The sequence below is a fragment of the Phyllostomus hastatus genome, unplaced genomic scaffold (assembly GCF_019186645.2).
Source record: "Phyllostomus hastatus isolate PE091 unplaced genomic scaffold, TTU_PhHast_1.1 phas_scaffold_345, whole genome shotgun sequence".
NCBI classification, from domain to species: domain Eukaryota; kingdom Metazoa; phylum Chordata; class Mammalia; order Chiroptera; family Phyllostomidae; genus Phyllostomus; species Phyllostomus hastatus.
This window is the reverse complement of record NW_025334024.1, coordinates 6,483,618-6,627,796: the sequence shown is the minus strand read 5'-3', so window position 1 is coordinate 6,627,796 and position 144,179 is coordinate 6,483,618. Positions and strand designations below refer to the sequence as shown.

Genomic DNA, 144,179 nt, shown 5'->3' with positions numbered 1-144,179 from the left:
AGGCATGTTCCCTGATCGGACTTGAACCTGTGACTTTCAGTCTGCAGGATGATGCCTAACCAACTGAGCCACACTGTTCAGGGTGTATTGTAATGCGGAATTTTTAACCAGCTCTTTAAACATTGCAAATTACTGCAGATTAACCCTTTGTTGGTGGGAAGACATTTGCCCAGACCCCTTTGCTATGGACCATTTCTTTGTGGAGAGCTAGATTTTGCCTCAGTCATAATTGCTTCAGTTCAAAGACAAAAGTATCTTTCCTGGTACATGAGACCTAGCATACAGAAGGGTAACATCATATAAAATTGTCCAGCTTAGAGATGCCGTGGTCTGGTCGATTCTATTTCAAGTAAGATTTTTAATAGTGAATGGCTATTTGGATTTAAAAGATGAGGTAACCAGGCCCACCTGGATGCATCCCAACAGGAGCCCTTTGGCTAAGGGAAGCAGGTTCGGGGCAGGCTGGAGAAATCACCACTGAGATGTGGCTCTGCTTGTCAGTCAACAAACAGCAACTGGGCCTGCAAAAAGGAGGAGGAGGGGGGTCCTTCTGTGGGCTCCATCTCCCCATTCATTCAGTAAAGTTGTGCCAAGCACCTGCTGTGGCAAAGCACTGGGAAGCGGGGAGCAATGGAGAACCCAGGAGCCTCTCACTTAACACGCTGCAAAGGGAGCTCATGTTTGGTAATGGGTAGCATTTCGCCTCCTTTTTGGGAGATTAGATACACCTGGAGTGAGGATTCCCAACCCATACAGGCCTTCTGAATCAGAACCACCAGGGGAAGAGTTTGGGGTCTGCTCATATATTTTGTATTGTGGTAAAATAGACATAACTTCAAGAGTTCTGAAATTGCTGGTTCTGATCACCACCCCCACCCCCGCACCCCCTGTACCAGTTCACTGGCTGTTTTGGCTAAAGGACGGACCCCCTAGAGCCACTCTGCTATTCTGCATGATATCACTCCTCTGGAGTCTATTTTCTTTTTTAAATAAAACTTGTATATATTTAAGGTGTACAACAGGATGTCTTGATATACATGTGGAAAGTGAAATGATTACTACAGTCAAGCTAATTAACATTTCTCCTCACAGAGCTGCTTCTGTGGTGATGAGAGCACCTGAGATAGATCTAGAACTTTAACAACCAGCACGAGGACTGTGGTTGATCATGCTGTACTTAATACTGGCATCTGTGTTTTTACCTTGGGCTTCCAGTGTTCTGCTTTTCAGGTAGGGCAGGGAGTTCCAGGCTTAAGGGAAAGGGTAACTGGGAGATCAGTCATAATCTCAGATGAAATCACCTGGCTGATAAATGCATTCCACCAAACAACGAGCACTTATTGGGCAGAGGAGAGGACTGTTTGCTCTGTGTTTTCTGGATATAGAAATTGACAAACTACACATGGCCTCTGCCCTCACGGGACACCAAAATTCTGGGGAACAAATCTGTCGGTAAACAATTTTCTCACCATGGAACAGGGGAGCTTGAATTAGACCGCTTAAAGGTGACCAAACATACATGATTCTAGAAAAGGAAACCAGTCTGACTCTGGAGGAGGAACTCCAGCAAATGTTTGGCTCCCCAGGGGCTAAAAGAGGGCCCCTGTGTAAGAAAGCGTGCACACAGGAGAGTGAGTACCTGTGGAAGCCACAGAGAATGGTCACCTGTGCCCAGAAGAGGACTGTAGAGACCATAAGCAAACAACTTTTCCAATTCGTGGAGAAAAAAAGCCAGGCCAAAAGACTTTAAGCAGAAAAGAAAATGTACTAAGACTCACGTGACAGGGTGATCCAAGTGGCAGCTGGCCCTGGGCACGGTGCGTGGCAGAGCCCGAGGGATGTCTTCAAGGCCCGGCTCTCGCTGTGTTTCTTGACTGCGTTGTACTAACTTGCGGCTGCAGCCAGGAGCCCAGACATTATCAGAGCTCCGTCTCCCCTCTGAGGTGGGAGAGGCCACGGCAGTCCCAAGGCCTAAACTCCTGATGAAGGAGCCACCACGGAGAGAGTTTCTCTGAACAGCACCCGGAGAAAAGTTGAGAGGAGGACGCTGATTGGCCCACCTCGTAAAACTTGCGGTCAGAAGTTACGGCAATCTTCTGATTGGCCAGGTCTTGCAAGTGGAGGTCAGCCCCGTGGAAGGGCTGGGAATGGGTTTCTCTCATCCAAAAGGGGAGTGGGGTGTCATTCTCTAAAGCAAGGGAGGCTAGCAAACAGTGACAATTTTAATAAGACACTAACTGCTGTTGTTGACAGCCAAGGGCAGCTACAGGGGGGCCATTAGCTCCAGGGTGCACATCTGGGTCTGGGCTGAGAGTAGAATTCTGCAGCCTACTACTTCTACCTGTCTGCAAGGCTAGTTGCACTGCTGTGGATTTGGAAGGGAACAGATGGTAAGGGACGCCTCAACAACTGTTAGTAAACCTATTAAATCTATGACAAAGCAATACTGACTTTCTCATAATCACTATGTTAGGTGATTGAGGGAAATAAAAGCTTTTCTTGAAAAGAATCCCTAGGCCTATGCTGCAGGCTTGAGAAATACTGTAGCTTACATAGTGTGATGCCAGAGTTGGTCACTTGGCCCCCAATAACTGCTACTGTTCCTAATGTAGCTCCCTCGGCCAGCCACGACCAGAACAGCACTAAGGAAATGAAGTATCTCAGCAGGACTTCTGGGCATTTCTCTCTCCCTCTCTCTCTCTCTCTCTCCCTCTCTCTCTCCCTCTCTCCCTCTCTCCCTCTCTCTCTCTCTCTCTCTCTCTCTCTCTTTCTCTCCCCCCCCCCCCTCGATAATTGCCCACCTACTCCTTGGAAGTGCCACCTTGGGCTGCCAGTGCCGGCTGGCTTACACCCAGGTGTTTAGGAGTGCCCCTACATGCACAAGCGTGAGCATTGTTCCCTAGCTGTATGCATTTTGGGGATTCAATCCAAGGTTGAGGGAAGGTGACGGCAGCTGGGAGCTCTGGAACTAATGGAATCTCACTAACTACAGTTATCTCCTGACCTTAGAGAGGAAGGGAGTTGCCGTTCAGGTAACTGAGTTCTTTAAGGTGATCAGTTTTCCGCTGAGACTTGGAAGGAACCCACAAAACTGTCTACTCTGACCACATTCCTCTCCCTTCTCTGAACCACTTACAGCATTTAACAGCTCCAGCATACCCCATGCTGAATGACCTCACTTATTTACCGGACCACATCTAGCCTTGACTTAGTTTACATACAATTCTAGCAGGTTGGCTATTTTCCCCAGTCTTCAACAGATTAGAAACAGTAAACTACATATGTATGTGCCAAAAAAGAAAAAATAGCATCTGTTTAAGAAATATTTAACTCCTGTTTGTGCTAAGCATTAGGGATATAGTAGTAAGCAAGACAAAGTTCCCACCCTCGTGGAACTTACAAGCATTAAACAAATAATTGCAAACTATTAACAGCTGTGGTAAAGGCACTAGAAGCAAAGCAGAGTATTACGAGGGCTTCTGGCAGGACCAAACCTAACTCGCTGGGATCATGGAAGGCCTCTGGAGGAAGAGACTTAACCTGAAGCATGGAGTAAATATCATGCAGTCAAAAAAGAACTAGGGGTGTGAGGAATTTGGAACTCACAAACCTCCAAGAAACTGTGCAGTCAGGGTAGAGAAGTATGGTATGAGGTGAGCGAGGAGCAGTAGACGGGGGCCAAACTGGCAAGGCCTCTGGGGTTACAAGCAGATTTTCAACCTGAACCATGGAGAGTTTTGTGCAAGGAAGTGACAGAGTTACATCTTTTTAGCATCACTCTGGTTGGCATGTGGAGGACAGATTGAAGGAATGCAGGAGTGGATGTAGGTGGAAGAGAAAAGAGGTAATTATTGGAGTCTAGAAGAGAGAGGTAACACCTGTACACTGGGCAGTTTTGAGCACGAGTAGAAGGTAGAATCAATGAGCTTAAAGGTGGGTTAGGTGTGCCAGATTAAGAGAAGGCCAGGATCAAAGATTATCCCTGATTTCTGGCATGAGAAATTCAATGGATACTGTTGACATTTACTAGGGAAAGAAAGCCTGCAAGAATTTGGAGGGATTGTGAATTTCATTTTGGATTTTGACTGAAAGGTACATATGAAATATCCAGGCAAAGGTGCAGATGTAGTTGGATAGATGGGTCTGAAGCTCAGATGAATGGTCTGGGCCGGAACTGTAGATTTAGTACTATGTGTTTGGAATGGAGATGGAAATTAAGGCCACACAGGCTTGGCCAAGACCACTTAGGGGAAAGTGTGGTATTAGAAGAGCACCGAAGAAATCTACCATTTTAAGTGGGAGTGGAGGAGATGCGGAAACTGCTGAGATGCAGGGGTGTGGCCTCCAACGATCCCCAGCTCCTGGAGTTCCTGTCCTTGTGTGGTCTCCTCCCTCACAGAATAGGGCTAACATAACCCATGTAGCCAATGCATTGTAGAAATGACAGTGCATGGCCAAGGTTGTGGGTATAAAACCTTTTAAGACCTCAGGGAGATGTTCTGCAATAAGAATCCTAAGGGTATTATTGTCCCTCAGCAGTCTGAGCAGAAGCTCAAGGCAGAAAAGGACCTATCTCAAAGAAATGTGTAGATGTAGCTTTTGCTTAATGGAGTGAACTGCAAATAAGACTCATAGGGAATATATAAAGTGTTCAAAATAATTATATTCATACTAACACTGCTGGCTTGGACTGTGATACAGCACAAAATCTAAAGAGGCTTTTGGACACCCAAAATTCTACTGGGCAGAAGCAGAATGACAAACCTATGTAGCTGTAAATATGGGCTACATGTCATAGAAAAGAAAGGATGACTCAGAGGGTGGAGGCAGAGCCCAGTCTCCACATGGCCCCCAACACTCCCCATCTGCTATTCACATCACTGGGTAATTCCCTTCTACACTGAATAGTATTGACCTGTGTAACCAGCATATTGTAGAGTAAGACTGTGTGGTATTTCAGGACAAGTCATGAAAGACATTGCAGCTTCCACTTTGCTCTCTTTTAAAAAATTTTTTAAAAATGTTTATCGACTTTAAAGGAGAGAGAAACATCGATGTGCGAAACATTGATTGCCCACCATATGAGCCCCAACTGGGGATTGAACCCACAACCTGGGTATGTGCCTTGGCCAGGAATCAAACACCCAAACTTTTGGTGTATGGGATGACACCCCAACCAACTGAGCCACAATGGCCAGGGCCCGCTTTACTCTCTTGAATCACCTGCTCTGGGAGAAACCAGTTGCCATGTCATGAGGACATTAGAGCAATATTATAGAGATGCCCACATGGTGTGGAGTTCAGGTTTCCTGCCAACAGTCATGTGGACGGACCATCCTAGGAGTGGACCCTCTTAACTTTAGTCAGGCTTGCAGATGACTGCAGTGCCAGCCAACACCATGAGGTGACCCTCGTGAGAGACCCTAAGCAAGAGCTACCCAGGGAAGCTGTGCCCAAATACCTGACCCATAGAAACTAGGAGGTAATGTTTGTTGCTTTAGGATGATATGACTTGGGGTAGTTTATTATGCAGCAATAGAAAATTACTACAAAGACCAGGAGAGTGTGAGTTCATGAAAAGTAAATGAACTCTGTTTCAAGGAAAGTGAACAACTATGTCAAATGTTGTGAAATGGCCAAATGGTTGAAGCTCATATATTGATCCTGAATTTCATTTAGATTTATTGATTGTGAAGAACAAAAACAAGCAAAACCCTACTATGCTTGGTATACTTGAGTAGAGAAAACTGAGAAGTATCTATCCTTCTTTGGAAGACTTCAAAACTCTTGAAAAGATGTTTTGAAAGCCGGTGATCCTTCTCAATGGCAATGGATACATTTACTGTATTTACCTGGCCTATCAGTGACATTCTCATATGGACACACCATGTCATTACTATGCTGTGAGACTGGGAGGGGCAGAGAAACCTGCCCCACAGCACCAGGAGTGTCAGATATGCTGTAGGTGTTCACACAAGTCATCCCCAGACTAAGCCACAGAAGCATCTTATAAGACTCCCAGGATATTTTACCAAAAGCAATCACGACCACCACATTTATGTTGTAACTTATATATTACAAAAATTTCACCACATTTCATTTTATGCTCACAACAAACCCTGGGAGGTGGGTCGGGGGGGTTATAGAAAGGGCAAGTGCAGTCATTCCCATTTCCCAAGTGAGGGAACTAAGGCAGGAGAGGCTTCAGTGACTCGGTTAAGGCCACACGAGATCTTCATGGTTGCGGCTCCTGTGGTTGAGCACTTTCTCCAGGCAGCATTCACCAGGGACTGTCTGTCTAGCATCCTCCTCCCACAGATTCTCTCAGGACAACTCCGATGTTACTTTCCAGAGAAACCTATGAGGTTGTACGATGTTTCAACAGTCCTTTCTGTAGCTGGAATCTCAGAATAGGTCAAGATTCTCTATCTTCTTTCTACTTTGGTTCCTATGCAGTGGCGTAACTTGAAAGTCTTCCAAGGCAGTCCCCATTGGTGGCTAGACCATGCCGCCATTGTTCAAAACATCCCTTACTGGAAACTGCCTTCAGGGACCCAAAATTCTTCCCAGTAAGAAAACCAGTCTATTAGTTGAGAGTCGTGCCTTTTTTTTTTAAAGCAGCATCATTAGCTTAATCATCTTCCTTAAATATCAGATTTTTAACTATTTCCTAAATTTTAATCTATCTTCAAGGACCAAAAGTTTACAAACACTGAGTATATTTGAACACGTTTGTTACAGACTCTGGGGGCGTACCACAGAGGCATTCCAGAAAGGCCAGCAGCAACAGCATCTTTTAAACGGAATACTGAGAGGAAGAAAACCTTCACGAGGAATGTAGGGTAAAAATATTAATAAAAATAACAGCTTAAATATGTCAAGTGGCACTTTATATGCAGTGTCTAATTTAATCTCCAAAAGAATCTTATGAGGTCAGATAAAGGTCTATTTGTTTAAACATCGAACAGTAGCCGGTGGTCACACAGGTGTAATGTGCTTGTATCACAAAGGGCAAACACTAATTCCCAAACCTTACGCTGTGAATAGCTAATGTCTGCCCTACAGTAGTCTCCATCTCCCCACAGGGCTGGTCTGTAGGGATCTGGCCCAATTTAGTGTTTTTCACACATTTCCAAGCCTGTTAGAAGTTTGCCATTCCCGTATCAATGTGTGTTTTAGTCTCTTTTAAGTAGATACAGAGTGTATGGGACAGAAATAAGCACAGTTTTGGCTTCTGACAAATTCAGGTAAGACATTTCCACTCTAACTAAGTTTAGCTCCGTGGCTCCCAAATGACTTCTACTGTGCCCATGTAAGGAGGACGGACATGAAAAAAATCAATTTTCAAATTTATCTGCTTCTTTTTTCCTCCCATTAGGATTTGTACAAGGGGGTGAGAAATGAAGACTTAATACAAGAATCTATTCTTAAATAGCAATTTAAAGAGTCAAAATTTGGCACTAGATATCTGTATCTATCCATCTATATTTTAGAACTCCTCTTTCTTAAAAGCCATCTCAGCAAGTGTGATTAGCACCTTATTTTTATCTCCTTCTTCATAGTGAGAAATTCACAAAAGACAGCCACGTGACAATTATCACCAAGAGTAAGACCAAGAGCCCATCGCAAATAAGACACTCAGAGTCACGACTCCCAGGGCTTCCGCCATGACCATGGTCTTGAAACCATTTTACCACCTCCTGGAGGTCAAATGGCTGAGCCTCATAACCTAGCTCCTTCTTGGCCTTCTCTAGACTAAAGTAGTGTGTGACACCAGTTTTGTAAACTTCTGTGCGGGTAAGAAAGGGTTGGAAGTTGTAGAATTGACCCAGAATGAAATGGGTCATCTCTGTTAGGAAAGCAAAACAGTAGATGATGGTCAAGGGCAGGCGAATGGATGGGAATGGGTACCCCAGGCCCTCAACCAAAGGCCGGAAGAACTCAAAGTTGTTCACAGGTCTGCCATCTGAGATGAAATAGGGCTGCCCAGAGGCAATGTAGCCCTTGTCAGCTTTCAGGGCCTCTGCGGCCAGAATGTGAGCCTGAACCAAGTTATCCACATGGACAAATTCAACCAGGCTCTCGGGATCTCCATACACAAACTTGAACAGGCCCCTCTCAACGTAGCTCACTATTCTGGGGAGGTGCCTTTGTTCTCCAGGCCCATAGATGCCAGCTGGCCTCAGGGCACAAGTTCTTAAGACGCCATTGCTTTCCAGGGATGTTCCATTGGCTTCCAGCACCTTCTTCTCTGCAATAGATTTGGTCCGAGAGTAGTGATCAGGATGGAGGTGAAGAGGTAGGTAAGGCAGAGATTCATCTCCATTTCTGATAACTTGACCTCCGAAGACGACATTGAAAGTGCTAGTGTAAACTAATCTTGGCACCCCCCTCTCCCTGCACGCCTGGAGGATGTTGTCTGTGCCCCCCACATTGACTTCTGCGATCAGGTTTCGATTCAGTTGCTCCCGCCCTGACATGCCGTAAGAGGCAATGTGGAACACGCAAGTGACATCCACATCCTGGAATGCTCTCTCTATGTCAGAGGGGTGGCGAATGTCCCCACATACAAACTTGATTCCTTCTGGAATGGTTTGAGCAGGGGTGCTGATGTCAAACAGAATCACGTGGACCCCCTTCTGGTTCAGAGCACAGCCCAGGCTGAAATAATGAAGAGCCAAACTTAGATCAAATCACTCTAAAGCTATGCCTAGGAGAAGTGTGTAAAATATTTTCCTATGCTTCTCCACTTATCCTCAGTCCCTCACTTTACATGTTCGTTGGGGTAAGTCTTATGCAAATATTCCAAAGTGAGAATCCGATGAGAATCCGCACATCCATTAAAATTACAACGAGATGGTAGCATCTACATGTTACATTTTTTTCTCCCTGTTCCAGGACCCACCATCTATTCTTTGGAATATTTATAAATGATAACATAACTGAAAGGGTCAATATTATTGTCCATTGTTTTTGTTGATGTGAACATCTCCCCTCCCCAATTTTATGGCTTTTAAAGAACTTTTCTTGACATGGAATATATCTGTAGCTCTCAATTTCAGTATCTGAGCAGTGGGCATAATAGTTCATTCCTGGCTTAACACGATACAAACAAGTAAAAGTCTATACTGTATTAATGTCAGAGTTGAAAGTTATACTTTTTCCAAGAACTAACTGTAAAACAATTCCAGGACATATTACATAGATATACTGACCGGAAACCAAAATAGCCACCTCCTCCTGTAATGAGGACACTTTCCTTCGGAGATTTTTGGGAGTCCATATGTGGCAGTCTCAGGAAAACCAGACCTATAATAAAGAAGTATGCAACACTGTTACTGATCCAAATGCAAATATGATTGTCCGTACTTTGAGGTTAACAAAAACAAAAAGGCAGGATGCTCTAGTAGAAAGAAGAGCTAAGACCTAGGTTCTAGTCATGGCTGTGTGAAGTTAGCCAACTTTTCCTCTTCTTTTACTTTTTGGGTTTCAAATTTTGTCCTATATAACATGAGGACAGAAATACCTGCCCTGCCTACCTGACAAGGTCAATGTGAGGGTTCAATAAGGTAAGTACCTGAAACCACAAAACACTCTCCAAATGTAAGGCATTATTCTTAATCCTTGGAAAAAATTAGAACCTTGAAAGAATTCATGCAAATTTGGTAGAGAGAAGCATTTTCTCCCATGCATCAAGGACAGAACTCTAAATCCAATTTCCAGTATCTTTCACTTAAAAATAAAACATTTGTATCATGGTTGTTTAACACTGGTGTTTTATTAACCCTACATGTAAAGAAATAGGGAGAAAAATGTCCTTCATATAGAAAACCACATTCCCCACACCCAGGACAGCTTGTGAGCTCTGTGTGTACTTAGAAGTGCTCAAGGGCCATCAGGGTCTCACCTCTCCCTTATTCCTATGCCAAAATAATAATAATTATTATCATAAATTATATATTTTGTAAAAAATATCTGTAATATCTTCTCAAGGTTCCAAGGCCATATTCTGTTAAGAACAAGACAGAACAAGCAAAAAGTGGGGCACTCGACTCTTTCCACTTAAGAAGAAATGGAACAGGAGGCATACGGGTCCTCAGATGTGTTGGGAATACACACACACACACACACACACACACACACACCCCAGTAGAGAGACTCAGAGGTGTGGTTAGGCAGGAGACTGCAAGCAACCAAGAATCCTACCACTTGGACAAGTTAATCCCCCTGAAACTGCTGCTGCATTTAAACAGTGATAAGCTCACAGGCTTATGAAGACTGAATCGGATAGTGTATAAAAAGTGTCCAGGGAACTACCTGACATAACATGGGTGCTCCCTGTGTGTCACTGCTTGGATTTCCTTTCCTTCCAGCTCTGCAGTTTGGGGATCTATTATTCTATTACACTCCCACACACCATGATTAGATCTCTCAAAAGCACAGGTTCTGGGTAAGTGCATTAAGTGGATCAGGTTGCCGGGAAAGCTAATCAGATCCTGCATGCAGAACTCAGTTGTTATGACAGCTGAAGACAAGATTCAGCAAGTGACTGTCTCACGGCTTGAGGGTGTGCGGAAGAGAAGAGTGAGAAACATTAGAAAAACTGAGCAAAATGGTGTGGAGGATGCTGATGGATTCCAAAGGCTTGACTAAGCTGTGCTGACAAGAAAAGTTACAACAAAAGAATTTTCTGGTATCCCTTTAATCTACCTAACAGTGACCTATTATTTTCTGAGTGCAGAACCCTCCCTTTTGGATTTGGAGTAGCCATAAAACAAAATTTCGTCAATTCTAACATATAACATAATCACAAGACTTTGTTACAGATGCCTTTTCAGAGCACAGTCCATAGATGGGAGCTGTTGACCTTTCAACTGAGACTTCTTACCGTCGCCCCCGTGACCTGGCGGCAATCTCCCTCTCTGACTTCATCTCACTCCCCTGCCACTAGCACTCTACCCTGCAACGACCTGGACTCTTTCCTTTCCTCAGAGATGCCATGCTCATTTGTGTGTGGCACTCACTTCCCGCTTCACTTCAATGTTACTACCTGGCTGCATTTTTCTCAATATTTAGGTCAGTTCAAGTGTCACTCAACTCAGAGAGGCTTTTCTGGTCACCCCATCTAAAATAGTCTCCCTGACCATAAATGATGTTTTCTGCATGGCACATTTTACTATTGAAGATAATTTGTTGGGGTTTTTTTTTTAGATTTTATTTATTTTTAGACAGGGGTAAGGGAGGGGGGAGAGAAGGAGAGAAACATCAATGTATGGTTGCCTCTCAAGCACCCCCTACTGGACACCTGGCCTGCAACCCAGGCATATGTTCTGACTGGGAATTGAACCAGCAACCCCCATTGGTTTGCAGGCTGGCGCTCTATCCATTGAACCACACCAGCTGGGGTTGTTTGTTTGCTTTTAGTTATTGATCTCCTTCCATCAGAATTCAAGTGCCATGAGACCTTGGACCTTTGGCCTTTTCACTAGCATGTCCCCATCAGAACCTAGAACACAATAGATGTTCAACAAATATTCATTGAATTTATGGATGATTTTGGACTGTGAAATACACCCAGTTTAGTAAAAATACGATGGGCACAAATTATGTAGAGCCCTGCAGTGTCTAAGAATCATTGTTATGTATGCAAATTAATGCTGCCATTTTAATTTGTTTCCCATGAAGCTCTGAAATGAACACAACATAAAGTTAAATGAAAAAGATTTCTTGCTTCCTGGAGCTTACAATGAAGGAGAAAGGTTTTGCAAATATCTAAGGTACCAGGCGAAAGGGAGAAAATAAGATTACTGTGATAAAGAAGGTACTAAGGGAGCACTGAGGTGAGGTGAGGACAGAAACTGATTCTGAAGACGTCATCAAAGAGTGAGCCCTGGGGTTGAACTGAGACAACGGGAAGACTCAGGCAGGCTGAGATGAGGCAGAGGGTTGCTACAGGTTGAGGGACCATCACAGATGAATGGAATAGCAACAGGGATGGCTGATGCTGGGCAGCTGCTGTGGCAGGTCTGTGGTGGCTGATGTGCAAACTGAAGCCACAGCACACAGCTGGTGAGTTAGGGCAGAAAGGCAGCCTGGGGCTAGCTTGCAGACAGCTTTGAGTCCCCTTTGGGGAGTTTGAATTCTATTCTGTAGACAATAGAAAGCCTTTTTTAGGTTTATAGGACTGGCATGATAATTCGGTCCTTGCGAAAGATCAAGATTTCCCTGCAGAAGGGAGAGCCCGAAAACAGGCAAAGGGCTGGGTAGGAAGTGATGAGGGTCTGGGCCAATGTGCTGAGCTGAAATCGGGATGAGGCTGGCCAGCATCTGACTGCAATGGCAGCAGGCAGGTAAAGTCTGAGGAAGGTGTTGTTGCGAAGTAAAAAGCACACAGGTTTTAGAAATGTTCTGACTGGGTAATGGAGTTTTGATTAATAGGATGCCAGATAAATTTGAAGATATTTTTAATCTCTCCACAAGCATTCCACTGCAAGGGATTCCAAAAATGGATGTGGCCTCAAAGAGTCCAATTCAGAAAATTCCAACAGAAATTCTTCCTAATCTCTAATTATTCTTCGTTTTTAAAACTGCACATTCCAGGCCAGTCACAAGAGCGCAGGTCAGCCATGGCTCACGTTCACATTAATCACGCTGGGATGTACAAGTTCAAAGGATTAATGCCAGTCTGTCCCTGCTAATCCTTATCACCTTCCAACTAATTCCAGAACAAACTGAGGCAAGAGCTTGTACAACTGACCTGATCAGGAAGGTCAGGAGAGAAAGGTGGCAGTGACTTAGGAAAAACAAATGAGTTAGCAGGACAAACAGCAAGGAAAAGAAGCCTATCTACCAGGTCAGTAAAACCTTTCTAGAGTGGAGGTCACCAGCTGTAATGGTGCCACCCAGGAGCCACTACCCCCCTTGCTGGCTCCCTACATCACTAAGCTCAGAAAAACTGCAGCAAACACATTTTGCAGAAAACCATAAGAAAGTCCCATAAACTCTAGGCCAGAAGGGATAAAAAAAAAGCATATGTAGTTTTTTTCCCAGTCAGTTGCCTGATTTTCATACACTTTATAGCTTCTGTTTTATTAATGTGTTTCTATCTAATTCCTTCTGGGGGCTGGGCACCAGACTGGCATGTATAATCGCAATTGCTTTGAGGCTCTTCCAGAGCGTGGCTGTGTTCAGTAATTGCTTTCCTCTGGGTGGTGGGGAAGGGTCACGTCTGACCTGAGTAGTCATTTCAGTGGGCACAGGTTAAAGTTAAATACATGATCAAGAGAAAGGAATCTTAATTACAAACAGGGAAATAGATGAAATTTAAAACCTGCCTGACCTCTTGATGATACGGAGATAAAGTGAGGGTAATAAAGTTGACACTTCACAGGGAAGCTATGAGAAGAAACTCATAAAAATGACTAGGAGTGCTTTAGATTTACAAAGGCCTCATTAAATGCTAAGGATCAGTAATAAGAACCTTAGATTATGCACACAGTTCCTTCATCCCATGAGTTCAAGATTATGTTACTAACACTCTAGTATTATAATGCAATGTACAAATCTCGGTTCCACTACAGTAATGGTCCCCAACCTTTCTGGCACCAGGGACCAGTCTCATGGAAGACAATTTTTCCACGGACTGGGGTGAGTGGCAGGGGAAGAAAGGAGGCGGAGCTCAGGCCGGATTGGGATGGGAGACAGGAGGTGGGGAGGAGGGAGGTTGGGGACTCCTGCACTATAGTATGGATCAGAGAGGAGAAACAAAGACTGCTTTATTTTAAAGATGTACTGTATTTACTTTAAGAAAAATAAAAATACCTCCAGGTAGTTTAACCCCAACATAACAAGTTTTAAATGACTGTCTGAGTACTGACCACAGGCAAAAGATAACTGTGTTCTTACTGAATTGAGAGCAGGAAAATACACCGAGGCTACAGGGCCTAGAAACGGTGCTACTCAAATTCCGTGCGTGATCTGAAAATTATTTGTGTTTCATATAAAGCAGTCAAAGCAATAAAGATGCCGAAGTAGTTAGCGATGATAAGGAGAGTAACCAGGATACAGGTAAAAGGGCTATGAAGTGTAAAACCAAGGGGCCAAACACATTGGGGAGGAAATTAACTAAAGGCACAACATCAAGTGGAAAGTCGATATGCTCATAAAAAAGAGGAATTGCACACACTGTTTCAGGTAAAACTGAAAGTGGCAGGGCAGCTAATTCTTATCACCTTAGGTATATCAAGCCTTCTTGTCCAGCTACCCACTCAAACTCCTTTTACCCAAATATTCATTGCACAAAAGATTCTTGCAATTCTTCACAAAATTACTTATGACAAAAGTAATTGCATAATTTTATAATTAGTATTTCTCGTTTGTTTCCAAGTTCCATACGGGCATAGGCCATTCAGGAATATCTGCAGGGACAAGAGTATCTGGCAGATTGTAAAGTCCCAGTAAATCCAAATGGAATGAGTGCTCTGCAACCTTTTCAAATGCCCGTCTGCCATATCTGCAAGGAATACTACACTTGCACTTCCTCCCCTCTCTAGCTCAGCACGTCTACCCTTTCAACATATCCAAGTAATACCTGCTGCCATTTATTAAGCACTTACTGTGTGCCAGGCGTTGTGCTGAGCTCTTTCCACCAATTTCTCCTGATGCTTTTAACAACCTTCTGAGACAAGTACTAATTTGCTAATCCCAAATTTACTGACCTGAGTCCCGTGGGGGCTTTTACAGCTAACATACTCTGGAACCCCCTAGGAGCCCTTCCATTTCCTGGAGGGGCAGGATGGGGGTGCCCCATCCCCTCCCATGAGACAGAGGTAATGGGGATGCAGAGTTAATTGTCCCGGTTTGGAAACTAGAAAAGCTGGGTCCTAGACGTGGCTCTCCCGCCAGTCCCCTGTGTGGCCCCGAGCTGTCACTGAATCTCCGCGACCCTATTTCCTCCTCTCTGAAATGAAATTAACAACAACCATAGCTACACTTACTATTTATTAGACGTTATGAGATTTAAAGGTTTACCACTGAAACCTCAGGAACAATCTTCTGAGGTAGTTATTACAGGGTATGACAAAAGTAGGTTTACAGTTATTTATACAGAACATTTTAATTAATAAACAATACAAGAATAAACTGTTTCACATACAACTGTAAAGCTACTTTTGCCTCAGCCTGTGTTAGCTTCAGCTCACAGAAGGATAAAGGCTCAAAGGTTAAGAAAGTTGCCCATACATATATGTGAAGTAAATGAAATCACTACCTTAAAGAGACATCTGCACCCCCATAATGCAGCATTATGCACAATAGTCAAGACATGGAAACCACCTGAGTGTCTCAAAGTGTCCATCAACAGATGAATGGATAAACAAAAACACACAACAGAATATCATTCAGTCATAAAAAAAGAGGGAAATCCTGCCATTTGTGACAATACAAACAGACCTTGGTGGCATTATGCTGTGAAATTTAAGTCACACAGAGAAAGCCAAATACTGTATATCACTTACACGTGGACTCTAAAAAACCATGAACTCATAAAACAGTTACCAGGGCTGGGGGTGGAGGAGATGTCAGTCAAAGGGTCCAAACTTTCAGTTATATGGACAGAGGACAGTCTTGGGATCTAATATTCAGCATGGTGACTGCAGTTAACAACACTGTAGTGTCTCATTTAAAGTTGCCAAAGGAGATCTCTCAAGTTCCCACCACACACAAAAAGTCTAATTACGTGAGGTGATGGAGATGTTAACTAACCTTTCTGTGGTTATCATTTTACAATATATGCATGTATTAAATTACCACATTGCACAGCTTAAAATTATACAACGTTATATGTCAGTTACACCTCAATAAAACTGGAAGAGAAAAATCTAAAAAAGAAAAAAAAAAAAAAAACGAACCAAAACTGGCCCAAAACAGATACATGTCCTAAGTGGCTGAGCTGGACCCGGGTTTGAAGCCAGGGCTGTAGGGCTCCCCAGCTGGGTTGGGACAATGCAGTGTTGTTCCCTGGCACTTCCATCACTTCTTGTCACACGAGGTACCTCTGGTACTGTGACTGACCTACTATGTTTTATTTAAATCTACTAACCTTACACTGACTCTTTAAATGGGAAACCACTATCATTTGTTGCAAGTAGTGGGTAATCTCTCCCCCAAAAGTGAGATGAAAACAAAAGATGTGAAAACGAATCCTGCTAGACAGACACAGGTGCCTGCTGAAAAGCTCTGAGCTTGGGACGTTTGTTTTAAAAATCAAGAAAAAAAGAACAGTAGCAACTAGCTAGCGTTTCAGGCCTCAGAGACATTCTAGAAAGCCACGCTGGGCCCGGATCCTTAGAATCCTAAGGAGCTGAAAAGGGGAGGATATCCCGGCCACCGGGGCCAGCGTCACTCACGACCGCGGTCTGTACCCCTGCCACTGGGCTCATCCCCCCAGAGCTGCGCCCCCACCCCAGGTACAGCCAGGGTCGCCCTCAGCGCCCCTACCACCCCCACGCGCCTTGGAGCCGTGGCGCTCCAGCCAGCTCGGCCCGAGTCCCCAAGCAGTGGGGGCCCTCTCAACCCCGGCCCACTCACAGCGACGGCAAACGACGCCGCAACAGCAAACCGAGGGAGACCGGGGAGGGAAACTCAACTGCCCGTGGTCAGCCAAGCTCAGCGCCTCCCAAGCCTTCTGACCCGCCTCCTGGAGCCACTTCCTGTTCTCTCTAGGAAGCCTGAAGGTCTTGGCATCTCTATGATGTACAGGGTTTTGTTTTGTTTTTGTTTGTTTTTGTTTTTTTCTCCCCCACTCTCACCTGTGCTGGGGCAGCTGGTTCACTCCATGAATCTCCCCCAACCTCTGTATTTCAGCTTCGTGGGAGTTGACAGAGTTTACAGAGTCAGGTCTAATGCTATTCCCACCTGCAATTTCAGCTCTCTGACTTCCACCTGCATCTCTGTGTACCTCCGCCTCCCCCCAACCCCCACCCTGTTCTGCCTAGCTCAGCACACCGCCTGATAAGTAGGAGGGGCTCAGCTCAGTCAGTACTGCTTGGGTGGGTGGATGGATGATAGGTGAGGCCCCACGTGACTCATAAATATTTTAAAGTCTCTATCTTTTAAAGTTTCTATTTATCTCTGAGTTTCCACACTTATGTGTTCATGTATTTTCCTGTGTTTCCGATTTTCACTATTTTTTTCCAGTTCCGCTTCTTCTGGTCACTGAGAAGGCAATAAGGCCAGGACTAAGCGTTGTTGCTGAAGGACCCGAAGACTTAAAAAAGCCATGTAGAAAGGAAGGTTGGCATCCTCACTCAGAGGTCTTCCTCAGAGGCCCGTCTTTTGTCTCCTTATCAGGAGTCTAATTCTATGGGACCAGGCTCTCCATGATAATTTGGTTGTAAGTGGCAAACACACTCACACACACACACGCACGCACGCACTGATCCCTGGCCGGGAGCCTTTCCTTTCTGTGGCTGGAAGGATGGAGATTTTGACTTCATATGCTGTTCTTGCTGCATTTGGACTCAAAGATGCTCATATTACATTTACTGCTGTTTCCATTAAGAACACAAAGTCACAAGGACAACAGCAATATAAAAATTAATGAAGGTCAGGAGAAGAAAGCTAAGTCCCCAGCACTGGCCTCTCTGACCATGTTCATCTGTCTTGTCCTCAACAGTGATCCAGCCACAAATCCTAGGAGACAGATGTGGCTGTACCAAATAGTGTTAAGGAGCGGCTTAGCTCTGGCTTCCCAGGATGTGCAAAAATTAGAAGAGGGAAAAAGGAAGGCTTTCATCTTCTAATGTGTGAGGGGATCGGGCGAGCAGCTACATGCTCTTGAGACCAATAGTCTAAGAGGAAAAGACTCCTCTGAGGATGCAGTTCAGAGACAGATTTTCTGTTGGGGATTTCGGCATCTCTGAGGGATGCCCAGATCTACATAGAGGGATGGCACATGAGAATAAGTGTGGCAAATTTAAATGTTAATATTTTTGTGTCACCAAGAACTCTTTTAAAATCTAAGCACTGTGTTTTAAAGGAAAATTACAAACTTTGCAATTACTTCCTTAGTTTCTGCTGCAATTTAGTGAAATTTATTAAAGTTGACTTTGTAAATGTCTGAACAAGAAATCAAAGATAGAAATAACCAGAGAGAGAAACTGAACTCAGTGTGAGTTTCTATGTCAATGCTTATTTAGTTTCTTTCTCCCATTAACATGTCCAAACAGGGACCACAATACATAAAAATCAATTCACAGTCCTAATTCCTCACAGGTGTACACTTTACACTTTACAGAGTACTTTCACGCCTATTGGCTCATTAGATTCTCACAGAAATTCAAAGTGGCCTCCAAGGTTTCTGCAGAAAGGGAAGCAAGAGGTTGGCTTTTCCCAACATCCCCATTTAAAGCAGGTCTCCTGCAATCCTTGTAATTCTCCAGTCCCTTCACAACACTTAGCCCACCTGAAATTATCTTGTATAGTACTAGAGAGGAAGCTCTATGAGGGGAGAGATCTGCTTGACTGATGGCACATCTTCACTTCTATTATAGTGTCTGACATAGAATTTAGAAGAACTACTGAATGAATGAGCAAGTGATTAAATGTCACATCTCTGGTGATCTCTGTTCAAAACCAAATATGCGGGTGAGACCTTCTTTCAGCCTAGGTTAGGTCAGAAATCACCCCGATCGAGAATCTGAAAAATTCTAGCAAAACATGAAATTCTCCAGTTAATGCCTATGTATAATAAAGGCTGAGACATATTGCCCTAAAAGCTGTTTACCACTACAACTCCTGGTAAGAGATTCCCTGCAGTAGTCTCATGCTACACCTGGAAGTCAAATGAAGTTAAGTGATTTGCCCAAGGTCACAGAACCAGTAAGCGACAGAGCTGGGATTAAAAGCCAAGGCTTCTGACTCCAAATCCTTCTATACTCCATGCTCCTTCCACTATGTGTTCTATCTTCTGGATAAATCTGTTTTCTTCCATTAGTGGAAAAAAAATTAAAAGGAAGAAATAAATAGAAAAATATTTACATTTAATTGGTGGTTAATGGTTTTAAAAATTCATTTGGTTTAGAAAGGGAAACTAGCATTTATCACTTACAGTACATTTGATAAAATGTCTTCCCCATAATAAAGAATGCTTCAAGTAACAAAATAAATGTTTATATTTCATTTACTTAGCAATTAAGCATCTTAACAGTCTTTTATAATCATTTATAGCACTGATTCAAAATTATTGAGCATTGTATTTGGGTCAATGGTTTTTCTTTTTCCTTTTAGGAATTTGAGATGCCTTTCTCAGTACTGATTAAACTGAGTATTTAAATAGTGCGGATTAAAACTAAATGTTATTTTGAATGTCTTGGCCAAAGGCTTTCTGTTTAGGGCTCAATTGTTAGAGATTTCTTAGGACACAAAGAACCTGCTGAGAGAGTAAAACTTACCTCTACCACTTTTGTCCTTTACTATTTTCAGAGATTGAAAAGTGTGGATACCAATTATGTTAGTCTGGTCTCTTTGGGTTAAAAATCATAGAAATTCATCCCAGTATAGGTAAATCAAAGGTAGGAATGATTGGCTCCTGTAACTGGAAGCCTATTCTGAGTTACATCACCACCTCCTAAGAGGAGGCCCCTCTACTCAAAAGGTAGCTCTGGCTTCAGGGCCTAAAACATCATCAGGGCTGTCTCTCTATCCCCGAGTTCCTCTTGCTAGTGGTTGGCTGGTAATCTTCCTGTGGCAACAAGATGGGATTCATTGGCAGTCAAAGCCAACAACTTTCTAATACCTTAGATGCTTCTTAGATCCTTGAGAAAAATTGCCCCCCACTTTCTTCCAGCAAAAGTCCCATGGAGGACTCTGATTGGATAGTCATATGTCATCTGATCATCTTTTAACCAATCACTGTAGCTGGAAGATGATATATTCTAATTGACTGAGACTGGAATATAATTTATGTGAGATGATGAACAAGTTTCCTATGGCTGCTTTAACAAATTGCCACAAACTTGGTAGCTTAAAAATCACATATTTATTCTCTAACAGTTCTAGAGGCTACAAATCTCAAATCAATTTTATTGGGCGACAGTCAAGTTGTTGGTGGGGCTGGTTCCTTCTGGAGGCTCTAGAAGAGAATTTGTTTCCTTGTCTTTTGCAGATGATAAGCCATATGCTCATCATTCCTTGCTTTGCATTCCTTGTCTGATGGCCCATTTTGCCATCTTCAAAGTCAGTAACATAACAGCTTTAAACCTCTCTTTGCTTCCATTGTTTTTCATGTGGTCTTCTCTGTCTTCTACAGTTTCATCTTCCTTTGCCTCCCTCTTATAAGGATACTTGTAGTAACATTTAGGGCCCACTCAGATAATCCAGGATAATCTTTTTATCTCGAGATCCTTAACTTAATTATACCAGCAAAATCCCTTTTGACATAGAACATAACATTCAGAGGTTATAGAGATTAGAACCTGAATGTCTTGAGGGGTCAATAATCAGCCTACCACAGATGGGATCCAGTTCCACCCAACCACTGGATAAAGAAAGATTGTTATAGAACATGACAGGTATGGTTTCCCTCAAAAAAGGCATTCTTGGTACATAACCAAAGAACACACCAACCAACCAATGAAACCAATGTTTGCTTTGTGGAAGACTGCGAGTTGTTACTGAAAATATGTCTTTCCCTTCTTCCATAACAACAGTGTTTTATCAGTACATGACCATCCAGAATAAAAACTACATTTAAACCCTAAAGCTAGATGTGCCCATGTGGCTAAGTTTTTGCCCATACAGTGTGAGTGAAAATGGTGTGTCCAAGTGTGGCAACACAAAATTGATGCAAAAACTCAGCCGGTCAGTGAATCAGCTTCAACACTGTAGCTGAGAATAGTACCCTAGGGGATGCTGGAGCAACAAGACAGAAGGAACGTGGGTCTCTGAGTGTCCTTGTGTAGTAGAGCTGTTTTACCAATCTAGATGACCGGTACTGTTACTTATGTCACCAAACATTTTACTTAAAATGTTTGTTAAGAGAATTATAGATTCACATGTACCATTTTACAAAAGTATGGTATAACATCACAATCAAGATATTGACATTGATACAATCCACAGATCATATTCAGATTTCCTCAGTTTTACATGTACTTGCTTAAGCGTATGCACATGTATGTGTATTTAGTTCTTTACAATTTTTATCACATGTGTAAGTTTTTGTATCAAACCACTATAATTTGAGGGTTTGCTTTTTTTTAACAACAGCTTAGTCTTTATACCAATACAAGACAGTTGAAAACAACATGTGCCAAGAAACAATGATGTATTTAAAGGCAGAAGATACTGAATATATCTGTAATATATTCAGATATATTAACTGAAATAAATTTCACTGGGCTATAGTCAAAGTGTTGGCAGGTCTGATTCCTCTGGAGGCTCTAGAGGAGAATTCGTTTTCTTATGCAGCTTATGAGCCATATTCTTTGCATTCCTTGTCTAGTCAAAAAGAACATCTTTATTAACTGATAGCATGTACTGACACCAGCTGTGTACCAAGCATCATGTCAAGTTTGGGGCAATGCAATGGGAGGTAAGACAGTCCTAGGAACGACAGCGGCAGTGGTTATGTTTATCATACACCAGGAGTTTGGTCTGTTGCCTGCTCCCTATTGCTCATTCCCACAATGACTAGGTCCCCTGGGAGATATCTGCTCCAGACCTGCTTTTCCTGAACCCCCTCCAGGAAATGAAGAGCAAACCCCATCAATACTTCCTTCTTGTGTGGGGTGCCTCCTCTGAGGAGGGGGTGATGAAACTCAGAATAGGCTTTGCAAGGAATTCTGTTGATTGGATTGTAAGAGATTGCCACTACATTCTATTTTAAATTTCCCCAGAAGCAGACCTTGAAGCAAGATGTCAAGTTGCAAGTAGTTTATTTGGGAAGTGACCTCAGGAAATATCAGTAGGGGAGTGAAGAAGTGAGACAAGGAAGGGAAGACAATACAGCTCTTCAGAGGATAACGGGAGCTTACTACTTCTGGGGAAACGCTGCAATCTCATGTAAACAACTTTCTCAGAGTTATCTCATTTGGGGAGGGCAAGGCAGCTCATATTTACTCACTAGTACACTTTGATTATTTGTTGAGGGTATTTTTTGGTGCTGGTATATGGGTGTATTTATTCCTTGTCACTTCTGGTCTTCCCATGATAGAACAATGGAAAACAATATAGAGGCTGGCACTTGGAAGCTGGGCAGGCAGGCACCAATGTGAGGTGGAAGGGGCTGGCAGTGGGGTACCAGCATATGATACATGCTGAAATCCTGTAATACTTTGCCTGTTAAGGGCCCTTCATGTTGAGGTTGCTGTGTAGTATCTCTCCTATCCCAGTCATTTCCTTGGGCACAATTCCTGAAGTGTCTATTGAGAAAGTGGTCTGTGACATGAGTCCTAAGAAATGTGTAGAAGTTTGCCCAAAGAGAAAGGAAGAAACAGATATTTTGGTGGGAGGAATAATAGGAAAAAAGCATAGAGTCAGGATTAAGTGCCATGTGTCTGAGAGGTGAAGAGGTGCTTGCTATGTCTGTGCTGGGAGGAAAAAGGAGATGCCATTCTGTGTACTGCTCAGATTAATTAATCTGAAGAACACCAGGTCCATGTGTTGGGATTGTCCAGTAGAACCCAGCAAGATGGAAGAAGTCTAATCCTGGCTGGTGTGGCTCAGCTGGTCGGAGCATCATCCTGTAACTGAAAGGTTGCAGGTTTGATTCCCAGTTTGAGCACATACCTAGGTTGTGGGTTTGTTCCCTGGTCTAGGCGCATAGGACCCCTGGTCCAGGCGCATAGGACCCCTGGTCCAGACACGTACAGAAGGCAACCAACTGATGCTTTTCTCTTGCTCAATGTTTCTTTCTCTTCCTTTCTCTATCTCTTAAAGCAATGAGAAAAAGAATGTCCTCGGGTGAAAATAAAAAAGATAGAAGTCTGCAGGAGGAAAAGGCATGATCTGGATCCGACATTTCACTTTTTTTCTGACTTACCCTCTATCTCAGAATAACTCACTCAACTGCTTCTGGAAGCTTCTTTAGATTTCTGCTGTGGTAAGGGCGAATTGCAGCATCTGAAAGTACTGTCCTCATAGACTTTGAGGAGTCTCCTTCTGCCCCTGTAGATAATTTCTCTAGGGAGCCACACTGTTAGGGGTAGTGGTTTTTAAATAGGTTGTGCTATAATTAGCAAGGAGGTGTCTTAACTACTGTCAGACAGTAGTTAACTTGTCTATATAGTGTTATATAGTTAACTTGAAGTAATAAATGACTTACTTCTCTAATCTTTAGACTTAAGGAGATTAGAAGCATGGGCTTTGGAGTCAGAGCAATAAAGATTTGAACCCTAGCTTTGCACAGGGGATTCCTGAAATGATGAAATAAGATGATGCCTGTGTTTCCCCCCCAGACAACCCCTGGGCAGTGTTAGCTGCTCTTGTTAGAGATCAAGTTCAAGATTACATGTGCACTACTTGTGTAAGAATGTTCACAGCAGCATTACTCATAATAGCTTCAAAGAAAAAAAAACAGCTCAAACATCCATCAATGAATGAACAGATAAAGAAAATGTGATATATTCATACATGTCGGCTATTAATCAGCTATAAAAACCAATGAGGTACTAATACATGTTACAACAATGGATGAGCTTAGAAAACAATATGCTCATATAATTTTTTATTGTTGTTCAATTACAATAGTCCCTATTCCCCCCATTACTCTCCTCTGCCCTACCCACGTTCAATCCTCCCCCCATTGTCTTTGTCCTTGGGTCCTTTATACATGTTCCTTGACTTGACCCTTCCCTCATATTTTTATTAGCCAATTTCAGAAGCCAGTCTCCAAAAACCACATATTACATGATTTCATTTCCACGAAATGTCCTGAGCAGGCAAATCCATAGAACAGAAAACAGATTGGTGGTTGCCAGTGGCTTGGGGCTTTGAGGTGAAATAGGAAGTGACTACTAATGGGGTGATGAAATGAGGTGATAGTTGCACAACTCATGAATGCTAAAAATTATTGCTTTGTATAATTTAAGTGGATTAATTGTATCATGTTAATTATATCTCAATAAAATTGTCATGAGAAAAGATTACACCAGTGATCATGTCATTGTAATTTCAATGTTGTTTGAGGGAGAGGGGACAGCATGGCCTGGAAACCCCAGCCATGCCCACAGAAGTGTGTCATAGGTGGCAAAATGAATAGGGGTAAAAGTTTAGGAGATACTGCCTTAAAAAAAACAAGCACAATTCTCTTCCTCATACCATCTCATACCATCTCAGTATGGCAGCTTTTCCCCTGGGAATCCTCTCACCTTCCTCTTTGTCAGGGAAAGGAGGAAAAAGTACAAGCCAGGAGAGAAAGTTAGGTTTGAATAACAAGTGATTTTCAATTAACTATATTGAGAATTAAGAGTCAACTTGTAATAATTTTCATAATCAAATTACTTCATTTAGTCTCTCCTCTAATTTTATGCCAGGATTATTTTAGTCACTCTAATTATGCATGCATCAATATTTAGTGGGTATTTACCTAACCCACAGCATACCCAAGTGTTTCCCTCCCTAAATGATCATGGCAATGCAAAATAATATGAATAGGTGGTACACAGTCCAGAGATGAAGCTGCTTTAGTTTCTCCATCCTGTTTGTAAAGAACATTCAGGTGGTGTTTCTAGAAAAGCATGTGTATACCATTTAAATACATCTATGAAACCAAAGGAAGTGTGAATGTTATGAGTTCATAAAATCGTATTAAATGCAATTCTTGCACAGATGTTTCATTAGGGATTTAGTTATATAAAACAAGTTAAAACTTACCATTTGTTTATATTTTCTTCTTGCAAAGAACCTTTCTTCTCTGGTTGTGTATTTAAATTTTTCTGTTAGTGATAGGATCCTGCAGAATCCCTTCTCCTGACTTCCGGCCAAGATGGAGACATAGGTACATATTCTTTGCTTACTCACACAACCAAAAGAAGGGCAACAACAAATTTAAAAACAAAACCAGAACTGCCAGAAAATTGAACTGTGTGAAAGTGCACAACTCATGAATCTAAAAATTATTGATTTGTATACTTTAAGTGGATTAATTGTATCATATGTTAGTTATATCTCAATAAAATTGTTATGAAAAAAAGATTACACCAACATTCATGTCTTAAAGAAGACACATTCATCCAGGATGGTAGGAGGGGCAGAAATAGGTAGCCAGGGAAGAGAGAACCCATGGCAAAGTGGCAGACTAGGCAGGTGAGGCAGCAGCTGGCAGACCAGGCAGTCACACATTTGTGTGCAGATAAACCAGGAGGAACAACTGGGGAGAGAGAAAGACTGAGCAACCCAGGGTTCCAGCATGGGAAACTAAAGCCTCAAAACCTCTGGCTGGAAAAATCTGTGGTTGTGGTGGCAGGAGAAACTCCCAGCCTCACAGGAGAGTTCATTGGGGGTACCCAGGGGGTCCTAGAGTGTACACAAACCCATCCACCCAAGAATCAGGGCCAGAAGGGCCCAATTTTCTTGTGGGTGACAGGGGAAGTGATTGGAAGCCAGTTAAAAGTGGAGCAAGTGGCATTGCTCCCTCTCTGACCCATCCACCACATAAAGCGCCACTATTCAGTGAAGTGGGTTGCTCTGCCCTGGTGAATACCTAAGGCTCTGCCCCTTACAATGTAACAGGTGCACCAAGACAAAGAACCATGGCCCAAATGAAGGAACAGATCAAAACTCCAGAAAAAGAACTAAGTGATGAAGAGATAGCCAATATATCAGATGCAGAGTTCAAAGCACTGGTAATTAGCATGCTCACAGAAACTATTGAAATGGACACAAAATAGAGAAAGAGGTGAAGGCTATGCAAGGTGAAATAAAGAGAAATATACAGGGAATCAACAGTGAAGGGAAGGAAACTGGGATTCAAATCAATGATTTGGACCAGAAAGAAGAAATAAACATTCAACAGAATGAAGAAACAAGAATTTAAAAAATTGAGGAGAGGCACCAGGACAACTTTAAATGTTCCAATATCTGAGTCATAGGGGTGCCAGAGGAGGAAGAGGAAGAGCAAGAAATTGAGAACTTATTTGAAAACATAATGAAGGAAATCTTCCCCATTCTGGCAAAGGAAATAGACTTGCAAGTCCAGGAAGTTCAGAGAGTGCCAAAGAAATTGGACCTAAGAAGGAACACACCAAGACACATCATAATTAAATTACCCAAGATTAAAGATAAGGAGAGAATCTTAAAAGCAGCAAGAGAAAAGAAGACAGTTACCTACAAAGGAGTGCCCATAAGATTATCAACTGATTTCTCAAAAGAAATATTGCAGGCAAGAAGGAACTGGAAGGAAGTATTCAAAGTCATGAACGGCAGGGACTTATATCCAAGATTACTCTATCCAGCAAAGTGGATATCCATATCATTTAGAATGGAAGGGCAGATAAAATGCTTTCCAGATAAAGTCAAGGTAAAAGAGTTCATCATCACCAAACCCTTATTATATGAAATGTTATAGGGACTTATCTAAGAAAAAGAAGATAAAAAATATGAATAGTAAAATGACAACAAACTCACAACTATCAATAACTGAACCTAAAAGAACCACACACAAACAAAAACAAACTAAGCAAACAACTAGAACAGGAACAGAATAACAGAAATGGAGATCAAATGGAGGGTTATCAGCAGGGGATGGGGGAAAAGATACAAGGAATAAGAAACATAAATGGTAGGTACAAAATAGACAGAGGTGTGGTTAAGAATAGCATAGGAAATGGAGAAGCCAAAGAACTTATAGGTACAACCTATGGATATGAACTAAGGTGGGGGGGGGGCAGATGCTGGTGGAAGAGGGGATGCAGGGTGGAGGGAGATAAATGGGAGAAAAAATGGGACAACTATAATAGCATAATCAATAAAACATACTTAAAAATCCCTTCTCCTTTAACAAGCACTCACCTATTTATGCTCTGCTCTATGTCCTCCTCCTCTTCCTTTTCTTCCTCCACCTTCTCTTTTTCCTTATATTTCATCCTTTGTCTCAATTTTCTTTCCTTTGCTCCTTTATTATTTTCTTTCTAGCTCCAAACTGGGTCCAAAATTCCATCTTTGGCCTTTTCTTCCATTCTTTACATCCTTCACATAATAGCACTTTTCAGTACTCTTTTTACAGAACAGACCAAGGGGTGGGGGGTGAATAATATACTATTACAGAAAGGACCCCCCCTTTTTTCTCTGGGGGTTCCTCTCCTGTACTAGGTTTGCTTTGCCTGCTGCCAGAGGAAAGACATCCCTCAATGCCAGAGATTGGTGAAAAGGAAAGGAATTATTTATTTAAAAGTTATGCAGACTTAGAGTACTGACTTAATGTCTTCATTAAAATACTTAAGTTCTTTAGAATACACACAAATGCACACAGTCCTTCTTTTTCCCCTTTGCCCAGTCCGGGGTACTGTATCTCAGGAAAAGAAGTAGAAGTCCATGATTCAGGCTCCCAGCACCGTCAACTGTGTTCCCGCCACAATCCCCAGTTAATCCAAAGCCATGTGGCACCTTCTCATAGCCCACCAGCAAGAGTCCATTCACCCCTTTTCTTCCAGGCAAAGTCTCTCCTGCTGCCTAAGCCATGTGGCAAAAGGGAGCATCCCAAAGCCAAGTGGTCCTAACTCTTGCCCAAGCTGTGTTGTCTCTACTTCGCCAAAGCCCCATGGTCCCAACTTCTGTCAAAGCCTCGTGGTGATTTCTGTCAGGGTTGCTGCATCTGGGTTTAAATCCCCGCCCCAATCTTCCTCTGCAGCCCCATCTCTGACTCCTCCCACAATCAGCTATACCTGCCAGCATTCCTATATCCTTCCAGCTTTACTGGGCTGCCATAGTAAGTAGGGGAAGGCATGTCCCCATGGCATGGAGCCAATCATCTCCAAGCAACCAGGGGGAGTTGCTTCCCAATTACATCCTGGGAGGAAGTCACTCCCATCCCCCTGGCTCAAAGCATGACCACAGCCATTTAACATATCTATGAAACCAGTTAAGGGCTATAGATATGTTAAATGACCATGCCACAGATTAACTGCAAAACTGTTGCTTTGCAAAACAGCTCCCAATGGCCCTGTTCCATGTGTCCTGTACCCCAGCTCAGACTGGTGGGGGTGAGGACATCATATATATATATGTCTTTCTTTAATATTTCCTGGACACCCTGAGCTCCGGACCCCATTACAAATCCCCATTTGGGCCATCCCCCTCACCTTGGCTACACCCTGTTACATTCTTGGTTTCAACTCTGAACCATGAGCTGATGACTCCCAAATGTATATGAATTTGCCACTGGGATTTATATAAGGGAATGGTCCATTTATCTTAACCTAATGTCCAGAAGTGGATTTCTTTTCTCTAGCAATACCTGGTATTGGCTGCAGCATTTTGATGCTTCCCTCCTTTTTCTTCATTCTCATGTTAGTTTAATTTTGTCTGCCAAAGTCTCTTGGATTTATTCTCTCTCTTTCCATTCCTTTGCTTCCACTCTGTTTTCCTGATGGTCTTCTAACTACAGTAATACCCCAGAGGGTCAACAAGTTAATCTTTGCAGTCTGCAAGGTTTGGTCATCTTTTAGGCAATCCATCCTGAAGCCAGGTGCCCCTGACTTCTTTCTTCTACTTCCAGGGTCCAAAGAAGTTTCACCCCTACACCTTTAAGTTCTGTTGAATGAGATGAAGCTGAGAGAGGGCCTTAGGTAGGAGAACATGGAATGGGGCAAGGTGGGGGAGGCTGTGGGAGTCCAGACACACAATGTAGACCACAGGGTCTTGGGAATGTGGAAGAAGAGAGAGAGACTATACCAGGGGAAATTTTCCTTTCTATTAGTGTGGTGGCCCTGCGGAATGACTGATTCTTTCACTCAGAGGCATCTTGTTTAACTACGTGCACTCAGAATTGGGTAAAATGAAATGTGAATTTCAGTACAAATACAATATTGTGAATGCAGTATTTTTTTGCTAAAATTCTTTAATATTATGTGTTTTAAATATGTTTTCTTATTTTTAAAGATTTTTATTTATTTATTTTTAGAGAGAGGGGAAGGGAAGGAGAACAAGAGGGAGATACACACCACTGTGTGGTTGCCTCCCTTGTGCCCCCAACTGGGGATCTGGCCTGCAACCCAAGCATGTGCCCTGACTGGGAATCAAACTGGTGACCCTTTGGTTCACAGGCCTGCACTCAATCCACTAAGCTACACCAGCCAGGGCTTAAATATATTTTCAAAGAACTGCATAACTGAAGCTCTCATTCAACCTCATTCAACTTACGGAAAATATTCATCATATAATTGATCAAGCCAATCCACATTGTCAAATCAATCAGCCAGATCAAAGGATTTGAATTTGTTTTGAGTTATATGCTTCAAATTATACTTAATGGTCAGCTGTTAGAAAAATATGACTTCATATTTCGGTTCACATAAATATAATAGCACTTTTATGAGTACTAGTTCATTTTTGGTAGGTAGATTATTTGATTGACTGATTGACTGCGGAGTTTCTTGTTGGTGACATGAGGTTGTTACCTAGATTATTATTATGGGGAAATTTGGAGCACATTAAAGGGGAAGGAAAGGTGTGCCTTGAGCAGGAGACCTTCAAAAAAGGAATTACAGGAGGCCAGGGAATTGGGCAAATGGACAAGAGCATTCCATAAAGAGGGAAAAGCTAGAGCAGGTGTACGCCCCATGTGTTTGAAGAGTGGCTAGAGGGCTCTTGTGACGAGAATGGAGTGAATGAAATGATAGAAGTCTGAGATGTGGTCTAAGAGCTACAGGGGCCAGGTCATCCAGCCTTGGAAGCATTTAAAGACTTTGGCTTTTACTCTGGGTAAGATGGGGAGCCTTTGCCTGGTTTTTAGCAAATGGGCAATGTGATAAGACTAAGTTTATAAAAGAATTTGTCTGGTGTTGGGTTGAGAGTAGATAGTAGGAAGACAAACTTAGAACTAGAGGGACCTATTAGGAGGCTGTTGCTGCCATTCCAGGTAGGAGGTGATGGTAGCTTGGACCAGGTTAGTAGCAGTGGAATGATGAAGTAGTGAATATATTCTGAAAGTAGAGCCCTCAAGGGGAGTTCAGTGCTTGTATGCCATGCTTCGATGGGGATGAAATTGCCCTCACTGAGATGGGGAAGGCCGTGGGTGGAGTAAATTTGGAACATGTAAGCTTGGGAACAGGAGTTAGAGTGAGCTGTGAGCTGATAACTCTGTAGGAGAGAGGGAAGAGGAGTTAGAGTCCACAAGACAATAATGGAAGGAGGAAGAGGAGGGGGGTTAAAGAGAGAGAGAGAGAAGCTCAAGGAAGCATCAGTAATGTTGGCAAAGCTCCACAGTGGTCATAGTGGGAGGAAATGAAGGATGTTGTTAGTAAACAGAGTGCCTTTTGTTATGACACACACTTTAGTGATTGCGTTAGTGTCCTGGGGCTGCCATAACAAAAATACCACAAATTCGGTGGCTTAAGCAACAGAAACTTACTCTCTCACAGGTGTGGAAGCCAGAAATCTGAAGTTGGTGTGTGGCAAGGCCATGCTCCTTCTGAAGGTTCTGGGGAAGGATCCTTTTCGCCTCTTCCAGCTGCTGGTGGCTCCAGGTGTCCCGTGGCTGTGTCATCACAGCTCCAATTTCTGCCTCCATTTTCACATGACTGTTTCCCTCCACCTTCTTCTTTTATCTCTTACAAGGATACCTGTCATTGGATTTAGGTCCATTCTAATCCAGGATGGTCTTATTTAGAGATTCTTGATTACATCTGCAAAATACTCCCTTTCCTCCCCCAAGTAATGTCACATTCATAGGTTCACGGGGTTAGGACATGGACATATTTTGGGGGAGTCACTATTCACCCCGCTACAGTGATATAAATGCTTCTGCCACCCACTCCATCTCTTCCATCCCAACTCCCAAACCACAAAAAGTAGGAGGAACTTTGATAAAGTTAATCTACTGGTATAAAGTTTGTTTTGCAAATAGAAAAGAGAGGTTGAATTTCACACTGAGTTCAAAGTGGAGGACAGAAATGGTGACTGACAAGAGGCAGAAGAAACTGAGAGGCAGGTACCTATGATATTGAAGAAATCTTGGCAAGGCTTCAATGTCCCCGAGCCACAGAACTGGACATTTCACACAATCTTATCTGAATCCCAAAGTTTTAGGAAGTCCCAGCTTATATGAGTTATAACGACATAAAATATTATCATACTATATAATCTATTTTTTAACCTGCTCTCCTTGCTCAGAAAATATTGCAGATACTTTTTCAAGTCATTAAATATTCTTCAACAACATAATTTTTAATGTTTGTATGGCAGTACGTCAAATGAAAGTACTGTAATTTATATAACAAATCCTTTGTGGTAAGCCATTTAGAGTGTTTCTATGTTTTACATATGATAAATAACACTGAAATGAACAACTTTCTCTATAAATCATTGTGCACATCTTTGATTATTTTCAGATGGGCTCATTTTAAATAATGATGAACAATTTTGTGGTAGCAATTTCTGCTCATTGTTGTCTTTATGAACTAAAAGTTTTCCTTCAGGCAAAACAAAAAAAAATGGAAGAAGTTCCCTGAACATCTGGCTTATAGTGTAATTTACTTTTGGCATTCAGCTGTGCTCCCAAATTTTGAAATGTCTTTTTTGTAATAGACTAATCCTGGATTTAATCTCCCTTCTGGAGACACAGATGCAAGTGAGTTTCCTTCTGCAAACCTTCCGCCTGGGAGCCATGACTTTAGGAGAGAAGCTATGCCACACTGTGCACTGCTTGCCTTTAGTTCCTAACCTCCATTCATAAGTTCCAAGAAGAAGGCAAAGGTACTGAAAGAATTACATTACAGGGGCTTTCACTGAGACCAAAAAAGGTTTTTTCATAACAACTGCCATGGAAAACTCTGATATGCTAGCATTTATGTAGATATCTTTATAACAAATATGAGGTATAAATTATTATCCCACTATTGGTGAGAATGTCATGTTAAAGGAACTGGGCCTAAAGCGGGTCTGACTTGGGTTCTTAACTTTGTGCAGGAAAGACCTTGCAACATGAGTCCAGGTGATTTTGAGAGTACATGTATTAAAGCTGGGGACAATGAAGCAAAGGAAGGGCTTAGAGTAGAAGAAGCAACAGGAGAGCCCAGGTGGTGCTCTGCTTTGACTCTCTGGAAATGTTGTAGGAAAGAAGTGAGCCATGGTGGTGGGGGGTAGTGGTGTTATTAGCTCCCTGAAAAGTCAGAGGAAAAGGGGCCTTGGAGACAGGTTCAGGGGGTTAGTCTGGGTTGAGCTGCTGCCTGTTGCTCCCCTGGTTGCAAGTCTCTTGGGGAACCTTAGAGTTTACAAAAGAACAGTAAAAATGCATGCCTCAGAAGGGAGGAAGGCATGGGAGTGCTCCAGAGCTGGGTCTTTTTCCAAAGGGTTCTTACCTGTTTTCTAAAGATGAGGATTTTAGGGGAGGTCTTAGGGGAGGATGTCCATAGAATATTTATCAGCTTTATGCTGAGGCACCAAAATGAGATTTATTCCCTTAACTTCACCTGACCTTGCGTGTGGTTGGCACAAATGGCACTAATTGGATGTCTGTTATCTATCTCCTTGAGTAGGCTGACTTAAGCTATTTACACTCTGGTTGTGGGGAGAAGTACAAACCATTTACTCCTAAGTGTCCTTAGTTACCGAAGATAGGATTTTGCAGTTTACTAGCTGGCTGTGGACTGCTTGGCCATTTTACTGTCTGACTCAGTTTCCCTGTCCCATTTGTCCTGTCTTAATAGCCTGTTTCAAGAAGACAATGGCACCAAGCAGAGAAGGAAGTTCACACAGTCAAGTAAATAGCAGAGTTGGATTTCTACCCATGATCTGTTAGTGGGGCTCCCAAGTTTTTGAATTTTGAACACGTGTAAGATTTCAGATCAAAATTTGGGGAGGTATATAGACCAACTTCTCCCCCACCCCTTCCCTGCTTTTGCTCACCTCCACCCAGCCCCTGCCCCCCTTCCCTCTGGCCGTCAGCTGCACCACTGTCTGTGTCTGCGGGTTGTGTGAATATGTTCTTTGGCTAATCCCTTCACCTTCTTTCATCCAGTATCCCCTCCCCACTCCCTTCTGACAGCTGTAAGTCTGTTCCATGTATCTATGCTTCTGTTTCTATTTTGTTTGTCAGTTTATTTTGTTCATTAGATTCCACATATAAGTTAGATCATATGGTATTTGTCTTTCTCTGACTGTCTTATTTCATCTAGCACAATAATCTCCAGGTCCATCCATACTGTTACAAAAGGTGAGTTCTTTTTCCTGCTGCATAGCATCCATTCCATTGTGTAAATGTAACACAGCTTTTCTATCCACTCAACTACTGATGGGCACTTGGGCTATTTCCAGATCTTGGCTGTTGCAAATACAGTAATGCTGCTATGAAAACAGGGGTGCAATATTCTTTTGAATAGGTGTTTTGGGATTCTTTAGGTATATTCCCAGAAGTGGGATCCCTGGGTCAAAACACAGTTCCATTTTTAATTTTTTGAGGAAACTCCATACTATTTTCCATAGTAGCTGCACTAGTCTGCATTCCCACCAATAGTGCATGAGGGTTCCCCTTTCTCCACATCCTTGCCAACACTTGTTGTTTGCTGATTTATTATTGATGGTAGCCATTTTGACAGGTGTGATGTGATATCTCATTGTGGTTTTAATTTTGCAAAGTAAGGGCATTAAAACAGACACAACTAACTGTGATATTCTATATTTTAATTCTAGAAAGAGAGGAAGGCTATAATCTCTGAAGACAATCCTTTAAGTTAAATGAATTTAATCTCATGAAAACTCGGTACCTTGTCCTTAGTGATGACCATCATTGCATCATGGACCAGTGCGAAATGGGCACTATCTGTATACCACATTTAAGAGTTGCTTCCGGCAGTCCTGTTGTCAGCACCGCCTTGATGGGGTGGTTGCTCTGGCTTGGCTGACAAACATGGAAAGAGATGGACAACCTCCCTTCCTCTGCAGGGAGAAGCTGACAAACATTCAGCTCAGACAGCAGAGCATCTCTGCCATCATTCCCTTCTATTCAGGGCAGAATTGCCAGGCTCTGGTCCTTCCCAAGAGTGAGGAAATGAAGTGGAGACAGGGGATATAGACTAGTTTTAAGACATTTAAGAAGGTGGTTAAGAAGAGAAACAGAAATATTTGGATGTATGGTATTGGGAAAAATTTCCAAGGGCTGAGAGACCAGAGGAAAAAGCTGACAACTCTATCATTACATTAAGAGTATATTAAGGAAACTTACATATAAAGGGCATGCTGGGTGGTTCAAGACATTATGGATAACCTCCATGCCATGCAGCAGGGACAAAGGCCTTATATAGGACATGGCAAGATAGATGGGGGTACTGGGACGTGACCCACCCAGCCTAGGAGAAAATGCCTGTCGTGCTTGCCTGGGGCAGGGCAATGATCCATTTCAGGAGCCAGCATAAACTAGCTGCCGTGTAGGGACGTGGAGGGGAGAGGTCAGGCAGACAACCTCTGAAGGGGCTTAGGGGAAGCATTAGCTGTCCTGACCAGGACCTAGCTGGCAGGTCTGGCAGCGCTCAGGCAGTGGTTGTGTGGTCTGTCATGGAACAGACTTTTTTCTACACATGAGCAGAAATATTTTTATACATGTTGATTTCTTAATGTGTTTGTGAAAGTAGAGTGATGTCGGAGGAGATCCCTTATAAGTATCCAAATGGGTAAAACAAAATAGAACTCGGTGATCTTTCAAGCTGGCCCTTTACTAATACTATTGTTCTGATATACAATGTATGGGAGGTGAGGACATTGGGTTCATGAGTACACTTTCTCATTAACACTTGAGTCGCTCAGGGCAAGGAGGGGTCTGGACCTCTAATTATTGGCACTGAATGGACACTTGGTAAATGATAATATGAAGTGGACTATAAGCCAATTATTAGGCAAATCTTCTACTGCTTAAGTTTAGATCACCCCACCCATCCACATTGCTTCATTCTTGTATTTATGGTCTTCAGTAGCTCATAAAGGCAGTCAGCTTGGGTATGGTCTCCACTGACAGAAAGGCAGTAGGACAGGTAAAGAAAAAGCAGGTCGGGGTGGTCTTCTGACTCACAAGTAAGGTTGATGTTCCTGAAGTCAACAATTATTGATGAGAACTCTGTAGTAAATACTTGACCAGCAAGCACTGAGCTCACGTGATTCCCTAAAAACACAATGAGAGAAATATTGTTAATTTTGTCTCCTGTTTACAGACTACAGAGCCCAAGGAGATGCTTAGCAGCAGGACTTGAGAACTGTAAAGGAGCAAAAATGGAACCCATATCAGCCTTCAGCCTTTCACATACACAATGCACACATGTAACACACAGAGACACCCCTTCACATATACGTGTACAATCTCTCAAATACCCACATACCTATATACATGTGTGAATACGCATAACTACACCTACACATATATATATGCATATACATCCACTTATTCCACAGACACACACCCACATACATAGTTATATTCATACACACTACACACATAAACACATATGCACATGCACACACACATATACTCCCATAGACAGACACACACACACACACGGCAAGAGCACTGGTTATACACCAAATTCTGGTGCTCATTGTCCTTATGATTCTGGTCAAGCATCGTCCCCCTTGTTGCCAGACAGAGTCTGGGCTCAGAGCGGGTCTGCCTCAGGCCTGTCAGCACTGTGTATATTCTTGACTTCATGCAGGAAAGACTTCACAACACAAGTCCAAGTGATCTGGAGAGTATGTTTATTAAAGCTGGGGATAGTAAAACAAAGGAAGGGCTTAAGGTAGAAGAAGCAATAGGAGAGAGCCTAGGTGGGCTGCTTTGGATCTCTGAGAAAGAGAAGTCACAGTAGAAGAAGTGAGCTCACTGGGAGAGTCAGAGAAAAAGGAGGTCTTGGAGAGAAGTTCAGGGGGTTAGCCCAGGAGGAGCTGCTACTGCCTGCTGTTCCCCTGGTTGCAAGTCTCATAGGGACCCTTAGAGTTTAGGAAAAAGACCGAAGAGATACAAAGCACGGGCATGCTCTAGTGAGAGCGCTCTGTGTGTCCTTTGTCTTGAGGCTTTTTATCTTTCTTTGGTCAGCTGGAATCCTAGGGGAGGTCTTAACAGAATACTCGTTGGCTTTTCAGGTGTGTCCTTCAATATGCTGAGTCATCAAAATGTGCGTAGAGTGGGGTCAGGGGTTATTTTCTGGTTAGTTTTATTTTTAAAGAATGTTATTGAAGAGGGACTGGGACCCAGGCCATTCTGTTCTGAGACAATCTGAAATATGTAAACCATCTGCTCCTAAGTGTCCTTGGTTAGGGAAGATAAAACCTTGTGATCCATTAGCTGGCTATTAGTTGGTCACATGGTTTGGCCTTGTCTAATTATTTTGTCTCAGTTTCCTTTATTCCACTAGTCAAGGAATTTCCCTAGCTTTACTACCTTGCCTCACCCTCTCTGCTCCTCAGGTTTCTCACTGCAAGTTTAGATAAATCAATGGTCAAATACCCAGGTGCCTTGGGGCTGCCTCAATAATGATCGAAAAGCCCAACTTGATGGTCACCTACCCTCATCTTGGCTTCCACCAGGATAGCTAAGCTTGCCTTTGTTCCACCAGTTCTTATTCCATTTAATTATTTCATTTGCACAGAAGGGCCCCTGGTTTAAAACATTTGCAAACAAGCAGACTGCAGAATCCCAGGAGAGAGTGTCATCCAGAGAAATCTCTCCAAGGGCAGGTGGGGCCAAGGGGTCTCATTAACTAATGAGGGTCAGCCAATCCATGCTGTTGGTGCTTCTTCAGAGAGAGAGAGAGAAAGAGAGAGAGAGAGAGAGAGAGAAACTTCGACTGGTTGCCTTCTTATACACACACTGACTGGGGAGTGAACCCACAGCCTGGGTATGTGCCCTCACCAGAAACCGAACTCACAACCCTTCAGTCTACAGGACAACACTCCAACCAAGTGAGCTACACTGCCCAGGGTGCTTCTAGTACAACCCCCTTTGTTGCTACCCCCTACCTTCCAGTTTCTAGCAAAAGTCTATTATGTACAAGAGCCTGGTCTCACTGGTGCTGTAGGATAGATACTGTGGGACAGTGCCGCCTGTCCCAACTCACCCTTCTGCTGGCTGAGAAAAGGCTCTGAGCTCAAAGTCTTGGTAGCAGTCTGAAGGGAATTGCTGGGAGCCCAAGGGAACTGAATTGCTGGTGGGAGCCAGAGCTCTCTGGGCCTGCTGGTACCAGGAAATGCTTTATGAGAAATGCAAATTCCCCTAAATCCTCAGAGATAATGGAGAGTTCTGTGTAGGGCATTAGGACTCCAGTGGTATGAGTGAGGAGAAAAGTCCCAGAAAGCCAAAGGCTTGGGAATATTCAGGTCATTTATCTATTTCTACATAAAGCCACCAGGATTGTAGAGGAATATTTAAATCTTTTAAATTGAGATTACAAATGTGCTTGACAGGAGGAGACCTACCCTGTAATCTGTGTTTAATCATACTTACTGAATTTAAAGAAAGGGGTGTGTGTGTGTGTGCGTGTGTGCGCGCGTTTGACTTTTTCATTCTTGTTTTGGTTATTGTCCCTTGCTGTTGTCAGTGCTGAGAAGAGAAGGGGGTGGAAACAAATATATAATATAATATTGTACTAAACATACTATGCCCCAATCTGACCCAACCTTTCCAGGGAAGATATAATTAAATCCAATTCTAAGAAGGGCCAGGCTTCAATGTCAACTTAAAAACATCCAAACCTGTAGAGAATTTTTGTAAGAGTTTTGGAGCCCAAACTGACAATTGTTGTAAAGCAAGATCTCAAGTGCTCCCAAGAATAAGTTTGCAGTTTCTTTTATGTATTTGGAAATAAGAAAACATAAGGTAGATTACATAAAGTTGGAAGAAAGTAAGGTGAGGATTGAATTATAGGATAGTTAACGAGATTATGTGCTCTCTTATTTGAAAGGTGTGTTAACCTAGGTGCTCAGAAACCATGGACAGGGCTTGCTAAAGGCAAAGATAAACCTTTAACTAAAAAGTTAATATGCCTGGAAAGTGACTACCCACCAACACCTGCCCAGTTAGGAATTTATGATAACTCTGTGAGGTTACTTTTTGTAGAACCTTTTTTTTCATCCACACTAAGGATCTTTGAAACCCTTTGTACAATAAACGAGATCTTGCTTATTTGGAATCTGACTCCACCTGATGTTATGGAGTTTAGACTTTTATACCCCACAACAGTTCAATGACAGTAATACAATGACTTGATCCAACCCTAACTTCTGCTTGTTTTCTCTTGGTTCCCCTCATCCCTCCTCCTACTGTATGAAATAGAGAATGACATTTATAATATTTACACGTTATGATTCAACATTTAAAACATTAGTCATTGCCCCAAATCTTGAAAACTGTAACAAAACTTGTGTTACCAGAAAGATCATCCTGATATCCCTGAGATTATCTGTTATGATCTGTACTGCCCTGTATGTATCTTGAAGTTTGGGTCACCATGACATCCACAAACAAGTAATCCTCTACTTGGGGAATTATGCCATTGCCATGCTGCACTAACCATAATATCATATTTTTCAGTTACTGCAACAATATGACTTTTTAAATGTTTGTACCTTAAAAACATGTCCATTTCAGGCACTTAGCACCAGATAAGCCATATTTTATTGTATATATGAGGCAATTCAGAGGATCTAGGCCTATCAGACTAGAGAAGGTAAGGCATAATAACAATCCTCAAATATCTGAAAGAAATGGGGACTAGATGTGCTCTATGTGACTTCAAGTGAGAAAGAAAGGACAACGCCACAGTCAAGCTCTTCCCAGAAGAGTTTTCTAATACACTGAGCTATCCTGAATTAGAAAGTCAAGTGTACTTACTGGCAGTAGGTAAGATGACCACTTGGTGGGGATGTTACAGAGAGAAGCTGCATTTTACAATAGATGGGAAGTTACTTCTTCAAATTCCCTTCTAAACTCAAGAACCACTGATTCTAAGAAAATCTACATTCTAGGATTCTCAGAAATTTTTATTTTTTTTGCCCAGTTTGGAAGGTTCTCTCTGTTGGGTAAGATATCTTGTCTTCAGAAGTTACTTTCAAAAAGGAAAGAAGCAGTACATTGACTCACTGGCATCATTAGCAAGAATGAGTTGATCCAATTAGCTCTATTCCCTTGAAAATCTAAGAATAAGCTTGACAGAAATGAGACACTGGCCAAACAAGGAGAGCCCCCAGGACAGCTCTAGGACAAAATGATAAGTAAAAATGAGACATAGTTCAGCTCAGTCATATGGAGGAAGTCTTCATTCAGACGCAGAGCAGTTCTTAAGTGGACTAGAACCCTGAAGTCCTCAGTCAAAGCAATGCAGACATAGGGGCTCAGAAGGGGCCCGTTCTCACCTGGGAATTCTGCAACTCCATTTGTGTTCCCAAGTGATGAAAGCCTTCCTTTCCACCACCATCCAGTCCCACTAGTCACCGCTCCTGTGGCAGCTTTTCCTTTAGCTCCCCAAGGTCAGGAACTGGGTCCATATTACTCACTGTTGAATTTCCTGTCTGGTAAAATTCTGCTACCTGGAAGGCACTTGATAGAGACCTTCTCCTTCCCATATTCATTCAAAAAATATTAATTAAGTACATACCGTGTGCCAGGCCCTAGGCTAGGCATTTGGTGCAGAGTGAATAAACAGAGTGAGACCAGAGCCAGCTTCCCCCATTCCCTGTCCAAAGCACTGTCTACCTTCTTACATGATAGGAAGCTGGGTACATCTCTTCCATAGTCCTGCCTCCCCCAGATCATCCATAATTGAAGTCCTCCTCTCCCTTCCTCCTCCTTGCCCCTCAACATTTGCTGCTAACTTCATTCATATTTTGGGACAAGTCAGCATTCCATTGGGTACTTTATTTTAGTCCTTCTGGTCTTCCTGTGAGGGGAAAGAATTTGTTACTCCAAAATATGATTTTTAGGATATTGATTCTTTTAAGCTTGTAATTTTCAAGAAACAAAAGACTCAGGAAGCCCTGGTTTGTGTGGCTCAGTGGATTGAGTGCTGACCTGTGAACCAAAAGGTTGCTTGTTGAATTCCTGGTCAGGACACATGCCTGGGTCACAATGAAGGCCAGATGCCTGGTTGGAGGCATGTGAGAGGCAACCTATCTATGTTTCTCTCCCTCTTTCTCCCTCCCTTCTTCTCTTTCTAAAAATAAGTAAATAAAATAAAATAAAAAGACTCAGGAAAAACTTTTAACCTTCACTTTAATTTGCCTAAAAGAATTTAGAGGACCTGCTCAAAGAAGGGAGCTTTTATAGATAACTATAGTTTAATATGAAGTAGTTATGATAGAAAGGGAGGAACCTAGCTTGCTATTTAGCCCATTTGATGAACGTCCTCTCTGTGTCCTACTCTGAAAGATGGCCCATTGAACATTAATTTCCCAAGCCTTTGCTTTTCCACCTCCATGTGAATTGCCTCCTCCCACTTTGAAGTCCCAAAGGACTCCCCCACCCTCTGCCTTCCCCTTAGCTCAAAATGGCGTATAAGCCTCAACTGCCCGACGTGTGCTGGGGTCTCACATTCTTACAGAACCCAAAAGTGTATATGAGTAATACATTTGGTTATTTTCTCCTGTTAATTTGATTAATGGTCCAGCCAAAAGAACTTAGAAAGGTGGGAGAAAATTTTATTTTTCCTCCCTCACACTATCCTGTTTAAAAAACACAAATTATTAATGCCAGCATTTACGAAGCTGTCTCTGGTGTCATAGGAAGGATGTGCTAAGTGATTTACCTTGATATTTTTATTATTTTATAGCTGAGGGTCATAGGGGAACTCAAGAGTTAAAGATTTTAGTTTTAGTTATAATTGATAGGCTTAAGAGATTAATGTATGTGGAAAGCTGTTATTCCAAGAACTGGAGTAAATGACCTAAGTGACTCCAGGAGGTTGTGCCCTAGGGGTCTGCAAACAATCGATTGAGATGGTATCTGAGCCACTGTGTTCCAGGGAGGGAACATCCTTGATACAGAAAAAGAATTGTTGGATCAGCAGATAAAGAAATACTAGGAAAATCACAGCTGGACTGTAACTCTTGTATGATCAACCCCCTTCCAAATCCTTTACCCTTTTCTTCTCCTTATAAAAAGTTTGGCTTGAGATGAGATGTTAAGATTGTTTTTGAAGGTACAAAACCTATCATCTTCTTGGATAGCCAGCATCTGAATAAAGCAGCCATAAAGATTCAATCTTTGTTTCTACTTGTTGGTTCTCATGACAGGCAGCACAAATGCTGACTTTTCCAGGTTCAAGGGGATGGTGGGTCTAAGGAGGTGATATCACCCACTCAAGACAACCTAGTTAGTAAGTGGCAGTGATGTAGGTGTTTCAGGGTTGGGGACCTGAGAGTCCATGACCCACTGTGGGTTCTTGGCTTTGCATAGGAAATAATTCAAATTCAAGCCAGCTAGAGTTTAAAGTGAAAGTGAGTTTATTAGTGAAGCAGTGAGACAGAGAATGGGCTACTCCACAGAGACAGCTTCCCACCTTTAGTGGAATTTGCTTTCTTTATTGAGGTTCATTTAATGGTGGTGTGGGGGTAGGGTATTCAATGAAGGGGAAGAGTATTTAGGACCTTCTCAGGGAAAGGGAAGGAGATTTCTCGGAGAAGCTTCATAAGCCATTTTGTGTGCTTATATGGTCTTTCTGTTTCTTTCTTTTTTTTTTAATCCTCACCTGGGGACATGTTTATTGATTTTAAAGAGAGAGCGAGAAAGAGGAAAAACCATCAATACATTGATCAGTTGCCTCTGGCAGGTACTGCCCCAACTGCAGATCAAACCTTTAGCCAGGTATGTGACCTGACCGGGGATCAAACCTGCAAAGTTTTGGTGCACAGGACCATGTTCCAATCATCTGAGCTACCCAATGAGTCACTTAGCTGGGGCTGGGCTTTTCCTGTTCTGATCAGGGCAGGTCGGGGTGTGTCGTTTAGCACGCTCTTGTATGCTCACAGTAGTGAGCGTAGAATGAGGCTAGGGGTTACGATTAGGTGAAATTAGTCGCCATATTGGATCGAGTAGGTTTCTGACAGTTTTAAGCCATAAACTCAGTGGGGATGGGGGGGTTTGGAGGGTAGGATGTGGTTTTACTATCTTCTTGACAGCTTCTGTGGCTTTTATTGATTGCAGGTATTCTGTCACATACCCTGTCTTAGCAGAGCTAAGATTGGGTTTGAAAACAAGTAATCTGACCTCCAAGTGAGAACTTTTCTTATCTCTCCAGATATGCCAATGCCTAGTCTTTATTGGCATTCTGGTGCCTGGCACACACAGGGCATGCCATAATCCAGGTGGTTCGGCACCCTCTTCGGATGGTCAGCATTGCTTCTGGTGGTCAGTAAGGTGTCACAGCTTCGAGTGCTGGTTTTCGACCCAGTAAGTCATTAGTGTGGGTCCAGATCCACTACTTACCCTCTCCAGTCCCTGTTTTCCTCTCTGTAAAGTGGGCATAACAATACCCACCTTGAAATGTTTCCTAAGGTTCGAATGAGGCTAAGGTAAGGAAGCCCTAGTATATTACATGATGATTATCTTTTATTTTTTGTCTAGAACAGGCAGTACTGTAGAGTGGGGGAGAGCATACACTTCTGAAACAAGCCTGCTTGACTCCAGTGTTGTGCGATCTCGGGCAAGTCTCTTAACCTCTCTGTGCCTCAGTGGTCTCACCTGTAAAGTCACTACAATGATAGAATCTACTGTGATAAGGATATTATATTCAAAGAGACTGAGCATATTGACTGTTGAGTGCCAGTGCCTGGAACGGAGCTTGGCAGAGATTAGGGGCCCAATAGAGAATGAATGGCTAAGTAGCTAAATATTACTCCTGGCACAAATAAGCACCCGTAGGTATGTGTGGGGCATTATTAGTTGTATTATTGTTGCTACTATCTCTCGTAGGCATATCTCCCCTCTGGCAAGACCAAAGCACTTTTCATCTGCCATGAATCTCTTCTAGTTTTTATTCTCTCTTCATCCACCCTTCAGCCTGACTCAGGTGGGAGGTGGCAGGAATCCTGTGAACACAGACAAGATCAGTGATGCCTTCCCCCTCCAGGGTCTATCTTCCGAACTTCACTGGTTGCCTGGTTTCTCTCTCTCTCTCTCTCTCTCTCTCTCTCTCTCTCTCTCTCTCTCTCTCTCTCACACACACACACACACACACACACACATTCACGCATGCACGCACATGCACACACACCAATCCAAAAAAGAATTTGACAAACAGATGCAACACAGACTCCTAAAGAAGCATATTTTCCTAGGAGCTAGAGGTTTTGTAATTCACTGTTCAGATCAAATTTTGTCAATAATTATCCAACTACTTTTCTCTCCAGAGGTCATTAGAGAATGAATGCTTATTTGATGTGGTGAGAACATGTATGTGTCATTCACACAATGGGTGTGGGGAGAGCAATCACATAGGAAGTGCTCTGGTATTTATATCAAACCGCACTAGGAACTACGTGCCTGTGTGGGTATGATTAATCCAGGCTCATTCAAAGTGTGTCAGGGCTGTTCTCCCCCTCCCTTCTTGGCTCTCAGTTCATATAACTCAGGCTGCTTCCAGCCAGCCTTTACCCACTTGTCGTGAGTGCAAAAAGGTGCAGCAGAGTCTCTGAGAATGAGTACTCTCTCCTCTGAGACAGCGTGGCTCTGCCTGGCTGTCACGGCAGCGCTAGGGGGACTTGTTCTCTGCCAACTCAAGAAGAGCCCAGGACAGGTGGGGAGAAAGGTGGTCTGCCTGGCAGGCCTCTGGGGAGGGGCTTGCCTGCTCAGCCTGTCCCTCTTCTGGGGCTTGATCCTCTTCTCCCTGTCATGTTTCCTCTTGTATATTTACTTATCTGGCCAAGAGTTGTTACCTGTGGATCAAAAGGCTGTGCTAATCACAGGTAAGTTGACTGACTGCACTGCGATTCTCACCCAGGGCAGGATCTGGCACTTGCTTTGTCTCGGCGGGACTGTTTCAGATTTGGTTTAAAAATAAAATGCTTGGTTGTAGAGTAAATGAAAGCACATCCCCAAGTAGTTTTCACTACATTGTTCTGGTTTGCTTTCTTTAGGAGGTATACTTGGGAGGATGGGAAGGTGAAGTGCATCTAAGCCATGATTTTATTAATTTTCCAGGGAAAACATTAATAAGCAAACCTGTGGTATTTTATGTTTCCAGGAAAGTCCCCTAGGTTTTGTTAGACTTTAACAGAATTTTGTTCTAAGATTATGTTTGACTGTTTTCTAGACTTTAACTCTTGTTTCCTAGAAATGCAAGGAGGCTTAAAAAGCCAGGCTCTCTTTTGTGCCTAGCTGTGTTTTTTAAATACACAGGTGGGCAAGAGTATTTTTGTCCACTGGTAAAAAAGCTTACAGTTGCATCATGACATTCTTCTGAGTTGATAAAGCTATTGTAATAATTTGCATGTCATTTTCCATACAATCAACTGTAAACCTACTTTTGCCCATCCCTGAATTGAAGGGACTTACTAGGGCTGTAAACTTTGCAGTTTGCTTGGCTGCTGGCCTGATCTGAACCTTTGTCTTCTTATCTGTCATTAGATGGCTAATATTTCTTAATTGGATCAAGCTGGCAGTGTGTCCAGAAGGCAGTTGCTTGTTAGCTGAGCTGCCAGCTTTTTCTCCTTCTTCTTTTGTGTTCCTTTTTCCACTGCAAGTGTGAGGCCAAATTAAATTCCTGTGGTTTGTAAAACTGGTTTGCTTGGTTGTGAAGTTTGAGTCACTTGGATAGGGCTTTAAATGGGATTACCCAGCATTATCCTAACTCAGAAAATGATGCCACGGAGGAACGTGCATTGCAGAATCATTTGTTGGGATGTTATCACCCCGCAGCCCACCGCTACAACCTGCTGGTAGTGAGGGCAGACACAGGGTGTAGATGGAAGTGAACAAAGGTTTTCCCAATTCACAGAGAAATAGACTCAGAGGTGACTTGTTGATTTTGCCTTTTATTGTAATCTAATAATGAAACTTTCTCTTAAGATGAAATGCAAGTTGACTCTTGTTTGAGTTTTGAAGTGCTATGGAAAGCAAGCTTTTTCAAAGACAAAACCCCCACCCCCACCATACAATTCAAAGGTAGAAAACTCAGTTGATCCATAGGATGTGTATCCACATGAGTGTCTGGAATCAGGCAGGTGATACCAGAGGACTGGCTGGGTTTTCTACCTTTTCACTAGAACTCTCTGGGTGGGCTGGGTGGAAAGCTATAGTTAACAATCAATCCTTCTGTTCTGTGTGTAGTGACAAGTACCCATGGTCTTCGGAAATAATTCTAGGTCAGATTTATTTTTTGTACTTTTCCACTTGTGTGAAAGGAGAAGGAACACGTCAGCATGTTACAAAAGTTACCAGCAATGCTGTGGTAGACACTAATGGGACATGATCTCCTGGAGGTCCAAACGTTCCTGGGAAATCAGTTTCAGGGGCAGCACTTCCAAGGCTAATAAATAAGAATACTAAGCCTTAGGATACACTCAGGCAAACTTCAGGTAATGGAAAAAACAGGAATTCTGTCTTGCTTGATTATCTTGTCAGTGTTCTTCATCCTGTTTTGCAGGTGTAGGCAAGCAGAAATGGTCACAAAATATGCACCCAAATCAGTCCGCATCAGCCATTGCAATGTCCTGACTTGTGCTCAGTGGTATGGAAAATGACAGATTCAATTAGGCAGCTCAAGCCCAGTGACTAATCCCTCAGTGAGATGTTTAGCAATTAGAATGGTTCGAATTAATAAAGGAACCACATCCTTTGTTAAAAAGAATGCCATAGATTCAATATAATTCTAAAGAGTGTTTCAAGACCTTTGTTCTAAATGGAGAAATTAAAAATGAATTCATTTAGTTAGATCAGAACTTATTTAAAAACAAGCCACCATAACTTGATATAGCCTTTGTTTCAGAATGGCTTATGTTATAAATTGGTGAACATTTTAGTAAGTGGGGCGACTAGCAAAAGATGGCAATGTACTTAAATATGATTCTTTTATTTGATAATTTAAGATTTGGGGGTCTCTTTTAAGGAAATAATCTGAAATTTGTAAAAAGGATAGATGCCAAACAAAATGGCATATTTGCATAGTTGTTCAACACAATCTTACTTGAAATAGAGAAATATCAAAAACAATAAAAATGGTGACAAATTACAATATACCCTCCGGTAGAACAATGGGTAACCAGTAAAAATGACAACCACAGGACCGTGTTGCATCATGGGAAACTGGGCTAAAGGAAAACTTGCAGGAGATCCAGATGTTTGAGCAGGACTGCAACCATGCCACATGAATTAAAAACAACAACAACAACAACCTGGAAGGAAATAGTTTGTAAATTGTTGGATGAGAGTACTTGGATGCTTTTCCCCCCTAGATGTTTTCCCTAAAATTTCTCTAATGTAGTTATATTACTTACATAATAAAATGGATATTTTTCTATTTTAAAAAGTGTATTGAACTTATTGGGGGTGACATTGGTTAATAAAATTATGTAGGTCTCAGGAGTACAATTCCATAATACATCATCTGTGTACTGTATTGTGTTCACCACCCCAAGTCAAGTCCTTCCATCATCATTGATTCCCTCTTTTCCCTCTTCTACCTCCCCGCCCCACTTTCCCTCTGGTAATCACCATGCTGTTGTCTGTGTCTATGAGGTTGTTTTTTTTCCCTTAATGCCTTCACCTTTTTCACCCAGTGCCCCACCCTTTCTCCCCTCTGACAGCTGTCAATCTGTTCTCTATCTATGAGTCTGTTTCTGTTTTGCTTGTTAGTTTACTTTGTCCACTGCATTCCATATATAAGTGAAATCGTAGGGTACTTGTCTTTCTCTGACTGGCTTATTATTTTCAAAAGGGATCACATTAAAAGGATAAAATCCATTTAATTACAGACCCAGGTGTAGGACAATTATGAGGACAAGTTCAAAAAAATAACTATTTCTTGGAGTCAACTTACTTCATTTTTCCAAGATATTCAAAGGTCTTTTGTCTCAGAAATATAAATTATAGTACAAAGAAGAAATAAGCAAGCATAGAGAATTTGCACACATATGTGTCTTTAAGGCACCTGAAGCTACAAGGGCCATTTAATTTTTTAAATGATTGTAAAATTAATGATGAGCAGGCTCACTGGACTGCAGCAGCATCTCAGGCATAATATAGTGGAAAAAATTTAGAGGCCTAAAAGGGTTGGGCTTGAGTTCTGCATTTACTTTGTCTTAGGCTGGATTCTTCAGGGGCAGCACTTGAGATGAGGATTTGTCGGGGGAGAAGGAAGCTTTCCTCTACCCTTCAATTTTTTTTTGGCTGTAATCAAATCTATATGAGACAGATTTATAAGAGAAAATAACCAAAGTTAATCACACATGTACACATACATAGGAGGTTCGGGGACAGAAAGGTAAAATAAGTACATATGCCATGTTGAGCTCAGGATAAGGCCGGCTGCGTTGGAGGCTTCAGAGGGACAATGAGAAGAGTAGATGTTCAGTAATTAGTAGTTTTTCCTGTCCTACAAATAGGTCATAAAATATTATTTTTTGGTGACAACTTTTATGGTCAAGGCCCCTAATTCAAATTCTTCAAGGGAGAGGTAAAGTTTCTTATATGCCTGCAGAATCTTAATTACCTTCAGCTCAAAGTACCGGTACTGTGTTTTGCCATGTACAATGCATACTTTTTGCCCAAATTTTTGAGGGAAGTGCATTATACATGGGTAGAACTCTGTATCTATATAGAATTGCATATCTATATAAATGTTTTTAATTCTTTTATTTATGCTTATGCATCAAAAGTGTAACTCTAGAAAGCAATAACAATATCAGTATGTGAAATAATACCCTGGAATATAATAATTGGTTTTGTTTCTCAATATAATAATTGGTTTCGTTCTGAATTAAAAAGTTAAAATGAAAGACTTTTTTTCCTGAAAGTTTGGGCCAAAAATGTGGGTATGCATTATACATGGGAGTGCCTTATACATGGCAAAATACAGTAACTCACATGCCAAAGTGAAGAGGCATTTTGGGGAAGCCCATTCTGAACCCCTATAATGTGAATGGGATTTATTAGGAGGGTTTCCAAGGAACATTGGTCCTGGAGTAGGGAAGATGGACAGGAGGGGGTGGAGGCCACATGGGGTGCAGCATCAAGGGAAGTCTGCTGAGGGTCAGTTGGACTTAATCACTGGGGCAGATCTGGAGACAGTGGGGGTCACACAGGACAGCTGCCCCCATTGTGATCCAGGGAGCTGTAGTTTTTATGCCCTCACACATGTCAATCATTAGTTAAGAGCTCTTGCCCCCCACTCCCCTGGGTGGTGGTGATAAGGGGAGGCTTAAACTCCAGGCACTTCTGACTTCTGTTCACTGGCAAAGTGAGCTCTAGCATCCTGGGGCAGCCACTGGGCAAAGTCTCAGGGACTGGCTGCTGGGTGTGAAGCACACTGTGGCTTAGAGAGCCTCAAAATGGCCAAGGTGATCTGGGCAGTTTGATATTATCTGCTACATAGCTCTTCCTCCTAGCTGTGTGATCTTTGGTACCCAGTTTTGGGCTTTTGAATTTTTGTTTTCTCCTCTGGAAACTAGAAATGATAACACACACATACACATACACACACACATTTTTATAGGTGGAGTTAGTGATGAGAGACAGGGAGGGAAGGATGGAGAGAGGGAGGAAGGAAGAAGAGGGGCGGGCACATAATTTTCTGTATTGGGGCAGTGAGGGGAAAGGTAGAGAAATGGTGTTAGGAAGGCCAAAAGCAAACAAACAAACAAAAAGGCTGACAAAGAAATGAAGAGAAGAAACATTCATTTACTCATTCAACAGCTATTTGTTGAGTCCTTAGTACGTGCTGTGTATTGTCCAGAAGCAATGTGGGGAGGACATTAAGGACCATGCAATTGTTACGTTGTTTGGCAAGCGATGGAATCAAAGTTCCTAGATTTCCTTGGCCTTGGGCCCACGTTTACTGGGGCTCCTTCTTCTTCCTCTGAGGTTGTGCATTGTCCTTCTTAGCCTATCCTTTGGACTTGGTAAGAGAAGCAAAGGTAACTTTGACTCACTGCCCTCAGCCCTTTCACCTGGCCCCTCCAGCCTTCCTCACCCACCTCCAGTGTTAACTTCTGATTCGGTATCTGCTATAAGCAGGACACACACCTGGAGGGCACTGAGGTCCAATGGGAGAGATCTGGCCATAGTGGCTATAGCCAAGCAATGGGGCACAGAGGGCACCTCCAGGAGGATTCCCAAAGTGTGGTGGAGCTCAAGGGTGGGCACAGCTCCCATGTGGGGGCGCTGGGAAAAAGTTGATTAAAAAGGACCCACTTTATGAATTAAAAAGTAGCTTTCTAGAGGGAAAATAAGGTCTTCCAGGCTAATTGGTCAAGCAGCTCCCACACACACAGCTCACACTCATTAAAATTTTTTATGTTGGATAATTTTTAATTGGAATTTTCAAAACTGGGTGCAATGGAGGATGAACCAGGGAGGGGAAAAGGGATTTGTTTTAAGCAAAGGCCCTTATTTTATGTTGCAAACAAAGAGTCCAAGGTGGGTGGTGACCCCTGCTGGGACTTATTAAATAGTCCAATTAAGGTTCTAAAATTGCATACTGTTGGCATCAGCTTGGTATTTGGTGTCCTCTGGATTTAACGCTAGATTATTAAAATAGCTGAACATTGACAGTGGACTACAAGACTAAGAAAAATAATATCTCTGTGTTCAAAGATTTACATACATTTAATATTTGATTCTCACAATGCTAATAAATTGCATCTTGTGAATAGAGAAATAATGTGTCCAAAGTCATTGAACTACTAAGTAGCAGAAATGGGACTAAACCCAGATCAGACCCTTCTGCCACCCAAAGACATGCTCTTAACACCGTCATTATTTGTGTAATCACCATGGTTACCAGTAGCCTATAAAGGCGTCCAGGATATATAATGTGTCCATTCAAAGGGCAAGTACATGTTGAACATGTACAGAGTGGGACAAAAGGAGGCTTACAGTTGTGAGTATGTAAAACACAGTTGACTTCTGTATCATTATTTATTGATTACTGTATTAGTGTCCATACAAACAACTGTAAACCTACTTTTCCCCACCCTGTATTATGTGCTTAAGACTGCTGATACAGAACTTGGCAACTGATTGGATGCAGAGATGCAGGTGAGAGGAGATAAAATGAAGGTACTGTGGACACAGATAGGGATGTTTGAAAAAGGTGATGATGTTTTAAGATATGCTGTCTGGTGAGTTAGACTTTAGGTTTCATTCTGAGGGCAGTGAGGGGGCAGTGCTGGTGAAAAGTCATGGGCAGGTGGAAATAGAGAATCAGACTTTGGTTAGTTTGGAGAAAAAGATGGGAGAAACACAAGCAACAAAGTGATGATTAGTGTTGCAAGAGAAGTGGTCCTGGAGGTGTAGAATAAAGAATCAATACAGTTTTCAATGAACCTAAAATCCAGTCAATCAGAATTTTTTAATATGACTATGGTAACCTCTTTTATAATTCAGTTTAAGCTTTACCTTAGCCCTCTACAGAGACTCATAGAAAGGTACTTTGAACTTGGGTAATTCTGTAAAGTTTGAATGGTGATTTTATCAGGCATTCTAGATCGAGTATTTTTATTCTTTTTTTTTAGATTGAGTATTTTTATTCTTTAAAAATTAAATTTATTAGGGTGATATTGGTTAATAAGATTATGTAGGTTACAAGTGTACATTTCTCTAATACATCATATGTATATTGCACTGTGTGCCCACCACCCAAAGTCCAGTCATCCTTACTGTGTCCCCACCTCCCTTCCCTCTGGTAGCAGCCGTACTGCTGTCTATGTCTATGAGTTTCAGGTTTTTGGCTGGGGGAAATTCTCATGGAATGAAGGCACTCCCAGGCCCCCTGCCCTATATATTGTAAGCTGTTCCCCAAACAGGGACCACATCTTCTTTATGACCGTGTGCCGTTTTGCAGTGTCAGAGCACATTAGACCCAACACAGTGTTAATGAATGATAAGCCCTGAGTAAATGAACCAAGCAGGTGACATGTCTTCCCATTTTTGTGCTCATTGGCTGGACAAAATGGGATTGTCCCAATCTGCCCACTTCCTCATGTACTTATCTCTGCTGTTTTTTTTTTTTTCTGGGATCACCTGTGGAGAAAGGGCAGAGTGACATGGCTGAGCTGGCAAGGCTCCATTGTTCTGCCATGACTTAACTGCTGGCTTGCTCTGGACCAGGCTTTGTGATGACGTGGTTCTAAGCATGCTTCTGCTTACCCAGGATGTGGCACACAGAGAACGTCCTCTGGCGTCCAGAAGCCTCCAGAAACTGCTCTCCCAAGGGTCACTGGCACCCTCCTAGTTACCAGAGTTTGACTTCCACACCAGCACTGCTGACCACACTTGCCTTCTTGATACGGCTTCCTTTGCTTTCCAGGAGATTGCAACTTCCACGTTTTTCTCTCACTTCTCTGTCCCTTGATTCTCCAGGTTGCTTCCTACCCTCCCCCGATGTGACTCCTGTGGCTCTGTCCTTGTTCCTCTTTCTCTTGCCACAGTCTCTACTATTGAAGTCCCACCCACTCCTGTGATATCCATGGCCTCTATGTGAGGACTGGCAAACCTGTGCTTTTGTATCCCTGACATTCTTTTGACTTTCTGATTCATATTTCCAGGAGTTTAGGCTGAAACATTAAACTTGGCATTTGTAGGACACACTTATCATTGTTTCTCCTTTTTCTTTTCTTAACTTCTCTGGTTCTCACCTTTCCCCCAATTCTGTCTATTCTTCCTCTTTCCCATCCCTCCTTCTTTACATTGGCCACTTTCTATAGGTTATTTCTATCTCCTATTGATGACTTATTCATAGGTTCATCCTTCACTGTCTACCCTCCTAAATGCCAGCATCCCCTATATCCCCTCCAGTTCCCTGTGTCTCCTGTAGGATGTGCTTACATTTCTCACACTCTTGTGTAGCATCTTTCTTTCCATGTATGGCATCTCCTGCCCCCTGTATTCTGGTGATGATCAATCTCCAACGCCTTGCCCAGACTTGTTTCCCACACTCTGGACCACATGTCCACTGCTTCCTGAAGTTATAGGGTCCACATGGCCCAGAGAACACTCTCTGATTTTCCCCTAAATCCTGCCACCAGTCCAGAATTTGATGGCACTAACACCATCCATCCTATCTGCTCAAGTCACAGCTGCCAGAGTCATCTTTGAACCCTCCTTTCAGTTAACCCATATCAAAAACCTGGGAGTTCTTCTTGACTCTTTCTTCTCTTTCATTGTCTCATCCAACCAATCACTTATTCATAACTCAGGGACCTTTCCTCACCTCTTGAATCTCTCTCCTCTTTATTCCTGGAGCCACTCCCTTTGATCGAGCTTCCTTGTTTTCATTTGGACTATTGTAATAGTGTCTTGATTGTTATCCCTGCCTTTCATTTTTTCATCCTCACACTGTAGCCAGATCAATGCAGTTCCAAAATATAAAATCCACACTCCCCTGTGTATAAAGTCCTACCACAGCTCCTCATCCATATAAAGTCCAAATTTCTTGTGTACAAAGGTCCTTGACAATAGAGGTCATATTATATACTTCCTTTATACTCCCCACATTCCCAGGAAAGTTCTGGATACCTCTGAGCTATTCAAAAGTGGTGTGCTATCCAGGCACTGTACTAAAAAAAATATTACTACCTTTGAGACAGAACAAGACCTGCCAAGGAGGTAAAACCTAAGGTTTTCAGAAGGTTCCATGGTATGAACAATTTCTAATCTCAAAAAATGATAAAAGATTATCCTGTCTACACCCTCATGACCAAAGCTTCCATGTCCACTGGTTTATGTCAGTAGCTGAACCCCATGGATTTTGAAATCCCCTATTTATGCTCCTAAAGATGAACCTTTCCCAGATGCTGATCCTTCACCCCATCCCTTCCCTTCCCAATTTCAGGGTTCAATGTTGGGCCCTCAGAGTTGGGGATTAGATTAGATCATAGGGTGTCAATATATGTGCATGTGCTAGGACATGGCACAGGCAGTGATTTTGAGGCAAGGCCATGGACATCTGGTTAACAGGTAGTTGTACTGAACCAAATAGAGATAAACAGATGACTGAGAATGAGAGTAAATCCAGGTGCCAATGAAGACAAGTTGGAGGCAAGCTAAGCAGGGAGCATGAGGAAGGCTAGTGCAGACATGGAGTGGATTAGGGGAGCACATTTGGCTTGGATGACCCAAGGACCCTGGGGGCATGCATCCCATCCACGTCAGTGCACAGCAGCATCTGCTGTTTAACTTAGGGTTCACTACATGCAGCACTCTGGTGCTCCCTGATTCCCCCTTGCCCACTGGCTCACTTCACGAGATCCCTCCTCTCTGCTCAGAATTGCTAACTCCCATGGACTTCATGCCATAAACAGGGTATTGAAAAGATATAGGTCCATGGAAAAACAATTCTAAAACTCAAGAACAGAAGCCATGGGGAACATTGTATTCAATGTCCTTGGTGCGCAGAGGACTCAAGGTCCAGGACTGGCCCAAACAAGTTTTGATTTGAGATAAGTGCTCAATGTGGTCTTTGGTTGAATAGAACGCACATTCCATTTTCATGGGTCAACAGCTCTGCTAGGTCAACTGAAACAGTGGAAAGGGATCTGGGTTTCATTGAATGCTATTGTGTAAAGATTCCTGTCTACTGAGGTCTCGTGGCCTTCAGAGTCAGACCGAACCTGGACATCGGCAAGGGGATTAGAAACAAAACCAAAACTATGTTCCTCTCTGGAAACATATGTGCATCTAAGTGCAAGTCTGTCTACTGTCCTCCAGGGTGGGACGAGGGTGAGGGGTTAAGATCACACAGTAAGACGATGACTGATCTGGCTGCCTGCCTTGCCGCTTACTAGCTTTCTGACCTAGGGCAAGTTAATTAACCTGTCCCAACCTCAGTTTCCTTCTCTGTAGCAGGGAGATCATCATAATATTGATCTCATTGGGATTGTTGCCAGGATGGAATGTGGTAACACACATAAAGGGCCATCTGTAGATGGTAATTTTCATTCACAGCCACAAGAGATGCGTGAGGGTGGTGGCCAGAAGCCAAAAGATGAGGTTGCTAAGAGAGTGCCCCCCACCTCCCACCTACCACCCAACTCTGGAAAGAGAAGGAAACTGAGCATGATTGTAATGGGCCTTGGAATATGGAGGGAGTTACTTCCTCAGAATTCTCCCACCCAACATGGACACTTTCTCCTACTTAAGGTTTCAGAGAAGCTTCTAGAATAAGTTACAGGAAGTGTGTGTTCAAGTCATCTTAGGGGAACTTTGCTGTAGGGACAATGGTGTAGGGGTTGGGGTTTCACTGCATCCTATTCCCTAGGCAGGGGACATGCAAGGGGTCTCCCCTGGTCCACTCCACATGTTATGGGTCAGTGGTGATATTTGGGGGGATGGTGAGGGGGCAAGAGCATCTCATTCTGCCACTTTGGGACTTACGTAGTCATACTGAACTTTTTTTTCAATCAACTGCCTCCCAATACCTGAATACCCTTTTCAGGATTATCATTTTCATCTAGTGGGTTTTTTTTTTTAATAACCCCAATGATGGAAAGCTCACTACCCCTTCAAAGAAATCATTCCACTTTTGTACGGTGTTAATAATTGTAAATATCTTCCATATATTGACCAAAATGTGCTTCCCTGGATAATCATCAATGCATTAATTCTGCCCTGGAAGTCACACACCCTAAAGAAAGCGCTCTTTTGCATGATAGCTCTTGAAAAATGTGAAGGCTGCATTATGTCATAACCAAATCTGCTTCAAACTAAATACTCTCATCTCTCCCATGGCCTAGTTTCTTGAACTTTCATAATTTTTTCTCAGTGTCTTTGGGACCATTTTTAGTTCATTGACACTCCTTTGAGATGTTGACCCAGATTTAACATTGTGTGCCATCTTGGTATGAGCAATACAAACCAGACTGGAACTACTAAGGTGAAATTAAATCAGAAGATGTTGGCAGTGCTAAAAGTATTGTGGTAATTGATAAAGTAGGAGGTTATCATCCAAGGGATAAAGAAAAGTGGAAGCTATGGGTATCTCAGCTTTCATTCTAGTTATTTTATAGCCTATTATGCAAAGCTATTGGTTAAAAGGCAATTCACTTATATAGCAAATCTCCGATGGTTTGGGGTGCCAGTTATGGTTGTAGGGTAGTTATGAGAATAAAATGAAATAAAGCAAGCCAAATGCTTAGCACTCTGCCTGGCTGCAGAGTACACAATTGGTGAATGCTGCTGCAAGAAATTGAAGAAGACAAAAGACACTGCAGGAATCAGAGAAAGCATGATGATGGAAATAATACCAGCTATTTTCTGGGCTGGAACAGGTCATCTCCATTATGAGCTCTATTTCTTTGTGCCTGCCAAGTTAAATTAGGTTTCTCTTTTTATACCCCTTTCATCACCTTTGTCATCCTTTATAAGTATTTGTTTAATGTCTTCTTCCTCCTGTAGCAGTGGTTCTTGACCGGGAGCAATTTTGCTTCCCAGGGGACATTTTAGCAATATCTGAAAATATTTTTTGGTTGTCATAATTGGGGGCACAGAAATGTGTTACTGGAATTTGATGCATAGAAGCCAGGGATGCTGCTAAACATCCTATAATGTACAGGACAGCCCCCACTACAAAGAATGACCTCATCTCAATGTCAGTACTGCAGTGGTTGTCACCCTGTCCTAAAGTTTGAGCTCCTTGCTCAGGGCTCATATCATTATCATTGATCATGGTATCCCCAAGTGCCGCTTATAAAGTAAGTCACACGATGAGTGTCCAATAAAAAAAAAAGGAAATGGGAGTGGGAACTGGATCTTAAAGCATAGACAGGTTTGAATGCATTTTTCTTCTGCTCTGAGTACACAGTAACAGAGGGTACTGGGAGTTCTTTGGAAAAAAATTCACAAAGAAGATTGCAAATATTCTATCCTCAAAGGGATGAAAGAGACAGAGAGGCCCCAGGGCTTCACCAGGAGACTGGTATTACCGTAAACAAGAAAGTCTCAGAACAAAAGGTCTGGAACCGTGGGTAACACAAGAACACCCAAGACTAGGAGCAGATCATTGTTTTGACAGGTAGAATTCAACCAACCACTGAAAAACCAGAGACAGAAAGTTAAATAGACAGGAACTAGACAGTCCCTTTGGTAATGCACAAAGGTGAGGCTTCTCAGGCCACTGTGGGTTGCCAGGAACACAGAGGTCTCTACCTTGGGGCAGCATCTTGAGTCTGGTGGATGTCAATCATCACTGTGCATTAAAATCACCTGAGAGCCTTTTGAAGCACATTGATGCTTAGGCACCCACTCCTAGAGCTCAGGTTTACCTAATCTAGGGCATATGACTTGTGTGTTGGTGTTTCTTTAGAGAGCTCCCTTCCTGCATGAAGCTAGTGTTAGTCCTATATTGAGAATGAACCACAGCTCAGTGCCTTGCTTAAGCAATTCCTCTCTCCCATACCTATATACCCAATTCCATGGGCTGTTTCAGACTTTACATGTCTGAATCTAAGCTCTTGATCTGGGACCCCTTCCTACCTAGCCCTGCCGCCGTCTTCCCCATCTTGGTGAGCCACCCTACCTAGCACCCTGTGGAGACCAGAATCCCAAGAGCTGCCTAGATCCCTGTTGCCCCCTCTCCCCTGCTGTCAGTAACTGCTACTTTCAGAATACGTCTTGATACACCCACTGCCCTCCTTCTTCATCACCTCTCCTCTAGTCAAACCTGAACCCTCTTTCTTCCTGGGCTGCTCCCAGCCCCTGAGACTTCACTCTTGACATTCCAGCCCATTCTCTGTAGGGTAGCCAAGGTGCCCCTTTCTGGTTTGAAACCCTTCAAAGGCTTTCCTTTGTAGAGAATAAAAATCAGAGGTTTTGCCCAAGACTAGAGGGCCTGCAAGATCTAATTCCTCTTACCTCACACCTTTTCCTGGCATTATGGCCCTAACACATGCTGTTTCTTTTACTTGGAATGCTCGAAGGGGATTGGAGTGCCTTTACAGGTCTGGTTTTTGCTTCACCTTCATATCTCAGTCTAAATCTGGGTTGCTCAGTCCTGGCACCACTAACATTTTAGAGCAGAAAATTCTTTGTTGTCGGGGCTGTTCTGTGTATTGTATGGTGTTTAGCAGCAAACATAGCCTCTACTCACTAGATGCTGATAGCACCTCTCCCCCCTCAGTGTGATAACCCCAAAATGTCCAGACATTGCCACATGTCCTGTGGTGGCAACATCACCGGCCAGTAGATACACTACTCATTTAAATGTCACCTTTTTGAGCATTCATTCCCCAGGAAAAATGACCAATCCCAGGTCCCTCCTTGGTGGGTGTTTGGACTGGGGAGGCTGTTCTCTCCCCCACCCCCAGCTCCACCGTGGTGGTCCCACATTCTTCGGGTGGGACTTCTGAGTTCTTGCAGAAAACAGGGAAGTGAGGCCAGGGTCCTCCTACCTTTGTTTCCTCCTTCCTCTCTGGGCTTGGCAAATAAATTTGATGATGATATTGCCCAAATGTCCCTTAGCCCTAGGGAATCAGCTGTGGGCAAGAATGTTCCCTTCTTCTGCCTTCACCAGAAAAGGGGAGCTTCATGACTCCACAATAGTTCTAACAAAGAGTGTTCTACCCTCAGCACCCAGCCCAGTACAAGGTGGAGAGAAGCTGAGTGAGTTAATGAGTGGGACAATTTGTTTGGGGCTGGTTTCTACAGATGTTCTAAGTTAACTCTGAGACTGTGCACGGAGAAAAGGACCTTGTGTGCTGTTGCCCCTGGAGACAATGGCTCATCTAGGTTTCTACTGGAGAGCCGACACCAGGCTAGACCTGGAGAATGCCTGATGGGTAGGGTATCTATCTCCTTTGTACATGCAAGCGTGGTCCTGACCTAGACCAGGTAACCATACATAGAAATCCCCAATTTGATTTAATTAATCAGTTGTTCCTGATAATCAAAATGATTCAGATATCAGGGAGGGTCACCCTGCCCCATTAGGTCAAGATATCATCTGCTTCAGTCCTCACGATATGCCCTGTGAGAGGTCCATCCCCACCCTCCACAACAAGTTTGCAAATTCCCAAGCTCATCTTTCTCCAGGTAACCTTGGCTCTGATTTCTAGTGAAGGTGAATCCTCATTGTTTACCTGCTTTCAGTGAAAACATGTAAGAGCTCCTTTTTGTTAATTACTCACCCTCAACCTCCTTCTCACAAACCATGCATTCAGGTCAGCTGAAAGCAGTAAGCTTTCCAGAAAGTATTCGGGGGCCTTCTATGATAGCAGGCACTGCAGACTTTAGACTGCCCTATTCGTTTTTGTATATTAATTTTCACTGCACTGTACTTCTCATACCATGAAATTCACCCTTTAAAATATACAATTCAGGGGTTTCTAGTATATTCACAAGGGTATGCAACCCTGATGACTGTCCAACTCCAAATTCTGATCACTCCAAAAAGACACATGGAACCATCAGCGGACTGCCCCATTCTTAAAATGTCCTTTAGTCATTTCTGCCAACTTGACTTCCCAACTCCAGGCAAGTTGGTTTCTTCCCCTCCCCCACCCTTCATCTCTTTGGGACACTACCCTTTCTCCTTCCCCTCTTGTCTCTGTAGTGGGAGGGACTTGTAAAGAGCAGTGCTGTCCAATGTATAATGTGAGCCACATAAGTAATTCAAATTTTTCTAGTAGTCTTATTTTTAAATGAAAAAAAGGTAAACTGAATTTGAATAATATATTTAATTTAATATAATATGTCTAAAATATTACCATTTCAACTTGTAATTAGTATTAAAGTTATTAACGGGGCCTTGTTCATTGTACTAAATTTTTGATGATTTGTTCGTATGTTATTCCATGATTTGACTCCTGAAGGCAGATCTGTCCCTTCCACCTCAATTATTCCTCAGAGCACTCATTTTAGTTCCTTGGCAGAACTTACCATAACTTATAATTTTCCTTTTATGTCATGCATGTACTCTCTGAATGCCACACTGGACTGTAAACTCTGTGAGGACGGTGCTATGGATTACATTGTGTTCCCTCCAGGTTCACACGTTGAAGCCCTAACCCCCAATGTGATGTATTTGATGTATTTGGAGATGGGCCTTTGGAAGACAATTAGGGTTAGATGAGGTCACAAGGGTGGGGCCCTCCTGATGGGATCAACGTCCTTATAATGAAGAGACACTAGAGAGCTGTCTCTCTCCCTCTCTGCCGAGTGAGGACACTGTGAGAAGGCCTGCAGTGAACTCTCTTCCTAGGTCACTACAGGTCAAGGGTTTGCCATCCCTGCTGAAAGGAACAAGGTCAGATTAACAATCACAAGGTGGTGATAGTTAATGAAATAGAAAATACAGACCTTCTGTAGATGAGAGCTCTCTTGAATTTCTGGGCAGTACTTTAGTCAAATTTGACAGGTAGCGACTTGCACCATTGTGTGTTAGAGCCAGCCTAATAAATTTTGGGCTGTGTGTCAGTGAGAATGACATCCTGTCAGTCAGGAACCAGCTCTCCTGTGAAAAAGACCCACAGAGACGTTATTAAGGCAGCCCTTTGTAGATAAAACTACAGATAATGTTAGGGAGGAAGAACTAAGCCACCTTAGCATAATGAGAAAATTTAACTACAACTCTGGGTGGTTTTTCCATCCTTGTGTTACATTAATCCTAAGTAAATTTACTTTTTTATGTAGTAGTGTGCTCTATTTTATGTAGTTGCTTAACATGTTTTTACAAGTGTTACTTTGCTTGTAAGACTTCTTGTAAAATATATGGTTGGAACTTTAAAAAAATTCCACTAACCAAAGCACATGAAAGCACAGAAGAGTGATCAAAAGAATCCAACCTCAAAAGGCACTAACGTAAGATTTCATTTATTTAAAGTAAAAATCAGGTGCGATTGATCTATGCTGTTAGAAGCCAGGATAATGGTAACCTGTGGGGTGGGGATGACAGGAAGGAGGCTCAAGGGAGATTTCTGCTGAGCTGATGTTTCTTGATCTGGGTTCTGGTTGCATGAGTGGATTTACTCTGTGAAAATTCATTCAGGTGTATTCTATAGTAAATTAAAGAATAATGAAGTTTTCTATAATGTACATAGCAGACTGACAGTCTCAAAACCATTATTGCCTTAAATAACCATCAGGTGAAATATACATTAGTTATTGATTTACTAAGATTGACTACATTCTGATGCAATATGGTGAATAGGAAAAAAAACCCCACATGTGTGCTTTAGAATCTTATAATTCTGGGGGTGTATAAATAGCAATGGAAAAACTACAATAAAAATAAATTTAAAAAAGAACCTTATGATTCCAATTCCACCTTTCCTCTTCTTCATTGAGTGATGGTGGAAACTTTATATTCTCTGAAGCTTGGTTTCCTCATTTATAAAATGGAAAAAAAAATGTACCACTTTTATATGAGCCAGCTGAAAGATTTCCAAATGGCCAAAGCTAAAACAATTTGAGCAATAAAATAAAGTAGTATTGGATTACAACCCAAAGTAAAAAATTAATATTCATGAGTCCATAATGATATAAATAAATGATCAAATAACTTAATAAATAATGGAGAAGAGGCAAAGCTCCCATACAGAAGAATTCCAAATAATTTGTGTGGATACTCTTTTCTAAAGAAGGAGAAAATAACTCCTCACTCCTTAAGTGTGAGCTGTGCATAGAGATTTCCTTCCAAAGGGGACAGCATGGAAGAGGGTGGAGGGATGAAAAAGAACTTTATAGTGGAGAAAACTGACAACATTACTTCATCCAGATGAGCAAGGGCAACATCGACAGCCATAAATCCTGTTGACAGTATGTACCCTTAATATGATGTCATGGAAGTAATACCTCATCTCTGTGATCTCCTCTCCCAAACATGTAATACCAGTCTAATCATAAGAAAAACATCAGGCAAATTCCTGCAGAGGGGCATCCTACAACGTACCTGATCAGGACTCTTTAAAATCATCAAAGATGTCAAAAACAAGGAAAATTCTGAGAAACTGTCATAGCTAAGGGAAGCCTAAGGAGACATGCTGACTAAAGGTAATGTGGTATCATAAATGGGATCCTGGAACAGAAAAAGCACTTTAAGTAACAAGTAAGAAGTCTGAATAAAGTATGGAATTTGCTAATAATGATGCGCCAATATTGGTTCATTCATGTAAGAAATGTAGCATACACTGCACATTGTAATGTCATTGTAAGACCTTAATAATGGGAAACTGAGTGTGGATGTATGGAAACTCGATACTGTCTTCCCAAATTTTCTGAAAATCTAAAAATACTCTAAAAAATTAATGTCTTTTTTTAAAGACCCACTTTACCTTGAGATCTCTGGCATGACATGAGGTAACACGTACAATAAACATAAGGTTCTCAAACTTGTGGGACCTAGTTCCTTTACATGGGGCAAGCACTGTTAGGACCCACCTACTCCACCCATTCCCACATCAGCTTTGTGTTGGTTGCCATGTGCCCTAAGGGCAATGCAGATTTGATGGGAACCAGATCAAAAGGGAATGCTGAATAAATTAGAATCACTGTGTATTCTAGTTTCATTTGTGAATATAACGTTTGAAAAACCCGTAATAAGTTAGATGCATGAAAAAATAAATGAATAATGTGGTCATTAAAAAAGGATCTGAATTTTACCTATTCACAGCTCATCAGTGCATCATTGCCTATACTGTGAGAATTGAATTTATTTAAAACACTGACTGAATACCTATCACAAGTCAAGCACTGTGATAGCACAGGGAATATAAGAACAAACAGTCTCTGCATAAATCATCACTTTATATTCTACTAGAGAAATAAGTAAAAAGCAGGTTGATCAACAAATATAGTACTTTTGGGATTGAAGAAACAACCAAGAATAATGAGGTGTGAGATTTGGGGTGGGATGTGGCAGGTTGGATCTGGTGGGAAACCGATTCTGAGGCAGAACTGGGCTTGTAAGGGGCTTGTTAAGGAGTGCTCTGGGATGTGCACCTGTGGAAAGGGGAAAAAGAAGCAGGATGGTCAATCCTGTGGGGAGCACTAGGACTGGAATGGCCCTTCTGGTTTCTCCCAAGTTGGTCTGGAAAGGCCAGGCTTTTGTGCCTCTGCACTGATCAGTTACTGGATGTGGACACATTTGGGAAGGTGGCTCTCCAAAGCTGAGACGATGCCTGAAGGAGCTGCCCTCTGAAGGGTGTCTGCTGACAGCACTCCTAGCATCCGGGGCAAATCCTTCCTTGAAGTGAGTCTGGGTTGTACCTCACAAGGTTGTCCACCATGGGAAAGAGGGGACACCTACTTTAAACACAATTGTCAGGAAGGTCTCTCTGAGGTGGTGATATTTAAGCTAAGGCTTGGAGAGGGAGAATGAAAAGCAAAGAAAAGATGAATTATTGCATGTGCAAAGGTCCTGAGGTAGGAAAGAATTTAGTACTGATACCTCTCATATGAGTCACTTGGCACATTCTAGGCACCAAGTTAATATTCTTCTTTCCTGGGGTCTGCCTTTTGGGGGTTCCTGATTATTAACTGCATGTTTCCCAAGCTGCTGCATGTTTCCAGTGGTGTGCTGAAGTTGTGTCACATAGGCACTAGGGGGTCAGTTGTTTAATATTCAGGAGTCTTGGGAGCTGATTATTAAACCATTAACACCTTAAAAGTTGTCTTAGTTGGCTCAGGCTGCTATAACAAAATACTTAAGCTGGGCAGCTTCTAGATAACAGAAATGTACTTCTCACAGTTCTGTTGCCAGCACAGTCCAGTCCTGGTGAGAGCCCTCTTCCAGGTTGCTTCATGCTGACTTCTCTGTGTACCTCAGGGCAGAAAGAGAACAGGCCTTTATGGCTGCTTCCTACAGGGCACTAACTGCATTCATGAGGCCCCACCCTCGTGACCTGATCACCTCCAGAAGGCCCCAGCACCTAATGCCATCGTACTGGGATTAGGGTTTCAACATATGAATTTGGGGGGATTATCATTGATCCCAGGCCTTTTCAGAGGACAGAACTGGGGAATATGTGATGTTTAGAAAGAGGAAAATAAGTCATGAATTCTTATTGATACTTTCAATTAAATTTAAGATGACAGGATTTTTACTTCTTCAGTTTTAGACTTGTGCCTCTCTTCTTTAATGCTGAAGATCTTGGTACCTAATGATATTATTTGCTTTATTCCTGATATACATATGACAGTTCAAAAGAGTAACATTTACAATAACAATAACATTACTAATAAGGCTAATGAATGCAGTTTAAAACTGTTGTCCGTCTTTACAATTTTAGCTAACAATTGCAGAAGAAATTCTCAAAGAAGAAAAACTATTACTTTTGAATCTCAAATGAAATTGAGTGGAGGCAACAGTCATTCATGTCATTAATGTCCAACCCTGTGTAAAACGTTCCCAGGGAACTGTATATCGAAGAGCCGGTCCATCAGCACCAGTGCAGGTGGGACGTGACTCAGCCTCGTATCTCCTGATGCAGTGCCAGGGTGGCACCCAGCACTGCTGACCAGGCAGTCCCAAAAACAAAAACAAAAAAACTCATAAATCCAACCAAGCCTCTACATCTAACTTAATTGGAAATACAGAGGACAGAGAAGCAAGTTGACAGCCCAAGGAAGCAATTTGCCAAATTTAGGATATGGGATAATCGGAGGGACAAATGCCTTAGTGTCTTTAACAAATATTTGGCCTTAAAAAGGAGACAATAAAACTTTATATAATAAATGAGTCTAAAGAGACCTGAAAACCAAACAGAATGTGTTAACCTTGTTTATACCTTGAGTCAAACCTGCTGGAAGAAGATGTTTTTGAAATAAGATGGGGAATTTGAACGCCACCTGGGTATTTGATGACATTAAACAAGAATCGTGCATCTTATTGGATTTGTAATGACAACATAGTTAGGGTAAAAAACTCCTTGTCTCTTAGTGGTGTGTGCTGACGTGTTTACAGATTTATGGATAATATGATATTAAGTGTTGGATTTGCTTTAAAATGCAAGGAAAAAGGTGTGTGGGGAAGAAATAGAAGAAACAAAATATACGTAATTCTTATAGATGGAAGATGGGTACGTAGTCTATTATAGAGTTCTCTGTTCTCTTGTAGAAAACAGTTTTTAAGCTATTAAAATGGTAAGGAATGGTAAAAGGGACACGAGTGAGCATTCTCGACAAGAAGTCCGAAGTATCAAAGGTGTGGATGAGGAAGCAAAAAGGAAATTCCAGGCATGGCATTGTGTGGGTTCAGGATACAAGTGGAAGGACAGTGGGAGACACACCGGGAGATGGAGATTGGAATCTGCACGCCGGCTTTGATGCCAGACTTAAGAACTTGAATTTTGTTCTACAGTCAGGCTGTGGAGCACAGAAAAAGTAAAAGTAGGCTTTAAAATACCCATGAGATGCAGAATCAGGCACCGTGGACCAGACGGATGGCAGGCAGGGCAGGGCAGGGCAGGGCAGGCAGCCCAGGGTCCAGAAAATCAATCAAGTGCAAGGTGACAGGAAGATAAAGGTACCTGGACTGTGATGCTTCTATTTAATTAGCTGATCATTTTGTAATTCAACAAGTATTTACTCAGCAACCACTCAGAACTGTTTTAGGCACAGGGAATGGAACAGCGAGCTAGATAACACATCACAGTCCTCGGCCTGTTGGAGGTGACCTAGTTCCTTCTCTTTCCTGCCTATATCTTCTCCTGGGAGTGCTCACTAAAGGATGGAACCTGAGTTCCCTATGAAGAAACTATGGCCCATAGTTCTTAAAACCTTTCTGTTTGTAACATTCCTGACTCTCTATTACAATGATTTTCAAATGTCTGTCCTTCCCCTAGACCAGGATTGCTCAGTCTCAGCACTGTTGCCATTGGGACTGGATAACCCTTGGTGGTGGAGGCTGCCCTGTGTACCGTAGGGTGTTGAGCAACATCCCTGGCATTTATACCCTGGATGCCAATAACATTCTCAGAGTTGTGTCAACCAAAAATATCTCCAAACATTGCCAAATATCCTGGGGAGCACAGGCACCCTGGTTGAGATCCCTGTCTTAGGTTAGTATTTTCAACCCTCCCTGCACCTTGGAATAACCTGGAGAGCTTTAGAAACTGTTGCCAGTACTTGGCTCCATCCAGATCAACAAACCAAGACTCTCTGAGGGCAGGGCCTGGCACTGATACTTTTCAGAGTGTCCCAGGGAGTCTAGTGGGACTCAGGATTGAGAACCTCTGTCCCAGGCAGCAAGCTCCATGAAGGCAGGAAGATGCCTTTCTTTTACAGTGGTATTTCTAGGACATAACACCGTGACCTCTGAATGAATGAATGAATGAATGAATGAATGAGAAGAGAGGCAGAAAGAAGAGTCAGATGTTAAAAGTGACATTAGGGAAAGCCAGACCACCACCCTTTTTTTTTAATGGCCATGGATACCAACTGTTGAATAAACTCTTCCATTTTCTTTGTGAGGAGGTGGGCATTTAATATATTTTTAAAAAGTATTCCTGGAGTCTCTGTAAAGACACCCACAGAGGAAATGGGGTTGGGGAGTCTTGGCTGAGTCCCTTATGTTCTGCCAAAAGGGAGTTTTTCCTCCTTTATCCAGATACTTAACTCTGTCTAATGGCCTCCGGTGTTGGCTGAGGATTGCTGAAATTCTGGCCATCTCCGCTGACCACACATCATCCCCATCAGCATCAATTTCAGGATGTTACTACTGAGAGTCATTTCCAGTGTTTCTTAACTGGAATACTCTCAACAGATGTAATATGCAATTTTGGACAATTATGATGTCATTTTCTGCTGCTCCTGAGAATGCATATCCTCACCTTGCTGGCAATCTGATGGCAGGCTGAGCAGAGCTGAGCTGGCTTTTTATGCCATGGGTTCAGAAAAGGAGACATGGAGCTAGATGTCAAATGCTTGGGGTGGAGACCTGACTGGTGTGGCTCAGTTGTTTGGTTATCGCTCACAAAGCAAAAGGTTGCCAGTTTGATCCCTTGTCAGGGCACATGCCTGGGTTGTGTGTTCAGTCCCCACTTGAAGCAACTGGTAGATGTTTCTCTCTCACATCAATGTTTCTCTCCCTTTCTCCTCTCTCTAAAAATAAGTAAGTAAAATCTTTTTTAAAATCTTTGGATGAAAAGTGTGGGTCCTGAATGGAGGTGAGGACTGGGAGAGAATGTGTTGGTCTTGGGTAACTGGAAGGAGAGATGCCATTTAGGAGAATAAGGATCCACAAAGTGAAGTGATTGGGGACAACTGGTGATGAATTCCGCTTGAGGGTGGGGTGGCAGCAGGTGGAGTTCAGGAGAGCTATTGGGACAGGACTGTGGTCTGGGAATCCAGCCATCGTAGTGGGTCAGGTCACACTGGTGAGGACTGCTGGCAATGGAAATGTGGGTGCATACAATGGAGCAATGTGTTTTGTTCTAACTGAGAGTGGCCCAAGTGAGGGGCAGCCATTGGAACCCTCAGCCTCACCTCATGGGGTCCTTGCAGGAATGAAGGCCCGGAGTTGGCCCATATCCTGGTTAATCAAGAAAAACAATTGACCTGGATTTTCAGGTGAAATCACCCATTTGAAATATTAAATTTTTAGAAAATATACTGTGTGAGCCACACAAAACACATATTCCAAACATGTCCTCTTATTGATACATAGTAGGTCCTCAATTTGTGTTTGTCTGTTCTACAATGAGAAGATGCCCACCTGCTGAGAGGCTCTGCTTTAAGCTGCTATGGGTTGAAGACATTGCTGGCAAAGTAGGGACTTAGGAACAGGGTCTGGGAGAGACAGGACCACTGGCAGAAAGCAGAATCGTGGTCCTTGGCAGACTCATTACTGCGGTTAGAATAGCTGTGATGACCTTCTTTTATTTTAAAGGTTTTTTTTTAAAGATTATTTATTTATTTATTTATTTATTTATTTTTAGAGAGGGAAGGGAGGGAGAAAGAGAGAGAGAGAAACATTAATGTGCGGTTGCTGGGGGCCGTGGCCTGCAACCCAGGAATGTGCCCTGACTGGGAATCAAACCTGCAATGCTTTGGTTTGCAGCCCGCGCTCAATACACTGAGCTACGCCAGCCAGGGCATGATAACCTTCTGAAATACAAGTTGTACTGAAATTTTTCTGGTTCCAGGAATTAGAAGTAACCAATGAATGGATGTTTAAAAAGTTTCCACTTAACAAACACCGGGATAGCAATTGCCACGTACCAGGCCCTTTTCCAATTTCTTTAATGTATCAAGTCATTTCATCCTTTAATAACCACATGAGGCAGCTCCCAGTATCACTTCATAGAAGAAGAAACTGAGACACAGAGTTAAGTGATTGGCCAAAGTCACACAGTTGGTATATGGCAAAGCCAAGATTTGAACCCAGGGGTCCTAGCTCCAGAATCCAGGCTCTCACCATTTCTTTCTGCTGTATTTTACTAGGGGGAATTTTATCTAGTAAAAAAATTATGGATTTTAAGACTATGTAGAACATGTAAAATTGGTTTCTATATTAGTTTAAAAATTAGTTGTCAAATTATGTGTATGTAAAGAACAGTGTATAGAAAAAAGACTAGAAGAAAAAAGGTGAAAATTATAAAAGTTATGCCAGATTGGGGGGCCTATGGATAATTTCCTTTTTTATTTCATTGTTGATCTTAACAGTTTTTTTAAACTTATATGATGCTTCAATAATGACTAGACCATTATTCCCTAATGACTAGGGAAATTTTTTTTCCCCTTCATCCTTCTTTCTGAATGCAGCTTGCAGCTGTGTCCAAGAGCACATGCACTCTTCTTTTTACAAGCTGGGTGTGTTACATTCAAGGGACATGGCCCTGAAGAGCTCCTGAGCTCCAGTAATACACAACTCACCTAACTGAAGACTTGACCCAACAAATGGTGGGATATAGTTCTGTTCACCAGCTAATACAGCACCCGCCCCGCCCCCCCTGCCCCTGATGTGGCAACAGCATACATCCACTTAAAATCAGCTTTGGAGCTATAATTCTTAAGTCTTTTTGAATTAAAGTGATTATGTTGCTTCCATTTTGCACATAATCTGAGACTTTATTAATATTTTTCCTTTTAATTGAATTATTAATACTCATGAATGAATCACTATTTCAAACTCATTCCAATCTTGCATGAATGGGACTCTAGTCCTCATTGCTTGCTCCAAGCTGATGGATTTCTAGGCCACAAGAGAGTGTGATTTCAAAGGACATAGCTTAAAACCAGCCCCAGCATTTCCCCCACACTCTACTGAGGCAGGCATTCCACTCAACAGATGTTTGCGGAGCACTTAACTTTGAGGCAGGCACCCTCAACACTAGAGAAGTAGGGCTCTTTCTGTTTTTAAGGAGTTTACATCCCAATGCCCTCAAATGTCCATTTAGTCAACACATGCTTTTCATTGACCATCTACTGTGCTAGGCCCTGTGCTCTGGAAGAAGTGAATATTTCATGCCTGAGATGTTTATATCCCAAGCCCTACCTGGGTTCCACCCTCTGTCATGTTCCAACTGAATGACTTACTCCTCCTGTGTCTCAGTTTCCTCCCCAATAGTAAAGTGACTTCTCTCCCAGGGTGGTTTGGAGGATTCGGTGAGTTAGTGTATGTGAGGCTGGCTGGAAGTTGGTGAGCATTCATTTTGTACTAGGTATGATTATTGCCAGAGGCCACTCCATATTGGGTAAATCCGAGGAGACACTTTCCCCTTTTCACAAAGGCCCAGCCTGTCTTTGGGTTTCTGGAGCACACAGGGTTACCGTATCTCAGTAGGAGTGGCTTCCCAGCTACATACTTTTCCAAGGCCCTCTGACCCCTGCCCAAACACACAGCCTTACGACAACGGGGCTAGCACAGCCTGACCTCTCACACTGAAAATAAGAAGTCATGTCTGGGTTAGAGCCACAATACTAACAACAGTCACGCATGACATGCTGGACCTTGTGCAAAGTCTCCTCTGTCTTGTTGATTTCCAAGATCACCCTAGGAGGGAGGTACTCTTATCCCCTACTTCCCAGATGAGGAAGTGGAGGTCCCACAAGATGATATGTAACATTTCCCAAGGCTCATATGTGGAAGAGGCAGAATCAGGCAGTCTGAGCCTTAACCAAGATGTTTATCTAATTGTTGGTAGAGGCAAATTCCACATCTACCAATATTGTGCATATAAAGGCATAAAATCAGGAGGGATGGCATAGTTTTGTTAAAAAAGAAAGAAAAGACCTATATGGTAATTACTTGTAATGGACCCTGTTAAGCATATCACACATATTACCTGATGTACCATTATTAAGCCCATTTTACAGATGAGGAAGTTGAAGCACAGAGGGGTAAAATAACCTGATTGGCATTGCACAGGTAGGGATGGTGGGACCAGGCTCACACTCAGGCCTCTGTGCTATCCTTCCTCACAGGTAAGTACAAGCAGATAGAGCAGATGACCTGTGAACTTTACCTTTACTAATTCACTTTCAAATAAAAAAAATTCCAGATTTGGTAAAGAGGTTTTACTTCCTCCTAAGTTCTTTTGCCACCAGCCACTCCTGGCCATCCCTCCATCAGGGTTTCCCCTACTATATTTGGCTCCACCCCAAATTCTCCCTCATCTCCCTTTTTTTATACAGAAAAATTTGTTTTGGCTTCTCTTGTTTTCCACTTAGCAAATTAAAATTCCTCAAGACCCATTCTTGAGAACATGGACCATCACAAGTATTAAAATTATTAAATAATTTCTCCTGCCCCCTTGGTTGGAACAAATTTGTCTTGCCTTGATACCTTGCAGGTAGCGATTCCGGATTTGGCCATGCTTTGTCCAAGTACCTGGACCAGCTGGGCTTCACCGTGTTTGCCGGAGTTCTGGATGAAAATGGATCAGGCGCGGAGCAATTGCGAAGAACCTGCTCCGAGCGCCTCTGTGTGCTCCAGCTAGATGTCACCAACCCGCAGCAGATAAAAGATGCCTACAGCACAGTGGTGCAGAAGGTGCAGAACAGAGGTACCGCCCTCAGCCACTCATGCCCTGCACTGCCCTCCACCTCCTTGCAAAGGCCCAACACTGGTTTCAGCCTCTAATTACTGCTGCTCTCTAGTCCATTCTGGCTGCTGACTGCATCTGAAGACACCTATACAGAGCACCTGCCACATGCTGGGGCCTCTCATCAACACGAGGACAGTAGGAACGAATCAGGCATGGCCTGAATTCTGTCTTCACAGAACTCACAGAATTCTTTATCCTGTTCACTCCAACATCTGCTCAGTCACTCTCCCACTAATCGCTGCCTCCCACCCCCTCCTCATTTTTCTCCTCCCACCAATATTGGTATGAAAAAAAATCTTCGTAATCACTGTCCTTTCCCAGCCGCTGCCCCTTCCCTTTCCCTTCCTTCATGGCAGGCTCTTTGAAACCTTGCTGCCCTGTTTTTGACTTCTTCACCTTCAGTCCAACATTGGCTCTCACTGGTCTGGCCAAGCGGATCAGTATTACCCTAAACACCAAGCTCTTAACTTTGCTGCACTGTTCGAATGTGGCAGTCTTCCTCCCTTGCCTTGGCTTTGGAGTCACCAGCCCCCCAGTTGCCATTCTAGTTCGCTGATCATTCTTTCTGCTTCTCCTGTCTGAACTTCCTCCTCTCCTGAACCCCCTCATCAAAGTGTAAATGTTACTGAGGGCTCCATCCCCACACTTCCCACTCCACATTTTTTGGGCTCTACTGTTCTTTCCCTACATCAGGAATTCACACCTGGGTAGTATTTGAAAATATCCAAGTTGAGCTGAGTATGCCACAGATGTTGAGGGGCCCAATGCAAAATTACACGGGGCCCCTTTAGTCTAAAAAATGTTTAAGAATTTAAAATGGTGACAGCAGAGAATTCAACCAAGCATGATGCCCTTCTGATGCACTGGATCCGGTGTGACTGTATAGATCTCACACTCCTGATACCTACCCAGCCTGGGCACTGCTCCCCCAACCAATTGCATCAGTATCTGCCTACAACAACTCAGCTAATTCTTCAACAGTGAGGTTGGTAATGTTGCTATCCTTGTGCTGGGAATGTCAGCACTAAAGAAGATCCTAGGTGGGCATCCTAGGTATCAGTATATTTTAAAGCTCCCCAGGGGATGCTAATGTTCAGCCAGAGTAGAGAAACACTGAGATTTAAGCAACTGTGATTTAAGAAACTTCCAAATCTGCATTATCAACCTAGCTCTCTTCTCATTGTCCGGAACCATATGTATATAAAGTTGTCTATCATATATCTCAGTTCAGTTTGTCAGAAACTGACCTCTGCTGCAAGTCAGTACATCAGCTCACCTTTTTGCATCTCATGGCTCAGGGGCTGGCACTGTCACACTCAAGCCAGCAACCTGGGGGGTCACTTAGACCTGCAGCTAACCTTGATCCCTGCATCCTATTGGTCCGGATTCCTGTCAATTCTACTTCCTAGATCTTTATCATCCCAGCCCCTTCCTATCATCTCCAGGCAGCTGTGGCTTAGCACAGGCCCTCATCTCCCACCTGGGCTCCCACAATGACCTCCTTCCCCATTACTTTCCAAATAGAGAGTAATCTCTATAAAGTGCATGTCTTACAAGGTCATCCATCCCCTAAAAACCCCTTGGCATAGAGAGCCCTCATGTCTTGGGCTGGCTCCCATGAGCCAGCTCTGTGATAGGTGTTTTGCTTCATCTCATTAAATTGTTCAGTGGTTTTCTACCCACTACCAAATACATTCTAACTACCTTAGGAAGGACTTCAGGGCCTTTCAGGGTAGTGGCCCCTGCCAAACTCTTAATTTGCAATACCACTCAGTACATTCTGAATGGTTTCCAGAATACAGTGCGCTAGTTTGTACCTTTGCATATCCTGCTTCATCTTGCCAAAATTTCTTTCTTGCCTCCATTTCCTTTCTCTAAGGCCCTTCCTTCATCCAACAGCAGACTCTACTCCTACAGAAGACCTGTCTCAAACACAACATCACTTGTACGACCTTCCTGGTAACCCAGGTCATGTCATTCACTTCACTCTTCTGGACACTTTCTCATTATGTCTTGTGCACCCCTGTATCACCGCCTTATTATAAGTATCTGTCCATCTACCACTCCTCACCACTAGGTTTCTGGAGAACCAGAACCATGTTCCCAGCAGGATTCTGTCAGACGCAAGTGACACAACCCAATTCAAAATTGCTAAAGCGTACAGGGAATACATTTGCTTATGTGATTGATAAGATCAGTTGGCTTCAGGTATGTTTGGATCCAGGCACTCCAGCAATGTCATCAGGACCCAGTCTCTGTTTCCTGTGTTGGTTTTATTATTGGGCACTCCATTGAAGCCTCAAACTCTCTCTGCTTACTTCCTCTTGACGGCAAAAAGAGAGTAATGTTATCTGCCTCATTTGACAGTTAAAGGTGTAGTTATTATATAGAGAACACTTAAGAGAGCCCTGGCATGAAGCAAGCATTCAGTTAGGGCTCCTATTTCTCATTTATTCAACATTAAGCACAGTCCCTGGCATACAGTGAATATTCAATAAACATCCAAGAAATGAGAAGAGAAAAACAGATTGTTGGTTATCAGGAATCAGTTTTCAGCAAGTTTAGCCAAGTGCAATAATTTTCTAGGAAGGTCGTTTTCCTGGCCTGTTCTTTTGCTGTCTTACCAGGTTCCTCTTACGAGTTTGATTTCATGTGTCTTATTCAAGAAGATACTCAATACAGATTTCTCTAGTGAGGCCCAGAGGGGCAGTACTGACTGTGCTGAACTATATACAGCAGGGGAAGTACCATGCCAGTGTCCGGGGTGGAGGGATGTGGTGAGTATACTTTACAAGGTGTGAGCCCACAGCACTTGGGAGCCAGCACTCTGGAGAGCAATCATCTTCTGAGACAGAATTACCAATACACTTTTTGCCTGCTCTTCTCAAGGTCTCTCTCAAGTTCAGCTCTCAAGTCAAAGAGATGTGGAGCAGTGAAAATAGGGGAGTTTAAAATCACCAAGAAGGATGTTTGCTAAAGAACGTCCTGGGACCTGCAGATAAACCAGAAAACCTCTGCTCCTGGAAGAGGGCCAGAGACTGTGCTATGTTCCTATATAACATGTCAATACATTTGTGTTAACATATTATTAATTATTAACTAACATTAACTATTTTAAACCCTATAGGTATAATGAGCTTATTGGCTAGTTTAGAATCTAGAACAAGAGTTGGCAAACTATGGCCCTACCTTATTTTTTTTCCTTTTTTTAACATTTTGAAATAATTGTACATTCATAGGAAGTTGCAAAAATGTACAAGGAAATACTAAACACCTTTTGTCAAGACTCAATTTAAAAAAAATTATTTCTTAAAGAGAAGGGAAGAGAAGGAGAAAGAGAGGGAGAGACAATGTGTGGTTGCTTCTCATAAGCCCCCAACTAGGGACCTGGCCTGTAACCCAGGCATGTGCCCTGAGCAGGAATCAAATCGGCAACTGTTTGGCTCACAGGACGGCACTCAACCCACTGAGCCACACCAGCCAGGGCAAGCCTCCCCCAGTGTCTACATCTTGTATAACTATAGTCACATAGCAAAACTAGGAAGTTGGCATTGGTATAATCCACAGAGTTTATTCAGATTTTACTAGCTATACATGCAAATGTGTGTGTGTGTATAACTGTAATTTTTTATGTGTAGATTTGTGCAAAAAATCACCTCAACAAGATACAAAACTGTTCTGTTGCCACCAGTCTCTTTCATGCTGCCATCTCTCATCCCCCACACCTGGCAACTACTACTCTGCTCTCTGCCTCTTTAACTTTCTCATTGAACCACTATTATGTGGCTCTGCCATCTGTTTTTGTACTGCCTGTGAACTAAGGATACTTTTACATTTTTTAGTGGTTAAAAGAAATCAGAAGAAGAATAATTTTCGATACATAAATTATATGAAATTTCAATGTCAGTGTCTATACATCAAGTTTTATTGGCACCTGGCTGCACCCGTTCACTTAACATACCGTCTGGCTGCTCTCACAGGATAATGGCAGAGTTGAGAAAGTAGGACCTTGAACACCAAAATATTTACTATCTGGCCTTTCATAGAAAAAGTTTGCCGACCTCTGTTCTACACCATTCTCAAGCTGCCATCTGCATGTTGACAGGTTGAAGGTGTGCATCAGACTGAGTGACTTAAAACCCCCACTGAGAGGATGTTAGTGGAGGCACCCTCTTCACCCCTCACCATCCTCATAATATCTGTTGAACTGTTGTTACAGAACAGACGCGGGTGGGGGGTTGTTGAACGATATAAAAGAACCCCCCTTTTTCTCTGGGGGTTCCTCCACCATACTAGGTTCACTTTGCCTGCCACCAGAGGAAAGACGTCTCTCAATGCCAGAGACAGGTGAAAAGGAAAGGAATTATTGTTCATTTAAAAGTTATACAGACTAAAGTTCTTTAGACTACTCACAAAATGCACACAGTCCTTCCTTCTCCCTCTGCCCAGTCTGGGGTACTGTATCTGAGGAAAGAATTAGGAGTCCATGATTCAGGCTCCCGGCACCATCCACGTGGCAAAAAGGGAGCACTTCCAAAACCAAGTGGTCCCCAAAAGACTCCAAATGGCTGCCGTGCCTGGGTCTAAATTCCAGCGCCAATCTTCCTCTGCAGCCTCATTTCTGGCTCCTCCCACAATTGGCCGCAGCTACCAGCATTTTGGGCAGGTGTGGCCCTGTGTTGTGGAGCCAATCATCTCCAAGTTCTCCTGGACCCCATTACAAATCCCTGTTTGGGGCCCCCTCTTGGCTGCACCCTATTACACTCTTATGACATGTCAGGCACACTGTTTCTGGTTGCTCTCAACATTATTGTATGTAAATGTCACCAAGTCAGGTGTCCAAGACATGTACCTTATTTTCTGTAACTCGGTTTCTGTTTTGAGCCATCTTTGCCATGTGGCAAAATCCATTTCTCTTATTTTGAGTTTCATCTCATTTCCCTGGGGTAGCATCTACATACCTAGGGAAGGGATATTTCTTCTTGGATTGCCAGTGCTTCATGCTGGCCCCCATGGAGATGTCCATGCTCCATCCAGTCCTCACATACCTATCTCCTAGATGCTATCAGAAGGCACTGTTAAGGTTGGTGCCTCCTGTCATTTCTGTGCCCTGCCAGGGTGGAGGCTCATTCCTCTTCCGTGCATAGCACAGGTTCCCACACTTGAGCATGTGCAGGATCACCTGCAGGGCAGGTTGTTTCAGGTGCTGGGCTTCAACCGTTTCTGATCGCCAGTTTCTGATCCAGCAGGTTGGAGGTAGTGTTCTGGATTGGCATTTCTAACAAGGTCCCAATTGATGAGGATGCTGCTGGTTATGGCTAACACCTTAAGACCCACTGCTATAAATCATGCTGAGGCTTGGGGGACTCAGAGCATCTGCTACAGGTCTGCTGAGCTCAACACACCCTGGGTCCTGTCACCTCTGTTTCTCTCAGATAAAGAGGTACCATGTCACTGGCCTCTGCTTCAGATCCCTCAACCCCCAAAACATCTAGAGGTTATTTTTCTTTTTCGTCTTTCCTACTATTTATGGCAGTTGTTCCCAAGCCTGTGTATTGGAATGAGCTGAAAAATTTTGATGACTATTAATGTCAAGGTCCCCTCCCTCCCCCATTTCAGAGCCCTGATCTAATTGGTTGGGATGTAGCCTTGGCATTGAGGCTTTAGAAAGCTTCCCCAGGTGAGCCTAATGTGCAGTCAAGGTTGAAAACTACTACTTGTGAACAGTTGTTCTCCAAGTGTGGTCCAGGCCAGCATCAGCATCACCTGGGAACTTGTTAGTTATGCAGATTCTCAGGCCCCACCCCAGAGATCCTAAATCAGAGTCTCTGGAAGGGGGCCCATCAATCTGTGATTGAATAAGCCTTCCTGGTGATTCTGATCCAAGGGGTCAGACTGGTTGGGGAAAAGAATAAGGCTCAGGATGTCTGCAATCTTCTTAGCTATTGGCACTTGTGCTCTAGTTTTCCTATTTCCTGGGACTGGGAAATCTTCTTGTCTAAGTAAAAGGGAAGACAAGCTCTTCTGTCATTCTGCATTGTCCTAAAGATAATATGCTGTCTCCACACACTCCTTGCAGGGAGAAGAATGATGTAGATTCTTATCTAGCTGCATGGATGTAGGAAAGTGTTTTGAAGCCCAAAAAACATATATTGCTTGATATTTCACAAATTATTCCCCACATAACCCCTCATGGTAGGTGATTGTAGATATTCTAGGACACTGAGGTTCAAGAGTTTAAGTTATCTGCCTAGATCCTAAATGTGAGAAGTACTTTTGACTCCAGAACTTGAAGTGTTATAAACTGTCCTGCTCTCTTGTCTGGCCCAACCTCAGAGTTGTTCCTTTCTGTTCTCAGGACTGTGGGCTGTGGTCAACAATGCTGGGATCCTTGGCTTACCTGCTGATGGGGAGCTCATTCCCATGAGCCAGTACAAGCAATGCATGGCCGTGAACTTCTTTGGAGCTGTGGAAGTCACGAAGGCATTTTTACCTCTTCTTAGGAAATCCAAAGGGAGGCTGGTGAACATCAGCAGCATGGGGGGTGAGTTGGCCTTTCCCCACGAGACTGTGCAGTGCCCATCATACGGGACATGGCTTGCTGCATTCTTTGTGGGCTCAGCAAGAAAGCAGGACATGCTCAAGCAGGACTGGGTTAAGATTAGTCAAATTGTATGTTTACTGTTGATCTTAGCACAATGAAACCTTTCTCTCCTTTCAAATCTTTTCATGTACAAACTCTAACATACCTTCTAACTTATCTATTCATTACTGGGGATTTCACGTTATTGTCTATTTTCACAACGTGACTGCCAGTGCACAAGCTTCCTAGATCTGGACAGGAAATCCTGCATGCAGTTAACGTCAGCATTACAGGTAGCCTCCTTTCAAACCTCCCTAACCTTGGCAACTTTTTTGGTTCCCTGTGAAGTGAGTTGGCAAATGTCTTCATCCTTTTGGGACTGTCAGCCCCCCATGTCTTGGTTGGCTGCCTGCTAGTGTTTTCCATACAATCCTCCGAGTCATTTTGCAATTGTGACAGTTGGGCGAGAGTGAGACATTTGGTGACGTATTTCTCTCTGTGTCAAAGAACAGATAGTCAACAGCTTGAGTCAACCTCCCTTTCATAACAATGCCCATGTAGGTGACATCACACGTGTACAATAAAAGATGTTATCTAGGAGTGCTTAGAAGGCCTGGGACAGAGTGTGACTCAATATGAATAGCCAATGCTGGGTATGAAGGCCAGTCCCCACAGTTGTTTTCTTGTGGGGGGAAGTGAAGGGGATGGAAGGCAGGGAGGAAGGATAGATGCGCCCACAACCCAGGTGTATCACTTTATTATTGCTGCTATGAAAAATAACCACAAATTTAGAGACTAAATGACACAAATTTTTCTCACAGTTCTAAAGGTGAGAAGTCTCCTTGGGCTAGGATCAAGGCGTTAGCAGGGCTGCATTCCTTCCAGAATCCCTAAGGGAGGATCAGGTTCCCTGATTTTTCCAGCTTCTAGAAGCCACCTGCATTCCTTGGCTCATGGCCCCTTCCTCTATCTTCCAATTTCTCCTTGACTCTGACACTCTTGTATTGCTTTTATAAGGATTGGGGTAGGAGAGAAACATTGCTTCTTTACATTCTTTTCTAGGAAATGCATGGAAAAGATAACCACATTATGAATACATCCTTCTCTCCCATATTTCCCATCCCTAAAGAAAGGAACAAGAAACAGAAAGAGTGAAAGAGACATCAAGTAGAATAAAGTTTCAAAAAGGAGAGGAACCCTGGCAGGGCGGCTTAGTTGGTTTGAGTGTTGTCCTGTGCACCAAAAGGTTGTGGGTTCAATTCCCAGTCAGGGCACATAACTAGGCTGTGGGTTCCATTCTTAGTTGGGCATGTATAGGAGGCACCTGATCGATGTTTCTCTCTCTCTATCTCTCCTCCTTCCTCCCTCTCTCTCAAATCAATAAACATATCCTCAGGTGAGGATTAAAAAAAAGTTTAGGAAGTCAGTCAAATATAGAGATAAACTGCCACGTTATGATCCTATCTTTACCACTAATGACTGAGTGACCCAGGACATAGTCCTGATGCCCTCAGTGGCAGCTTCCTCATTTTCACCGTGGGGATAATAATTGCTTCTTAGCATTGCGGTGAGATAAGATGAAATGACATGTGTTTAAGCATCAGCCACACCCACCATGCCGTGAGTTAGAGACCGAAAGCCATCCTCCGTGACATCTGGGGAAGAGGCTGGCTATATGTGCATCTGTGGCTTGTTGTCCTGACAACTGCTGGCATCATCACCCCTGATGGTGACAGTGAGTTACTGTGCAGCCTGCTGCTTGCTCCTTGTTACACACTAGCCCCTGCCAGGTTACTACTTTTAGAGTTGACCATATCTTCTCTGATAGAACTTAATCTCCTGCAATTATATTTATTGTCCTTACCACAGTAATACAAGAATAGCTCTTTAACCCAAATCCTGGCAAGGAAAGCACTTAGATAAATATTTAACCAAGGAAGAGGGGAATTTGGAGGTAATTCTTAGATTGATTGCACAGAGGGCACTTGAAAAATCATCATGTTTGAGAGGTCTAAAAGCTCCTTCTTGTCAGTTGGCCTCTTAAGAAGTTGCTGAGTAGTACCTGTGTATGCACAGTTGCAAGCTTGACTTGAATGAGAATGGTTGAAAACAACCTTATGAAACAACTCAGGCCTTAGGGCTTTTGAGCCAGCTGTGGTTTGAATCCTGTTCTGTTACTGGCTGGGTGACCCGGGGCAGGTCACCTCACTTGTCTATATGTCCATGATAAGGATAGGGTGACCTAGCACCTGAGTCTAGGGCAAATGTTTCACAACCTTGGCCTTATTGATATTTGGGGAAGGCTAATGTTTTTTTTGGAGGGGGGAGTGGAGGTTGTCCAATGCACTGTAGTATGTTTAGCTACACCTGTGTTCTAATCCACTAAATGTAAGCAGCACCCACCTCCGTGGCTGATAAATCTTCAGACACTGCCACATGGGGATGGTCTTCAGGCAAAATTACCTCCAGCTGAGAACCTCTGACCTCAGCTGTAGATATGAATGCAATGTTGGTTCTGAGCGTTTAGCATGGTTACTGGTTAAAATGCATTAAAATTATTTTATGCTGAAGTAAGTGGCCTTGGAGATTGTTACAAATCTATAGATTATCAGTATCTGGTTGCAGCTTTGAGCCTGGTGTTACTTAGTCTAGAAAAGTTGATTGCAGATCATTCCTGGATTTTTTCTTGCTGAGTTGGCTGCCTTAAGGAAATCAATCATCTGGCAAATCATTCAGCTAGTCCCTCAGCTGCTATGTGATGTGAGAGGAAACCAAAGCTGAGTTGCTTTCCTCAAACTCACACAAAAGCCAGGGCTAGTGTAGGGCAAGTGGAAGAGAGTAGAACAAGATTGGGTAAACTTTTCTGTGCTAAATTATATTAGATGCTTATATACTTAAAGTCATTTAATCCCAGGTCTGCAGGATGCAGGTATTAACACCTTTTCTATATCAAGTATACTATAGCCTAGAATTATCCAGCTGGCAAGTACCCCTCTCCTCTCCTCTGAGGTTGGGTGGGACTGAAAGTTCCAACCCTATAATCACATGATTGGCTCCCTGGACAACCAGCCCCCATCCTCAGGTGAGTTCCAAGTCACCTCATCAATATTACCAAAGACAAGTTCCTTGTTCTCATCACTTAGAAATTCCAAGGGTTGTAGGAGCTCAGTGCCAGAAACATTAAAACCAAATATATCTTTATTACAAATCAAAATATCACACAATACCTATACAGCCTCAGACTGGAAAGTTGCAGTATTTCTGCCCCCTGCTGAGTTAATAGGGTATTCACTTGGAGAGCCCTTTCCTTCCCACAATTCCTATCTAATTGTATGTGAGCTTTAGATTAGGAAAAAGAGAAATCTCTGTGTAGGTGTTGATCATTATGGCTACCAGTTTTCTGGGGCCATGTGTTACCTCCAAGGACAAGAATATTTGGCTGGCTGAACCTTAGAACATGTTACTTCTCACATCTCACCAAGAGAGTCAGGCAAAGACCAGGTCTGGGCCCACTGTGGGAGTGGGGAGGGTTTGGGTGAGTAGAGTGTTTCCACAATTCTTCTGCAAGCTCCAAAATTGTAACGTCAACTCTCCCTCAGTTTTAGCCATGGCCAGTGGTATACCATAACATCAAAGGGAAGGCAGTGACCACCAGTGTGATCAATGTGAAATCTGACTGTACTCACTTGCCAGGAAATAAAGTCATTGAGTAGTTTCCTAGATTAAAAGAAGAAGGAGAAGGAGAAGGAGAAGGAGAAGGAGAAGAAGTTGGGTGGGAGAATGTGGTACCTTCTGGAAGGATGGTGCAGCAAAAGGGGAAAATGCTACATTCACTGTGGCTACACTAAGTAAGGATAGATGGTTTGTAGTTAGAAAGGGTGGGAAGCATCCAGAAATCTATATGTGGTTGGTTAGAACACGTCCAGTTACTGACTGGGTATTCTGTTAGGTCACCCACTAGTAGCTGAGCCCAAGTTCTGAGTTGTTTATCAATGCTGTCTATTTAAAATCTATTTGAGGGAAACCTAGAATTCAAGTTTGATATCTCCTTAGCAAGTACTGCTCTAACAGTACAAAGTTTTACTTTTATGTCAGCCACATTGGTGTGATGGAGGTGCATGAGGGATGGAGTGAGGGAAGGGGTATGTCATAACCTCAAATTTGTTTGCAGATGTCTCTAAAGCTCTAGCTTGTCCAAGGGCCTTATCTCAGCTTTTAAAATGGCAGATAAGCCAGGCCTTGATATTTCTGGCTTCCAATCCCAAAGTTAAAAAAAATGCAAATTTATTGTTTTATTTGCCAAAACTTAGGATACCTTATGATTTTTGTGCATCCAGAGAGCTACATGGGAGCTAGGTAATTCACCCTCCTTAAGCATATCTTAAAGGGAGTATTTTTTTAACTTTTTATTTGTAAGTAATTATAGATTCACAGGGAGTTGCAAAGAAAATGTATGTGAAAATCCTGTTGACTCTTAACCCAGCTTCCCCTAATAATAACATCTTGCATAACTATCATACAACATCAAAGCTATGTAACTGACATTGGTAGAATGCATAGATTGGTATTCAAGTTTTACCAGTTATAGCTGCACTAATTTATGCATGTGTTTATAGATCTGTGCAATTTTATCACATGTGTAGCCTCCTGTAATTACTAACACAATCAATTCCTGTTATATCACTGCAGGAATCTCTGAGATACCCCTTTATAGCCACAGCCTTCCCAGCTCCTGGAGGCCATGAATCTGTCCTCTACCTCTGTAATTTTATTTCAAGAATGTTATCTACATGGAATCATATAGCATATAGTATGTGACCTTTGGAGACTGGTTTTCACTGAACATAACTTGAAAAGAATATATATATATATATATATATATATATATAATTTTTTTGAAAGAATATATTTTGACCAAAGCTTATACAACTCACACACAAAACCCCTGCATCTGTAAGTCTTAGGTCAAGGATAAAACATCATTGCCAGGTTTCTATCCAACTCCTGAGATCGTGTGAACCTTCTATAACTGAAACAGAGATTTCTTTTGTTTGTTTGTTTTTCAGATCCCAACCTGTGTTAGCATTTACATGTCCAGAGGACAGAAGTAATGAAAAAAATTTCAGGGTGTTATCTAGAAATGCTAAACAACCCTGTCTGCACATTAGAATAACCAGGGAGAGCTTTAAGTAACCCCAGTGCCTGTGATAAACCCCAAACCAATGAAATCATATTGGTGGGGGGAGAGGAATTGCTTTTTTTTAAAGCTCCCCAGGAAATTCCATTAAGCCACCCAGTTTTAGAACTATTGTTCTAGAACTATTGTTCTAAAACAATTAGAGATTCTCAAACTTGTGAGTGGAGAGTGGTAATCAGATTCATCTGGAGAACTAGAAACACTACAAAAAGTCCGGCTCTCTCCTCCTGGAGAGGACCCTGAGCCTCAAAGTGCTTCATTGGCTCCCTAGGTGATTCTGATACTCACCAACTCTGAGGAAACGCAGCCAGAACACCCTTCTTACAGTTTATATAAATACTGACCCCACTGTTAAGAGGTTTTTTATTTGATTCTACTGTGTTTACTGAGTTATGTACCACTATCTGGAATTAAAAACAAAATGAAAAAAAACACAAATTATATGTGTGTGTGTGTGTGTGTGTGTGTGTGTGTGTGTGTGTGTGTATTCATTGATTTCTCTGGGCACCCAAGCTATTGAGTTTCATTTAATGTCAGCCAGAGGATGGGTGTGTACATTTCCAAGATGGAGCCTCCTTGGAGCAACATCAGGACACATGCACTGTTAGTGAGATTATGACCCACACATACCCTCAGGGCTCTGCATTCTTTACCAGCGTCCCAGGAGAGAAGCCCTCTCTATTTTGGAAGCCAATTTTTCCCTGTTGAATCGGAAATGAACTTACCTGTTTCTGGCAATAGGATTTTAACTTGAATGGAACAAAGATAAAAATTAGAGAATCTAACTGGACAGATGATGAAGGGGTGCATAAGGTCAGGAAGGGAGAATGCCCCAAGGCCCTGTGGCTCTTGGACATCTGCACCTATTTCATCTCATGCCACCAGGGATACCAGACACCAATATAAGCCATTATTAACAGCAAGGTTGGCTCTGTGAGGTTGAGCATAGGGCTGCCATTTTGTAGGGCAAAAACGGTCTAATAGCAATTTCACAGGGTTCAATACAATACACCAGACAAATGTGTCTTCAATGTTTGCTCCAAAGCATGTTCTCTGTTTAGATGGCTAATGGTCGATATGCTAAATTCTCACCACCTGCCATGCCATCCATAAGGCAGTCCATCACCAAGAAAGCACATATTCAGAAATATGTGACAAAAAATCTAGTGTAGTAGTTTAAGATTTAGTATTCAAACAAATCATGGGAATTGGTTTTCAATGCAGATTATGATCCAGTAGGTCGTAGTAATCCACATAATAAACAAGTATCATGGGAGATATGGAGCAGGTGCAGTTATTACTCTAAGAAACACAGAGCCTTTGGGCTATTGAGATATTATTATGAAAATCTTGAGTAACACAAATAATAGGAAGCTCTTATATGGAGCTTACTTTGTGCCAAGCACTATTCTAAAGATTAATTTATTTTACTTTGTCAATAACCCTATGATGCATATACAAATCTTATTCTTAATTAACAGGTTAAAAATAGAGGCATATAAACATAAAGTGATTTTCCTAACTTTAATTGATTTTACTAATTAATGGCAGAGCTGGGGCTTGGGCACAGTGCTGGTTCCAGAATCCCTCTTATAACTGCAGCCCCTACTACCCAGCCTCCTAGCTGGCTTCTCAGCTATAAAAACCCCAGAGGAGTGAAAACAGCTGAACCCTACAAGTGGGGTTGCCACTTTAAACAAGTTGCTTGTTTTAAGTTCTTTGGCCTTTCCCAGAGTTGGTTTTGGAACTCTAAGATTTTGTGAAATTAAAAATTATTTAAAAAAGAATCAACTGGTCATCTGTGGCACTGCTTAATATTTGATGCCAGATGCTTTATTGAAATGCCATCAGTTAAGCCTCAGGCCTTAGGTTTCTTCCTTTTAAGTGATAGGATCAAACCTCAAAGTAGCTTAAACAAAAAAAAAAAAAGGAAAATAAAAGTATTAGTTAACCAACTGGCTTGGGCCAACTTTTAAGTTGGGATCACTATAACTCTCCCTTATCCAACCCCCCCCCCCATCATTTCCCTCCTCCACCCCCACCTCCAGCTGTAAGTCAGCTTTCCCCTGTGTGCCCCTCTGCTTTCCTTTGGTTAGCCTGTGTGGTAGCAAAAATAGCCTCTGGGGGTTCCTTTGTTTCACCATTATCACACTTAAGTGGCCAGGAAAATACTTAAAAACCACCATCTATATCAGTACTCTGGCTCAGTTAAAGTCACGTGCCCAGCCCCAACCCAATCTCCACCCCTTGGGGATAAGGTATTTGATTGGCAGGTCTGCCTGTCTAAATGAGAAGGACAGAACTGTTGACTAGACAGCCTTCCTCCAAAGGCAGAAAGGATGAGTGCAGGCACATCTTTATTTATTTCCATTCACTTTATTGCACTTCACAGGTGTGTTTTTTACAAATTGAAAGCAAAACCCCCTGCCAGCAAAAAAGATAATGACTGGGTTTATTGCAATATTTGTTTTATTGGGGGTGGGGGATCTGGAACTGAACTTGCAATATCTTTGAGGTATGCCTGTATTTCCCAAAAGGAAATTATGTGAGCCAGACCAAAGCTCTAATAATAATGAAAGAAGAATGATGATAATTGATATTCATTATTCCATGTGTCTCTACTTCAATGCCTATGTTCTTCCCCACCCCCAAATGTGATTGATGTGTAGTTGATATATAATATTATATTAGTTTAAGGCCTGCAATATAATTTGAGATATGTATGCATTATGAAATGATTACCACAATAAGGTTAGTTAACATCTATCACCTCACATAATTATACATTTTTTTCTTGTGATGAGAATTTTTTTAAGGCTTACATTTCAAAACTTTCAAATATACAATATAGTATTAACTACGACCACTATGCAGTACAGTAGGTACTCAAATAATGAAACAGCTGTTTCATTCAACTAGTTTCATTATAATGGTGCTCAAATGCTATGGAAATTTAACTCTTGTTTATATTAATTAACCTACAGTAAAATTGGTTTTGTTATACCTCTTTTCCTTAAATTGGAGACCTGTCAATGATGGTAAGGGCTTATTGTATATTACATCCCCAAATTTATTCATGTTATAACTGGAAGTTTATATCTTTGACCACCTTCCCCCATTTTGCTCATCAGCCCCCACCCCCTAACTCTGGAAACCACCAATCTGTTCTCTTTATCTACTATTTTGGCTTTTTAGATTCCATGTATGAATAAGATCATACAGTATTTCTCTTTTTCTGTCTGATTTATTTCACTTAGCATAATGCCCTCAAGGCTTTCAAGGTACATTCATGTTGTTGCAAATGGCAAAATTTCCTACTTTTTCATGGCTAAATAATATGCCTTTGCATATATTATACCACATTTGCTTTATTCATTCATCTGTTGATGAATATTTTGGTTGTTTCCATGTATTGGCTATTGTAAATAATGTTGCAGTGAACATTGGGGTATAGATACTATGCTCTTTTTTCTTTGAAATTCTATTAACATCATTGTAGATTTACTAAAGCTGCAAGGAAAAGTAGGAGAGATCCTATGTACCATTTACTCATTTTCCTCCAATGGTAGAATTTTGCAAGACTATACTACAATATTATAACCAGCATCCTGATAATGATATAATCCCCCAATTTTATTCAGATTTTCCCAGTTTTACTTATACTTGTGTGTATATTTTGTTTCATACATTTCATCATCTCATTTTCTTTTAAATCATGCACTAAGTATTTACCTGTCGTTGAGGCAGGGGAGGGAGTAGAAAGGGGGACAAGGAAGTTTTGGGGGATGATGGACATGTTCACTATCTTGACTGAGTGGTGGTGGTTTCCTGCATACATGCATATATCTAAATTTATCAGATTGTGTACTTCAGATATGAGTAGTTTGTTGCATATTATATCTCAGTTTAAAAAATTTCTATTTTAAATGGAACCACCTGGCTTCAAGTCCATAGACATTTCAGCAAACGCCAGATAGGGGTATGCTGCTCTGCCTAAAATCCCCAGGACATTTGTGCAACCACCTAGGGTTGGAAGGAAGACCTCCAGCGCTCCCTGATCTTACCTTTCTGTGCTTCCCAGTTCCACCAGCTCTTCCAGCCTTTGGTGATTCTCACGACTAGGTTTGTACATGTGCTTGTCTTTGTTCTTTTAACTTTTTAGTCGGGCACGCTTCATCCGTGGGAGAACATCTTTTTTTAACCTGAATCCCACCTCTATCCAAAAGTTAAAGTTTTCAGCCAGAGCATTTGAAACCACAACATATGTCTCATGCCCATATCTAACATTTATTAAGGATCATTTATCAAGGGATATGTGCTTAAGTCATCACCGTACATGAGAACATCAGACCTGATTTTTTTCTCCCATTATTTCCATAGGAGAGATCCCATTTTCAAAGCTGGCGTCCTATAGCTCATCCAAGGCAGCTCTGACCATGTTTTCGGCAATCATGAGACAAGAGCTTTCCAAATGGGAAGTTAAAGTCTCTATCATCCAGCCTGGAGGCTTCAAAACAAGTAGGTGTCTGAGCCTAAGAACCTTGCAATGTTTTTCCAGGGAGGGATGCTGAAAGTCCTTTGTTCTGCTCAAACTGAACATCTCAAGGTCAACTAAAGAGGGGTTGGCATGGGTGGGCAGGGCTGCTTTTAAGACTAGAGAGGCAAGTCCTAGGTTCTTTTCAATCTATGTTTGCTCCTCTGCATTCTTTCCCATAGGAATTAACTTCTGATGTCATGTATTTTTTAAACACCACCTCCTCCCCTCTGAAGAATGTGACCCACCTGTTTCCTCACCTGGGAGGAGGTGGCTATCCTCTCCTCCCTGAATTTCTGAACTCGGGACAGATGCAGACCACCCCCACTGCTTAGTGATTAGTTCTGGGCCATCAGACACTTATCTGGTGATTGATGTACAGATATAAAAAAGCCTGTCTAATAAGAGACCACAAACTAGGAGGTATTGCTAACATACTAAAGAACAAACCTTGGAGGTTTGACTATTCACTGAAATTGTCACGTCTAACATTTTGGGGGGCTGCTCTTCTTAGACACTAGCTACTTTCTATGTATTCTTTCCTGATGTTTTGATATTATTTATTTTTTAATTGAGAAGTATATCAAATACACACATAGTTTAACAAATTATTATAAAATCCCATGTCCTTAACATCCAGATCAAAATAAAATATTTTCAGCACCCAGAAGCTACCATGTGATCCTGTCCCATCATAGCCTTCTCCCATCCCCAAAATGTGCCTACTCTCTAATTTTTTATAATAATCTTTTATTTGTTTTTCTTTACAATTTCATATCCATACATGCATCTCCAAACAATAGAGTTTGGCTGTACTCATTTTCAAACTTTGAATGGAATTCACATGTTTGTATTTTATTGTGTCTGGCTTCTTTCACTCAATATTGTTTCCATAGTTTATCTATGTTGTGTGCCGCTATGGTTCATTCATTTTCATTGCTGTATCATATTCTGTGAATATGAAACAATTTTTCTGCAGTTGGTGTGATATTTGGGTCACTTTTGGACAATTATGAAGAATTCCTCTGTGAACCTTCAGTCACACATACTGTGGTTTTTCCTCTGGCTCATGCCCAGGAGTGGAATGACTGGATCACAAAGTTTAATTATCTCCAACTTTACCAGATAATACCAAACTTTTTTCTAAAATATTGCTTCCATTTATAGATCCACCCTTTTCATATATGTCTTAGTCTGCACCACAGTTCTGAGGGGTAGGTTTAATTGACATAATTCTCCAGGTGAGGACACTGAGGTGAGGTAGGTAGTATACACCCAGTATGGGTATCTGGCACACCATGGTGGTAGGGAATTTAAAATCAAATCCTAAGATGTAGTGCTGGATTCTTTCCTTTATACCAGACTGACCTCAATTGAAAGCTGATATTTGATGGGCACTCTGAAGGCAAGAGGTTAGCCAATGGAAGGCTGAGGACTCAAGTTTGCAGAACAATGCTTGAAGGCGGGGGCAAGAATAAGAATCCTCAGGGACACAAAGAGCTTCTGAAGACATTCAAGGAGACACACCAGATTTTTTAGTACCTGCAATAAAAATATCTAAAACATATTACATGCTTAGTAGGGTTTAAGCACCTGACATGCACAATCTCACTTAATCCTATGAGGTAGGTATTATAATAATCACATTTTACAAAGAAAAAACTGATGCTCAGAGAAGTTCAGAAATTTTCCAAGCCACAGAGCTTATATAGGGCAATATGAGACAGAGATGGGTCGTAAACTGAGATAGTTTTAACAATTGTGTGTAGCCCAAAGTGGCAGGGGATGAGTGGGTATGCATCAAAAGCGACAGATGAAGGTTTACAAAGGGCTAGTGGCTTTGACACCAATAAAGAGAGCTCTGGGGAGTTTAGATAGGGTCTGCACAAGAGTGTTTAGAAAGTCCATGAGGTATTTAAAGAGGAAATGTAAAGGGAAAAGGACCCCTTAGTCTGTGAATCCAGGGACTGGGGGAGAGGTAGTTGGAGGAACAATAGGTCATGCAAACATTTCTCATGACCCAGACACCTCCAGAATAATTGTCAGGGTAATCATTTCTTTAAATGCAGTATGTGCCTTCATAAAAAGAAATGAGCAATTGAAACCATGTTTACATTCCCATGAGTATAATTGGATTTCACGGGCTTACATTTCACAGCAGGACTCCCCCACAGCCCTGATACTGGGGTGTTGACTGAGCTCTCAGACAAAGGCTCATCCCCACAGCAACCCTGAGCAGTCACATACTTTGCAGGAGGGAGCACGAGTTGCTGCAATCTTTCTGGAAGAAAAAAAACCTGGCAGTAGCTATTAAAATTCAAAACTCATGTGCTTTTTGACCAGGCAGCCACACCCTGGAGACTATAACCTACAGACATGAGTGCCGAGATACAAAAGGATATAATATGCAAGGCAGTTTACAGCAGAGCCACCTAAAATGGTGAAACCTAGGAAGGACTGGAAAGCCCTTTGATAGAGATGTGGTTGACTAAAAGCTCTTTAGTGAAAAATTCTGCACCTCTGGTTTCCATCTATAGCCATTGACCATGGGGCAGAAACAAACAAACAAACAAACAAACATGAAAGAAACCTCCTGGAAAAAATGCATAGTATGGCCCTTTTTGTTTTTTGTTTGTTCCTGGTAAAATAGAACTGACCCAAAGCCTTGTATGTGCATATACGTTTGTATGAACAAAAGGGAAATATAGAAGGGTACACAAAACTGTGGAGGAGACTGATTTTAAAAACATATACATCTTGTTAGTCACTCATTCACAGTATGTACACACATGTTTTATACAGACTGTATATTACAGTGTGTACCTTATATTTTATATTGTGTATAATAGTCATGAAAAGATATGTGCTGGAGTGTTTGTGACAGCACAATTTCTAAGTGCTCCAAATTGAAAACAACCCAAATGTCCATCACAGTATACTGATGGATAAATCAGTATACAGTAGTTTATGGCATATTTATACAAAACTATGCAGCTATGAGAATGACCACATGATATCATGGATGAACCTCTCACGTCATGCATGATTCCATGTATACAACATCCAAAGCCAGGCAAAACTACTCTGTTCTGTTCATTGGGACAGTGGCCCCTGGGAGAGGCGCTGAGAATGGAGGCTTTGAGGATAGTTTATCCTTTTCTTGATCTGGTTGCTGGTTACATGGGCTATTCAGTTTGTGAAAACCCAGTCATCTGTGCAGTTTACTGTTAAAAATATAATAAACACCATTATAAAACACATATTTGAGAAGTTGTTTGGGAATGTTGGTCCTTCTCAACAGAAGCCAATTCACAAGGGCCTGCTTCCCCTTAGGCGTCGGCAGTGCTTGTTGGTTGGGGCCTTCCCAGCATCTGAGCCTCCCTTTCCTCTGGCATCCCAGATATCACAGGCACGAGTGAAATGCTGGAAAAGCTGGAGAAAGACATGCTGGACCATCTCACCCCTGATGTGCAAGAGGAGTACGGCCAGGACTATATCCTTGCGCAGCGGAGAATTCTCACCTCCTTCAGTGTGTACTTCAACTCTGACGTATCCCCTGTGCTCCTGGACATCCGGCATGCCATCTCTGCTAAGAGCCCCCTTACCTTGTATACACCAGGGCCAGGCACTTACCTGTGGCTCTGCTTTTTTTACTTTAGCCCGACTAGCATATGTGATTATTTTAACAAAAAATTTCTTAACTTTGATGTTAATATTCCTAGAACACTTAGCATGCCTAACTGGAAGAATGGGGTCATGTAGACAAATAACTGGGAAATGTTGTAATCTTGGAGTGAAAGGGAAACCAGAGCTCACCATTAAAGTTGTGGTTTCCTACCTTGCATTTCCCGTGAACTTTGTTTGTTGAATTGGACCTCCTGATGAGAAGGCTGGAGGGTAGAAATGCCCACCATGAGGAGCATTGAGTACCAACTCTGCACCAGATGCATTCAGATATTCTCTCATCTAGTTATCATCAGAGAACAGAGGTAGGTATCTTCACCTCCACTTCTTGGGTAAGGGAATTAGGGACCATAGAGGCTAAGTGCCTAGTTCATTATCACATAGCTAGCAAAAGGCAGAGAGCATTGAAATCCAGGTTGGACTCCACTATCTGATACAAGGGAAGTAAGTGAAACAGATGAAAGAGAGAGAGAGAGAGGGGATGATGCAGACACCAGCCTGCAGTGTCCAAGTCATTATGGATGAAATGAGAAATTCACACAGACTACTGAGTCCAGTGGATGAGAAAGGGACAGCATGGCTTTTCTCTCAAGGGGAGCAAAAGCCTCGGCCTCCGCCATGACAGGCCTTTATTTCTCTCTCCCCACACATTACATGATGGTCCTCATTTACTATGCACAGGTTCATTTTAGGTGGTTACCTTTTACAGAAAACAAAGGAGCCATTGCTGCTAATCACATCACAGAGGAGGGATATTTGCAAGTGAAAAGGCAAAAGTGGTTGAACCAGTTACACTCATCCTTGGAAGGTTTAGCATGGATTTTAGGAAGTTACTTTGCAGTAAATGTCCTCAATTCAGGGTGAGGGAGTTTTGAGCAAAAAGGAAGACTCAAAGCAGCCTAAGCACATTGCAGGCCTGATTCCCCACAGGAGAACCTATCCATGGGCGTGGGTCCTGGGCATCTCCCAGTGGGAGCTGGGCCCACGCCATGCAGAACAGTCTCCTGCAAGGGAGAAGAGGAGGATGAAATGTCAAGGACTAGCGTCAAACTGAGTCTTTCTCAATGTGTACTGGTACCCCACAACAACTATTGTATTTCATTCAAGGTATGAGGGTTATTGTATATAATCAGTGCTCTGTGCACCTCCTCTCCCTTCCTCTATCAGGGGCCCTGGAGATGATATGACAAGGTCTCTTATCTCAAGCAAAGCCCCAGAGGCCTTTTGGCAGACCCAGGATGTGTGACTGGCTGGCTGGTATCCATCCCTGTCACCTGCACCTGAGCAGCCCGGAATGGAAAGCCAGCATTATTATTTGGAGAAAACTGGCTGAAGGGAGCTATGTCAGCTAGTAAGAAAGATGTTGCCAAGTTCACCTCCTGTAGGCGAAGGGGGAGGAGCTGGTGAACAGAGGGGGCATAAAAGGAATTAGAAAAAATGTCCACTTGATATGAGGGAAGCAGAGGTCCAGACATCTTGCTCACCGCAAACCTCTGTCCGTCCCATTTCCTTTAGGGAATGTGCAGGTTCTTTTTCAGTTTCCCAACCTCATGGAAATTTGAGAGGAGTAGATGAACTGACAGTGCTCTGCCATTTTCTCCAAAATAAAATAGAAAGTACCAATACAGTGAGATAATATCTTTTATATCAATAATATCTTATTATTAATAAGATAATTATTAATATCAGTGTTAATTATAACCAATATTATTATAATAAATTATATCACATTAATTATCGATAAGATCTTATTAATAAGATATAATGATATCTTGATATTAATATCTTTTATATTTTATTTTTCAATTACATGTTACATTCAATATTTTTTATATTAGTTTCAGATGTGCAACATAGTGGTTAGAAAATCACGTATTTTACAGAGTGGTCCCCCTGATGTTTCAAGTACCCACCTGGCCCATACATAGCTATTATGATTTTATTGACTATATTTCCTATGCCATATTTTTACATTTTTGTGGCTATTCTGTAAAACCAATTTGTACTTTTTAATCCTTCACCTTTCCACCCAGCCCCCAACTCCCCACCCCTCTGACAACTACCTGTCCATATGTTCTCTAATTCAATACATTTTTAATGGCTGGTAATGGCAGCCCCAGAGGTTCTCCACCATTACTTTAGGACAAAACAGAAAGAAAAGAAAACAATCAAATTAAGCATTGATTTCCAACATAGGCACTTTTTGGAAATAAGAGTCGTCAAGGCCAACACTTCTGGTCACAGGGTTCAGACATCCAGAGGATGAAGGTGTGTGTAACCTGCAGCCCAGTGTTTGGAGGAGGACTGAGGACTGTGTGTTTTAGGATAAGCCAGTGGTTCTCAGAGTGTGGTCCCTCCACCTGCAGCATCAGCATCACCTGGGAACCTATTAGACAGTTTCTAATAGGAGCCAACCCTATTGCATTTCATGTTCCTATGGCTGCTGTAACACATTACCAATAACTCAGCAGCTTAAGACAACATACATTTATTATTTTACAGTTCTGGAGGTCAGAATTCTGAAATGGATCTCACTGGATGAAAATCAAGTTATCAGCAGAGCTTGTTCCTTCTGAAGGCTCCAGGGGAGAATTCATCATTTCTTGTGTTTTCCAGCTTCCAAGGGCCTCTGTATCACTTTGCTTGCGCCTACGTCACTCTGATGTCTGCTTCCATACTCTCATCTCCTTCTCTGACTCTGATGCTCCTGCCTCCTTTTTATAAGAACCCTTGTGATTATATTGGCTCACCCAGATAACCCAGAATAATTTCCTCATCTTAAAATCCTTAATTTAATCACATCAGCAAAATTCCTTCTACTGTGTGAAGTTACATACTCACAGGTTCTGGGGACTCCTGTGCTGCTGTCATTACTAGGGACCATTATTTTATTGACTCATTTTATGAATTAGAAATTCTGAGGGTGAGCTCAGCAATTTGGGGGTGGGCATAATGAGCCCTCCAGATGATGTAGAACCAAGTTTGAGAACCACAGCTCTAAGGTAGAGAGTAAGTAGGCTGTGTGATGTGTGGCCAGGCCACGGGAGGAGCGGGAGAGGTCTTGGAGGACAGTGGGGGAGAGCTGGAGACATCAGGCTGAGACCTGAGTGTGGGGCCTACTTTCTGTTCTGCAGCCTCTAGGCATTGAAAACTCTGAGGCATGGGCAGGGGTACTGAACAGAGACTCAGATGGGTCTGAGCATTAGTATCAGAGAAGCTGCTGGCTGGTTTCTGCAGGAGTGTGTCCACACTCTCTTTGGGTTACCTTGGAGGAAAAGAAACCACAGGTGGCCTATGTTAGCCAGAGGAAGACTGACAGCTTCTCACTGTCATTCCCATTATGACTCCCTGGGGTTTGGGTTGGAGTGGGGAGGTCTGGAAATGCCATTAAGGCTCCTGGAAAAAAACAAGGAAAAATTCTGGGAATGATGAATACAGGTGCCTGAGTGGTGAATGGGAAAATGGTGTAACAAAAGCCACCCAGAGGGCAGCTTTGAACTTGGGGACTGAATTAAGGATGAGAAATTCCACTGGAATCCAGTGGAGTCAAGACAGTGCTACTTCCCTGGTGCCAGGAAAACATGCCAGGCCCTAGGAGATTAGATTCTGAGGAAAAGGGGAGGAAAAAGAGAAAGAGGCAGGGGTGGGTCTTGAATTCCATGGCACATTCATTTGGAAGACTCAGCTGCAAACCAGAAGAGACCAAGTTACCTGAAAGTATTAATAAGCATTCAAATATATTTCATTTTTAGCAAATACCTATTGAGTCTCAGGTAACAAGGGACAGGTATTACAGACCAAACACCTCCATACCTTGACCATGTCTACACAGTAATTCATGTTCCTTGTTTAGAAACCAGTAATGGCAGAGGGAAACCCTCAGTATACCTACAATTTGTTGAATTCTTGGGGGAAGGCACAATGAGCAGGTGATTCAACAACAGGACTTGTGGCAGAAAGTATTTGATCCCCTTCCCCACAACCCAGTCCTGCTCTTGTACTCAAGGGCAGGATGGGAGGTACATTTAATACCTGGCCACACAATATCACATGCAAATCCCATGCAAACCCCACCCACTCCTCTTTATCTCTTTCTTTTCTGCATTTCCCCAAGGGTGGCAGTAGGAAAGTGGGCCATCCTCACAGCAGACCCGGGATAACAGGGAGAAATCAGGAAAAGCATCCAGTGAAAATATAATTTCTTTTATTACATAGGGAGCTAATAAAGGCCTAATATAAACTTTGCTATTTTATTAGAATGGAACATTACATTTCTTCATTATATTGGTGGAAAAGACTGTTTTAGAATGTCATTCTGGATAGTGTAATTCTGAAGAAGAGTAATCCCACGATGGGGTAATATTACCTCCTGCTCAGTAATAGTCCCCAGTCCAGCGCTCACACAGTAGTGTCCACTCAGGGGTAGGACCCCTGGACACCTGCTCTGGAGTGGCTCAAATTAATGTTTCTCTACCAGTTTGTTTCATAAGCCAGTATTTCCCTAAGGGATCTTAGGTGCATGAATGGCCATGGCAGGACTAGATGGGTATTTCTGAGTCCCAGTTCAATACCCAGCTCAGAATTACACATCAAGAAATAAGAAACAAAGGGAAGGAAGAGAGATTGGAATCTAATTTGAAGGTTTAAAATAAGGAGATCTCAATGTGTTTGTAGTCTAAAGTTGCTTACTTTTTTGCCTGCCTAGCATTTGTGGGGGGCTGGGTTTCGTGAGACTGTCATTCAAGGCATCCTACCTCCCCACCATAAAAGCAGGCATGCGATCCAGGCTGGCTAATCAATTTATACCCTTGGCTCCAATGATTGGTTCAGGTGTGGGCACATGAGCCACAAGGAACTGATCATGACTCCCAATGTTGGGAGGATTACTAATGGGCACTGAGAGAAAAAGGGTATTCGTAATTACCATAGTAAACTGAAGCTTCTAGAGCCCACCAGAAGGAGAGTCTGGTAGAGAATGAAGCCATGATAGAAGAAAATGGAGCAGAGTGATGATGAAAATCAAGGTTTAATGATGTAGTTTGATCTCCTTCATCTAGCTATAATTACAAATCTACCATTTGGACTGAATTTCAAGTTGTGTGAGCCAATACCTTTTCTTTAAAGTATTTTAAGTTGGGTTTCTATCTTTTCTTTAAAGTATTTTAAGTTGGGATTACTTACTGACAAATATGCACTGTAGGGAAGGGTTCAGTGAAGAATGAGGAATAACATAAGCTTGACAGAAAAAAAATAGTCAAAGCAGCAATGCCCTAGGGGAGAAAGAAAGGGGTGAAACTAAAGAAGCACAGGATATTAGGATGGGCGATATTATTATTCAATATCCCTCTTTTACAGAAAAGTCATTTTTCAGTTAAAATTTCTCTAGGGGCTTTATCCCCAAAGTCTGTGAGCATGGTTCTTCTGAAGCAAGGTGAAACAAAATCCTACTGAGCCCCAGGTGGAAACAACAGTTTTCAGCTGATCTCTGGCAATTCTAGACTCTGAATCATGTTTGGCTGGGATAACTATGTATAGTATACTGCACCTAGCGTGGTAGAATATTCTGTCTTGGGTCATTAAAAAACTTTTTACCCTATTGCAAAATGGAGATGACTAAAGTGAGAATCCCAGCCACGGGAAACAGGAAGATCAACAAGCAAACTGAAGGCTTTTGTCCTAAATTATTTGCTCTTCTTACGTCATTCCATCCATATAATGGTGTTCTGGCCCCAGGTAATTGGCCCAGGAATTTTACCACGAGATATTTTTGTTTAGCTTCCCTTCCTGTTCTTCCTCCTATTTTGATAATAGGCAATGATTCACTGATGGATGTAATGTAACCTCTCTCTTTGGCATTGCCCTGTGCTCTCTCTACTGACCATACAAGATGGACTGGTGTTGAGAAGGTTCTAACTTGAAACATGTCGCTCTTTGGTCTGGACATGATTTTTAGGTAAGACAAATATTTGTGTAAGAAATTGTCATTGATGGACACAAAACTCACACTTTCATCTTGAATACCCATGGTGAATAGCAAATGAATAAAAACTCAGAAGTGGGGGAGGCCAATACCTGACACTGTCATTGTAAGGCCAGATTTTTTTTGGGGGGGGGGAAGGGGCCACTGTTCAGTATCCACTTACCTTCCTATTTGGAAGTCATTCCCCAGGTGTGAGATCTTGGTGGAAAGCAATGCTTTTCCTCCCAGTACAGAAGCCAGGGGTCTAGATCCTGCCTCTTTCAGCACATTAGCCTCTAGAATTTTGGCATCATGAACAAATGTATGACCTTCCTAGGATATGGAATATCAATTGAAAGATATGAAGAGTGCTGGTGGCAGTCTCCCACAAATGGTAATGGTTATGTTTCCTCTTTCTCTACCCTTTGGAGACATTTGGTCCCAACAATCCAATTTTTCTGGCCTGATCTTCTAGTCTTACCTTGATGCCAAACTCAGTCAACTTGCCATCATGAGTATATGTGTGTGTGTGTGTGTGTGTGTGTGTGTGTGTGTGTACATACATGTATGTATATATGAGGGGGACTCTGAAAAAATGAAATTTATTTATAAAAAATTGTGTATTTATTCTTACATGTTTAAACTTTAGTCACCTTTGAAGTATTTTCCATTTGATGCAATACACCTATTGAGACATTTTTTCCATTGTTCAAAATGTTTTTGAACTCATAGATTTTGATGCCTTTTAATGCTTCTGCCATTTTTTTTGTTTTACCTCTTCCACATTGGCAAAATGTTTCTTTTTGAGGACTTTTTTCATCTGGGGAAACAATAAAAAGTTGCTTGGGATGAGATTGGGTGAATAGGGAGACTGAGGCAGAGAGGTCATGCCATTTTTGGTAAAAAAAAGAAAGGCTGAATTTTCAGCATGGTGTGGGTAGGTGCACTCATAAATCACCCATCATGAAATGGCCAATCACACTGAGTCTTCAAAAAAATTCATGGAAGCTGAATGCAGCCTCTCACAACAACGCCAGCTGGTACACTGATACAAATGGGTTCCTAGAACACTCACCTAGCAGGAGAAGGCTGTACTATAAGGGGCCTGCCCTCCAGAAGATAATTCCAGGTTTTTTTGGGGTCCACTCTCATATACATTCAAATAACTCCCATTTTGTTCAAAGACAGTCCAAACTCAGTTTCTATTACTTGCAACCACAACCATTCTGATTTATATCATCACCACCACAACACACAAACCCACTCCTAAAACACAGCCCCACATAATCACAGGTCCTAGAGTAAATGGCTCCAACAAGGATGCACCCTCTACAAAGAAGGATGTTGTGTACATTTCCCCTTGTGCACCACCCCAGGAGCTCTCTCCTCCTCTTTACTTTGTCTAGGACTCTGCTCCACTTTCAGGGACACAGTAAGATGGACCCTGGATTCCCATCTCTTCTTTCTGGTTTCTGCTGAAAAACATCTTCATAACCCCAGATCTTGATGTAGCCTCTTACAGAGTGAAGGCTGTGGGTTATACTCTATGGGACAAGACTAAGGCTTGACCTGGGCAGGTTAAGAGAAAGGAAGGAAAAAGGTCCTTTAAGGGAACACTCTTTCAGGGAAGCTTATTAAAAAAATGGGGACTCTACTAGTCTCTCCCTGCTTTCCCCTTCCCCTGCACATCGTGAGTATTTTTTCATGAAGGGGAAAGTATGTTTTGTTTTGTGTTTTGAATTCTGAAGCAATTACTACTCCAGACATGTCACATTCTTGGTGGCAGTGCAGCACAGTGGGATAATATGGGCATTTAGGAATGACACTGTATGGACTGGGTGTACCCCTCAAAATTCCTATGTTGAAATCTTAACCCTCAGTGTGACAGTACTAGGAGGTGGGGCCTTTGGGAGGTGAGTAGGTAATGAGAGCAGAACCACTGTGATGAGATTAGCATCCTTATAAGAAAGGAGAGAGAAGGGTGCTTTTCTCTTTCTCTGCCATGTGAGGCTAAGAGAAAACGGCCAACTGCAAAACAGGAGGAAGCAGGCCCTCACCAGACACCAGATCTTGATGCCAGCACCTTGATCTTGTACTTCCTAAACTCCAGCACTGTGAGAAATAAATGGTGGTTGTTTAAACCACCTAGGATTTGGTATTTTGTTGTTGCAGCTAGAATTGACTAAGATGTGCAGTCTAGGGTTCAAATCTTGAGTCTGCTCTTCAATAACTGGGTGACCAAAGACAAGGTTTTTAACTTCTCTGCATCTTAGGGGCTTTTTTCCCCCTTTATAGTCTAAAAACAGGGGCAGTAGTAATGCTAATTTCATAAAGTTGTGATGATGAGATAAGATAATAATGCAAAAGTTTTTGTAATAATGCCTGGCATTGAACATGGGTCTCCTAAATGTAGGAATAATAATTGTTTTCTTTTTCTTTCTGCCTGAGTGCATTTGCTGTGAGGACGAGGTCATATTGGCATGTCCTTTCTAGGTTGAGATCTGATGGTGGGAAAGCCCATGTGGTTCTGAATCTTTGTAGCAGAGACTTCAAGAACTCCTGGATCCAAATGGGAAATGTCACTGCTGATTGGCTTTCCTACCATCAGACCTCAATGCTCCTCCCTCCTAGGAGAACAGAGAGTCTTTCCTGGACCAACAATAAAGTTCATACATTTTACTCTTCCTGATAATGATCCCTATTGCCTTTTATTTAAGCTAACAATCATTTATGGCTTCCTATGTGCAGCCAGAAACTCTGTTGGGCAATTTACTTGGGTTAACCAATTCAATCCTTAGGGCAACCTCATGAGGTAAGTACTATCATCACCTTCTTAGCAGTCAACTTGTGTCCAAAGTCACATGGCTAGTATATAGTAGAATGGAGTTTTTAATTTTTAAAAATTATGTTAAAATCCATATAACATGAAACTTACCATTTTCAACATTTTTAGGTTACAGTTCTATGGCATTAAGTACATTCACAAAGTTGTACAACCATCACCACTCTCCATTTCTAGAACTTTCCTATCACCCCAAGAACTGAGCCTTTTAAGCTGATTTGTTTAGCTTTTAAGTCATGAAAGGAGCAATCGTGCAGTGGGTAAGAGCATGAATTCTTCCAGGGTTCAAATCTCAGGTCTGCCATTGATGAGCTATGAGATCTGGGGGAAGTTACTTGTGCCTAGTGCCTCAGAACCTTCATCTGTAGATGGAGAGGATGATAATTAATGGTGCCTCTCTTCTAGAGCAGTTATCATATTAAATAACTTAATCTATATTAAGTACTTAGAACTCAACCTGGTAAGTATTAGGCACACAACAAGCATTAGTTATTAATTACTGCATCCTGGTAATTATAGGGTGCTGTAGGAATGATGGGATAGAACAAAGTATTTAAGAACAATGTTGAGATGTGGGAAGGTTTTAAATTATACAAAGTATTACTTAAACTGACTTCTCTGAGTTAGGCTTGAAGTGATATACCACTTCCTTACATAATGTTGGTGGGATTTCATTAGGTCACTAAAATTTCCTCTGGTGTTGAAAAGTTATATGGTTTCTCTCATTGCCAGAGAATGGGGTGGGCCCAGCAGGCCACTAATGACACATATGAAGATCTCTACTGACACAGCGGACTCCCTGGCCTATGGAGGGCCTGGGACGAGCTGCAGAATGCAAGCCTGTGTGGGCAACATCCTCAAACCCCTCCCCTCTTCTGGCTTCCAGGCCAGGAATGCAGAACTCATGACTTCCACTCCACCTCCCTCTTCCCTCCACATTTCAAGGAATAATTTTCAGAAGATGTTGAAATCTCACACAAATACATAATGAGCATGCATCAAAGTTTTCTTTAACCCATTAATGAGAGAACCAGCAGGATGGCACAGCTAGCTTCAGAGAGGATTTTAGAAACTGATGTATAAAATATAGTGTTCTTAAAATAATAAAAGGGTGCTAGAATTTGATTGCTAAATTAGATACAAAATTGGTCAAGGTTCTACAGAGTAATACACTCATCTCTGGGTCTACATTCTCTACTGATTAGAATGGATCTCCACTGGATAAAAATAATCTGGACCCTGTACATTTCCTCCAAATTAGTCTCTACTCTTACAGAGCTGGATCCCTAGTTAATATATCAAGTTGTAAGTCGAGCAAAGTCACATTTCTTTAGTTAAGTGGTCCTGAGATAGTCTTTCAGACAATGCTTGGGCATGATACTAAAAAGGCCACAGATAGCTCTTTGCCTTATTTCCAAGTTTTGGATGATTTTTTCATAATAAAACCAAGGTACAGATTACTAAGCCATCAGAAATCTTTTTCCATGAAGGCTAGATAAGGCTTCAGATGTTTTTTTCTGCACTGTGCTCCATATAGCCACTACTAGTTAATGACAAAACTGATCTGTCATCCAGCCCTTGATGGTGAACATGGCTTGGTTTAGAAGTTCTAGACAGCATCTTCCATGGCTGACTGAAGCTATTCTGACTACTCAAAGCTCTGGCTTAGCCTTAAGGAAAGACATCTCTCACTGAAGGAAAGTAGGAGGTGAAAGAAAACTCCCTTTTTCCCTTCTAGATGGATGTTTGCTTGCTCTTCCTAAGTCAGGATTGCACAAGTAAGTTAGATGACTTCAGGGCCATTGGTCTCACTTCATTGGCTTGTTTTGATTATATCAGGTGTAGAGTTGTGTGCTAAGTGGGTGAGGAGCTTGCAAGGGAATGGGAGATTTGTTCTTACCTATGTTGGGTGCTGCTAGTGACATTTATAGTGTATGGTCCCTCCATCCAGTACACGGACCTGTTGGAAACAAGAGAAATAGGAATATTAGAACCCAGGAGGAGGAGCAATTATCCTTCATTCATTCCAAGGCATCCATTACATGCCAGGCTTTATTGCAGTCTGTTGGAAGCCATTGGAGAATCTCTCCCCTAGAAGGATCACGAGGCCTTGTGGTATGCTATTTTATTACAAGTTTCCTAAGTGAGCTATGCTAAGGCCTATGTGCCGCTCCCCACAAAGGCATGTCTGCCTGCGGTAAGAAAGAAGACTTAAGCAGTGTGTCAGTGTCCCTTGTTGAAATGTTATTTCTCATAATTACACAGCTTTCAAACTGTCAACAAAATTTTCTACTTGGAAATTACACTTGACATTTATATTTCTATGCAAAATTGGGGAGAAGATGGCTTACCAGTGTTTCAAATAAGGTAAAAGAACACTAATTCAGTGTCATCATGAGTCTTTCATTTCTGTCCTGTGTAAAATGATCAGAGAGGACAGAACATTTTCCCTGTCAGGACAGCTGTGAATAGACAGTTAAAGAAAAGCATAAGAAAAGCACAAGGAGGCAGAGGCTGAGCAGGTGACACCTGGAATTGTGATTTGTATGCAGGAGAAGGAAAGTGGAACATGTGACTTCTCTACATCTTGGTGTCCTGTGACTTCTGCTTCATTGTTCCATAGGAGTGAAATGAATCACTGTGTAGACAGGAACATACCAAGACTTACTTCAGACTTCTGAGGGTCAGTCTCCACAAAGACATTATGAGAGAGTGTCAGCAAGAGAAACATCCTAAGATTGAAGGTAAGAAGACAAAAAAGATATACCATGCAAGTACTAGCCAGACATAAGTTGATATAGCTATACAATGCCAGACAAAGTAGAGTTCGAGGGAGGAAGCGTTTCATGTGTTACATATCCTGCACACCCAAGTGGAGCCCAGTTGTCTCTGCTCTGTGATTCCCGGCAACACTGCCTTCTCTGATGTGCTCTAGGGGTACAAATGCCAAGTCAGGCCATGGCCGTCCACTTCGCCCACCCAGCCCACACTTCTCAACGGAGGAGGCCTGTTTCAACCCCAAACCTCAGGTTCTCTCTGTCATTTTTTATCTGCCAACTCCTTTTCCTGCTCAACAGGTTTCTGTGCCAGGCATGATGCTAGGCACTGGGGACACATCTGGGGACAATGCTTATGGAACCCTGCTCTTCTGGGAATTGGCAGTATAATGGGGGATGACTAACATGCAGCAACTAAATAAATAAAGTTGTTTGATATAAACATGTGATCATTGCTATTAAGTTTGAGAGCCCAGAGAGCTCTTTATCCAAGAAGTTCCTGATTTTAGCTGTTTCATCAAGGCTCCAACTACTAAGCCAACCGCCACTGGCTCTTCTGGAAAGAACCCAGTAAAGGATGAAACCCTTATGACTAGGATGTGTAAGAAGGCTAACAGCTCTCCCCTGAATAACTGCTTGACATGCCGGAGTTAGAGTTCAACTCACTCTAACTCTGATGTGTGCTCTTCCTAGACTCTTTAGAAGTGACTCTATTCCCCATCTAAGTCCTATGTGGATGCATGATTCTGGCCAGAGCTGATCATATATTCAGCCTCAGTGTAAGGGCACAGAACCCAGGTCCACAGGCTCTGGGTCACAAGGAGGAGCCTGTGTGTTGGTCTGAGGTGACAAGCTACAGAATCTGTTTGATCTGGTAATTGGTTTTGAAATACCTGAGCATAGGCCAGGTCACACAGGCCTAAGAGGGAGTGAGGGCATCTTTGGCCAAAGCTGAGTGAACAAATGCAACTTGTCAGGAAGGGGCTGTGGATGATTTTAGTAAATCATTTAGTTCACTGAACATCAATAATGGGCCTCATTGAAAACTGGCTTATGTCTCCAGGCTGTCTTCTTTCAGACCTACACAAAGAAGCCTATAAAGCAAGGGCACTTTGCCCTTGCCTTCCAGGATCTCAGTCCTGAATGCTGCAGGAATTCTGAGTCCAGCCAAAGCCACTGTCCCTTCCTGTCTTCCCCAGGCTAAATTCCAGGGTGGATGCTGGCCTCTATGGTACTTTTTGAAAATTAGTAAGCAATTTTACAAATTGTCTGCTAGACACACACAGTCCCAAGCATGAATAGCTTGGTGAGGGGACTGAAGCCTGGATTTCAGACCCCGTCTCTGCCTTAGCAGGGTATATTGTGAAATGCACAACCTCTGCAACTATGCCTGTGAGCCTTGCTGAGCTTCTGTGTTCTCCAAGGGCAGTTTCTGGCATCGCCTCCTTAGAATGCATCCTGCAAGACCTGAGTTAGCATCAGACTCAAGGGGATGAGCAAGTAGCAATTGGAGAAAAAAAGGTAGTAATCCAGTTTTGATTACACCTTCCTGCAAGGCCTTCTGCTTGAGGGACACCAGAAGTGATTTGGATCCTGAGCAGCAATTTATCAGGTACTGAACAAACCACACAGACACCCAGAAGTCAGGGCAAGTTTGGGGTCCTAAAGTTCAAACTAACAACCAGGAGTGGTTGCAGTTACCACTTACTTTGTAGGAGGCAGCCTGGCAAGCATTTGCAGTGGAAAAATAGGAGATTGGAATGGGAAGCAAGGAGATAATGGGTGGTGCAAGGTGCTGGAGGTTGTGGGAGGGAATGGGGCAAACATATAGGGGAAAAGCCAGGGAGCATGGGGGATGGAGGCTGGCTGTAGAGCAGGTGTGACAGGGTGAGGGATCTTGGCTGGAAAACATTTTACCTCTTTTAGGCTGAAGTCAGTGCAGTCGAGAATGCTGAAGGTGCTGACAGTCGGGAGTGGCTATGGAGAGCGTCTCTGAGGAGGTAACATTCTGAGAACAAAGCTGTGGAGAAATTAGACATAATTATCTCTAATAAAATTTTATTATTCTTTTTTATCCTCACCCAAGGACTTATTTTTTTTTTCATTGTTTTTAGAGAGAGAGGAAGGGAGAGAGAGAAGCATCAATTGGTCCCTCCAGCCTGCATCCAGACAGGGGATTGAACTGCAGCCTAAGTTTTGTGCCCTGACCAGGAGTTGAACCACAACCTTTCGGTTATGGGATGACTCTCCAACCAACTGAGTCACACTGGCCAGGGCACTAATAAAGATTTTAAAAGCTGAGTATTACTTTAGTACAATTACTTTACACACACACACACACACACACACACACACACACACACAAACTTTAAGCATATGGCTCGGCGAATTCTGAGAAATGAATACCCCTGGGTAATCCACATTGGCGGGATTAGGGGTCAAAGTACACTTTTTCCATGCGGATATCCAGTTGTCCCTGCATGATTTGTTGAAAAGACTTGATCTTCCCCACTGGACTGCTGTGATGCCTTTGTAAAAAAATTATTGACCACACACATATGGGTGTACTTCTGGGCTATATTCTGTATTGTATATGTTTATCTGTCTATCCTACACCAATGCCATGTGCTTCTTGTTTATTTCTCTTTTTCGATTTCTTATTGGATGAATTCAGTTTTTTTGACTTCTAGTTTTTAACTTGACCATATTCTATTTCAATTCCTTTGATGGTCACTCAAAATTTTAGCATGGCACTTAATGTTATATTTAAAAAAATAATACGTACATAAATTTGTATTTCTAGCCTCCTCTTGAATAAGATTAGGATCTTAAATTCTCTCAAAATGTTCCCTTGACATCTTCCATGTTATTTTTTTCATATTATTTTTAAAACCAGACAAATTATTTATAATAAGTGAATATTAAAATTTTCTAAGTAATTACACAATTTACGATCAGTGCATGTTTATATTTTTCCAACCCATTTTTGCTGATTTCTGTCCTCACCAATTCTTTTGACACAATGCTGTCTTTGTTTTTCTAATTCCATTCATCAGTACTTCTTCCAGGGAGGATAATCACTATTGATCTCTGAGTTTATAAAAATACATTTTAATCTAGAATTCTATACTCATATGAAGTATTGTCAGGTATGATTCCATTTTTAAGTATGAGTTCAAGGCATAGTTCTCAAAGGATTTACCTTGCCTAGATTCACACATGAACCCCATAGTTTTTTTTTTAAGATGTTTTTTGAGAACAGCTTTAGGTTCACAGAAAAATTGAGGGGAAATACAGAGACTTCTCACAGATACATACACAGCCTCCCCAACTACTAACATTCCACACCACAGTAATACTTTTGTTACAGCTGATGGCCCTACATTGTGACATCATAATCACCCCAAGTGCATAGGTTACCTTAGTGCTCACTCCTGGTTTTGTATATTCTATGGGTTTGGACAAATGTATAATGCCATCATTGTAGTTCATACAGAGTATTTGCACTGTCCTAGGTTCTCTGTGTTTCATTTATTCTTCTCTCTTCCCCAACACCCCCAAGCCCCTGGAAACCACTGGTCTATTTACTCTCTCCGTAGTCATGTCTTTTCCAGCATGTCATATAGTTGGAATCATACAGTATGCAGCCTTTTCAGACTGGCCTCTTTCAGTTAGTAACAAGCATTTGACACGATCACTGACCGGCAGTGACTGTGGAACGCTGCAGATGGCTCGTCAACATGCAAGAAAAACATACACAGAGACAACCAGGTCCTGTGGGGAAGTAGGAACGGAATGGCCACTCTCTCTAGTGGGGAGCATCCCGTTCCCCCACTGGAGAGGATTTTTATTGGTTTCGTTTGCATAAGAATTCAGGTAAAGCCCATTATTCATTGCTAGGAAGTAAGGATCAAACAATAGATAACAAGGAACTCGGAGGGCCTATTTTGAGTCAGGGTCAAAAAGCTGTAAAACTTTGAGGAACAAACTTACTTCTTCCCTGGACCCTTTTCAACTGAGAACATTCTAAACAAAGCAGGTTTCACAGGAGTTTACATATTCTTTCTTAGGCCTGATCACCCAGGGAACCCTCCCCCGCCCTTTCAGCACAGGGCTGCACCACCCTGACATTGTTTCAGGCTTAGGTGGAGCAAGGGAAGTAAGGCAGCCAAGAGATTAGGAAATTTTCTCACAGACAATGAGGACTCAGGCTATGTCAAAGCCAAGTGGCGAGGGTCCATTATCCCCTTTTGCTGTAGCCCCCAAAGTGCTTCCTTGGGGGCCACGTGGGGGGCCTCCCACGATCATGCCTGTCTTAGGCCATTCCCCCCTCGGGGAATCTTACCCATCATTGGCTAACCGACCAAGCATTGGGGGCCAGGCTGGGTGAAATAAAAGGATCAGAAGTGGTGCTCCTGCCAGGGAGATAAGCTTTTGTCTCCTTGGTGGCTTATGGTCCAAGGTCATTCCCTCAGTCTTAGCCTTGGTGGGGGTTACAGCTTCTGATACCCGGCAGGGTGGTTCCCAACAAGCATTTAAGTTCATTCCATGACTTTTCATAGCTTGAATAGCTCTTTTTTTGTGTGTGTGTGCTGAAACATGTTCCATTGTCTGAATGCACCACCGTTTATTTATTCATTTACCTACTGAACGACATCTTACTTGCTGCCAAGTTTTGGCAATTATGAATAAGGCTGCTATAAACATCCATGTGCAGATTTTTATGTGGACATAAGTTTTCAACTTCTTTGAGTAAATACCAAGACGTGTGATTGCTGGATCATATGATAAAAATATGTTTAATTTTGTAAGAAACTTCCAAACCGGCTTCCATAGTGGCTGTACCATTTATGTTCCCAGGGCACACAGTCTTGATTTCTGCATGTTGCTGTGGCTAAATTCCACTGGTGGCCACTGGAACATTTTTCCTCTTATTTTTAGCTTTGGCTATACATTTTTAAACTTGGGGAGTACTCTGCATCTGCTCAGTCCTCTATCTTGAGGAGACACATTTAGAGCCAGGAACAGCACTACCTGGGTGGGGAAAGCAGCATGTGCACAAACCCTACTGTGGTGAAAGGCCAGAAGAGAAGGTCTGTGGTTGTAGTGTTCTAAGGGACAGGGAGAGCTCATAAGGTCAGATGCACAGTCAGGTCCCGATCACACGGTCCAGGGTAAGAATTTGGAGTTTATTCTCGGTGCAGTGGGAAACCATAGAAACATATTTAAGCAGAGTGACATGATCAATTTCCAGATTTAGCAAGTAATTTGGTATTTATTGCTGGCTTTCTCATTCTCTTTACTTATCTAGCTTCTGAGAGCCCCTAATTTTACTTTCATATACATATGTCTGTTTCCACAGCTTCCAGGCATTTACATTTTGAAAGTGCCTCCCACATGATATTGTAAATAAAAGTTTCCGACATTAGTCTGAAGAAGAAATCATGTCAAAGCACTGGCTTAATCCTGGGTTATAAATTGCATGACTCATAGGAAGTAAAAATATAATTTGCATTAGATTTAGCCATATTTTGTTAAATTAAAATATATCAAGTACTTATTCAACAAATGCATTGTAAGAAAAAGGGGGAGATGGACTAAGGAACCCATAGTTAGAAGAGACTTAAATATCAAGCAGTCACACCATAGAGACCTTATTTGTATCTCAATTTAACAACAAACTATAAAAATATGAAATTTATTAGACAATTGGAAAATTTAACACTGATTGGATATCTTATGAAATTAAGAAATTGTTAATTGCTTTACATGTGATAATAGTTATTTTAAAAGCCCTTATTTTTAAGACATATACACTAAAATATTTTCAGATAAAATGGTATGATATCCAGGATTCTATTCAAAATAACCTAGAGTAGGTTAAGTGGGTGAATGTACAAATGAAACAAGATAACTATAAATAAGTAATTGCTGGAGGCTAGAAAGTGAGTACATGGGAATTTATGATAATATTCTATCTACTTTTGTGTAAGTTTGAAAACCTTAACAATAAAATTTTTGAAAGAAATTAAAAGCAATTTGTAATTTAAAAATATTCAGTAAAATAGTTTAAATTTAATCAACACAAACTTTCCAGACAAAAATGTCTGTGACCCTTCTCCTTTCCAATAATTCTTTTCTTGATTTTATGTATTAACCATCCATCCATCCATGATTCTATCTTATCTATCATCTATCTATCTATCTATCTATCTATCTATCTATCTATCATCTATCTATCCCTATCTTTTCTCTGTCTGCCTGTTTATTTTTACATTATCAATAAGAATTGTTCAAGTGCCTGGTTCTAAGTTGCTATGTGAATTTGTGTTCCCCAAAAGCAGACCCTTAGATGAGTATCCAAGTGCAAGCAGATTATTTTGGAGGTGCAGGAAAAACTTAGAGGATAGTGAAGATAAAGGAAAGCAGCCAAGAAGCTGCCTTATCTAGTAAGTCAACACTGATGGCATCTTGAGCTAAACTCCTGGGTACTAATTAACTCTTTGAAATAGTGTTGCACAACTCCAAATAGTTACTCCTGAGTGATGATGGGGTGTTCTGACATTAACTCTGACCAGCGATTGCTTGAGGGCTGCTTCCAGAAGTTAAGTCTCTGGCACTTCCAGTGTGCTGTGCCCAGACAGAATGCTCACCCACAATTTGGAAAAGGGCTTTAGCACAGAGATGTGGATTCTAGCAGTTGGAAGTTGGCTGGAGAACACCAAATGGGAAGGCCTAGGGGAAAGGGACAGGGCACACATAACATCTGCTAGAGTCTGCCCTTTGCACTACTCAGACCTACCTGTGTTCCACATTAATGCCCTGCTTCCTGTCAGTGCTTTTCTACAAAGTGGTGGCCAGTCACAACATCAAAACAAAACAAAACAACAAAAACAAAAAAAAACAACCCTTATAATAGTAGGATTAGAGACAAGTTACAGACCCTACTGCTGAAGCTGGGTCTGATAATACAATGAATATTTATTACTTCCCCCCTTTTCCCACCAATCCTAATTCCCTTCTCACTTGGCAGCACTTCTGGTTGTCTAGTTGTCTGACCAGTGAGGTAACTCAGAGCCTTATCTCTGAAAATTGTGACTCTGGTTACCAAGTCCTTGTTACATGGTGGTTCATGCAAATTGCCATTTTTTGTTTCCCTGGGCATGGAGGTAGCCGGAGAAACCCCAGCAGATTCCTGGAGTGACATATATACTCCTCTTTACTCTGCTTATGTAGCAGCAAACTTGTCTTCTCATGGGATAATCCATATGAATTTCTCCTGCTGGTATAGTAACTCTTCCCTTTGCCTACTGGTCTACAGGTATGATGAGTTCAAAAAGATTAGCAGCTGTAACTTTAGGTTTAGTGGAACAGCTACTGTGACCCCTAGTAGAAGTCTTCCACCTGGGAACCAGAACTTCCAGCCCAGGAACACCTAAAGTTCAAGGACAGGAAGTATACATTCTCCAAGTAGGTCACTAGAAGGGGTGGCATGGGGGCGCTCTCCTCTCCTCCTTTGACCTCTTCATTCCTGAATCATGAGCATTAATTTGTAGAGCCAAATCTGAGATGGGGTTCCTGTGCAAGTGATTTATTCAGGGAGTGCTCACAAGGGAAGCCTACAGGAGACTGAGGAAATCAGGATAGGGCAGGGAAATACTCCAGACAAAGATGGGTTTTAGTAAAAATAAATGGGTCAGTTCTGCAGATTCAGAGGGTTCGAGGGTCCTACTGCATCTCCTCCTTTCTCTATCTTTTGGTTTATTCTTTAGCAGGAAAATAAAGAGTGAGCTAGGCTACATTAGTTTCTTTGAACCAAGAGTGATTTAGCATAAATCAGTTCTAAATAAAGACAGTATAAATTCCAACACTTTAAGTTGAAAATCAGCATGTTCTCAAGTGCATCCACCCAGATGTCTCCATCCCACTTCCTTCTAATCAGGGCCCAATTTTGACACAGGAAATTTGCTGAGGTTGTGAGTCAAACCAATCTATGTCATTCTCACAGTCAGGCCCTGGGCCCAGTTTCCAGCACAGTCTGCTGTTCTTTCCAAAACAAAGTCCACAGGATTTTGAAGCAGCCTACTTGGGGTAGTTAAAAACATAGAATCTGGGATCAAAATATGTGAACTTATTCCACCGTTCTGCTACTCTCACAGCTAACAAACTGCCCCAAATCTTAGAGCATACACAGTAATGTCATAGTATTTCTTAATGACTCTGTGGGTCAGATAGAGAATAGAAAGAATGAGACCTCTTTGTTTCCTTTGATGGCTCCCTTCTCCTGTTCCTCCTTTTCTTTTTTCCTTTTTTACTTCCTTTATTCTCTCCCTCCCTCCCCCCAAATTCCCTCCCTCCTTTCTTCCTTTCCCTCCTTCTTTTCTCCCTATCCTTAAAATAAAAAAAAAAATTTCTGTTTATTTTTCAGCAAGAAAATAAAGAGTAAGCTAGGCTACGTTAGATTCTTTGAACTGAAAGTGATTTAGAATAAATTAGTTTTTGAATAAAGATGGTATGAATTCTTACACTTGAAGTTTTAAATCAGACTGTTTTCAACCTATATGATTTATTATAATTTATACTCAAGTTTTTTTTTTTCTCTGTGATTTTTGCTTTTTTTTTTGTATTTGAAACCACTGGAATCTATTTAATGTTTTAAAAAAAACCTTCTGGATCCCTGATTATCTATGAGGAGGAGTAAGTTAAAAAGACTTTTATAATTTGTTTTATGTGAAAGTTTTATATACAGGCCGAACAGGTAACCATTTAATAAATGATTTCAGAGCCATTCACAATTCCTACACCAAACAAAACACTAATGCCCCTTGAAACTTTTCTTTAAAAATGGAATGCAATAGTGGTTTTTTTGTAAGCAGAATCAAACTTTTACCCAGTAGATTTAGAGTATAGTATTGATAAAAAAACATTTGGTAACATCATTCAAAAGCTTTGAAAAAATAAGCACATTCTTGTCTTAGAAATTCCACTGATATTATTATGACAAATGTGAAATATTTGCACAAGGATGCTATGGAAAAACTTTGTATATGTGATGCAGGGCCGTAGTTTTCTGCCGAGCTGTCACACTTACCAGGCCTCTCTGTTCATATTCTTGAAGGCACCAGCTTTACAAGCCACCCACATTTTCTCCATCCTCCTATCCTCAGTCTAGAAGTTCCTAGGGAATCATGTGGTAACGTCCTCAGACCTGAATAGTCTGGGCAATATCCAACAAATCTTTCTTTTCCTTCCCTTTTACTCTTGTTTTATTTTCAAACTTATTAAGAGGCAAGGTTTGGGAAAATACTTGATCCTGAAATCTTATATGCTTGTATTCGGGAATATTATATACTGAAATAAAAGATTTGTGACTAATTGAAGTATATTTACTTTATGGGCTTTCAAAGATCTTTTTCACTCTAAAAGAATTCACGGCTCACTAAATAAATCAAAGTTAGGTTGTGTCATCATATATATCTATATCACCCATATCTGTCTATATCATAACTATATCTAATGAAATTATATTTTGGTAAATGATCTACCAAAATATTGTGCACCTTTGATGAAAATACTTCAGTGAGTAAAGATCTATGACTCTTTAAAAAAAAGACTTCATGTTTTCTCAGTTTGCTCTCCAGCTGCTCTGTATAAAATTTGGTAATTATTCCATTTCTGATTTAAAAGTTGCTGTCTGCCAGTCAGTGTGCCGGAGGGTATTTTTAAGCCTTCTGTCACCTCCTTTGCTGACGCCCTGGGTGTTTCTGCCTCAACCACTAGGATAGAAGATTTCAGCCTCACTTATAACCAATTAGCCTTCTGATTTCAGTGATGCAGACCCTCAGGTGCCCACGTCACATGGGCTAGGATAAATAATAGAAGCAACCTCAGACTTGTAAGTTTGGCAGTTTTGGATGATAACTTCTAAAAACCCTAGATGTCAATTTCCCCAGAATCAAGGGGGAAAATGTCATACTCCTCTCTGGATATCAGCCACAAAGCTATTGTAATCCTGGCAGGAATGGTGTTAGCCCCCAACCCAACATTCTGGGATGAATTTTTTTTCCCTTGAAATTTCTTTCTGAAAAGATTTGTTCTCTGGCTGGCCCCTCACTGCTGATATGTCCTGGCTATTTTAGGAGAAAGATTTCTAAGATTGAATATGAGGCAAGGATGTCCACTCTCACCACATGCATTTCACATTGAACTGGAAGACCTAACAAGTGGCAAAAGCATAAGAAGGAAATAAAAGACATATTAATTGGTCATGTGTAAGTAAAATTGCCTCTTCACAGACAACTTCTGTCCTCCAGAACTGAAAGTGAATAAGTTTCTGAAGCTTCAGCCACCCACCCAGTCTGGATACTTTGGCTGCCCCGGGGAATGAGTGCAGGAAGCCATGGAGGGGCCTGGGGTCGGTGCCGTTGTGTCAACCAGGAAGCCTCGGTTGGAATGAAGAACCTGACCCCCATGTGGGAAGGGACTGAGCATACCTCACACACAAGGCCAAGGGTAAAGCCACCTGAGATGTGTGTACATTTTAAAATGATCATTTCATGTTTGGAAAAACAAGCACGAAAACAAACATTTTTATCATCCTGACCTCAGGAAAGGAAAGCTCATCAAACCTTGGCTTTGGCGACACCCAGAAGATACAAAGATTCTCAACACAGGGGCGCAGATGTGTTGGAGCGTATATGTGACTGTCAGAAGAGGGGCATGGGCTGCAAAACACAGCAGGTCTGGCCCTGTCAGGGTCGGGAAGGTGATTCCAGGGGGCCCCAGGGAGGGAGGAAGGATGTCTTGCAATTGTTTTACAGTGACTGTTTTGGAGAACCGGGTCTGTTTAGGGCAAGGGTGCAAACGTTAGGTCTGCAGGCTTGTCTCTATCCAGTGTTTGAGACATCTAGAATTATTTGCCAGCATTTAAAACTGAGGAAATTGAGCTTACTGGTTTAGATTTGGAGTTTCTCTGAAAGTTCACCTGAGTCTGCACTGCCCCCTGGTGAAAGAGCATAGGGGTTGCTCCTCTCTGCTTTGCCACAGTCCCCATCAGTCCCTTTGACCTCTCCCTGGCCGGCAGTGCTGGCTGATAAGATTATGACCCAGATTAAGGGCAGCCTTCCTGTAGTTTAGTTTCTGCTTCCCTGAAAAAGCCAAACCCTTTCACCCCTGAGCCAGCTGTCCCTACCTCCTAGCCACTCTTCTACAACCTTCAAGAGCAAACATGAATTTTGATTACTCCAAGAAACTCAGATGAAATCCTTTGCCCTTGGCTCTGCTGACTAAATTTATCAATGTGCATAATGCTTTGTACTTGTTCCCTGCTGGGCTGTCCAGCCTCTCTTGACTCTTTTCATAAATTTGAGATTTAATTTCAAAAAACCAAAGAGCACTACAGAATGAGTTACATAAAAGCACATGTCTGTTTGCATTTCATGGGACAAACAAAACAAAACAAAACAAAATAGCTGACATTGAAACGATGGACAATGCTAGGTGCTGATAAGGATAAGGAGCAAATGGAACCCTCATGGGTTAAAGATAGGAGTGTAAAATGGTCCACTCACTTTGGAAAATCACTATGTTTCTTATAAAAAGAAGCATGTACTGTAAGATCCTGCAATTGCACTTCCAGGTATTAATCTAAGAGAAATGAAAATGTATTTTCACAAACCTTATACATAAATATTTATAATACCGTTATTTATGATAGAACAAAACTGGAGACAGCCACAGACCTTCAACAGATGAATAAATAAAATAAATTTTTGTGTAGTCGCAGTATGGAATACTAGTCAACAATCAAAAGAATCAAACTACCAAAACATGCAAACACATGAATAAATCTCAACACATTATGGTGAACAAAAGAACCTGGGAGCAAAAAATACATACTCTAAGATTCCATTTATATGAAATTTTAGAACAGAGAAAACAAATATAATGTGACAGAACCAGATCAGTGGTTGCCTTAGACAGGGGCTGGGAGTGGAGTGAAGAGAGGCAGGAGGGAGTTTCTAGGATAGATGGAAACATTGCATGTCTTCATTGTGGTAATGGTTACCCAGGTGAATACATTTGTCAAAATTCATCAAACTGTAGACTTCAAATGGGTGCATCTTATCACATGTAAATTATACCTTAATACGTACTAAGAACAACAATTCATTTTAATAGTTGACAGTGTCAAAATAAAAGAGACCTATGCAGTGTGAAGATTTGGTCCCGACCTTTCAAAAGAGTTACGGGTACTTTAAAAGCCTTCAACTTGAAGCCAGTTTCTTTCTTGGCCCATTTTCAGGAAAGTTCAGTAAAGAAAGAATTTCCATTTTTCCTTCCCCACACCTTCCTATTTTAAGAATGGAAGTATTTATTCTCCATCAAGAAATGAAGAGTGAGCTTATATTAGAATTTTTATACTGAGTCGATTTAATATGAATTAAAATTTTTGGAGTAAGATGGTACTAATTCTAACACTTTAAGTATTAAAAGCCAGTCAGCTTCCTATGTGCATAATTCACATTCATGAGAGAGAGAGTGCTTTTCTTAGCTTCCTCACACCTTTGAACTCATTGGCATACATTTGGAGGATTGCTTTATTGTTATCTCTTTGTATGTGAGAAGTTGGCTCAGAGAGTGTGCAGGCATTTGTTTTGTTCTGCTCCCAGGTATAAACATTGGAAACATCCAATTCCTGATTTGAAAATTGCTGACTACCAATCCATGGGAGCTGGAGGGTGTTTTTTGTTTTTAAAGATTTTACTTATTTATTTTTTAGAGAGAGAGGAATGGAGGGAGAAAGAGAGGGAGAGAAACATCGATGTGAGAGAGAAACATGGATGGGTTGCTTCCCATACATGCCCTGACCAGAGATCGAACCCATAACCTGGGTATGTGCCCTGACCAGGAATCAAAACAGTCATCTTTGGCTTTGCGGGACGATGTCCAACCAACTGAGCCTCACTGGTCAGGGTTGGAGGGTGTTCTGAAGCCCCTCTGCCATCACCCAGCCGTCTCTGCTGCAACATGAGCACAGTTTCAGCCTCACTTTCTTTTAATTGGTGAGGCTTCTACCTACTGGTTTCCTGCTCGATTTCTGCTGGAGGCTCTAGGGCTCCTGCCACTGTTGGTACAGATGATAGCAGCAACCCCAGAACTGTGCATTTGACCACTGAGATTGCAATTTCTAAAATCCAGATGCCAACATTCCCAAAATCAAGGGGATAGAGGCCATAACCTGTGGAATAAGTTTCCTGAAGTTAGCTACAACGTTGTTAGTCCTGCGCAGGATGGACAAACCACCAACCCCACATTCTGGGATTGTTTTCTTCTTTGGAAATGTCTCTCCATTAATACCTGCCCTGTAGTTGATTCCACATGGCTGATTTCTTCTGGCTAATTCAGAGAAACCTTTTCCCCCCTTCTAGACCCTGTTAGCCAATTTACAGGGAATTCACAGGGATTCAAAAAGAGCTTCTCAAACTCACTGGCAACCAAAAAAATGCAAATAAAAGACACACAGAGATGCCACACCTTGTGAGGCAGACACTGGCCCGTAGTGTCCGCATTATTATGGATGAAATGAGACATTCACACAGACTACTGAGTCCAGTGGAGGAAAAGGGACAGCATGGCTTTTCTCTCAGTGGGAGCAAAAGCTGGCCTCCTCCATGACAGACCTTTATTTGTATCTCTTGGCATATTACATGATGGTCCTCATTTACTATGCACAGGTTTGCTTTAGGTGGTTACCTTTTACAGAAAACAAAGGAGCCAATACCGCTAATCACATCACAGAAGAGGGATACCACTGTGCCCAGCTGGTCGCAACTGCGCTGGTGTGTCCTGGACTGCACCTGGTGTGGGGTGCCAGGAAGGTCTCCCCCAGAGCGCACTGCGCAACGAGGAGAAAGGGAGGCGATGGAAACCAATCTCCCCTCTGCGCCACTGCCTGTCCCGGGTAGAGAGACCCAGCCCCCACTTGACTTGCCTCGAGTGTGCATGCGCAGGCAGCTGCAGCTGTGCTGCGTGCGTGCACACACACCCACGCCACTCACGAGCTCACCAGGCAGGCCTTGAGACTGGCGGCACTTGGTGTGAACCAGAGAAGGGCCCAGCTAGTGCGCATCAGTCCCTTCTCTTCCATATTTCCAAATCTAAAGATCCCTTATCTGGGAGACATTCAACAGCCCCATAACTGCTGAACTAGCTTAAAATATTGTTCTTGTTCCTTAGACAGCCCGTTCCCCATGGTTGAAGATTCACAGCAAAGTGGTCTCAAGAGAGGGCAACCTAGGAAGGAAGACCCTTTTCCTCTGAAATCCAATACACCCTTAGGACATTCCAGAAAAGCACTCAGGGTCATTGGCCTTACCTGGGCTAATGCGTGTGTACTCCAACCAAGTAGGTGTGTTGTCCTTAACGGCAACAGCTCATAGCCCTGGGTCCCTGTTGGTGGGCGTCAGCTGAGGCAGACACCAGCCTGAAGTGTCCGCATCATTATGGATGAAATGAGACATTCACATGGACTACTAAGTCCGGTGGAGGAAAAGGGACAGGATGGCTTTTCTCTCAAGGGAGCAAAAGCCACGGCCCTTGCCATGACTGGCTTTTATTGGGTTTCTAGGCACATTATATGATGGTCCTCATTTAGTATGCACAGGTTTGCTTTAGGTGGTTACCTTTTACAGAAAACAAAGGAGCCACTGACACTAATTACATCACAGAAGAGGGATATTGGCAAGTGAAAAGGTAAAAGTGGTTGAACTGGTTTCACTCATCCTTGGAAGGTTTAGCATGGATTTTAGGAAGTTACTTTGCAGTAAATGTCCTCAATTCAGGGTGAGGGAGTTTTGAGCAAAAAGCAAGACTCAAAGCGACCTAGGCACATTGCAGGCCTGATTCCCCAGGGGAGAACCTATCTGTGAGCGTGAGTCCTGTGCATCTCCAAGTAGGAGACAGGCCCACGCCATGCAGAACAGTCTCCTACACTGTGTACACATAGGATTGGCAAATGTTTTAAAGTTGGTGTTTCACTTATATATTGTTGCATAACACATTAGCCCCAAACTCTGACAGCGTGCTTAAGATTCTTGGAATCCCTCTTATATAAAAGAGGGTATAAGAGGCATATCCTTAAATCCTCCTGACATCTCAAAATGGGGAAAGTGGTTTTATAGTCGAATTCCTGACTTTGAAGATTTACCTCAAAATTTACCCTGAAAACAAATTTTGCTGACAACACTTCAGATTTGATCTTCGCGTTTTCTTACTTTGAGAACTTCTTGCTTGTCATAAAGGCTACTCTGGGTCTTCACATTTTCTCTAAATTCTGCTACAAAGCTAAATAGTTCTTTCAGTAGTTTGTCTTTATGTCTGGTTTGCATTTTACCATAGGCAGCCCGAAGAAGCCAAAGAATTTCATAATTCTGACTTCCTGGGGAAAATACTAATATTCTACTCCATTACTCTTGAGCCTTCAACAACTGAGGATTTTGAGTTTCTGAATACATGCCTGCAAATAGAATTGTCTTGTGAAATAATGAAGTATGCAAAAATCCTTGAGGAGTTCAACATTTTAAACAAAATCACAGAAGGGAGTCGCAAAAACATTTATGTGAAGTTGGGTAAATAAAAAATTTTCATTCTACTTGCTCTTATCTATTAAGCACCTACTTTTTACAATGTTCTCCTGAGGAACTTGGGGTTGGAACCAGACAAAAAAGACTGAGGCATAATCCTTGCTTTCAAATTAGATAGTTCATGGAATCTGACCTAATCGAAAATGCTATGACAAATGGTTATATTCCAAGTGAGCACTCATCGAATAATTGTTTTCCCAATTGTTTTTGTTACTATAGATTCATATGTATAATCTTTCTTAATATGGGATCATTAATATTGAGAATAACGTATTTACAGTATTAATCACTTGTGTCAAAAAGTGAATGTTAATGTGAATTTAACTCATATCATCTGTAGAAAGTCAACTTATAAAAAAGGCAACATTAAAAAATGCCAGGTAGTACAATATAATTCTGAAAGGTTCTGCTTGGAAAAAATTAGGTTCTTATGGGGCTAGGCTATTTTTTATGTTTCCCAGTGCTGTTCTTTTGCTTTTTCCTACAGTTTGACATAAGAGCATGGGATTTGAGGTCAGTAGATCTGGGTTAAATCCAGACTCTATCACTTAACATCTGTGAGACATTAGGTAGGCTACTGAATGTCCCTGGGCCTCAGTTTCTTCACCGTAAAATAGAGATAATACTTTACACTCCCAGTCCTTAATTCAGTGCATGGCCAAGTTAAATGAATAATGTCATAAATCTTCCTGGTACATTGCTGGCATTTAGTGACAGATCTTCTTAACACAGCTATCACAGTGATTACTCTTTTGGGGAACCATTCAGCAGAGCAGCTGCTTCCACCTTCCTTTATTTTCCTCAGGTAACACCTTAGTTCCACTCTTATCAGCTCCCTTCTTGAGTAAACACCTGATAGAATCTCCCATGGTCAAGTGTGAGTTTGTGCTTCACACTCCTGACCTCAGTCAGGTTTTCCATTATTGTGAACTCCAGAACCTGGCCTATGGTTTGAACTGCAGACTTGATCCTATGTTACTCTCCTTTTTCAACTGTAGCCATCCCCTTGAGGTTAAATGAGGATCCAAGATGACAAATGTCAGGTTCAAGGATAGAATCCATTTGACACAGGTGTTATATGTGGGGAAGGGACTCAAGGACAATGATCCAGTCAGAGGTCAGAGTGTGGGTGTGAGAGCCCACTGCAAGTGGGAGAGGAGGGAGGAGGGAGAGAAGTTACTGGAAATCACAGCTTGCCAGTATTTGTCAGATTGTCATCTTCATTATCTGAATGGTCTTGTTTGATCCTGCTGCAATTTTGCAATGACATAGTGTTACCTCTGCTAGTTATGAGAAGGCAGGCTTTTCTCACATCCAGTGCTGATGGAAGAGGTATTATAGCAAGAGATACCATCCAGATTTAATGTGCCTTATGGAAAACAGTGTGGTTGTATGAACAAGTCCAGGGACTTCTGCTTTACAATGACTATTTGAAGCCCAGGACATCTTTTTCCTTTGGGCAAAGGAAAATGTGCCACACAGAAAATAAGCGTAATGTGTTAAAAGGTAACTCTAGGATATAAAATTGAGCTGTTGGTTTGGAAAGTGGTATCCTTTCTATACAAATGGTTTCTTTGTCCAAACAGAGCTAAACAGGGTACATTATGGGTTAATAATTTCATAATGATTGGTTAACATCAGAACTTACTGTATAGTGAGAAGCTTATAAGAACTTACAGAGCCAGTGAATAATTAATAAACCACTCATGTAAGTGTATTCCTACAGGAAGAAGACATGCCAGACCACAGACTCTCTTTAAGAAGTTCCAGCACACCTAGGACTCAAATGATATGGAGCCTGTGTGTTCTCTGAGGCCAGGACTGGGAAATGTGTTTCCGTGGGCAAATGGGGAAACTGATATCTTCATAAAAGACATGTAAAACTGAAAGTTCTCTGGGGATTTTTAGAACTTGTTTAAAGATTTATTTATTTTTAGAGAGAGGGGGAGGGAGGGAGAAAGAGGAGAGAGACACTGATGTGGGAGAGAAAAATCAGTTGGTTGCCTCTTGCTGCACTCCAACCAGGGAAGAGGCTGGCAACCCAGGCATGTGCCATGACTGGGAATCGAACTAGTGACCTTTTGCTTTGTGGGACAACACTCAACCAACTGAGCCGTGCCAACCAGGGCTCTACAGATGTTCTTGAAACTGTTATTGCTACATCTTCTCACCCTCCCCAAATGGCTCACTTTGATAAAGTTCATCAACCAACATAAATGTCAGTGAATTGATGATGAGATGATGATTATCTGTTAAATTGAATTCTCTATCCATTAGCCAGTGGTATTCAGTTTTCCTCCCCAAGATCTGGAATAGCAAGAGTTTTTCAATGACCTGATTTGGTGGCCTTGTTTCTGCGACACTAACTGCTGAAGTGTCTGCCTCCAGAATAATAGGCAGCTCCTCCACTACTGGTTGGAGCCACGAATATCCCTAATGTCACCAGTGGCGTTTTCTGAAATGGACTGCATATTTCTACAAATCATGATCTAACAGCTGTATTTTATAGTATGATTAGAAATAAACTTAAGCACTGAGAGACTGAATATACAAACAATGACCAGGCTATCTATAAAAATAGAACTTTGACCCATAACCTGCAGCAACCTGTCCAAGAAACCAACTCTTTATCTCCACCAAACTTGGAGAGTCAGCCTTGTAGGAGGCCAGATGGAATCTCCAGGGACAATCTAAGAAGCTAAACAATAACTTCTACAACAATAGGCCCCAAATGATAAGGATCTATTAATAAGTGACACCTTCTCTAAGTTTTGTCTCTACCTCCATCTTAGGACCAACCAGAGGTCAGATATGCATCTCCAACCAATCACATAGTATACCCTGCTTCTAGTTAGCTGCCTACAGCTCCACCATGCCAACAGCCTTCAGTCAAGACATACCTGAGGCCTTCTTTTTTTTTCCACAATAGGCTTTCCCATTCCTCTGCCTTTGATTCTGCCAAAACGCAAATGATGGTGGCTGACTCCCTTGGTATATGGAATGCACTGAATAATCTTTTCCTCATTTGGTTAGTCTTTATTTCCACAGCACTGTGGTTTAAATTTATTTTTTTAAAGACTTTACTTATTTATTTTTAGAGATAGGGGAAGCAAGAGAGAGAGGGAAACATTGATGTGTGAGCAAGAGATACAGTGACTCTCTCTCGTCCTCAACTGGCGACCTGGCCTGCTCTGCAGGCATGTGCTGACTGGGAATCAAACTGGCAACCTTTTATTTCACAGACCTGCACTCAGTCCACTGAGCCACACCAGCCAGGGAAGCACTGTGGTTTAAGTAGGCTTTGCAGGCCAATTGGTTTCCAAATCATTTAACTATCATTAATTTGTTCATTCACTGGAGAAATATTTACTGAAAGCTTTAATATGAGCCACATTACTTGCTAGGCACAGGGGCAAGTGGAAAAAAGGTACAGTCCCTACCTTTGAGGACAGTAGCATGACAAGTAAGGAGATGAATGTGAATGATGAAGCAACCAAGTCAATGGGTGTTATTGTGCTGGGGCAGTGGTTCCCACAATGTGGCATACTAACTACTGGTTACATGAGATAACTTCCAAGAAGCTGTAAAGGGCTGAACACTTTTACTTTAATAGCTGTAAACTTGAACACAGATTAGAAAAAGCAGCCCACCAAACCCATGAGTTCACAGATGCTCTTTATCAGTCAAAATCTAGTCAGGAGATAAAAGCCTCCCTTATTTCAGCAGAGGAAATTCAATACAAGGGATTGTTAATTGGGTATTAAAGAACAGAAAAAGCAAAAAGAGAACATTTTAAGGAATCATTCAAGAAGCTGTCACTCTTAGGGGAAAAAAAATGAAATTGTTCAACTTTAGGAGCCTGGAGAGACCCCAGAGAGCTGAAACTCAAGGTAAGGTTAATATTAGCTCCTGAGCTGAATGAGGGAGGAGTCCTACAGGCCAGGGTACCGGGCAGACACTTGAGGAAGGAGCACTAAGTGGTGGGTATCAATGACTGTTACTGAAACACCAGTGTCTGCTGGGGTGAAGAGGTGTCTTGGGGTGACAAAAGGAACAGGAAGCAAAGAGAAAGAAGCAGACAGAAAGGGCCAAGCTCCTCCTTCCTCCTCTGGCCTTGCCATCTCCATCTGGGCCTCCATTGGCCGATCCCAATAAGGAGGCAGCTGGGAGAGGAGAAACAGGGTTTGCTGAATCCCAGGCCAGAACCAAAAGCTGTATGGAAGGGTGAGTTTGAGTCTGAGGAACAAGTTAATTATCTACTACAGTCTGTCTCCTTGGGCCAATCAGCATCCACATGCATGCACTTCTAAACCTAATTCAACTTCCCACAAGAAAAACAACTCTTTATTTTTACTTAACAAGTTGCAATCATCCTTTGTATAAAAGATGTTCTCACCCTTTCTCCAAAATGAGGAGACAAAGTGCCAGCAGATATCATGGCAGTTTCTAGGAAACAGTCACACTATTCATCTCATCTCTTGACCATGTAACTTACCCTACATAGAACTTAGTCACAGGCCCATTTGAATATAGTTATTTCAAGACTAAATAGCAAAGTAACCCTCTGAATCCCATATGCAGTAAGAGAAATAGAAGAAATTAGTACACACACCAAGGAAGAAATTATGCATAACTGCTCAGTGACTTGCAATTGGTCACAAGACTAATTAATAAGCTTAATTCTTCCTATTCACATTCCATGTTTCCTCTTCCCTCAGCCAGGATCTCTGATGCTCAGGGTTTATACCTTGTAAGGTGACCCCAAACCTCATGGCCTAAAGGGTCTAAATCAGCCCTTGCCAGTGTGGCTCAGTGGATTGGGCATCGGCCTGTAAACTGAGTTTGTGGGTTCTATCCCTGGTCAGGGTGCATATGAGAAGCAACTGATTGGCAGCTCTCTCTCTCTCACATCAATGTTTCCCTTTCCCTTCCTTCCCCTTCTCTTAAAATCAACAAACATGTTCTCAGGTGAGGATGAAAAGAGAGGGGGTCTATATCATTCCTGCCTGTTTGAGGCAGTTCTATTCTCCCATTCAAGTTTGTCACTGAGCTTGGAAGTGCTAAAAGATGCCCGTGGGTTCCACATATTCTCTGGCAGCCACTGTGTAGGAAAAGCACAAATACCCCTTTGTTCTCCTGTACTAGCTAGGAGAGCAAACGCCTTTGCCAATTGGTTTAGTGGCAAAAATGTCCAGATTGTCTCAATTCCTGTCCTAATACTGTTGTGATCCCTGGTGGGAGCACTTCTCCCTTGGGAAGTCAGACCTTTAAACAGAGCTCAAAATAAAGCGATGGGAAACAAAACATTTTTGAGTGCATTACTGGGCATAAGAGTGAGGAGCCACTTTCCCACTTCTGCTTGATTCCAGGCCATATATGAGGTCTGTCCAGAGGGTATCCAGCCATGCAATATGAGATATTTATTGAAGAACACACAAGAAACATTGTACACAGGACAATGACATCTCAGTTTCCTTCAAAGTAGGCACCTTGTGACCTCACACAGTTCTCCTAATCGCCATCAGTGGGCCCATCATATTTTCCTGAATCTCATTGACAGTCTGAAATCTCTTCTCTTTCAAAGGTGATTTTAGTTTTAGCAAAAGCCAGAAGCCACAGGGCGCCAAATCTGGGCTGTAGGAGTACTAAGTCACCTGGGTGATTTAACGTTTTCCCAAAAAACTGCATGAGATGTGATGCGTGAGCGGGCATGTTGCCATGATGAAGCTGCCAATCACCAGTTGTCCATAGCTGCGGCCTTCTGAGTCATCCGAACAGTTTTCAAGGAGGAATGTTCAAGCTTAATGCAAAATCTGATGCAGGTTTGTTGCTCTATTAGCTCGGTCATTTTGAATGTGAGGGCCACACAGTATAGATGCTCACTCAATGACTTCTACTGCCTTCCACTGACTAGTACAGTGAAGTCATCAATTGTTCATGCAAGTACATTCCAGTCCACTCTCCTTGGCTGCAAACAGATTATGTCAATGCTGCAAACAGTTCTCATTATATTAACAATGGCTGGACTTTCTCAGATAGACTTTGTATCCCGACTACAATCAGAGCAACAGCCCCATTAAATGGTCACAGATTCAAATGCAAATTACATTTTGTAAGATGGAGTTTTGTACCCCACCTAGGGCCATAACTGAGTCTTAGGTAGACCATTCCACCATTGTATTGTACCTATTGCTCCTGTCTGTGGGGCATGGACGAAGACCAGTGAATTCCAGAGGCACAAATCCATTGCCACACTTCTTTTACTATGAAATGGGTTTGCCTATCAAAAGTAATGCTGTGCAAAATGGGGGTGAATAAGACATTCCCTAAATTAATGGACTGTGGTGCTAGCAGAGCACGGATAAGAACTTCCAACTTCTGCCCCAGGATGTAGAGTGGGAACATTCATTGCCCTTACTGTCACAATGAAAAAGAGCCAGATTAACTTCAAATTCAAGACTTCTTTTTTAATTCACCTGAGAGCTGAGGTCACAGAGCAATCAAAATTTAAGGAGATGCAGAGCCCTGGCTGGGTGGCTCAGTTGGTTGGAGCATCATCCCGTACACTGAAAGGTTGTGGGTTCAATTCCCAGTCAGAGCAGATACCTGGGTTGTGGGTTTGATCACTGGTTGGGGTCCCAGTCAGAATGTGCATGGGAGGCAGTTGATTGATGTTTCTCTTTCTCTGTTTCTCTTCCTCTCTCTCAAAAAAAGAAATCAATGAATAAAACATATCCTCAGGTGAAGATTTAAAAAAAATTAAGGAGATTCAGAGAGAGGAGACCCATACCCTATTTAGTTGCTAGGAACACAATGAAATGAAGTCCTAGGCAGATAGCTCCAGACAGAGACATACACGTATATGCACTAAATTCCACGGGCTATTGTATTTACTATTTAGAGTAAATAAATAGACTATGAGATGGTCTGGTTGTTGGTAAATTCCACTGAGCTACATTATGAGAAACTGATAATTGGTTTGGACCCATAGGAATCAATTTGTTATGGTTCAATCTAATAAACTACCGCATTCTAAATTAGTGGCTGATTTTTTTTAAAGTTCCAATATTGAATTAGACTAAATCTATTACTTGAAATTAATAGAGAATAAAAAAAAATATGAAAACAGATACTGATTACACAACATATTTTTTTATTAAAGGTTTTAACATCAACCCCCCACCCCTATAATTCTACAAATTTACAATGACTTGGTAACATGCAAGTACTTTAGACCGAAGAAACATATTTGTTCTTGATGAATTTATATATAATAAATTTTCATGATAGTTGATTCTAAAATGTATTAACTGGCTTCACATTATTAGTAATTTAAAGTAAAATGTAAACATAAGGATGATTTAAAGAGGTATTAATTTATGAGTCAATTTAAGGTCAGTGACTGTACAGATTTATTTAAAAAAATCTGGGGTCAAAAAATTTTTAAGAAGCAAACCATGTACCTCTGTACATTTGAAGATCGAGGGCTAAAAACCCACTACTGATGAATACTATTAAACAAAGGATGTACGACATCCATCACACATCTGTTTCAAGAACAGCACGTTTCCGAAATTATACATTTCTTTATGAATAAACATTGCAATATTACTAACTATAAAGAAACCACTGGAATGAGTTCCAAAATATGTTAACACTCATAAGGCATTCCTGAGCTGTATCTTAAGGCATCCATTTTAATCTTGAGGCTTTAGGAACATCTTCTTTGTTTTAGCTGGTTTTATATCTCCATTTTCATCTTCTTCATAATTGGCACGGTCTCTTTTTTTGACAAATTTTTTTCCAATTGTCCCCACCAAAGTCTCATATCTGTTAAGATGATATAAATAGCACAAGTTTAATTTTAAATAAAATGGTAGGAATCAGGTCTTATCAAGAACACAACAAAGAACAAGAACTATGTTTATTTAAAAAAAAACTATGATTAAGATAAGCCATCTGAGTTAAAAACTTATGAACTTCTCTAAGAATGATTAAATTCTCCTGTTTTTTTTTTGTTTTTGTTTTTGGGTTATTCTAAGTAAATGGAAGTATATATTTTAAAAATGTACTGGAAGTAGCACTGGAAATAGGCCCTCAACTGCCAGCTGTGACAGGCCTGAAGCCACCCCAGGCTGTGTTAGAGAAAGCAGAAAGAGTCATCTTCCTGCTGGCTGGGGCAGACCACGGTGTAAGAGGACTGCAGTACAAAGCTGTTCCAAGGTAACGCTTACCTTCTAGCCATTTCTTCATCTGACACATCAAGCTCCACTGTTTCATCTTCAACTTCTTCTGCTTTGTTCTTAGAATTCATCTGAATCATTAATTTCTGAAAAATACACCAACAGTAGCTTTCAGGGCTGAAAAAGGCTTATGAAAGGAACTAGTGTCAAATGTATTTGAAGGTAGAGCAAGTCAGAAACTATAGGACTGGCAAAAATGTATAAGGGATTCTCTGTAATACTTTATTCCACAATGTGTTAACACAAGTCAGCTCTAAATTAAAAACATAGTAAGACAAAGCTCCATTAGACTTGTTAATGGGTTATAATTGCATTTCAGATCATACATCTTATTATTAACTACTTATATCTAAAGCAGATACACTGCAACACCCAAGTGTGGTGATTAAAAATTGGGAGGGATATCTTGGCTGCAGAGGTCCTCACTGAGGAGTAAAGGGTCCCAGCTCCACACCAAGTTCTCTGACCCCTGGGTTCCCACTCTGGGAAGAAAAGTTCCCATGACTTCTGGCTGTAAAGCTGAGGTGGACAAAGGGCTTGGGGTTCCAGGCCTTCCTTTTAATGGGCCCATGCATGGACTTACTTCGACTCACTCACTCTGAGCTCAGCTATGGGGCAGTAGCTCAAAAGGCTTCAGGGTCATGTGGGGAGGAACTGAATGTCTGGCCTCAGGATGAATGCTAGAAGGGCAGCTTTCTCCCAGACAGAAGTGCTGGCATAGGCCATTGTTCCTTTCCTGAAACTTCCGCCACAACAGAACCAGCAGGTGGGCACTATGTGAATCTCCATCTAACTGGCTAACACTGTTCTCCATACCCTGGTGATTCTGAGACCCCACTCCACCCAACTTAGGCTCCCCCAAGTCCTTTCCAGTGGCTCTTCCATACAAATGGCCTATCCTTGCTCATGCTGTGGACTGTCTCCAAATCTCTCAAACAAGCAGTATCAGCCTCAGCATGCCCTGTACCTCTTGCTAAGTGGCCCCAGAACCAGCATTAGCAGCAGCTGGCCTTGGTCTGTAGCTTGGCCTCTCCCGGGCTCCTCTAAGCCCAGCACAAGTAACAGTCATCTGGAGATAGCTCTATAATCCATGCTGTGGCCCCCACAGGACACAGGAAGCTGCTGACCTTGGCTTGTACCTTCTGGGAGACTCCAGGGCCAGAAAACTCAGTGGACAGCTTTCAGACTATGCCAAATTACAACCTAACCACCTTCATGACTGACACACTCAAGAGGTGGACTCAATGGACACCAAAGACCTACTGAAGTGAGTCCTGCTTTGGGGGTAGACTCCTGCACAGCAGATTGTCCATGGTGGTCTTGGCCAGACCTTGAAGCTGACTTAACTGGGGGTAAATCCCTCCCACTGACATGCCAATAGCAATCAAGGCTCAGCTACAACAGGAAGGTGCACACAGCCCATATGGGGTACACAGCTGGAATGCCTAGCTCAGGGGACTGGAGAGACTGAACCACTGGACCCCACAGGATACCTAGTACATAAGGACTTTACCAAGACCAGGAGATGTAGCAGGTCAACCTAATACATAGAAACAAATACAGGGAGGCAGCCAAAATGAAGAGACAAAGAAACACATTTCAAATGAAAGAACACAACACAATTCCAGAAAGACAAAACAAAATGAAGCCAAGCAATTTACCAGATGCAGAGTTCAAACACTGGTTATAAGATCAATGAACTTAAGGGAAGAGTAGATGAACTTAGTGAGAACTTCAACAAAGAGATAGGAAACATAAAAAGAACCAATCAGAAATGAAGAATACATTAACTGAAATGAAGAATACATTACTGGGAATCAACAGTAGAGCAGATGAAGCAGACGTTTAAGTCAGCTATTTGGAAGACACAGAAGCAGAAAACAAACAGAACAGCAAAGAGAACAAAGAACCCCCCAAAAGAGGCTGGTATGAGGAGCCTCTCTGGGACAACTTCAAACATGCCACCATTCACATCATGGGGGTGCCAAAGGAGAAGAGAGCAAGGAACTAGAAACCTATCTGAAAAAAAATAATGGCAGAATACTTCCCTAATCTGGTAAAGGAAATAGTCATAAAACTCCAGGAATTGCAGAGCCCCAAACAAGAATCCAAAGTCGTTCATACCAAGATATATCATAATTAAAATGCCAAAGGTTAAAGGTAAAGAGAGAATCTTAAAAGCAGCAAAGGAAAAACAGTTAGTTACCTACAAAGGAGCATACATAGGACTCTCATTTTTCAACACTTAAGCCAGAAGGAATTGGCACGAAATATTTAAAGTGATGAAAATCAAGGACCTACAATCAAGATTACTCTAATCAGCAAAGCTATCATTTACAATCGAAGGACAGATAAGAGCTTCCAGACAAAACCAAAAAAACCCCCAAAACAACCCCCCCCAGAACACCTAAAGGAGTTCATTATCACCAAACCAGCATTTCAAGAAATGTTAAAGGGATTTCTTCAAGAAGAAAATAAAGATAAAAAAATAAAATAATAACATGACAATACATATCAATAATTATGTTAAATGCAATGGATTAAAAGCTTCAATCAAAAGACATGTGGTGGATGAATGGATATGAAAGCAAGACCCTTACATTACCTCAGATTGAAAATGCACACAAACGGAAAGAAAAGAGATGGAAAAAGATAGTTCATGAAAATGGAAAAAAGCAAACAAAAAAGCTGGGCTAGCAATGTTTATGCCACACAAAACAAACTTTAAAACAAAGACTGTAACAAGAGACAAAGAAGGACCTAGCAATTCTATTTGAGTATTTATTCAAAGAAATTGAAAACACTAAATTGAAAAGACATATATCTATATGTTCATTGTAGCACTATTTACAATAGCCAAGATACAGAAGCAACCTATGTTTCTGTGATGGATAAAGAAATAGTGCATATATTTAGTGAAACATGACTGAAACATAACAAAAAATGTTGCCGTCTACAAAGGCATGGATGGATCTAGAGGGTACTGTGCTGACTGAAATAAGTCAGGCAAAGAAAGACAAATGCCAGATGATTTCACTTATATGTGGAATCTAAAAAACAAAATAAACAAACAAGCGTAACAGAAACAGACTTACAGATATAAAAAATATTTTGATGATTATCAGATGGGAGGGGAATTAGGTGAAAAAGGTGAAGAGATTAAGAAAGATAAATTGGTAGTTATGGAAGAGTCATGGGGATGTAAAATATAGCATCGGGAATATAGTTAATGTTATTATAATAACTATGTATATATAGTCAAGTGGCATTAGATTTAGTGAGGTAATCACTTCCTAAGTTACATAAATGTCTAACCACTGGGTTGTACAGTTGAAACAAATATACTATTGTACATCAACTGTAATTTAAAATAAAAAATTATTTAAAACAATAATAAAGCAGACTGCTAACACATTCTAGTGAGTAGGGGAAAGAAAAAGTAAACCTGCAGATTTCCTCCAAACTTCCCATCTTAGAGTCAAATGGAAGAAATATTGCAGTCAAGAGAAATTTTAAATGCATTTTTTTTGGATGGTGATGGTGGGGGGCAGTGAATTGCTGGCTGGAAGAACTGGAAAGCTGGCGCTGGTGCAACGGGGAGGAACTGCTTAACCGCCAGACATGAGGATGGATAATGGATCCCATATGATGTCTGTGTGCCATGGGTCTCTCCTCCATCTTTTTTTTTCTCACATTAACCTTTAATTGATAGTTCCCCTCTGACAGATTTTACTTTTACTGTACAATACTTTCTTTATAGCAAAGGTGGAACAAGGAAGGAAAAGCTGACGAGAAACCAGTCTCAATGAGCTCTTCGCAATTAACATTTAAAGGACTGAAGATAAAACAATTTTGGGAATACGAGCTCTGGGAGGGTATACACTTGGGCTCCTTGTGGCATTTCAGTGCCTCAAGGGGGCTGATGCACCACAGACACGGATTGTACACTTACTGACAAAATAAACTCTATGCTAGGTTTCACTAGAAACACACACAATATTACATGTGTTCTAATTACATCCTGCTTATATTAAAGTAAACGCTCTCAAGTTAGTATCATTCTTTTCATAACCAGGTAAATCAAACTTGCTCATATTTTATGATAGTTCATATCTGCAAGTCTAACAATTCAAAACTTTCCCCCAGAGAGAATGTACCCAGTGGTGCCAGTAATTAATGTCATTTTCCAGTGACCTCTCACATCAAATTCTCAGGGCTGAATCAACTCCTTTTCCCATGTATCAGACATACTTTGGAGTTCCTGTCTACCCACAGTCCAGTTTTTGGGCATTGCAAACTTATTTCTGCTTTTCTTCCTCCTTTGCTCCACTGCCCTCTTTCTTTTCCTAATCTAAAGCTTTATGCAGGCTGTAGCAAAGAAAGCATATATTAAAAACAAATACTTTTAGTGTTGATTTTGTATACATTTATCATACCCCTTCAAAAAGAAGGGGGGAGGGGAAGAAAACTAATAATCTTTAAAATAAACTCTGGCAATTAACTTGGTTAGCTATGGTAGTCTACAGGCACCCTTAGAAAAGTAGCTTTCAGCCAGAAGAGGCTGCTCACCAGGGAACCTTTGGCAATGTCTGGAGACATTGTTCGTTGTTACAAGTGAGGTGTGTATTGTGTGTGTAGTATGTGCGTACACACACAATGTTAGTATCTAGGGAGTAGAAGGCAGAGACCAGGAATGCTGCTAAACAGCCTACATTGGGCAGGACAACCCCCCCGCGATGACCTATCTCCATATGTCAACAGTGCCAAGGCTGTCCTGGCTAGGTGACACAGGTGGCTGAAGCATCGTCCTGTACACGAAAAGGTTGTGGGTTTGATTCCTGGTCAGGGCATAATCTAGTTTCAGGTTTGATCCCCAGTTGGGGCAAGTATAGGAGGCAACCAATTGATGTTTCTCTCACATCAATGTTTCTTTCTCTGTTTTTCTCTCTTTCTAAAAGCAATAAAAAAAGTCCTTGGGTGAGAATTAAAAAAAAAATAATAACTAAAAAAACAGTGCCAGGGCTGAGAAACCCTGGCCTCAAGTGTTATAAACTAAAGCTTTGTATCATGCAGACCTCCACTTGGTTGCTTAAGTACAGGACAGGATGGCTTTTAGTACAAAACCAGAGTTCTAATATTTGTTAAGTGAAAGCCTGTGCTTCTCTACAAACCCGAGGCAGGAAAATTCAAATGAATAGTGAAGTTATAAGGTGAATATTTACTTTTCAAACAAATTTCCCTAAGGATTCTTTAAAAAATCTATTTATAAGCTTGTATCAATCAAGACCTGTCCATTAAAAAGTCAAATCACTCAATTTTTAAGGAAACATTTCTCCATTAGAAAAGGCACATTTATAGATGTCAGAAAATAATTTTTCATAATGACATCATGTGAATAAAATCCCAACATTCCTGTAAGGATCCAAGCTGAAATTCTAACACTTCCAGTGGCACTGTCAGGGGCTTACTGCTATATTAAATTAGCTGATCAATTCTACCATAAAACCAGACTGCAACGCCCGCAATTTCTTTAAATAGCTATGGCAGTATTTCAAGACTTGTTATTTTCCATATAATGAGGAGGAATGGTACCTGGTGGAAAAAAACCTAAACCCAATTATTAGCAGAAAGAATTCAATTGGAAAAATTTAAAATTTGAAGTAATTACATTTAATACCTCAACTTCAGGATTAAATCCTCTGAATGACATTCTTCCATAGAGAAGATCTTCACATAACAAGAAACTCTGCTCTTCTATTATGAAGCTCCTAAACGGGAAAATAAACCTGTATTAATAGTATGTCTACTTAGAACAAAGAACAGCAAATATAAGTCAAGATTTCAAATAAATTGATCTTAAAGTCCAGTAGAATCACCTAAAAATACAGTAATATTTCTAACCTAGGGTTAGAAATAAAAACTGATTAATGTGTCTAGCAACTGCATTAGGAGACAAGAGCTGCAGGCTGTAGGCACAGTCTCTTCTAAACTCTACATTTAATTTACATAAATACACAATGTAAAGACCTCAAGTACTTATAATAAATCTGGATTTTCCAAATTTGAAGCAAAATTTCCTTGATGTTTATACCTCCCACCAAGTTCTTATTAAATACCCAGAAGTCAGAGTCCTAAGCAACTTTAAAAGAACTTGTAGCTATAAACAATGGCTGATCTAGGATGACTTAAGCAGAGAAGGAATTTCTTGTAAGGATACTGGGTATCTCACAGAATCACTGGGAAAGCTGGATCAACAGAACCAGAAAATGGGCAGAAATAATGGTGGAGAGGTTGTCAACCCAAAACCAAAGTCATGCTACAAAATTACCCTAGTAAAAATGACGCTGCTGCTGCTGTGGAGAGGGCTAAATACTGGACACCACCGAGGGTTGTCAGGCAAGCCACCGCTGCCTTCGAAACAGGATGCTGGTGTGGATGTTTTCCGTCTCTAAACAGGATTCTCCTGAGCTACAAGTTCATGACCCCACTCCCAGTTGAGCATATCTGGCCATAGTTCTGCTGTCAACCATGAAGCATATAGAAAAGCAAATACCTTGCCTTTATGGCTTCTTTGGTGGAAAGTCAGCCCTGTTTCTTGTCAAGACTGACTCATTCATTTACTTACTCAGCAAACACTTATTAAACAAACTGTGTGTCAGGCAGTTCTAGAAGCTGGGATACCAACCATGAATAAGAGAGCATCTTCTCTCATGGAGGTTACACTTTAGAGTGGTGCCAGATAATAAATACTGAATAAACAGAAATAATGAATAATAAAGAAAAGGTTTTTTATACAATGGATAAAGCAGGTTATTCTACTCCTGGACATAAGGGAGTAACTGGTATCTAACTGGCCCTCCCACCTCAGCCAACTATAAAACAGGACAAAACAGGAAAGAGTGAACAAGTCAAAGCACAGAAATGTGATGCCTGAGAAGAAAACCAAATGAAGTGAGCTCCACGAATGCCCACCTTCTGACTGGAGGCAATTTGTAGACTGTAGAGCAGGGAGCAGAAGCCCAAAGAGCACCCAGTCTCACTAAACTGAAGATACAAACTGAAGTTCAGGTCCCAGAGGTGGCTGAAATATTAATACATGGGTCAAGATATCTGACACACAAGGGAGATACACAAAAAAATTCGGTACCTGCATATTGGGTCCCCTTGAATCTCTGGCTGAATACTAGGCTATAAATGTGCAGGGTGAATCCATAGTGTTAAGAAAAAACAATGATTTCCAGGAGAAAAACAATTACTTGATACATTAGTTTCCTAGGACTACTGTAACAAATTAATTGGTGGGCTAAAGCAATAGAAATGTATGCTCTTGTAATTCTGGAAGTCTGAAATCAGTTCGCTGGACCAAAATCAAGGTGTCAGCAGGGCCACCCTTCCTTTAGAGGGAAGGAGGAGAGAACTCATTCCTTGCTTCTCCTGCTTCTGTTGGCAGCCAGCCTTCACTGGCTTGTGACTTCATCACTCCAGCCTCTGCCTTCATGGTCACAATGCCTTCTTCTGTGTGGACAACATCTCTCTCTGCCTCCATACATGTGTGTGTATATACATATAGATATACATATACATATACATATACATATAAATAAAATCAGTGTTCGGGTTACTCAAATATACCTAGACTGCCACAGTGAAGCACATGGGCTTCAGCTCTTCTGAAATATCTAAGGGCATTTTATATAACAAAAAATGTTAGTTGTTGAAAGAGTTATAGAGTATAAATGAACCTATTGTTGTTACTGTTTTTATGTATGAATGATTATTAGAGAAAATATTCACTAAATGATTTTGTAATTATTTGTTCTTCCTGTTGCTATTCATTTGAGGTATGTATTTACTGAACAAATATTTACTTTAATAGCTCCAAGACATGCCAGAGACCATGCTAAATGCTCTACATCAAAGATAAATAGGTGAGGCCTTTGCCTCATTCAAGCACATCTATAAAGTACTCTTCAGTGCGTTCAACCAACAACATGTGGCTTCTGGCCCTTCTGAATGCTTGTGGAAGAAGCCACAGCTTAGAAGGTCCAAATGCTGACAGTGCTTCTGACATTCTTCCATCACTAAAATTCTAACATTATCTTATTTATTTCCAAAGCCACTTAAATTTTTTTAATCCTCACTTGAGGACACACTGATTTTAGAAAAAGGGAAGTGAGGGAGAGGGAAAGAAACACTGATGTGAGTGAGAAACATCAATTGGTTGCCTCTCGTATGTACCCCAACTGGGGACCTCCTGTAAGCACTGAAGCCAGGGACCAAACCCACAACCTAGGCATGTGCCCTGACAGAAAATCAAACCTGCAACTTTTTGGTTTATGGGACGATGCACCAACCAAGTGAGCCACACCTGCCAGGGCCAAAGCCACTTAATTTTTTAGGCTCTTACTCTTCTTTGAGAGTTGAGACTCATGGCAATATGTAATTTCTCTGGAAGATCCTGCAACAGCTCTGCAAACACTATGTGGATACTGTATTTTCAGCTTTTTGGACAAAATTACACCTAATGTCAAGACTCGAATGCTTACCTACGTTATCTATCTTTCCATATGTTAAATCTATCTAATTTTATTTATCTTCTGCTCCTAATATAGCACCTATTATGCCAAATAGTAAGAAAAAGCTCTGGTTGGAATAAGAAAAAGACTCTAACTTAAATATAAACTCATTTTTAAGTAAATTTACAAGTCATACCTGGGCTTTTATCTTCATGGCTCTGAACCTCAACATTTTCATCTATAAAATGGAGATGTAATGTCCTGAAGAGTTGTTGAGATTGACTTACAGTATGAATAACACCTAAAGCTCAATGGATATTAAGAAAATAGTTACTATATCATTTGCAATAGTGAGACCTTCACCAAAGAAGTCTTTCATGTCATTTTTGCTTTTCTAAAGAATGATTTATTTTTAGTAAGGATAAATGAAATTTAAAAATATAGCAACCTTGGTTATAAAGAATTTTGTCACTGAGTTATATTATAATTTTAAGATGGCCTTGTTCTTTGACAGGTTGAGATGATAATCTCAAATATTAAGTCTTTCTAATTTTGAAAAGAGCCTGTTCTGTCATGACCTTAAAACTAAATAGTTTCAAAGATGGTGGCAGAATAGGTGGATGTTATATTCATCTCTTTCCAGGACCAAACTGGAGTTAAACTAAAATACAGAGAAAGCAACCCGAATAACCAACTGAAAACCAGCTGAAGAGAAGTCTTATAACCAAAAATTATAGAAGGGGCCACATCAAGACTGGCAGGAAGGGCAGAGATGCCAAAAAGGTTGGTTGGCTCCACTCCCACAGGCAGTAGCTGAGATTCCAGAGGGATAGCTCAGCTGCAGGAGGTTTCCCCATGAGGTGTGTGGGGTCACAACTCCAAGACAGGCTTCCCAGCCCAGAGCACCAGAGCCAGGAAGAGGCGCCCATATAACATCTGGCTATGAAAGTCAGTGGGGATTCTGTCCACCAGGGAGAGATGGGAGTCTGTCTGCTAGAGACATAGGCACCATCTTAAAGGACCAATGCACACAATCTCATTTGCAGCCACTTATCCTGGTCTCTGATGGAGGGAGGATGGAGAGGACTAGAGTTGCATGACAAGAATCTGGGGTTGGTGGCTATGGGGCGAGAGCCGCCAGGATCCCTGTGCTGTCAACGTTCCCACATGACAGATGCCGTACGCCCTTCCATAAGGCATCAGCCTGGTGAAAAGCCTCTGCCTCCCTTTTATTAGGATATAATTAATTGCACTTAGGTCTCCCCCAGATAATCCAAAATAATCTCCCCATCTAAACATCCTTAAATTAATCACATCAGTAGAGTCAATTCTGGAATATAAGGTAACACAGATACCAGGGAAGAAGGCCTGGCTATTATTTGGGGGACCATTTTCCAGTTCATCATACCTGGGAAAGAAAATTTACCCTGGAATTATATGTTGAAAAAATATGAGACTTTGCATAGAGCAGGGAGATGTTTGACGTGTGCACCTAGGATGAAGAGACCAAGCTGAACACCCTGTGACAATAAACAGAAATGTCTTGCATCAGAGTATGGCTAACGTAGCCCTAGAGTGAGGGCTTTAAATCCTACTCTAACAAAAACAGGCATCAAGCTGATCAGCATGTAAATTAACTGCCTAATGGAACAAATTTCAACCTTTTATTATGGAAGGGTACTCAGCAATATAACAATGTATAGCACACACTTAAAAATTACTAGACATGTAAGGAAGCAGAAAAATGTGACCCATTAACAGAAGAAAAACAAGTCAACAAGAAAAGAAAGATGCTAGAATTAGTAGAAAAGAACTTTAAAATGGCTATTATGTTCAAGGGTTTAAAGGAAAATATGAATGCAAGGAAGACAAATAGAGAATGTGAATTAAAAAACAGAAATTATAAAAAGTTACCAAATAGAAATTTTAGAACAGAAAAAACAATATCCAAAGTGAAAAATCAGAATAGTCCTGTATTTATTAAAGAAAATGAATGCATTATTTAAAAATATTCTCACAGAGAAAACTCCAGCTCCAGGTGGTTTCACTGATGAATTTTATCAAACATTTAAGGAAGAAATAATACCAATTTTACACAAAAGAAATAAGGAGAAAAGGAGGAATAGTTCCCAAGTTATGCTACTGCCCAAACTAAAGGCATAAAGAAGTCTATAGTACAATATCTTCTATGAATATGATGCAACAATCACTACTAAAATATTCATAAATTAAAGTAAATATATATTACAAATAAATACCACATGGGGTTTGTCTCAAAAATATAAGGTTGTTTTGACATTCAAAAATCAACATAATTCCCATATTGACAGAGGAAAGAAGAAAAATCCTATGATTATCAAATCAAAAATGACGTAAAACTCAACAGCATTTATGAAAAGCTTCAATAAACTAGGAAGAGAAAGGAAAATATATTATGCTAATAAGGGGAAGCTACAAAAGCACACAGCACTTCATATTTAATAGTAAACAAGTTAGTGCTTTCCCCCTAAGAGCAGAAACAATGCAAGGATGTCCACTCTTACCACTGTACTGAAACCAATGAAATAAAGAAAAAAAAATAAAAGGTATAACTTTCTTTATTTGTAGGTGACATAATTGCATATGTAAATAATCTTAAGTAATCTTCAAAAAAAGGAACCCCTTCTAGAGTTAGTGAGTCAATTTAGCACAGTTACAGAATACAAAGTCAACATATAACCATCAATTTCCACATACATAAAACAACAAACAATTTTTGGGAAAAAGGCCACAATAGGATTTAAAAAATATGAAATATGTAGGAATACATTTAGGGGTATATTTACAGAGAATCTCCACACCAAAAACTATAAACCACTGCTGAGAGAAATTAAATTATAGTTAAATAAATGGATATATCACGTTTATGGGTTAGAAAACAGTTTTGTTAGCCCCAAACTGATCTACAGATTCAGTGCAAAGCCAATCGAAGTCCTATTTTGGGGGAAGGGATGAAATAAACAATTTAGTTCTAACATTTATATGGGGAAAAAAAGGACATAGGCTGGCAAAACAATCTTGAAAAAAAAGTGAAAAATGTACACTATTGGATCAAGACTCACTGCAATCTGTAGTAATCAAGACAACAGGATAGCAAAATATATCAATGTAACAGACTAAAGTCCAGAAATAGACCCACACTAAGGCAGCATACTACTTTTTGACTAGAGCATCAAAACAATAAAATGAGTAAAGGAAAGTATTTTCAATAAGTGGTACTGGGACCACTGGGTATCTAAAAAAAAAATGAAGCAAAATTAATAAAAAACATTCATCAAAAGGTAAGAGTAAGAATATAAATAGGCAAGCCACAGACTGGGAGAAAATATTCACAATACATATTATATCTGGCAAAGAATTTGTTTTCAGAATATAAAGAACTCCTATCTGTACAGAAGTAAATTAATTCTACCTTAAAAAGAGAAAACCCTATGTAAACATTGAACTCAAGGAATAAAATGTACTGTCTGCTATTTACTGTGAAATACATAAAAAACAAAATAAATCGACAGATTTATAGAGGAAAAATATGTGATGCAAATGTTAAAACAAAACAAAACCACCTCTTTAAAAAAAATGGATGAAAGATTTGAATAGGTACTTCACAAAGGTAGATATGGAAATGGCCAATAAACACATAAGCATTCTTTAACGTTAGTAGTCACCAGGAAAATGCTAATTGAAAACCGAGATACCACTAGAATACTAAATAGATAAAATTTAAAAGATAACACCATATAGTGGTTAAGGGTATGGAACAACTACAACTCTTAAACTACCTTAGTGAAAGTGTGAAATGGAGTAATCACTTTTATCTGACAGCTTCTCTTATGTTAAATACATGCCGCTCTTATGATCCAGCAATTCTATCTTTACCTAAGAGACGTGAAAACAGAATTCTATTCAGTTCATCCAAATTCTTTTTATATGAAGAATTTGTCTTTGGTTATTTCATGGGTAGGCGTCTTGCACGGGGTGACATTGAGCAAAGTCCAGACGACACTGAGGGACAAGATGTGAGGATACCTGGTCCCCCTGTGAGGGACTAGATACAGTGAAGGCCTTGCGAGGGGAATGTAAATGGCCTGCCTGAGAAACAGTCAAGAGGCCTCTAGGACTTGAAAGGAGTGAAAGAAGGTAAATATGGTTGGTGGTAAAAATTATTTCCCTGATAAGCCTAAGATGTTATTCATCTTTTTCACATTTGACATTTATTTGCACAGTGTGTACAAAAGCAGTTATGGGTAAAATCACATCTTATTATGAATTAAAGTACTGATACCACACCGTACTAGCAGTCATTACATTGTTCATCACCAGCTTTCACAGTTAAAATAAAAGCCAATAATTATGTTCTAGATGAAGCACTAAAAATTTATTGTTATTGATCTCAGCCTTTGATTACACTTTAAAAAAATTCCTCTATACAAAATCAGAAGCATATATAAGGTACTTCTTCCCAGTGAAATATGACTGTCTTAAGAAAATGCACTTGTGTGATAGAGTTGTGCGTTGAACTAGGTACTTTTTTCTTGGTACACTATAACTGTGGTTATTCAGACTTGAGCACTTAGCAGACATTTTCTTGAAAATAAAGTAAATATGTCACCTCAAGGAAAACAACTGACAATACTTACTGCTAATAACAAAATTCAAGCTTTCAAGCAAAAATTAGAACTCTGAATGGCTTGACAGCTTCTCAATACTTAAAGACTTTTCTGATGGAACCCAGGGTGATACTGTGATTTTTGATACTATACAATAAAATGAGTTGTTTAGAAAATCTATGTAACTCATTAAACTAATATAGTCTAAATGAGAAACGCATGTTATGAAATTATGCATTGACAAAAGATCTATTAAAAATGTAAGATAGGTCAATGATCATGAAAGGTTCAAAGATGTTTTCAGAATCAACAGTGCAGTTAACTTTTAAGAAACTACCACTTACTAAGTTTTGGAGTAGTAGCAGAGAATTAGCTGAAAAACAGCCCTCCCTTTTGAACTACGTTATCTGTGTGATAGGGACTTTTGTTTTGTACTTCAAACAAAACACCAAACTACAACAGGCTGAATGCAGGAGTTAAAAGAATCAAGCTGTCTTCTATTATGCCAGACATTAGAGAGATTTGCAAAAATGTAAAACACCACACTCTTCTCACTACTATTTTCTTGACTTGGAAAAGTTCTTTTTCATGCAAAATGTGTTATTTATGCTAATATGTCATGCATTTGTTTCTTAAATATTAAAAAACTTGTTTTAATTTCTTACATAAATATTGACATGATATAAACCACACAAAGAAAAGGTGTTTATGGGTCCTAAATAATTTCTTAAAATGCAAATGATCTTTGAACCCCAAACGTCGAGAACCACCATTCTTTAGCTTCTCAATGGCCCCCTAGTGCAGCTAGCACCTCACTTACTGCAGGACCCCTATTCTGATCTTAAGACTTCCAGCCTCTAAACTGTGAGAAATAATTCTGTTGAGTATAAGCTACCCTGTCTGTAGCATTTTGTTATAGTAGTTCAAACCAACTGAGATCTTTATCTCCTAGGGAGGAAATCTAAAGGTCATTTTCCTGGGAATAATACACTGTGTTGGAGGGCAGGGGATACTGAAAACAAGATAGAAATGGCCATGCCCTTCAACAGAAGTAACAAAATATCCTGGATACTTTGTACAAGTTTAGTCAAGGCATAAAATTAAATTGCAGCTCCTTATAACCCCTGCTTCCAAGTCCATACCACCTCTGGCATTATCTTCCCCTTCCACACTAACATCTTCCTTCCTCTGAGAAGCAGTCAAGAAGAGCAAGTATACAGAGAAACAAGCAGAGAAAACACACAGTACCTTCCTCCTATCCTTCTGAGGGGACAAATTTTCTATGTTTAGAAAAGGGCATCTAACTTTCCAAAAAAGATCCGGAGAGATCATTTAAATGAATAAGGGAATGTAACATATTAAAAACAAACAAACCAAAAAAAACTACAAGGTACAGAAAGAAAAACCATAAACGTGCCTGAAGATAATAAGCAGCATCTTCAATCCTTGACACCCCAGCCGAGAGGCTTGCTAAGGTAAGAAAAGCATCAAGGAGAAATGGTTAAATAGCTTCCAAGAAGAATTTAGATAAATGAATGAATGACGTGAGTCCATCACTCCTCCATTCAAAATTATTTATCAAGTACCAAACAAGACTAGAGTGGAAGAGAAACGGTCTGGCGTGTCATCTCAACTTTAGCAATGACTAGCTGGGTGACTCTGAGCCAAGTTCTTTTTTCTTAAGCTTCAGTTTCCTCAAGTACAAAATGCATAAAACATAGTAGCCAGCTCTCAAGTTTGCTATGAGGATTAAATAATTAAAAGATGTAAGTGCTTAGCCCAGTTCCTAGCACACACTATCGACTCAAAAAATGTTAGCTAAAATGATTGGTATTAATAGTAAAAATTTTAAAAAAGGAAAAGAAACCAACAAACATCTCTTGACCTGCTTTTGAGTAGCTCAGTCTAATGAAGAATTCTGTTAAACCTAGAGAGCCCTGAAGAACACACCTAATCTCTGGAATTTAATAGGTAGCAAGTACATTACAAGTTCTCATAAAAGGTCTCCAGTTACTACCAGAGATAGGGGCTAGATTCCTTTATGTAATGCAAAGAGAGAAAGAGAGAGAGGAAACAATGTTATAAATGAAAGCAGAACGGCCAGTAAAAATATATCCAAGTAGACCTCATATATTTAATAATTTTAGAAAACTACTTATAAGACTAATTCAAGAAACTGAGCAGATGCTATTTAATGGGCTTTATGTCACTGGAACGATGAGCTGCACCTACAGGGATTTTGCTCTGAATGCCCAACACATCATTAATATAATTTCTAATAAAACTTACTCTTTTTCTTTAAGCTCTGGCAAATCCAAGTACCAGTGCTCTTCACTAATAATTTTCTTTTCTTCCTCTTCTAGTTGTTTCTTGGTTTCTGAGTCCAATCCCCTTTGCATGAACTGTCAAAACAAAACATAGTCAGTGTCAGCAACTAACTCCCCCAAATTAGAGTTAAAGAAAACTCAAACAACTTTACTCTTCCATTTGTTCGTCCCCATTTCTCCAGGAATCCCATCTCATGACTGAGGGCCCTATAAATGTAGATGAAAGCACAGCTACATCCGTAAGCCTGCTTTTCACTTGTATCTAGCCTCTGAAATGCTGATCAACTCTATGGCTGCTCTTCATTCTAAAATTTGTGGGAGTTCAACTCAAAATAGGCCAGTAGAGAAAACAGCAGTCTTGCTGCTTGTCTCTTTCGGACATTAGCTGCTGGGAGGGTAGAACAGAGAGAGGCTGAAAATCAATAGCTATATTTCCAGGGGACAGGCAAACAAACCAAGAACTTAATCACAGCAAAATGATGAAGTATCAATACAGGAAAAAATAAATTCAGAAACCACCCAGCAGTTAGGCACAGGATTCCACTGGTCTCCATTTACCTCATTTCTTTCCCTTATCCAGGCTCCATATTGCTTTTTCCTCCACCCCAGCTCTTCCAAAAACAGAATTTTTAGACATAAGGCCTTTACCAATGATCAAGATGTAAGGCAACCAGATCTCCTTTGTGGAAAACAGCTAGATAGTTTCTTACCCAACTAGACACAAACTTACTCATATGACCCAGCAACTGTCCTCTTGGGCATTTATCCCAGAGAAACAAAAACTTACGTTTACTCAAAAACTTATACACAGATAATCAGGTCAGCTTTATTTGTAATAGCTAGAAACTGGAAACAACCAAAATGCTCTCCAACAGGTGAATGGTTAAAATAAGCCGTATTACATCCACAGCATGGAATGCTACTTTGCAATAAAAAAAAAGTATTCATATACTCAACAAGCTAAATGGATCTTAAGTGAATTATTCTGAGTGAATAAAGCCAATCTCAAAGGTTATATATTGTATGATTCCATTCATACAACGTCCTTAAAATAACAAAATCATAAAAATGAAAAATAGATCAGTGGTTGCTAGGGGTTAGGGATAGCACAAGGGAGTGGGCATGGCTACAAAGCAGTAGCTAGAGGGAAATTTGTGGTGATGGAACAGCCACACAATCACAAATGTATGAAGGAGTGCAAGCAAAGTGGTGAAATTTGGGTAAGTTCTGTGGATTGTATCACTGTCAATTTCCTGGCTTTGCACTCTTTTTCTGTCTGTCCTCATCCTTTTACTTGTGCCTATATCCTCAACAGAGAAAAGAACCAGCAGTTTCTGGAAAGCACACCCTGTGGTTCCCAGTCCTGCCTCTGCTCTTCAACATTATGCTTCCATTTTCTGCCTGACAACATACTCACTTGTGAAAGCCCAGAGCCGAGTCATTTGATAAACCTTCCTTGCTTCTACAACAGCCTTCTAAATACTGGTTTATTGTTCATTACACTTCTTCTATGTCTCTTAAAAGACTAAGATTGTGAATGTAGACCACATTCCTTGTTCATCTGATACTGCTGGTACTTAGGCTGTACCTGGTACACAGAAAATAATTCAGTAAAGGTTCTGGGAATGTAAATGATTCTAGACTTGACATTTCCCCAGACTTCCTTTCTTGGATGGTTCTCTTTCAACATAAGTATCTCATTTCATTGTGATAAAACCCTGGCTGGTGTGGCTCAGTGGATAAAACACTCATATTCTTTGTGATAAAACCCTGGCTGGTGTGGCTCAGTGGACTAAGCGCTGGCCTGAAAACTAAGGGGTTGCTGGTTCGATTTCCAGTCCGGGCACATGCTTGGGTTGTGGGCTGGGTCCCCGGTGTGGGGCTGTGTGAGAGGCAACCACACACCGATGTTTTTCTCCCTCTCTGCCCCTCTCTAAAAATAAAGTAAATAAAATCTTAAAAAAACCCACAAACCCTGACCAATCCTGTCCAATTACCCTTTTATCCCCTATTTTTAAGTAGATATTCTTTATGGTATGCAAATAGCCATATACATATACACCAAAATACACACACATATTTCTGTACATATGGAAAGGGTAGAAAACCCTGTGACTATGAATGAAACAACTCCAGACTTATGTAGCAGTTTAATTCTTCTGACTCCACAGCATCCAAGAACATAATCTAAAGCTAGTGATTCAGTTTTACTTGGAACTGAGGGCCTAGAGCAGGTATTACAAAATATAGTCCTTAGGCTAAATTTCTGTTGTAAATAAAGTTTTACTGGAACAAAGCCATGCTCATTTGATTTAGAGGTACAATGGCCAAGATGAGTAGACTGGCCCACAAACCTCGAGTATTTATCTATCCCTTTACAGAAAAAGTTCACCAACTTCTGTCTTAAGAATTCAAAAGAGCTAAAGTACAAATAAACTTATACCCTCTCCACAATAATTCCATCATACTGACAGGCATTCCAACTTTAACCTCCACTTCCTACTTTTCATCAGGACCAACCTCCAGCCCCCACAAAGCTGAGCCAAGCCAGAGGATTCTTGCTCCACACTTAGCTCTGGCTGAACAGCTACACTGGTTACAGTAACCTCAGGCAGTTGCTCCATTCCTTCTCATAAGGCACTCTACTGTATCTGTCAATACATTCTTTCTGATCAATGATGAAGTTATTAACCCAAATTGTGAATCTGGGTATTTCCCTCCACCTACTTTGCTTCCAATGTCTAGCTGAGTCTCTCTCAACCACTTGGGTAAAGGGTGAATAATTTTTTAAAGTTAATGACTTCATTCCTAACTCCCAAATCAGATCTTTGGTCTGGGCCCTAACCTCCAAGCACATTTTCATTTGACTTATTCCAAGAATTAACTGCTAAAATCTTTTCAGTGCCT

The 144,179-nt window shown here is 41.5% G+C and overlaps 3 protein-coding genes across 4 annotated transcripts in view; 1 reads left to right on the top strand and 2 right to left on the bottom strand.

Annotated features, from left to right (window-relative positions):
• Positions 1-6,055: 6,055 nt before the first annotated feature.
• On the bottom strand, positions 6,056-16,686 carry SDR42E1 (short chain dehydrogenase/reductase family 42E, member 1). The gene is made up of 3 exons (XM_045818417.1): positions 16,588-16,686; positions 9,216-9,309; positions 6,056-8,661 (listed from the first exon to the last, which is right to left on the bottom strand). Exons 2-3 carry the CDS (start codon positions 9,281-9,283, stop codon positions 7,557-7,559), a joined length of 1,173 nt encoding a protein of 390 aa, XP_045674373.1. The 5' UTR covers positions 9,284-9,309; positions 16,588-16,686; the 3' UTR covers positions 6,056-7,556.
• Positions 16,687-43,738: 27,052 nt separating this feature from the next.
• HSD17B2 (hydroxysteroid 17-beta dehydrogenase 2) lies at positions 43,739-90,478 on the top strand. 2 transcript variants are annotated; one of them, XM_045818934.1, is made up of 5 exons: positions 43,741-44,091; positions 70,066-70,278; positions 76,679-76,864; positions 86,481-86,618; positions 90,035-90,478. In XM_045818934.1, exons 1-5 carry the CDS (start codon positions 43,824-43,826, stop codon positions 90,394-90,396), a joined length of 1,167 nt encoding a protein of 388 aa, XP_045674890.1. In that variant the 5' UTR covers positions 43,741-43,823; the 3' UTR covers positions 90,397-90,478. The 2 variants fall into 2 exon arrangements, with proteins under 2 accessions (XP_045674891.1, XP_045674890.1); XM_045818935.1 differs by lacking the exon at positions 76,679-76,864 and having other exon boundaries at positions 43,739-44,091.
• Positions 90,479-124,678: 34,200 nt separating this feature from the next.
• MPHOSPH6 (M-phase phosphoprotein 6) overlaps positions 124,679-144,179 on the bottom strand; it is a 21,006-nt gene continuing 1,505 nt past the window's right edge. Inside the window, exons 2-5 of the mRNA XM_045818884.1 lie at positions 141,235-141,347; positions 131,461-131,551; positions 125,775-125,869; positions 124,679-125,370 (exon numbers count right to left, since the gene is read on the bottom strand). Of these exons, the coding sequence (XP_045674840.1) occupies positions 125,238-125,370; positions 125,775-125,869; positions 131,461-131,551; positions 141,235-141,347 (432 nt within the window). The 3' untranslated portion in view covers positions 124,679-125,237. The remainder of the gene's footprint in view (positions 125,371-125,774; positions 125,870-131,460; positions 131,552-141,234; positions 141,348-144,179) is intronic.

Bases quoted from the DNA above. Each gene is read 5' to 3' on its own strand.
- HSD17B2 (XM_045818934.1), top strand. From the start codon at position 43,824: ATGAGTACTCTCTCCTCTGAGACAGCGTGGCTCTGCCTGGCTGTCACG. The intron at 70,279-76,678 runs GTACCGCCCTCA...TTCTGTTCTCAG, and splicing joins GCAGAAGGTGCAGAACAGAG to GACTGTGGGCTGTGGTCAAC. The intron at 86,619-90,034 runs GTAGGTGTCTGA...CTGGCATCCCAG, and splicing joins GCCTGGAGGCTTCAAAACAA to ATATCACAGGCACGAGTGAA.
- SDR42E1 (XM_045818417.1), bottom strand. From the start codon at position 9,283: ATGGACTCCCAAAAATCTCCGAAGGAAAGTGTCCTCATTACAGGAGGA. The intron at 8,662-9,215 runs GTCAGTATATCT...TCATTATTTCAG, and splicing joins GGTGGCTATTTTGGTTTCCG to CCTGGGCTGTGCTCTGAACC.